The 143222-nt window shown below is 45.8% G+C and overlaps 19 protein-coding genes across 19 annotated transcripts; 12 read left to right on the forward strand and 7 right to left on the reverse strand.

Moving 5' to 3' along the window:
- Positions 1-15876: 15876 nt before the first annotated feature.
- Positions 15877-19820, reverse strand: EV420DRAFT_1474660 (uncharacterized protein; the record flags this gene model as incomplete). Its single annotated transcript, XM_060469221.1, has 17 exons — positions 15877-15979; positions 16039-16091; positions 16207-16402; positions 16500-16516; positions 16599-16650; positions 16739-16920; positions 16958-17193; positions 17251-17289; positions 17499-17707; positions 17761-18057; positions 18084-18490; positions 18545-18711; positions 18816-18992; positions 19048-19353; positions 19409-19435; positions 19492-19600; positions 19692-19820. 17 exons carry the CDS (start codon positions 19818-19820, stop codon positions 15877-15879), a joined length of 2706 nt encoding a protein of 901 aa, XP_060337932.1.
- Positions 19821-20538: 718 nt separating this feature from the next.
- On the forward strand, positions 20539-21395 carry EV420DRAFT_1474661 (uncharacterized protein; the record flags this gene model as incomplete). The annotated part of the gene is made up of 3 exons (XM_060469222.1): positions 20539-20650; positions 20839-21117; positions 21172-21395. The coding sequence occupies 3 exons, from the start codon at positions 20539-20541 to the stop codon at positions 21393-21395; spliced, it is 615 nt and encodes a 204-aa protein (XP_060337933.1).
- A 94-nt stretch (positions 21396-21489) lies between these two features.
- On the reverse strand, positions 21490-23455 carry EV420DRAFT_1474662 (uncharacterized protein; the record flags this gene model as incomplete). The annotated part of the gene is made up of 9 exons (XM_060469223.1): positions 21490-21659; positions 21723-21969; positions 22046-22142; positions 22181-22617; positions 22665-22781; positions 22865-23064; positions 23121-23205; positions 23251-23274; positions 23444-23455. 9 exons carry the CDS (start codon positions 23453-23455, stop codon positions 21490-21492), a joined length of 1389 nt encoding a protein of 462 aa, XP_060337934.1.
- A 6249-nt stretch (positions 23456-29704) lies between these two features.
- On the forward strand, positions 29705-33172 carry EV420DRAFT_1474663 (uncharacterized protein; the record flags this gene model as incomplete). Its single annotated transcript, XM_060469224.1, has 19 exons — positions 29705-29713; positions 29739-29916; positions 29949-29989; positions 30010-30408; positions 30434-30519; positions 30577-30903; positions 30956-31060; positions 31154-31185; positions 31239-31465; positions 31544-31670; positions 31769-31858; positions 31985-32016; positions 32069-32302; positions 32354-32518; positions 32562-32655; positions 32715-32866; positions 32918-32962; positions 33082-33100; positions 33153-33172. The coding sequence occupies 19 exons, from the start codon at positions 29705-29707 to the stop codon at positions 33170-33172; spliced, it is 2382 nt and encodes a 793-aa protein (XP_060337935.1).
- A 2163-nt stretch (positions 33173-35335) lies between these two features.
- On the forward strand, positions 35336-36071 carry EV420DRAFT_1617412 (uncharacterized protein; the record flags this gene model as incomplete). The annotated part of the gene is made up of 5 exons (XM_060475232.1): positions 35336-35495; positions 35519-35557; positions 35591-35678; positions 35765-35876; positions 35964-36071. The coding sequence occupies 5 exons, from the start codon at positions 35336-35338 to the stop codon at positions 36069-36071; spliced, it is 507 nt and encodes a 168-aa protein (XP_060337936.1).
- Positions 36072-36238: 167 nt separating this feature from the next.
- On the forward strand, positions 36239-36445 carry EV420DRAFT_1228573 (uncharacterized protein; the record flags this gene model as incomplete). The annotated part of the gene is made up of 1 exon (XM_060466526.1): positions 36239-36445. A coding segment is annotated over one exon (207 nt), but the record flags the coding sequence as incomplete, so codon positions are not given.
- Positions 36446-36863: 418 nt separating this feature from the next.
- Positions 36864-37332, forward strand: EV420DRAFT_1260973 (uncharacterized protein; the record flags this gene model as incomplete). Its single annotated transcript, XM_060467039.1, has 2 exons — positions 36864-36995; positions 37054-37332. 2 exons carry the CDS (start codon positions 36864-36866, stop codon positions 37330-37332), a joined length of 411 nt encoding a protein of 136 aa, XP_060337938.1.
- A 3868-nt stretch (positions 37333-41200) lies between these two features.
- EV420DRAFT_1474666 (uncharacterized protein) lies at positions 41201-42198 on the reverse strand (the record flags this gene model as incomplete). Its single annotated transcript, XM_060469225.1, has 3 exons — positions 41201-41782; positions 41972-42042; positions 42108-42198. 3 exons carry the CDS (start codon positions 42196-42198, stop codon positions 41201-41203), a joined length of 744 nt encoding a protein of 247 aa, XP_060337939.1.
- A 15656-nt stretch (positions 42199-57854) lies between these two features.
- On the forward strand, positions 57855-59082 carry EV420DRAFT_1260725 (uncharacterized protein; the record flags this gene model as incomplete). Its single annotated transcript, XM_060467018.1, has 7 exons — positions 57855-58031; positions 58090-58157; positions 58268-58369; positions 58451-58552; positions 58617-58724; positions 58783-58885; positions 58924-59082. 7 exons carry the CDS (start codon positions 57855-57857, stop codon positions 59080-59082), a joined length of 819 nt encoding a protein of 272 aa, XP_060337940.1.
- Positions 59083-68340: 9258 nt separating this feature from the next.
- On the forward strand, positions 68341-68892 carry EV420DRAFT_1260757 (uncharacterized protein; the record flags this gene model as incomplete). The annotated part of the gene is made up of 2 exons (XM_060467021.1): positions 68341-68594; positions 68643-68892. The coding sequence occupies 2 exons, from the start codon at positions 68341-68343 to the stop codon at positions 68890-68892; spliced, it is 504 nt and encodes a 167-aa protein (XP_060337941.1).
- Positions 68893-69674: 782 nt separating this feature from the next.
- On the forward strand, positions 69675-71024 carry EV420DRAFT_1474668 (uncharacterized protein; the record flags this gene model as incomplete). The annotated part of the gene is made up of 2 exons (XM_060469226.1): positions 69675-70210; positions 70631-71024. The coding sequence occupies 2 exons, from the start codon at positions 69675-69677 to the stop codon at positions 71022-71024; spliced, it is 930 nt and encodes a 309-aa protein (XP_060337942.1).
- A 562-nt stretch (positions 71025-71586) lies between these two features.
- On the forward strand, positions 71587-73088 carry EV420DRAFT_1474669 (uncharacterized protein; the record flags this gene model as incomplete). The annotated part of the gene is made up of 2 exons (XM_060469227.1): positions 71587-71629; positions 71815-73088. 2 exons carry the CDS (start codon positions 71587-71589, stop codon positions 73086-73088), a joined length of 1317 nt encoding a protein of 438 aa, XP_060337943.1.
- A 5074-nt stretch (positions 73089-78162) lies between these two features.
- On the forward strand, positions 78163-78519 carry EV420DRAFT_1260710 (uncharacterized protein; the record flags this gene model as incomplete). The annotated part of the gene is made up of 1 exon (XM_060467016.1): positions 78163-78519. One exon carries the CDS (start codon positions 78163-78165, stop codon positions 78517-78519), a length of 357 nt encoding a protein of 118 aa, XP_060337944.1.
- A 270-nt stretch (positions 78520-78789) lies between these two features.
- On the forward strand, positions 78790-79496 carry EV420DRAFT_1636376 (uncharacterized protein; the record flags this gene model as incomplete). The annotated part of the gene is made up of 2 exons (XM_060476576.1): positions 78790-79005; positions 79056-79496. The coding sequence occupies 2 exons, from the start codon at positions 78790-78792 to the stop codon at positions 79494-79496; spliced, it is 657 nt and encodes a 218-aa protein (XP_060337945.1).
- Positions 79497-98683: 19187 nt separating this feature from the next.
- EV420DRAFT_1743774 (uncharacterized protein) lies at positions 98684-100243 on the reverse strand. The gene has a single exon (XM_060480083.1). It carries the CDS (start codon positions 100180-100182, stop codon positions 98836-98838), a length of 1347 nt encoding a protein of 448 aa, XP_060337946.1. The 5' UTR covers positions 100183-100243; the 3' UTR covers positions 98684-98835.
- Positions 100244-108282: 8039 nt separating this feature from the next.
- EV420DRAFT_1636384 (uncharacterized protein) lies at positions 108283-111439 on the forward strand (the record flags this gene model as incomplete). Its single annotated transcript, XM_060476577.1, has 6 exons — positions 108283-108411; positions 108462-108680; positions 108730-108800; positions 108845-109147; positions 110827-110911; positions 110960-111439. The coding sequence occupies 6 exons, from the start codon at positions 108283-108285 to the stop codon at positions 111437-111439; spliced, it is 1287 nt and encodes a 428-aa protein (XP_060337947.1).
- An 11469-nt stretch (positions 111440-122908) lies between these two features.
- Positions 122909-124264, reverse strand: EV420DRAFT_1636386 (uncharacterized protein; the record flags this gene model as incomplete). The annotated part of the gene is made up of 5 exons (XM_060476578.1): positions 122909-123110; positions 123169-123404; positions 123459-123602; positions 123655-124196; positions 124243-124264. 5 exons carry the CDS (start codon positions 124262-124264, stop codon positions 122909-122911), a joined length of 1146 nt encoding a protein of 381 aa, XP_060337948.1.
- Positions 124265-137042: 12778 nt separating this feature from the next.
- On the reverse strand, positions 137043-137591 carry EV420DRAFT_1636391 (uncharacterized protein; the record flags this gene model as incomplete). The annotated part of the gene is made up of 2 exons (XM_060476579.1): positions 137043-137369; positions 137439-137591. The coding sequence occupies 2 exons, from the start codon at positions 137589-137591 to the stop codon at positions 137043-137045; spliced, it is 480 nt and encodes a 159-aa protein (XP_060337949.1).
- A 740-nt stretch (positions 137592-138331) lies between these two features.
- On the reverse strand, positions 138332-139436 carry EV420DRAFT_1700684 (uncharacterized protein; the record flags this gene model as incomplete). Its single annotated transcript, XM_060479488.1, has 1 exon — positions 138332-139436. One exon carries the CDS (start codon positions 139434-139436, stop codon positions 138429-138431), a length of 1008 nt encoding a protein of 335 aa, XP_060337950.1. The 3' UTR covers positions 138332-138428.
- Between the last annotated feature and the right edge of the window lie 3786 nt (positions 139437-143222).

Raw genomic sequence — 143222 nt, forward strand, 5'->3', positions numbered from 1 at the left:
TACATTTTGAACCTGGACCCTGCATTTTAAGTTTTATCTTAAAATTCAATAATGACAAACAATACTTCAGTTATAGCAATAGTTGTCTTTCACAAATAATAGAGCCAAATATGCTTACAGCTATGAACTTTACACTCTCGATCTGATTTGTTATATCTCCTACCACACTGATGTTGTGCACCAATCAGCTTGAGATTGGTATTAGAGGTATATTTCATGATTATTGGTACTTATTAGTCTATTTTAGCTACTTTTGATGCATCCTATAGTTCCAACATCACCCCTGAGCTGAAGCACTAAGATGATTACAGATGGAGGTCTGCAGAATGGCAGAGACAAGATAAGAGGTAAGTCTAATAGATTGAAGGTCTGCAGACTGGAGAGCAAGAGTTTAGACTTAGAGTTAGGGAGAGAGTTTGGGCTAAACCAAGTTGATATTTGAACTGAGTATCTACAGTGTAGTTCTACAGTTTATATACTGTTCAGAAGTCTGATCTAGTTTCTACTTGGAGTGGTCTGCATTCTAGGGTGGTCAGCAGTTGTAGTTTACCGATCAGTAGCCAATAGAGTCTGATGATATACTTGCTACTGATGTCAGGTACTTGATAAATTAAAATAGAGAGATGAAATATAAAATAGAATATGAAATAAAAACTAAAAATTGGATTCTGTAGGGAACCTCACAGGCTCCGAATATTATGCTATGGAGGAGGTGGACCTCTAGATCTGCTGGTGTTGACCGATCAAGGCAGAGAGTTCTGAATTATAATTTGTTGGAGTTGAGCTTGATATTGGGGTTTCATTGGCATGCATGTTACTGTAGCGCACCAACTCAAAACAGCACAAGGTGTAAGTCCAATGTGTTACTCATGTTCAGTGATTCACAAGGTGGACAGCATTGTGAGTTCTTGTAAATGGTGACAGATAAGTTAATTGTGAACCAGGGAGTTCAGTAAGAGTTAGGAGTGTATAATCTTAGCCAAAGCTGGGGTCTAAGACTGCAGCATAGGCTAGCTTAAATATATGTTAGACTCATACTAAGAATAATGTCTGCTGGAGTGCATGCAGTGAGAAGTGCGCTCTGCAGTGAATGAGGAGTGAGGATACTGAAAGAAGTGTGTCCTTGATGAATGAGAGTAAAGAGTGTATATCACCTGTATCGATGTGGAACTCTGTCTGAATAGACCATATCCCATAGACTGCCCTTGACTAGTGGTCAACTCTTGTTAAACCACTAAGAAGCACAATGCCATCATGAGAAGCATGATGGCACATGCAGTATGTCAGTCATCCAGGATGTGGCAGGGTGATGGCAACTAGGTAAATGAGTAGGAGGTGTGCCAGCAGAATATCGTAGGTTCAGGAGATAAGATAGGTAGGTCCAGGGTTTCAGGTGATAAGGATAAGATAAGATAAGAAAAATAGGGGTAAGGTCATAATAGAGACTCAAAGCTGGAGGAGGAGATAGTTTCCATGCCTGAAGCATGGGCAGGGATCCCATGCAATTGGCACCATCTGGAAAGAGAGGTGGACCTGGACCTGCCACATCAGGAGGAGGTAGCAGTGGACCAGGAGGATCTGGAGGACCTGGAGGCAGAGGCAGTGGTGGACTACCACCAGCATCCCTGCCCCACCCACCACTGCCACCCTCACCTTGCAGTGATCCAAACCTACAATCACTGCCTCACTGTTAGCGACCAATTACACAAACAAGATCAAACAACTAAGCGTGACTCGCACTTCGGTCAGGCGCTTTATGTTGTCCGCAGGTTTGCGTGCAGGGAGCTATCGCTTAGCAAGTCGAGAGTGAGTTCAGACTAAGTTATCGGGTGAATAAACTTTAGTTCGAGACTGAGGTTTAAGACCTGCAGTCGAGCTACTTAAATACAGTTTGAGTCGTTCTAAGTATAGTACAAGAGTCTGTAGCGGTGCGGTAAACACATGATACCTGCATGGTGTAGTGCGATCAGAGTCAGAACGTTGGCATAGCAGGATTATGATGAGGTCGATAAGATAAGATAAAACGCGAAATCATAATATTACCCCCCTGTTAAGGCAGTCATCCCGACTGCAGCATAGTTTGGTCTTGGTAGGTAAGCGCCTACTAGAGTTTCTGGATTAGGCCTTATAAGGTACTCTTGTATGGCCTGTACTAGTGGGTGATCGACTTCAGATTCCGTTACCGACTCTGTTTCTGACCATGAGTCGGATTCGTCTCCGTTCTCCCACCAGTCTTGAGGCGGTTGAGTGATGAAGGATACCTGTTCGTAGTCTTCAATGGCCTCTCTTGCGTTATCCAGTTCTCGTTCGTCTACCCAGGAGTTTTCCTCCCTTGTTTCGACTTCCATCCGCGTTGTAGACTGCTTGGGTTTTAGCGAGTTTTACCGTATTGAGCTGGTGTTCTTGTACGAACGATTGGTTTATGCAGCTCCCGGTGCATCCGCTGTCTACCAAGGTGTCTACGGCTCGCACTTGGCTGGTGTCCAACGTTTCCAATTGTACTCGGATGTTGACGCTCCTTCCTCTTCCGCCGCGTATGTATTGTGGTGGTGCGTGCAGGTCTTCCATGTTTTGTAAGCATTGCTCCCTCTGCCGATAGGTTTCTTTCGGTGACCCGAGGAGATCTAATACTAGATCTTCATCTACTTCAATCAGCCTGCGTGGGTGCACCCACATGCGTAGAGTGGCCATTCTTCCTTCCATTGTTTTTTCCTGCCTCATCTTCCTTTGTACCCACTCTGCACTGTGTGGTTTGAGCCACCCTCGATCCCACTTGTCGTCGTAATATTCTTCTTCCAGCTCCATCACCTCATAGTCTTCTGGGTACTCCTCGGTGTGAATCACTGGGTCTTCCCCTTGAGGTTGTACCTTGAGGCTCTGCCGGTAGCTGTAGTTGTCTTCCTCATCGGGCACTTCTTCCAAGGAAACGGTATTTTTATTACAAGTAGGAGAAGCACATAATGGTCCCACCGACCCGCCCACCGAGGAACACGAGCCCTCGGTGCCATTATGTGTTAGTGATGAGGGAGGTAAACGCACCGTGTTTTGTGGTTCTGGAAGGATGGGGTCCCCGTTCTTCTTGACTGTTCTTTGCGGGGCGGTGGTTTTATTGCTGGGGATTCACGTTCCCTCTTGCGGCTCCGTTCCTCGATGAGGGCAGCCGGTCACTTGTGGCTGGCGCGTACATTCCGCCCCCGAGTGGGGTTCTTCACTGCTCGCCTTGGGCTCGGCCGCTCTTCCTCTGTTCCCCGTGCCGTCATCTGCCCTCGACGGAGTGATGTTCATCCCGCGTATCCTGCCGCCTTTCGCCGTGGTAATGGCTTGCGCTGTTTTACCAGCACCGGTGGCCAAGGATCTTGAGTGGGGTTCTTCTTCGTGCACGGTGGAAATCCCCTGTACACCGTTGTCCTTTTTATGCGACTTGCTAATTTCATTTTGTGAATGCGTGAAAATTGTGTCATTGCCTCGAGATACTACATGCGGTAGATTAGTCCGACCTGCGGGTTCTGATGATGCACCACTAGATGAAATTAAGTCCTTAGCTGATGCGCGTTTGTCGCTTATGCCGCCAGCTCGTCTTTTACCTCCTCGATCTTCGACGTCGATGCTTCCTGTTCTTCATCCTTCAGTACTTGTTGATACATGGCTCGGACTTCGGCTCTGGAGAACTTGGACTGGTGCTTGATGAGCCAAGTGCTTTCGTTCTTCGGGCACTTGTTGTCTTGTTTGCGGTGTCCCTTGTGGCTGCACCGGAAACAGCGTCCTTCTTTTCGAAGTCGGTCTATTTCCATCGGCTGTCCCTGGCCCCCGTATGTGGTTCCCATGCTTGTCTTCTTGTCCGTCTGGGAATTCCCGGAGCTTCCGGCTTTTCCCGTTCCCTTGTTCTGCTGTCCCTGGTTCCCTGGCATCTTCCCTGCGTCTTCTGCTAGCCCGACTCGGTAATTGTAGTCCATTTGTTCGACGCGGAACTTCCATTCGGCATATGTGCGGGGTAACGCAGTGCCCGTGGCGTGTATGGCAGTCTTCACGTTTTTCCGGATTGCGGGTTTGAGGATCTCAATCATGTAGTCCTCGTTGTGGCGCTTTCCGGATTCTTTCGCTAGTCGTTCAAAGTCTCGGAAGAATTCTTTTGCCGATTTGTACGTGTTTTGGCGGAGGCGTTTGAACTCCTGTAGCTTGAGTTCTATCTCCGCGTCAGTACGGAATTGATCTTCGACGATTTGTTTGAATACGTGATAGGCTGGGTACCACAGGTGATCACAGACAGGATCGTAGTATTCATCCCTGGCATGGTTCCACCAATGTAATGCTTTGCCCGTGAATCAGAATGTGCAGAACACGACTCTGCTCGGGCTCTGTCCGTGTGTGTTCATTGTGAACATTTGGGGAAATACCGCGAAGTAGTCTTCGCACTGGTTGAAGAACCTGTCCACATCGTTTGAGGCCCCTGCAAACTTTTCCGGGGGATCAGCTAGTTGCGGTTTTACCAGCGCCCAGGGGTTGGTGTTTGCGGTTCCTACTATGAACTGAGGTGGCGTGTTTGGTGGTTGCACGGGGTCAGCAGGGATAGGGATCGCTGCGGGTCGTGGGAGTGACCTTAAGGCCGGGTTGTGATGTGGGGATAATGGCCCCGTGGGTGCTGCAGGAGCAGGCGCCGCAGGTATAGGTGCTGCTCCTGCTCCTCCGCTCTGCGGTGTTCCTGCTGCGGCGAAGAGTCTGCTTGATTTTTCGTACCCAGTTCTTCTGAGAATGCTGAGATGGCTGAGATCCACCGTTTCTCCGCTTTCTGTTTCTGATGGAGCTGGCAACTCGTACCGTTCTCCTGGGTCTGTGTAGTCGTCTGGGTGTACTTGGTTCCATAGCATGTTCGTATGGAATATCGTCTCCCGATAGAGAACTTGCCCTCCGATGGGGTTGTTTCGGTTGTCCCAGTAGTACCTTCCTTGGGGAGATCCGTTCCACGAGATCTCTCGGGGTAACTTTTTCTCCGTCCAGTGAAGCATTTCCAAATAAGTCATATTCTCCAGCTCGGCCTCAGTAGGCTCCCGAGCTAGATCCTTCCACGAACTCCGGGATGACATCCTCGTCTCCATACTCTCCTGCCCGGTGTAACCGCTCCAAATCGATGGCTGCGCGATTCCAGGGTTCTCATAAATTTCTCCTTCTTCTAAGTCCGATTGGTCGGACTCGCTCAAAAGGCTCCTCGCTTCCTGTGACGATTCGGTTCCAGTTTCTAATAATTCAGGCCCACTCGTTGACCCTGAGAATGGCCTGATCAAAGTCGGGTCTTCGGGGTCTATTCCATACCCAGGGTGTGATGAATGGGACGGGGGCTGCGAGGGGGTGTTCAGCGGCAAGGGGGTAAATTGCATAGGGGACGACAGAGGAAGGGGGTTCGATTCCTTCATACATGAGCCAGGCGTCGGCGTAGTCCTGTGTTTGTCAGCATATATTGCAGCTGGCGTCGGCGTCGTATGTGGGCTCACATTGGTCAAGCTCGGTAGTGGCTTCCCCGGCCCTATCGTTGACGATGATCGGGGTGTTTGGTCGCGTGACGAGGTTGAGGTATGCCCCTTCGTCATCTGAGGAATCATCGCGGCTGTAGTAGTAGCCCCAGGTTTCTCCCCTGGAGTCAAGCCTTGGAGGGGACCAGTTGTTTTGTGGTCCGGGGAGCTCATGGTTGCTATCATCCTCCTCTGAATCGCTGTCCTCTTCATCTGAACTGCTTCCAGTTCCATCTTCAGTCACTCTTCTCGTTCCCAAATGATATCTAAGCCCTCTTTGATAGAGGCGCTGTCCATTTGAATCGTATCCAGGGTTGGCGGCTGAGTTTTCGGTTGAGGTGGGGGAGGGGGCATCCCAGGGGTCGCTACTCGAGCTTTCCCCTTCGCTTTCTTCTTCGGTAATGGGAGAGAGAACACACTGGTCCACCCCTTGTTTGTAGATTCCGTACTCTTCTTCGTTTTCAACGACTGGGCCTCTTTGTGTGGGCCATCCTTCCATTTCGGAGTCTGTGTCTGAGTCGGACTCGTCGGCGATATAGATGAAGTGGATGAATGTAAGGTCTCTCCTGTCGTCGACGTAGTCGGGAGGGGGTGTTTCTGGTCATCTAGCCTCCTTGTTGGGGGCTTCGACAGGGACAGTTTCTTCGGAGACTGGCTCCTGGTTTCGTCGGTACTCGTATCCATAAATGAATGCGAGGTAGGCCAAGGCGATAAAGCCTTGGAGTCCAATGAAGTCGTTTATGGTTTGTTCGATGGGGTTCATTCGTTTCCGTTCGTCAACGTGGTTGTTGATGAAGGGTAAGAAAGTCTCAAACTAATTGTTAGCGACCGATTACACAAACAAGATCAAACAACTAAGCGTGACTCGCACTTCGGTCAGGCGCTTTATGTTGTCTGCAGGTTTGCGTGCAGAGAGCTATCGCTTAGCAAGTCGAGAGTGAGTTCAGACTAAGTTATCGGGTGAATAAACTTTAGTTCGAGACTGAGGTTTAAGACCTGCAGTCGAGCTACTTAAATACAGTTTGAGTCGTTCTAAGTATAGTACAAGAGTCTGTAGCGGTGCGGTAAACACACGATACCTGCATGGTGTAGTGCGATCAGAGTCGGAATGTTGGCATAGCAGGATTACGATGAGGTCGATAAGATAAGATAAAACGCGAAATCGTAATACTCACTCTGCAAATCCCCCTTTGCCACCTGATCTGCCAGATGGCTGAGAGATTGCCACTGGAGATTCCAATCCCTGAGAAGATGTGAAACTGAAATTGATACAGGTCCCTGCCAAGTTCTATGGAAAGGCCAGTGACCTCAATTGATTCTTCATGAACTGTGAATACTACTTTGAGACATTCTCCAGGTACATTGCACTCAACAAAGCACATGAGTATGGCTTGAGTTGAGTAGTCTTTGCAGCCTCCCTGTTCTATGGGAACATGATGAGCTGGTAGATCCACCAGCAACAACACTACAAGAATCCACACAGCAGAAGGCAATGTGTTCCCACCTGGAAAGCCTTCCAGGAAAGTGTTCATAAATGCCTCTGAGAAGTAGCGGAGGTCCAGATCAAGCATGTCCAATGGAAAAAACTGCAGCAATTGCAGTTTAAGATGGCTGTAGAATTTTTCGAGAAGTTCAAAGAAATGGCAGTAGAAGCCAAGCACTTCCACAATGATGAGAAAATGGAGGAAGTTGTCATCCTCACGATCTAGCCTAATGTCAAGCAAATCATTATGGCTGGAGACAACATGCACTCTACTATCTACTGGGAGTGGAAGCACAGAGATAGCCAAATGGATGAGAACTATCAAGTTCACATCACACAAGGCAGCAGATATCCCAGTGGTACTGCAGGCTCCAGGCCCAGAGCAGCAGGGGCTCTTCAAAAGGCTCGAGGAGCGACAGAAGGGGTATCACTGGAACCACATATAGCAGTGAAGGCAAACCCATGGACATCGACCATCTCAGGAAAGAGAAGTGATATTTCCAGTGTGGACACACCAGACACTTGGGCAGAACAATAAGTGCCTGTCTGACAAGTCAAAATGGTTAATCAAGCTGAGAAAACCATCGATGGGACCTCTCATAACCTGCCTCAGAGCTATCCTGGCTGAGGTGGAAGAGGAAGACCTCACTAATTCAACAGGGATTGAGGAGGTAAAAGAGACACTGGCATAGGAATAAGCGATTCTACTTTGCCAGCTAGGACTTATCATGGTGCGTCTCACGTTATGAATATTCACACTTATGCTGTACCTGTAGGTACTTGTAATGATATATCGCTTTCATCACACACCATGATGGAATTGCAAGATGCAAGGAAGGAACCCCAAGGTGAGCCTTCCCCTGCAAATATTAAGACTGACTATGTGCCTGTAGGAGTTTCTGAGGGAATAGTCCCCAAAAGCAACCAACACAGTGTAGCAGGAGATTACTGCTGCTCAATGAGCAATGAACCCCGAGGGTTGGCCACAAGAGGGCTAAACCCGACCAGCAACTCAAGGCTGTACCAGTATGAGATGGCTCTTGATCATTCAATCAGGGATTCTGACAGGGTTCTCAATCAACAGATCAAGAGTCCAGGTATGACTAGGAACAAGGACAAGGACCAACGAGATCCATTGGACCTACTGCCAAGCTGCTTAAAAGCAGGAGGGAGACTCTTAAGTCTGCAAACTAAAGGTGTATAAGGGGATTTCTGCTGCTCATCGAGCACTAAACTCTACCCACCAAATCCTTGTGTGGATGGCACTGTCAAAGATACACTCTGCATACTACAGCTGACTATCTGCCTCCCTACTGCCAGTTCAACAGGTACTAATGATGGGTTGGCACAAAATGAAGCGACAATATCATCATCTACTAACCAGGCAGGAAACCATGGACATAGTGGAGGAGTAGGCATAGTCATGTTGGGGTCTTCATGTGCCTCTTATGATAATCCAGCAACAGAACTGATCCCTGATCCTGGAGGAAGTTACACACCATACACCTTTGAAAGTACCACCTACCCAGGAATGGCCACCTCTACGACAGAAGACACTGGCTGAAAAAGCTCAATTGCCCACAAGGATCAAGAGGGCCAAACAGGGGACAGTGAGTCCCCATTAAAGGTACGAGTCACCTTAGAAGAAGTCACTGACAAAGATGATGATTTTAGTTATTTAAAGAGTTTACAGAACTCTCCAAGATCCAGTAAAGTCCTGACTAACCCAAGTGCATGTCTGCACTGAGGCAAAAGGGAAACTGGTTCAGTAATCATAGGGGCAGGGGCCTTGGGACCTACAGTGAATGATGACAAGGGGAAGACCCCAATGCAGCGAGCATTAGAGGAGTACCCTCAGGACTCCATATGGCTGAAGCCCTTTGGAGCTGCCTGGACTTGATGAGCTATCAGACTTGCCAAGACCTCAGAAGAGAAGATGTCACTTCTCAGGCAGTGGGTTCATCCTCAACAAAAAACAGAGGTTGATGCCCAACTGGTTACCAACTTGGAAAGCCAAGTTGGGGAGTTCTATCTGGACAAATACAACAAGCTGGAACATATGGACCAGCTTACCAAACCACCCCAGTATGTCTATGGAGCGAGAGGACAGAACGTCACAATCACCCTACAACTGGAAATCTTTAATACCATAGCCCATCACTCCATGGAGGCCCTGATTGACAGTGGCTGTACAGGAAGCACTATTGATCAGCAGTGGACCTGTGATCATGGTATTACTGTGCACAAAGTGGCTCACCTCACTCCAGTCTATAATGTGGATGGTACTCACAATAAGGGTGGTGACATCACTGAATTCACTGAGGTCTGACTCAAAATCAGAGACCACAGTGAATGAATCAAGCTAGCCATCATCAACCTAGGAACAATGCCTATCTTCTTAGGCCATGACTGGCTACAAAGGCATAACCCACTCATCAACTGGAACATGAGACCAATAACCTTAGTGCGCTGCGATTGCTGCAAGATACTGTTTCAACTCCAAAATGAAGATCTCAAACAGCAGTGGGGGACCAAAGTCGAAGACACAGATACAATTCTTGTCATAGACTTTGAAGAAGCCTTTCATGTATGGGCAATAGGGCATAAAGCCAATGAATTAATGGCCAAGGCCAATGAGAGAAAGGAAACAAAATCATTTAAGGAAATTGTCCCCAAACACTACCAAGATTTTATTGATGTTTTTGCCAAGAAAAACTTTGATGAACTTCTCCCTTGTAAGCCTTGAGACCATGCCATTGAGCTTGTCCCCAGTGCCAATGCTAGCTTGAATGGCAAGATGTATCCCTTGAATCCCAGGGAACAAGAGGAATTGGATAAATTCCTCAATGAGAACTTGGCCACCGGTCAAATTCAACCTTCTAAGTCTCCAATGGCATCTCCCTTTTTCTTCATCAAGAAAAAGAATGGCAAACTGCAGCCAGTACAAGACTACCACAAGCTTAACAAAATCACTATCCCTTGCTGCTTATCCTGGAACTCATGGATAAGCTCAAGGATGTGAAGTATTTCAAGCTAGACATCTGTTGGGGATACAATAACATCCAGATCAAGGACAGGGACAAATTCAAGACAGCATTCCGCACCAACTGAGGGCTCTATGAACCCATGGTTATGTTCTTCAGGCTCACCAATTCACCTGCCACGTTTCAGTGGATGATGAATGACATCTTTAAAGATCTTATTGCCCAAGGATTGGTCACCATTTACTTGAATAATATTCTTATCTTCATGAAGAATAAAGTGGAACACCAAAGAATTGTGTGGGAAGTCCTAGAGATTTTGCACAAGAACAAGTTGTTCTTGAAGGCAGAAAAATGTGAATTTGAGATACTCGAGATGGAGTATCTTGGAGTCATCATCAGTGAGGGATCCATTGAAATAAACCCTGTCAAAATCACTAGTATCATGGACTGGCCGGAGCCCTCCAAAAAACAGAAACTACAATTGTTCCTAGGGTTCACCAACTTCTATCAACAATTTATCTGGCACTACAGCACAATCGTCAAACCAATGACAAAGCTCACAGGGAAGGTCCCCTGGACCTGGGGAAAGGAACGAAGAAAGGTGTTTGAAGAACTCAAATGCCAATTCACCATAGGAGTCATCTTGGCAATGCTGAATAACCACAACAAGTTTCATGTGGAGGCAGACTCCAGCGAAGGGGCAATCAGTGCCATCCTGTCACAGGAACAGGAAGGGAAATGGCATCCAATCACATTTCTGTCAAAATCTCTTTTCGCAACGGAACAAAATTATGAGATTTATGACAAGGAATTGCTTGCAATAATGATCACCTTGGAAGAATAGCAACATTATGTCATGGGTGCCCATCAAGATTTTGAAATCTGGATGGATCACTTGAACCTGCAATACTTCTGCAAGCCTCAGAAACTCAACCACAGACAAGTGTGGTGGGTCACTGAGCTAGCAGAGTATCACTTTATGCTCAATCACAAGCTGGGAGCATCTAACAAGAAGGCTGACCTCTTGAGTCAGCAAGCTGACCATGACCAGGGCAAGAAGGACAATGATGACATTGTCCTCTTGAAACCAGAATTACTTCAAGCCCTGATAATGCCAACAGAGGAGGAAATCCACAGCAAGATCAGGAGAGCAACAAGCGATCACCAACGGTGTGACTGAGGGATCACAATAAGCCTCAACCACAAGAAGGGGGTCACTGAAAGGGACCACCTACTATTCTATGATGGACATATCTATGTCTCCTGCGACCACACACTATGAGGAGAACTCATCTCCCACTACCACGATCATGTCTCTGCAGAGCACTCAGATATCAACAAGATCAAAGAATTAGTCTTGAGAGAGTACTGGTGGCCCAGGCTGCAAAGAGACATGGAAACCTACATATAAGGATGTGAGGCATGTCAAAGGACAAAGACTGACATGCAGTGGAAGGCAGCTCTACTACATCCCAATGCTGTATCATCTCGACCATGAGAACACATTTCAGTCAACATGATCACCAGATTTCCAGAATCCAAGGGCTACAACACAGTATTGATCATCATAGACCAATTCTCAAAATACATCATGCTGGTTCCATGCATAAAGGAACTTTCGTTGAGCAGGTGGACCAAGATCCTACATGACGAAATCATCTGCCAATTTGGGGTCACCCCCTCCAAGATCATCTCTGACCAGGAACCCAATTCATCTTCAAATTCATCACCAAGTTATACATAATAATGAACATTCAAGGAAATCTGTCAATGGCCTATCATGCACAGATGGATGGACAAATAGAGCAGGTTAACCAAGAACTCAAAAAATATCTTTGAGTCTTTGTTAACCACAAACAGGACAATTGGAGCAAATGGTTGCAATGGGCAGCCTTTACTCACAACAACCACCAACACTCTGCAATGGGCTTTTCCCCCATCAAGATTGTCTTTGGACAAGATGGAAAAATTTGCCCAACCATGGTGAGGCCATCAGAAACACCATTGGTAACTGACTTTGTCACAAGCCTTCAGAGGGTCCATAAAATAGCAGAAGAGTCTCTGCACAAGGCTGCCAAAGTTATGAGAAAGGCTTATGACAAGCACACTTATCCTGTGCAGGAGTACCAACCAGGTGATAAAGTCTGGTTGGACTCAACCAACCTTCACCTCCTGCAACTGGCAAAAAAGCTAGACAACAAATGTGTTGGACCCTTCAAGATAATCTCCAAGAAGGGATCCTCTACCTACAAGCTGAGGCTACTACCTGGTTGAGGAATCCACAACAAGTTCAACAAATAATACCTAACTCCATACATCCCCTCAGAGTTTCCAAACCAGGAGAAACCACTGCCACCTGATCAACAGCTTGCTTGATGATAAAGAATAGTAGTGTGTCATCAGTCACTATTGGCTTTCCATGGATGCTCACTGATAGAACTGTTATTGCAGCACTAGCATATATTATCATGCATATTGCTTCTCTGATCCATGACTGGTGGAAGCTGTATATCCAACCTCCGCACAGGAAAAAACAACATTGCTTTCATACAGCCATGTTGTCATAGTTACAGTTTCATATCTGTTGCATACCTTCAAAGTCTAGTACCCTCCATTCATTCTATGAGTGCTAGCTGGTGATTGCTATTACATGTATTGTTTCTCCAGTCTGCAGCTTATCCATCCTTTCCATAAGAGAAACAACATGATGATCTCACTAACTTGCCAGTGTGATCACACTAGTGAGTCCTAGTCCTCTCCTGTATCTTTTCTGTTCTGACATTACTGTAGCCATGTTCAGTATTCTAACTTTCATCTATCCATTGGCATGGATCACACATAGTGCCATCATCACATCAATCGATGTCATTGGACACTTTGGTGGAGTAAATTTAGTCTAGTCTCTATATCATATACTTCTTTCTGCTTTCACCTAAATATACCTGAATAACAAGCTTCTCTCCACTGTAAATGAACCCTCAAGAAATCTGAAATGCCATATGCTTCTTGATTGTGACTATGTTATTAAGCCATATTTGGTTGATATTCATAGCTTCCCATCATGAACCCCAAGAAAAGGCCAAGAAAAGGCCCTCAAAAGGTGGAGAGAGAAACAAAAAAAATGCACCTCAGCATTCCTGATAGTGATATTGTAGATGCCAGCAGAAGCAGTGGAATAACAGCAAACCCACATCCCAGTCACAGCAAGTGGAAGAACTGTGATATTTGTGAAAAACAGCTTGAGTCCTCAAACCTCCTGTGAACACATATACATCAAGCCACTAGGTCCAAGTGAAGTCCATGCTGCTGTGCCTAATTTCTTGGACTCAAGATGTGCTGTCTATTCCCATCTCTTCAACATGATCAGCTTGGTATAGCTTCTATTTCTTCTTTCCGATGTTGAGAATTCTCAGAGTGACTTCATGAATGCCTGCAGTGTATTGATCAAATATTGATCAGCTGCTGTAATTTTTATCTCTGGGTAACCCAAAGTACTGTTATCTAATTGAATTGATAAACTATACTTTTTCACCATCTATTTTAGATGTATCTATTGCTCAAGCCCACAACTTGCTTCCAAAATATCCATGATTTCATAGCCATGTATCACTTCACATAATGCTTCATAGCTGTCATGATGCTTTTCATGAGAGGAAAGTTTTTCAAAATGAGAAATAAACTTTTTTTTAGTGTAAGCTGAAATGTTTTCCAATGCATCTGCAGAGAGATCTTAGAAGCATTCATCCTTCCACTCAAAGAGTGTGATTAAAACCTGAAGAGCAATCAGCAATGGAAGGTGCTTATCAGACTACTCTCTCACATATTCAGCTGCACTGGCTAGATCCATTGGATCATAACCTAGCACTGGAGCAAAGCTCAGTGCAACAGGGGAACAATGTCCATATATGTATGCATTCACTATAGTGCAAAGGATATTATCTCCAATTTTTTCCACTTTTGCTGGGTTTCATTTATCTGAATCCTAACAAGTAGAATTAATAAGTGCCAGACAGATTTGTTTAGCAAAGGTATTAAAGCACTCCATAAGTATGCCAAAACCTGGGTTAACCCAGGTACTTAACTTGTCACATGACACAGGTACTTGCCTATGACTTGCCTAATTCCAGTGCTTCAAAAGTGACATCTACAGCTCCCCTTTGGCCACTGGCTAACATCTCTGACTCATACCACCACCTTATCTCCTTATAAGCTTAAACCTGCATCTTGTGCTAACAATTTCTCCTTCGTGTCTTAAAGCTCTTTTTTGATATGTTCTGACAACTCTTTAGTCTCCCTTATCTATTATCATCTCAAGACACTGCTCTCTTATCATTCTCATCACTGTTCAATTTAGCCATCATTTTGTTTTCCCCATATCTTAGTCACACCTTCACTATTTCCCTTCACTGTTGGAGCATTGGAAAGCCCTCTTCAATACCTTCCAGATGATCCCAAGCATGACCCCCATTCCATCATTCCACATGCTGCCAACATCATCATCACTGTTGTTCATTGTATATATATGTATATAGTCAGTAAGTACTCATAAGTACTTGTGTAAGTACCCAGGTACTTGGTAAGTACTCAGATACTTGCACTTTTCCACCCAGGTGGGTCATGACCTGAGCAATGGCAGGTGGCAAGCACCATTTTCTGAGACAAATACTTGCACCATGGGTGGCAAGTTAACCCATAGAAAAAGCCTAACGGTCGTGCCTCAGACATATGTCGTTCTGAATTTCAAAAATGCCATCTATAGTAATCGGACTCAGGAAAGTGCATTGCTATGGAACTCGCTGCTCAATTCAATAGAACCAGATTAACTAACCATATAAGGATAATGCACTTATGTTTTAGGAGTATGCACATAAACATAAGACAATCATAAAATTGTAACTTATGTAAGACACATGCTTATCCCTTACAGAATCTAAGATTAGGGGGTTTGATATGCCAGTTTAGTAAATTATCGGTTTGTAACTGGACTTTTACCTCTGAGAGTTTTTCATCCAGGAAACTTAGCATCATATGACAGCTAGTGAAAAGTCACTGCAGGTATATGGGGCTATCTAAGTTCAGTAACAGATCCACAATTGATCCTACCAGAGAAGGTGAAAACCAAAAAGTTTCCAGCAACTTGAAAAATATAATAGTGCAGAGTGGTATTCAAACCAGCTAAAAGAAGGTTTATAAATTGTCTTGGGCAGACATTATGTGCCACATCAGCAAAGATGACCATTAAACTAACAAGACACATGAGATAGCATAAGTAAATAGAACATGGCATTGTCCCAGCACATGTGGAAATGCAGCCATCTTACAACTGTACAGAACTACAACAGTGTATTACATATTCCTTCAAAACTGGGTTTCTACCTTTGCAGCTGCAACCCACCCCTCCATTGCAGCCTATTGTAGGCCTTGTCAGGCCTTAGGATACTTCAATTGCTGCAGCAGCTTAGAACTGTGCTAGTAGCCAAAATCAGTCCTCTGGAAATGTCCCAAAACATTGATTATCATCTATCTAGTGTCTTAGGCAGTAGATACTACATGAGGGAAATCCATGAAAAGTGTACATGTGCCTGTAGTAAAGAGCAATCTGTTCCATATGAAAGATCCAATGACTTGTATGACAAAGGTCAAAGTTGCCCCAAGGGAGACCCACTAATGAAGGCAGAGAGGGCAACAGACAAAACTACACCCATGTGAGAACAGGATGAAGAGAGTGAATGAGAAAGCTATCATACAAGCTTACCTGCCTAGTATGAGAGTGTTTGGGAGAGTGAGAGAGTGCCATGCCACATTGTATTACTATGGCCTGAACAGAAGACACTTGCAAGAATCTGGTCTTCACTCAAGTGTCATACTGAAATGTTCTTTGAAGACCTCGATCCTTGGAACTGCACTAGGAGAATCCTGGTCCCTGCATAAGTTGCTCAGGCATCACATTGCCATTGTCTGTTCTGCCATTCCCACAATTAGACTTGCATAACACAAGCTTTAAAGGCCTATTTACACATATAGACACAATCATCTGTTTCCATCATATGTGACTATAACTAATTACCAATCCTGTGATTGTGATTTCAAGCTCAGAATCATGGTCACAACATTGATCAGCTGTGACAGAGGTTTCGAGCTCGGAATCACAGTCACAGGATTGGTTGTCACACCTTACTATTTTTCACTAGTTGGCCAATCCCAGCACTTTCCACTGTTCACTCAACCCACTCACATTGATCTTTCCCATTATGACACACAATTTGGGCTCCACCAAATACAAAGTTAAGCCACACTTAAGCAGCCCTTTGATTGTTCCAAGCACATATTCTGTACCTCCTTTGCCTCCAGTGCAATGTAGTTCTTCCCCTAGCTCTTTTAAGCCAAACCAATCACACCACTTGTTACATTTGTGATCATTTGGAAAGTGACTGAAAGCCTAGGGTAAGTTGCCCTCCCTAAACATGTCATTGTTGCCCAATCTGCATCTACATTAGCCTTTCATGTGACAATCATTCATGGACTCACTCAGGACTCATCATAACCTGTGAATCTGTCAAAACCAGGCCCACCCCTTTGCAACGACATCAGTTCCATATGGTGTGACCATACCAATATTGTACTCACCCTGGAAGTCAGAGATGAAAACCTTCCGATGAAGTTTGTCATATTGGATGTGCTGTACAAACATCAAAAACTCGGCATGGTCAGTCTCTTCCCCTTGTTCCAATTAATCATAGGCATTGAAATCACCGTTCCAAACATACTTCACAAAAGGTCCTTCCATCCATTCCTCTACAAGCCATGCCTGACTTGTCCACTGCAGACCTTTGTTGTCCTCTTTGATCAACTGCACAATGGCTGTCTCTGCAAAACAAAATTGAGGGATTGGCCATGGCAGTGAGGAGTCTTTCTCTTTGATGAAATGATGCATCCAGGCATAGGAAAACTTTAAGATTGCATCGCACCAGAGAGTTGTAACATACCAGACCCTGTAAACATGCTGGCACAATGTTACCATCATTGGGAACCTCCAAAATACCCTTCCAAGCGATCTTAAAAGTCCCTGTTCCATAGTTCTTCACATTGGAGGTATGTCCCAAGAGCGTCCCATACAATGAGCTGTCATACTCAATCTGTGAAAGCTCTGCCATTGTTTGAAGCTGCTTCAGAAAACAGTGGGGAACGACCATTATCCCTACATGCCATGAGCTCATGTTCTCTAGAAACAATGAAATGAATCAGTGCGCTGTGTTGACAATCCCAGTTCACTCCATACCAGATTCACTCCCACCCCTTCCACTCCCTTTGAATGAACCTACCCATCACAAACCATTTGTCAAGTCCTGAACTGGAACAATTTCAAATGAAGTGTCCATAGAGAGAACAACTAGGTCATCAACAGGCCCTAGGCCAGGGCTCTGCTCTTGTTTTTGTAGGTTCAGAGTCAATTCCCACATTTCAAATGTAAACTGTGTCACAGCCACACCCAACTGTTATCCTGCTGCTCAGAAGATGCCTAACAACCATTGGCAACACTCATGGTCAATCCTGTCCATCGTTCATTCCTGTCCATTGGTGTAATGGTATCCTCAAACAGGCAATTATCAGTGGCCTGATACCAGTCACTTGAATAACCCATATTGATGTCTGCAATGGCATGCACCTGAGTCGATCTGTTTGTAGTTGAGTGATCTCTTGGCAGCTGTGTGATCTCTTGGCAGCTGTGTGATGGTCTGAGGAACAGTGAGTAAAGACAGACAGTATTGAATGACCACCTGTCACATACCTGGAGCACTCTACTTGGCTTCTCTGGCACTTGCAGTGAGACCTATGAGGGGGTTCTACTGTGGCATTCCAAGTGGCGTTGTCTTCATCCCCATTAATGACCCTGGGCACATGGAAACATTTCCAAGCACCATCCACAGCAGGAGGAGCAGCCTTATCTGTTTCATTTATGATGACAACTAAAAGATCATCATCATCATCTGTCAACACTGGACGAATTTCAAGAGGCCGCTTTCTTTGGATGGGTTCTAGAGTGCTCTTGGGAGCTCCGGCCTGAGGAGAGGTATCAACAAGTATACTGCCATAAATTCATTGCTGACTCACCTTTGCTTTCCTTTGTCTTTCTTTGCAGGAGGGCTCTTGACAGGTGAACTGGTCTCCAAACTGGCATTTACCACATTCCTGTCCCACCACTCCTCGAATATTGACATGTACTGCAATCTGACGTGGAAGTTGAACTCCACTTTGCCGGAGGGGGCAATCCAACTGCCATTTTTGGGATCAATCCGACCACCCCACATGATGAACTCATCAGCATTTGAGAGCATCCCATCAGGCTTTACCATCAAGACTCTTTCACGTGACTTATCACAGAGAACAAATTCATCATAATCCCATTTGTACCCCTTCTGAGTACCAGGCAAGTGCCAGAGGTACTGCTCATGGAGTCTGCTCTCCAGATCCTTTCGCCTGCACACAACAGGAACATGTATTCCTTCAAGCATGTTGGACTGAATTAAAAAATGTCAATGCATGGTTCCACTCATTCAACTCAATGGACATACCCAATACAGTTCCATTGTCTTCTTGTTATGACAAACAACCACATCCACTACAACAACCAAGGTTTCTTGCATAGTCAGTGATGCCAACAGCTTCACAAATTTTTCTGACTCAAGCCCATGATGAATGTGGTTGGCATTATAGCCTTTGGCAGTAGCCTTAGGGTCACCTGGATGACCTTTTGGCATGGCTATAGCGCTACAAATTGTGGGTGTTGCATCTGACATGTGATTAGAGTGTCTCCATGCACATTGTCTCATGGTTTCTACTCACCAGGCTTGTTCGCATTGATGATCACTCTTCCAATAAAACCTAGATTAGGCTTCATGCAACTTGGCTTCACCACCGACTGTATGGTCTCCTCAAAATTGTCAGGACTACATTCCTGAGTGGCGCATGCAGGACGAGCATGGCTCAATGCCTTGGCAGTATTTCTTGATTGTCTAATAGCTACATTACTCAATAATCAGTCAGTCTATTCCTCCATCATAAGAGCTGGGGGTACCTGTCTTGACTCTTTCAGTGTGCTCCTCAAGCATGCAAAATGCGTTGTGGCACACCAAAATTTCTTTGAGCTCCCTCTTACCATTGACATGAGTAGTGATGGAGCAATAGTCACACCAATCACCAGAGGCAATCCAGTGTTGCTTTTTGTGTTCCCTGCTGGTAAGACACCCCATGTATTCACATTCCACCCATTCTTGGGGGTCTTGCCTCATACTGGCAAACACAGGGCATTGCCTTTCTCCATCATTGTCCAGCTTCTCATCCAGCTCATCCTCTTCCCATGTTCCTGTGGAGTTCATTGATGCTGGACATATAAATTTAGTTATGTTATGAAACTGCATGAACAGGCTTGAACATACTTGTTCCACATTGACTGGAAGGTCCAGCTATGCATAGTGAGCTTCAGTAGACATTATGTGTGAAAAGTCATGGAACTACAGACCTCTTCCAGAACCCCCACGCATCCACCATTGCACTGCGAGATGAGTCAGGGGTTTGATTCCCAACTGACCTAGAAGGGCAAAATGGGGTAGAGCCCCCCCAGCCTTTGCCTTGTTACGGTGGGGTATATACACAGTCTTAGTCTCTGTGGTGCTGGGAGTGAGATTGTGGGTAGCCCATAAGGGGATGAGGAGTGCATACCTCTGATGTAGAAACATGCAAACAATCTTTGTACTGGGAATTTTGGGGAAGATGTTCACTATCTGTACATTTTTCACCCCTGCTCATGCTGTGTTTGTGGCTGACAATCCTAACCTCAGATGCAGACATGGATAGGACTACAGTTGCTGATATCCTTGGAGACATATTGTATTAGTTGGGAGTGAATGTTGGCCCTGGGGATGGTGGTTATGACCTGTTCTCGCTTGCTGGTGCAACAGTGCCCAAACCAAACACCAACAGGCAAAGAAATGCTATGCTGTTGTTAGAGCATATGTATCTCTTGTGCATATCTTTAGAGAGGCACAATGGCAATGGATAGATTCAAGTAGGCTGCATGCTGTCTTGAATGAAGATAAAAAATCACCCGATTTTTTCACTCCAGTGAGCCCAATTTCATTTATTCTGATAAATGAAATTGGCAACCAAGGGAGATGGTGACTATTGGACAAGGCATCCCACCTGATACGTGGCACCCCATCCTTTCCCTCTAATGCTGCCCCCATGCCTCCCCAATGCCAAGCCTCACCTGGTGAGTGTTGTGCATCAGTGCAACAAGACCAACATCAACTGAATCTGATATCAGAGCAGGGCATTCCCAAGAAGAAAAATCAAAACAAACCCAATCATATCTGGTTTCTTTATTCTAAGTGCATCATGCTTTGACTCATTCCCTTCTGCAGCTCCTGATGAGGTGCTTTTGCCAAACCTGTTTCATGGTTGCTGGCATGGTTGGCTTTTTCATCATCGATTTTGGTCAGCTGGTCCCTTTGATCTATGGTGTGTTGATCAACATGATAAATGGAAAAGGTTCAGATTGTGACTTCACATGGGTCTGGACCCTTTCACTGGAGTCATCAAGTGGACAAAGATATGGTGGACCAATCGTAACCCAATCCTGATCTGCAGCTACTACTTGGATGTCATCAAGGCTGCAGGAGGTCAGTCCAAACAAAATTTGAGGTCCCCTGACTAAAATCATTGTGTAAAAATGCCTCTCATCACTCAAAGTGATCCAGGTACTGAGAATGTCTGACTGGCAAAGGCACACACTTACCTACGTCACTGGAACAAATCTATGCACCACCCGATCATATGGTTTTTAAAATGGTCCCTGAATCCTTTAAAGCCCTTGCCGATGAAATTATGAAGAAAATGGGTTTGCCTGAGGTTGTACAGGAGTGTGTCTGGGAGATTTATATGGAACTGCTCAGCAGGTTTCATGGTCATGGCATAGTGGGCCACCCTGAATGGACTGCTTGTGTTTTGTTGGGTCCCAGCAAGGGTGACGATGCTGAAGACGATGACGACATAGACATGCCAGATGAACCCATCTCTGCTGAGCAGGCCCTTGCAGAGAATCCCCTGTTCCAGTACTATGGTGGCATTAATGGAGGCATGAGACTGAGTGAGTGCATCTTACTGAGAAGTGATCAAACCAACATTGATGGCTGACTCATAGTGGCAGAAGAATGGGAGTCACAGCCTGAGGAAGTCGAAGAGTATGACATCAAAGAAGAGGGAAGGCCAGATGTCCCTGATGGAGAAGAAATAGAGAATGAACCATTTGGGAAAGCACTATGCTGGGAGGAAGAGATCAAGGAGGATTATGAGGGTGGACCTGAAGACCCAAGTGCTCCCATGACATTCTTGCTCCCTCCGGGAGAGTTCACAGCCTGTCTGTAATATCTTCCTGTCCTGACTAATTCTGTAAATATTTCCTGATGCAAGAAATTATATTATACATGTCATGCTATTAATGTGTCCATATAAACTGCTATCACAACTTTGGATGTTCCTCAAACTGTTTCCTCAAAGTCTGCTTTAGGTCATCATTTAGCTTCTTGTCATCTGGCTGCTCCGGTACCAACACCAGGTGTGTCGCAGGCAGGCAAATCGTAATATCAGTAGGGGTGTTCACTTCACCAGGTTTGACATGGACAATTCGGACTTGCCACCACAGTTCTCATTCCATGTTCCTGATTTCATAGTCAATACCACGAACATACTGACCGACATGTTCTCCATGGATGATTAGCCACAGATCATAATCACGTTGATGAGGATGCCAGATCCTAACCTGTGTATAGTCCATGGCCGCAGGCTTGGAAAAAAAGGTTCTGGCCAAAGCGACTTGGCCTCCAAGTGTCATCACCTTCACCATGACCTCTTTCTTGTGCGAAGGCAGGAAGACATGCATCTCTTTGTTGCAAAGATCAGGATGCTCCCACCAGTATGAAGCCGTGTCAAGCTGGTACCACTGTCACATTTTGGATGGTGCCATGGTACCTGTGCAATCAATGATGTGGCTGTCCTATCGTGACCTCAATGCCCACCCATGGAACTGATACTTGATGCTCTTGAATGCTAAGGGGGGTCACCATTGCCTTGGAATGGGGTGGTGTGGTGACCACTGCACAGTTACAATGGGTGCTAAAGAACTACAATTTCAAGGTCAGCCTTGCATTCACGTTCTTGTAACAAAGTCATTCCCAACTTCAATGGTATTGGCATCACTGGATGATGCGTTTGACAAGAGATGTGCTTGTTGAATAATGTTCACGTTGTTGCCTTTGACATGGTTGATCCAACTGCCTATTGTAACAAGCCCAGTGATCTCAACGTAGTCGCCGACCTGGATGTCCTTACAAACATCTCGCCAGGACACAATAGTTGAACTGCCCCCATTCAAGTCCACCAGCTTGAGGACATTGCATGATACCACTTCCACCAGACCCAGTGTCTTGTTCTTGCCAAAACAGACAGACATTCCCAGTTGAAAGACCCATTCATGCACAGGGGGAAACAACGGACCAGTCCAAACAAGTGGATGACCACACTCCAAGAAAGGTTTTGCCTGTGACCAAGAGATTGAATCATGAATTTTTGTAGCCTGCACCAGTGAGACCTGCAAAACATAAGACCATGTTCATATCAGTGGTCTTGAACATCCACATAGTCGGCTTGCTTGTAGAGTCTTGGTTCTGGATGAGTGCTTTGCCATTTGTGCTTCACAGGCAGGGAATCCAACAGGCGAGGCACCACGAGTGTTTCATAGCCCCAAGTATGTGTCTGTAGCACCAATGCAAGGTTGTTGCAGTATCATCCTTCGCAAACACACAGCCAGTCCTCTCGGGTGAACCCAGATGCTCTACATCCTTCATGTTGCCAGGTCCACCAATCCACCATGTCGAGCATTTCAAAAACCAGATACCCATAACTGCCTGAGCACGAGACTTCCTATATCTTTCCAACAGTTCTTTAAGCCACTGTTCTAAGTCATGATGGTTTGAATTGTTGTCCTGCGGTGTTGGTTCGACCTCATGGATTGCTATCTCCTGCTCTATGTCACAAGCTAGATATCAATGAAAAAGGTCAGATACGTGATGTCTGAGAAGAGAGGGTGCACACATGTGTAAGTGTCATATTCTTCCTCATCACCTTTGTCGTCGCCCTCGCTGGCAGCATCATTGATGAACGGTGTTGCGACTACAGCCTACTTACACATGGAATTTTGCAATCTAGCATGTTTTACACATACACAGAGATATAGTGAGCGAGCAGACTAAAATGATGCGTTAACACTAATGCTACATGGTGCAATGATGCAGAATATAACTTAGGGCATAAGAAGTGATGGGATTCTAAACAGGACTTAGTCACAGCACTGTACCTGATGGGCATGCATGATGAGAAGGCCAAACCCATACCCAGTACACTATGCTCTAACTTACAAGCATGCTCATGGGAGTTAGATGACACTTCGAAGGTTGCATTAACATTGAAAGTACTTAGCACACTCACTAACTATGACATGCTGTACCTGAAAATCTGAGGAAATCCTTATGCAAGATGACAGATATCACCGGCTCGAACTTGGACAGTGGGTCTCAGCCAAAGTCCATGAGCCCACATTCCATTGTCCAGAGTCCCATTGTTCAAAGACTCACTTGTTGCTGTGTCTATGAGAAGCCTCTGTGAATCCAAGAAAGAAGTACTGAAGGACGTATGTCAGAAGTGATAGTTCTGTATGCCTAGACCTGTCAGTCGTCAGAGAACAAGCCTGCGGGTGTCAGGAGAGCATCTCTTGGCATGCGTTTAGTGAGCTCACTATAGAAATGAGACTAAAACTGGGAAGCCTGACTCAGATGCTCAGTAAGGCAGTGGTGGCAATGTGCTATGCATGTAGGGGTCTGGGCACTGCACGATGTTTGTAATTCTAAATTCTCTGTAGTATAAGTAGGATGGTTCCAGTAGATAGAAGCCAAGTTTCAAGCCCCCGAGTTCCCATGCACATGTTGAAGATGGTACTATGACAAAGGATCAGTTTGTGACTTCAAGCTTTGCATAGAATTAGCAAGCTCACTCAGAGAAATATGAGATACCCTTTTGATAAGACTTTTGAGAACTTAGTCAGAGTGAATACGAATCAGTGATGCTGTTTCTGTTCTGTTAAGTGTGATAAGTCTGTTTAGAGAGTGAAAATAAGGAGCTTAGCCCAGTGCCTCAGGTTGAACAAGTTGTGCCATCTTACATGATGGAAATTGATGGGAAGACTTCAGTCCCATGCCTGATCAAGATCTCTGCTGACCAGTATCGCTGAAGTGACAATCGCTGTAGCTGTAGTCATGGTCATGGAGATAACACAAAAAGAAATGCAGTGTCTAACTACCACTGTGCTGTCCTCCATCTTTTTGGGAATTCCTTCTTCTCTTCATATTTGAATGCAATCATCCTTCCACTTCCACATGACACATGCCTCCTTCCCCTTGGCCAACTCTCTTCCTGGCTAATTGCCAGTTCTGCAAATTTTCATGCTACCAAGGCCATCCATGGTGCCATCACCAAAAACTATTCAGTGGCATCACTTATTACCCATATCAATCAAGCATATGGGATACCAAAGAACCAAACTGAGCTGGACATTGAGCACTATATAGAGTATAATAATGTCAAAGTTTCTAAGCCAGTCTCTGATCTACCCCCTCCTTGATGCAGCATGCAGTGTCCTGGCTGCCAGAGATGGTACCGCTTTGAAAGGTGTGCATCACACAGGGCAAGTCTGAAGTATTTGCAACAACATCAGATAAATAGTCACTGTCCAGGTGAGAATGCAAAACCTGGTAAGACAGAGGTCCTACAATATGCCCATAAGCAACCCCTCTTTCGTAAAAAGGTTGGTGTTGAAGGGATCCATCTACCTTTGACAGAGGCATACAAACCTCCTAGTGAATCAGAAGAAGTGATGGCTACTATAGTCTCAACCCTTCCAACCCATCATCAGCCAACCTCCTGTCCAGAGTATCTCAAAACCCAGCTCCCCTTTTGGTCTTATGTCCAGTGCAATGCACTTACCTTGCCTAATGAAATGGAACTGCACATCAATGTGCTTCATTCGTGCATGGTATGTGGAGTCTTTTGAGAGTGTCATTGCCCCTTGATTGTTGCAGAATAACATTGTTGGGGTGGCGATTGGGTGGATGAGTTCCTTGAAGAGTTTGTGGAGCCATATCAGCTCCTTTGATGTGTGCGTCAGGGCAACGTATTCAGCCTTGGTACTGGAGAGGGTGATGATAGGCTGTTTCTTAGAGCTCCAGGATATGATTCCATTCTCTACAAAGAAGGCATACCCTGAAATTGAGTGCCTGTGCATCTGCTGAGCCCAGTCTGCATCAGAATAGCCTATAACGTCCATGCTCTTTCCTCCTAGAGTGAGACTATAGTCTCAAGTTCCCTTTAGGTATTTGAAGACTCATAAAACTGCATGCCAGTGAGAGGTTCTTGGCTCCTGCATGTAATGGGATAGCATTGACATCACGTAGGAGATATCGGGTCGAGTTGCAAGAGATGTGTACATGAGACGTCTGATGGCCTCACAGTATTGGGAATGCTGGGCCTTGGGGAGCACAGTGGTGGATACGGAGGGTGAGTCGTAACTCAAATCGATTCCTGGTTCCATTGGCATGATGACTGCTCTAGCTTCGCTTTGGCCAGCCCATTCGACAATGCTGTTGACATATGCCTGTTGGCCTAGAGTGATGGTCCTGGCCTCACGGTTGCGGTGTACGCTAATACCGAGCAGCCATTTAATCTCACCAAGGTCAGTCATCTCGAAGTGCTCTCTGAGCTGCTTCTTGATGAGGTTCATTGTGTCGTTGGAGTCGGCAATGATGGTGTACTTGTCTTTGCTGAATTTGTAGAACACTGCTTCATCGGCCTGGCATATGGAGTATCCGAGAGCAAGGAATACTCATCTCAGCTTCTGGTACCACTTGTGTGTGCCCTGCTTGCTTCCATACAATGGCTTATGCAGTTTACAGCATAGCTTCTTCCCTTTGAGTCTGTTGGGGATTTCCCTAAAGTCCTCGTACATCGGCGGTAACTCCATATACAAGGTTTTATGGAGGTCAGCTTGGAGGTAGGCATTTTTGATGTCTGCTTGGTGTATTTCGGCATCCTTCTGAGCAGCTACGGATAGTAATGCATGTAGAGTAGTTAGGTGGACTGTCGGAGTGAATGTTTCATGAAAATCAACGCTGTAAATTTGGGAGAACCCCTTTAGGACCAGCTGAGCCTTGTATCGTACAATATGGCCTTGATCATCCATCTTGATATGAAACGTATATCTGTTTTTAGTGATGTTGGCCCCAGGTGGAGTGGGGATTATGTCACACATATGTAAGCCTTCAACTTGGCTTAGCTCCCTCTCAATGGTGTCCTTCCATTCCCATTTTTGCAGTCCCTTCAGTGCCTCCTGTATGGAATCTGGCTCTCCATTAGTTGTGGCTAGTGCTGACTCAACCACTCTTCCTCGCTCATACGCTCGTATCATAGTCCATTCCACCTGGTTCAAGGCTCCCATCATCTTCAAGGACACATGCAGTGACACCAGCAGCCTTCAACATTCGGTTGATGTTGTAGAAACCTTCTGGCTTGCATGAGCCTCGTTGGGGTCGGGCTGGAGGGTCATTTTCATCAGGAATGTCCTCAATTTGGACCCTTCATTGGTGTGGTGCGAGATTTGAGCTTGATGGCAGGGTTGATAGAGGTGTTAGTAGTGACAGCGGGTTTTCTGGAGTGTCTTGAGTGTCTGTAGGGGGTGTGGCAGGTTTGTCTCCCTTGTTTTTGGTCTCTTTTGGGCTGTCACGAGTGTCATTTGTAGCATGGAATCTGTCGGGATTGACAATTGTTTTGTACTCCCTCTCAATTTTGACAGTTTCTTTGCTCAGGTCTTTATCTTTATTGAAGTAGATGTTTCTCTCGACACTGACATGATGTTTTCCAGGCCAATAGACCTGGATACCCTTTGACTCTTCGTCAACGCCTACAAATCAGCCAGGATCAGCACGAGGCTGTAGTTTCCCCTGTCTGAGTTGCTTCACCCACACGGTGCACCCGAATTCATGCAGATTGGACATGTTGGGCTTCTTTTGTGTAGCCTTTTCATGTGGGGTTGTCTTTTCATCAGCAAGAGCGCTGTGGTGGAGCCGGTTTCTCAGCCAGCAGTGGTAGGCTACAGCTTTGGCCCACAGATAGTTGGGCAGCCCAGCTGCAATTATCATGGCTCAGGCGCCTTCAAGCACGGTGCGCATTTCTCGTTCCATCATTCCATTTGAGGATGGCAAGTCATGGACATTGAGGTGACATATTGTCCCTGCAGATTTAAGGTGTCGTTTGAACTCCTCGCTCGTAAACTCTCCTCCACGGTCACACCCGAATATCTTCATGATGTCTACTCCACATTGGGCTTTCATCCAAGCCTCATGCTCCTTGTAGCAGTGCAATGTCTCCGATTTCTTCTTCATGAAGTATGGTAAGCGCTCCCTCATTGCGATGTCTTTGAATAGTGCAAATTACTTTGAACCACCAAGAGACTTGACTTTGGCTGGTCCCCATACGTCTCCCATGACCTTGTCACCATATTTCTTGGCTGACTCATTGTCACTATGCTTTGGGAAAGGTTTCATAGCAGCTTTAGCTTGTATGCATGCTGAGCAGAACTCCGGTTCGGAGTTTAGGTCAACATTGGGGGTGATAATCTCCCTGTTACGTATGCTCTGCTTCAGGGCTTCATGGCTTGCATGTCCTGTCATGCAGTGGAACTGCGAGATACTGATTTGAGGGGTAGTGGCAGCTGCTGTGGGGGATTTGCTATGGTGATGGTTGGTGGAGCCTTGTACGCAGTAGAGTCCATTGATTTTAGGCATGATCCCGATGACGTGTCTGTCAGGTTTCGGGATTTTGATATAACAGTTTCCATCTTCAACTGTAAGTGAATAGCCTGCTGTATCAAGACAGCTGACTGATATTAGTGTAAATGCTAGGTGCGGGGAGTAGTACGTGTTGTAGAGGGTGACCTTGGTCACTGGTTTGCCATGGCCCATTGGCAGGTATGTGATGTAGTCTCCTCTGCCGATAGCATTGAATGAATGTCCATCAGCGGTGCGGATGGGTGTTGGCTTGATATCCACAAAGTTGATCATTTTACTTCGGGCAGGTGAGAAGTGGCGGCTAGCTCCCATGTCAATGAGTTCACCATCATAGCATATGCCCGAGGCGGCTAATGCTTCAGCCTGGGCTTGACAGTCAGACGTGGCGCTAAGCTCCATGTTCTCATCGTCAATTATTGTAGCGAAGCCATAGCTTTTGACTTCAGAGCTTGAGGACTGGCCTGCAACATTGGCCGAGTCGCCATCTTTCTTCTTCTTCAAGTCCCAAAGTGCTTGGCCCTCTTTACCTCCTCCCTCATGGAAGCAGTCATCGAAGACGTGGTTGTCCATGCCACAATTTGTGCAGTGCTTCTTTTTCTTCTCTTTTGATTCCTTTCCCTTCTTCTTTCCCTTTCCCTTGTCCTTTGCAGCCCTAGCGCTTGCTGTGAGAGCAGAATTCTGTACTCCTTTGTCGATATTCTTTTCAACCTTCATCTCATTGGCGGCTTCCAAGACTTCTTGGATGAGCACAGCACTTGTTATGGGTTTGCTTGTTAGCTTAGCTGCTATGCTGAGCGTTTTCAGGACTGGGTGGTAACTGGGAAGAGATTGTTGAATGTACGTGCAGAATGACTGATCGGTGATGACAGTGCCCATGCATTGCATGTTTGAGAGGTGTGTGTGAATGTCACCATCCTCTGGGCATCATGTGTTTTGCAACTGTGAGAGGAGATCTTGCTGTACGAGGTCCCCTTTTGTCTCAAAGATGGCTACAAGTGCAGCCCATACATGTGCTACACTCGGTTGGTTCTTTATTTGCATGAATGTAGAGTTTGAGACTGTCTCGTAAAAGATCTCTCACATCAAGGCCTCCTTCTGGTCATACTCGTCCTGGAGCTTTAGGTGTTTTTCGAGCTCATCATCAGACAGTGGTGCAAGTTCTCCCAGCTTGTAATAGTCCCCATTCCTTTCAGTGAGTCCAGCTGGCTTCTTTGCGGTTCCAGCGAGGTGATATTTTAGTCCCTTTGAGGTTGTCACATTGGGTATTTGCTCTTTGTAGAGGATCCAATTGCTCCCATCATCTTTGAGCCAGGGCAGGTTGAGAAGCTTCACTGTGGAGGTGGTATTCATATCGCCGGGGCCCATAACCTCTTGAGCAGTGGACCAGGGTGTACGCAGAGGAAAGGCACAGTTGCAAGAGGAAAAGGATTCTATAGAATATATATGAGTATGAAGTATATATCTCAGCATGAAGATGTTGGTTGAACGCTGTACTGTACCTATAGAATATGTATGAGTATAAAGTATATCTATAGGTACGATTAGCAATAGTATAATAGAAATATAGTGAGTATACACATATATCTCAGCATGAAGATGTTGGTTGAACGCTGAGATGCTGCAATGAAAAAAAATAGACTAATCAGGTATGTACCAGTAATCTAAATATAGTCCATGGCTTGCGGTTAATGCTCGCCATGCTCAACAGTTGCAGGAGACAGGTTCAATTTGGCGACAAGTGTGCTGCATAAAAAGTGAGGACAGCTTATTTATGAGTGCACATAGATGCAGCAGGTCAGTGGATAGCGTCAATCTGCAGACATGGAAGGATCTGTTCTCGCAATCCTTTAAAATAGGGGGCAGTGGCGATGAAAGAGACAGCTTAATTGTCACCCCTGACGATATCTTAGAGCCCTCTCATCTGGATATATGTGCAAATGAGCACTGGCAAACCATTGAGGAGCCATTTGATGCTGATGATTGGATCTTTCTGCCATGTAATATGGAGGAACTTATGTGGCCTCAGTAGATCAGACAATCAACCTTAGCATCCTTGGCCTAAAGTCAACTGTAAGTGTCATTTATGTCAGATGACTTGGTCCTTTGAGGATACTAATCTTCCCAAGTTCCAAGATGACAAGGAGACAGTTTTGGGATGGCAGGCTTGTGCTCATGACAGCCTGACCTGCTGGCATGGTAAAAGCATCAACGATCGGGAATGTATGGTGGCTCATGTGAGCGCCTCACAGCTTGCTGCGAGAGGGGTGTCCTTGCAGGCCCTGCTTCAAACCAAACAAGTTTTTGTAACCAGCATGGAAGAAAGCAGTCCCTGGGAGTGGGACATAGATTCCATGAAAAAGATCGGCAATGTAGATGTGCCCTGGGAAGTACAAGGTGGATATGCAGAGCCGCTTGTGGAGTGCCTCTCTGATATACTATTCAAGACCATTCTACCAGGAGCAAGAAAGACATGGAGCTTCACATCGAATGTTTGCTTCATTTGTTCTTGAGCAGGGGGATCGAGAGAGCAAGGGTCTGGTGCTTAACGCACTCTACTTGCCAAGAGCAGAGAGGCTGCTGGTTGAGACACCGCATGCAGAGTGAGCACTCACTCCATACTACTCAGCATGTCCTTAATGACCTTCTTGATGTGGCAGGCCAGTCATGAGTCAATCCATTGCGTTTGATCAAACTAGGGAAGTGCCCACTGACATCTTCAACAACCACTATCCCAAGGATGCCACATGCTTCGCCTTGGCCTCCACCATGGCAACTTTCAGTTATATCCATCATGATGGCATGAGTGTGAGAACTGTCATCCAAGTACTGACAGGCAAAAAGATATGGTTTTTCTTCTGTAGGGTGGCATGCTGTATTCAGGACACACATGTGGACGAGTTCATGAATGATTGGGTGCCAGGGTTCATACCTGACCCTACTGAGTGGGAGGCAGAAGTTGTGGTCTTGGAGCCTGGCACAGTCCTGTGAGTAGACCTTAACATTCAGTGCACTAACCTGACAGGGGAACACATTTAGTTTCATGTGCCCAAATACTCATCATGCAGTGATCACTCTCAAGAATTGCATTGTGTTGGGACAGCATTTCTACATGATGAGCTGCATACAGGATACTGTCGCAGGGTATGTCCACACTTGCATGTTGCACTACTACATCACCAATGTTGTCCACCATAAACTGTGCTCGATATTGCTGAGAATGATGTGTTACTTCAGCCAAGTGATATGTGGCCCAACAGGCTGGCAAGGTCAGTACCCTTGGTAGTTTTATCATCATCCCGGATAATCATGTTGGCAACAGGTTCAGATGTCCATGTACCTGACATTAGTACCCAACTAGGATTACTGGATGTCATTGCTTTGGGTAATTTTTGCATCTTCGCATTGGCTTTGAATGGCGAGTGTAAGGAACCAACCAAGGATGGGGTGCATCTCGCTATTACCTCATACAAGGATATAATTCGCTTTGCCACCTGTCACTTCATCCTTTATGGTCCCAATGGCATCCCCAAGACGCCATATGGCTTGGTGAGGCAGTCAGCTTTGCATTTTGGATGAGCCATGGATGTTTATGCAGGTTTCATAGCCTCATCTGGCCATTTCAAGAATGATGATATGGATGACCCAGTGGACAATACAACCTTATGTTCCATAGTGCAGGGGGTTCTGTGGGAGTTGTTTGGCACTTCTTACACTGGAGAAGATCTCCTCACTGCTTCAAAGATGGACTTGTGTATGTTAATCCCACTGTTCATCATCCAGCCACAAGGTCAAGATATGATATACATTGTCAGAAGTTCTGCTGTGCTGTGTTTCCTGATGACGTCTCAGGTTTTGATCACCAGAAGTGGGACACAGAGTGGCCTGCAATGGCACAAGAGGTGGATGCTGTCGTGGCCACCTCTATAAAAGAACATCACAGTTCAGCAATGAGTTTAGGGGACATCACAACAGTAGGGCAGTGGAGAAAAATATGGTGAGACAAGTTCATTTTCGGTATGCGACAAGTCCAATGGGTGTGGTCGAATCATCTGAAATTTCTTTTAGGAGATTGTAATGCCCCCATCAATGGGGAGAAGGTGTGTGGCTCTTCATGCTGTCTCAACTAGACAACTAAGATGAGAATGACAGTACATCCAGTTGGCAAGATCCAAGGACCAAGGGCAGGGATGGGAAGTCGATGCATACACCTTGGCCCGGTCTGATTTTGAGGCATTATCAGAAGGGGGTTCTGTGCCCTCAACAGTCCTGCAGTGTCTGTTAAAGAGCATAATATTGGAGCACAATGCATCACATCAAGAGGGTTGGTTCATGTGGCCAGGTATGGACTACCATTGGGGGCAGTCATATGCTGAAGAAGTTGAGGTATGTCATTTATCGAAGCTCAACTGGGAATAGAGTGAACAAGTGTTATAGAAGAACATGGCCAGGCCAGGATACTGTTGCAGTTGGATGCTATGGGAGCACAAATCAGGCCACTGGATTCTGATCCAAATCGATCTGAATGTCAAGTGTTTCACTGTATGGGACAGCAGACAAGCTTTGGATGCCTCACAGTCTCAGGCCAATGACTGGGTTTTGGTAAGTTGTATTCCTGTGTGTGTTTGCTGCGCTAAGTCTGTAGAAAACACTTTTTGGCATCTTTGACAACGTTGCAAACCAGGATGTAAACCACTGGACTATGACTCTTGATAAGACAGCAGGTGTCAAATTCCCATGTGAGCTTGATCATTGTGCTGAGTCCAGACATAGTCACCTCAAAGTCCCAAACTCAAAGATAGTGGACTGTACACCTGCATGTATGCCTGGGTCATCATGCACAATGGTGGCTTCAAAGATCTGGACACATCTATTTGGAGGTTTGAATCGATCAGAGCAGTGCTGAGAGCCGAATTCTTGGACTACTTGGTACATTGGTATATAGAGAATGTGAGGGGGGACTAATGTATATTAAGTAATTATGTAAATAAACCATGGTAGCTTGTAGTCATCAAGTTTAAGAATCACGTCATTAAATGTTTTACGGTAAGTTCAGAGAAGGTACAATTTCAAGTTTAGCAAGCCATTGTCAGAGGAGGATAGTGCATGAGAATAGGTAATGTCCACAGTATGAAATTGTAGACAAAGTACTGACGTCGTACCAGATGGAAAACGTGGATTTGCGTGAGTAGCAGGTGCTTTCATGGTTCTCCTGCACACAAATGCTCATGCGTAGGGAGGTTGAAGGATACTTGATAAATGGGACCTCCCACCAAAAAGCGAAAAAACAGAAAAAGAACAAAGAAAAGAAAAAAGCAATAAAAGTTCGGATGGATGACCGGTTTGATGACTGGTAGTTGTGCTGTGGCTGTGCACCATGCCTTGCAATACGAGCCTTCATCCCACAATTGCGTCTTGCACTTGATTGACCATGTGTAGGGACATCCCTCTGCACTATAGCAATCCCACACATGTGACAGGACAGTAGCACCCACAGTACATGCTTGTTGTATGCCACTGAGGGCAATTTTATGCCCTGTCATGCCTAACTCGGCCGTTTGGATGTCCTGTGACCCCAAATCATGTGCAAGGGCCCTAAAACACCAAGATCTCATTGCACCATATAGCAGGAGGCTGCCGACTACTTGTGATAGTCATTGCCGCAAATGGCAGGCGGTTTCACATTCCTGGAGGATCATTTTATGCTTTGGAATGTCCCATGGCACTGCAAGAGTCGTCTGTCCTGCTGCCTCACTAGGATCGGGTTTGGGTGAATTGAGGGAGAGTGCAGGATATTCCTAATAGTGGTTTACCTACATGCAAAGGTGTGTGAAGCTTCTGCATGCTGCAAAATATTGTGCTGTCTCCCCAATCATTGTCTGAGAGTGAGATAGACCTGCGATCATTTACACTAGTGTATTGAACTGGGAAGTAATTCACCCTTGCTGCTGAATGCCTCATCAATCGTCAAGTCGGGTGTGGTGTCACTGGCGGGGTGATTGGACTAGCATGGATTATTAGTGTGAGGCAAGGATCTTGGTACAGGCATTGCAGCATCACAGAAGAGAGATTAGGCATGTTTTGAAGGGGAGACACATCTTTTGGGCAGTAAGGTGTGTTCTACCATCTCTTGTAAATGATGAGATAGGTCTTATGGTTTAGATGGTATGAACTCTCATACCTTCCATGACTTGATGCACAAGACGGCAAAAGCTTTTGACACATATTCTGGAGAGCAGGCACTATACCTGCACTATGATGGGTATTTCGTCCTGGATCAGTTATATGACAATCAGACAGATATGGGCAGACGAGATGATGAGACTGACAATCAGGTGTTTTTCCATCCTGAAATCATATTCAGTGTGGGAGATGGTGGTATTGATGGATTGTATTTCTTGAGATGGGATACTCTACATTGCACATATTACTGATATTAATATTTCTTGTTCCAGATAATTAAATATATTCTCAATTGGGATAAATGATATATGAATACCCATTAGAGATTTTCATTTTGGCCAAATCCACAAGCCACAATGTCCCCAGGGTCCTCAGGTACCCATCCTTTCAGAATGTCATTTCTTTGAAGCGCGACTGTTAGACTTTCTATAAACTCAGGTGATAACTCATGGAGAGCTTTAAAAGGTATTTACCAATTTCACTTGGAGGAAGGGACCTCTGTTTAGTGAATAGCATGGGTATGGGGGTTTTTTCCAGGTCACAGGTGCAGGTACTTATGGGTACAGGTACAGGTTGGTATTGTCTTACCTGCCATTAACCTGACTAACCCGACAGCAGTTTTGCTTCTGTGAGAAATCCCATGCTACCATCTGAGCCGGGATGTGAGACTGTACAGTGGTACAGTTTAAGTTTTCTATGCTTGCATAAAACAAATATACTGCAATACGGTCCTTTATCCTCTCACTATGGTATCTGTTGAAGAAACCAAGATTGTGTTCAGCGAGTATAAGCAAACTGAGACTGAACGAGACAAAGCTAGCAAAGCCCAGTCTACCACCTCAATGACATCTATCTTGTCGACTGTCTTGAAGGCCAAAAAGAAACTGAAGAACATTGCAAAAAAAGGTCAAGGCAGCGGTCAAAAGCAAGAAGACTGTTCCATCTCCCCATCAGTACTTGTTATCTGCACATTAATTTGCACTTATGTGCTGATAGCAAAAGCCTCATCAACTGCACCATCTGGAGATCCCCCTCCCAGTAAATCTTGCTTGCACCATCTGGCACCTCTGTGATGAATGTTGATCTCCCACTCTTGCTTGATCCATCTGACTCTGACTCCAATAATAGCTCTATATGTGATAATGCCATGTGAATGAGGAAACTGATGAGGCTGAGCTAGGTATTTCCCTATCCTCATTGCTAATGGATACCAATTTAATGATGATATCAGAACACATGATGAAAAAGTGGTCAGCATCTGCTTATGCATTCTTCCATCCTGTTCCTGCTATCGAGTATCACCATGATTGCAAATGCCACATCTTCACTTGTGCAGCAAAAGGATGTAAGCATGTTGTTGCTCAATACCTTGACACAATGGACAAAGAATCAACAGGTAACATGTGTGCTGGGGTCCAGATGTTCTTGATATGGCTGACAATGCTAAGAATCACAATGGTGCATGAAAGATAGTCAAAGTTTGCTGAAAAGATAAGACCATCATAAAGATGTTTGAGCAGTCAAAGGATAAAGGGGCAGTGATGTATTCACACTGTTTACACACCAAAACTGAGACATGGTAAGCATGTTTCCATGAGCTAATGGATAGTACAACTACTGACCTTGCATCTTCAGAGCGGAAATTGTACAATAGGTTTTGGAAAGCCTACACCCATTCAACATTGTCAAGGACCATGGCTTCCTCTGCTTAATGAAAATAGGCCATCCCAGCTACTACCTTCCTCATCCCACTACGGTATCCTGTGATATCAAAACAGTGTTCACAAAAACTCATCAGTGAATTGCGAGGTTGCTTCAGATGAGTTGATAGTGTAAACAAGGACTGAAGCTGACATGTTAATAGGAATATGATGGGGAACTTAGCTTTGCAACTGATGCATGGACATTGCCAAACCATCAAGCATTTGTGGCCTTTACTGTCCATTTCATTCACAATGGTCAGTCTACATGAATGTTGTTAAACTTTATGGAGGTTTCAAAGGTACATGATACTCACCTGCAGTGGATATTGATTCAAGCTAACTCTTCTTTCAGTCACATTCAGGTGAAAATCTGGCAGAGGCATTTGAACAGGTTTTAATAGACTTCAGGATTCTTGAAAAAGTACATATTATTATATTGAATAGCAGAAACAGGACTGAATATCATGTACAGATACTCAGCATTACTTGCAACAATGCAAGTAATAATAACACCATGGTTGAGGCTCTTGGAGACTCAGATGCCCTTCCATCATTCAATGGCCAGGCCAGCTGCACACATTGTTTTGCTCATATAGTCAACCTGGTTGCAAAGAGCCTACTGCAACAGTTTGATCCTCCCAAGTGCAAGTCTAATAGTGATAATGGTCCTGACAATGACCTTAAGCATACCTTGCATGAGCTTGCTGATAATCTCAAGATGGATGAGATGGAGGCTTGTTTAAAAGATATTGAGGTCAATGGCAACATGGGAAAAGATGATGTGGAAGGACTGGTTGACATGACAGCAATGTTGAGTGAGGAGGATTGTCAGACATGGCAGAGAGATATCAAGCCTATCCAGCTGGCATTAGCAAAGGCATGAGTTGATTAGTTCTGAATATATGCATCTTGTCTGACATTGAAATACCAGCTTTGCAAACTCTCCTTCAAGATTATTCATTCAAGCATCATTTTCTTGCCTCAAGATTCTTGAGAAAAATTGACTCAAACAGAAGATCTTGCCATGGGACATCTTGACTCAATGGAATTCAACCTTTGATATGATTACCATATTTTTGGAGTACAAATTGGCAGTAAAGAAGATGACAGGAGAGCAGGACAATGGTCTATGTGAGTATGAACTGTCAAAGGATGAGTGGGCTGTCATCAAGGATCTGCATGACGTGTTACAGGTAACTGTTACTGCTGACTAAGGAATTCTTTTTCTTTCCCTGATGCCCATCATCTCAGGTTCTGAAGGATGTGACCCTTTATTTTTCATGCTCAACACCCAATCTTGCAACCGTAATTTCTGCCATGGACCATATTGATAAGGTTCTTGCAATGGCAGCTCTTAACAATGTCAAATTTTCACCACCAATGTGTGCTGCCCTTGCTATCATGAAGAACACTTTGAATGTGTATTATGATTGTACAGACAAGTCCAAGGTTTACCAGATTGCTATAGGTATGTCACTTGTCTTAAAGGTTCTTTTAAAGTCTAATTATCTAGTAATACTGCACCCATGACACAAGCTGGAATACTTTCACGAGGCTGGATGGCCAGTCTCTTGGATTGACAAGGCGCAAGACCTTGTCACCAGTGAGTTCAAGGCCAAGTACAAGGACAAGACACCCAATGTGATAGAGGTCAATGCACCAGAGGTACCAAGCAGAGAGAGTAGGATCGCAAAGGTGTGTTTTATTTTCATATTCCAATATGCCATGCCAACATATTCCTCGCAGCATTCCCAGAATACATTTGATAATTTAGACAGCACCAGACCACCTAAGCATGAAGAGCTTCAGGATGAGCTCACACAATACTTGTCAACAGATGTGGAGTTCATGAGCAACATTATTCAATGGTGGCGAGACAGATGCTCAGATTTTCCATGTCTCTCAAAGATGGCTCTCAATTATCTGATGATACCTGATATATCGCATATATATCTTTATCTAACATTAGCACTGATATTTATTGTAGCTACATCTGTCAATGTTGAGCATGCATTTAGCTGTGGCTGTCTTCTCATAACTCATATTCGAAACTGACTTTCCTCACAGACATCCTGAGCATTAATGTGTCTTGGTGATTAGAGTGCTTTGGAGTTTATTGAAAACAGTGATATTCAAGCAGTTGCACTGCTTCCAGAGGTGCTAGAGGAAGAAGGTGACAAGGATGAGGATATCCTTATATCTGATAGATGGAATAATATTCAGCTATAATCTCTTGACTACTAGTACATTGATGAGCTTAAACTTCTGTGGCACCAGCAAAAACCAAAACTCTAGAGGAGTTTATGGCAAATGGCGCTTAGTGGCAATAAAGGCATTGTTGTTGTGCGAGTGTTTCGGTGCATCTCCATGCGATGAATTCCTCAAGAATGCAAGTATACACTGTGACTTTTCAGTCAGCGAAGTAGTACCCTTAACAATCGAGTACTAGAAAACATTGGCTGTAAGCTGGGAAGGGTCTTGATAGATGAGAAGGAATAGAATTCAGTATAACTGGAAATACCAGCAAGCCATGAACAAAGTGATGGCAATTAACTAGTAAAAGCCATGGGTGGAATTGACAGAATTAATGGAAATGCCATCAAAGAGAAATACCATTTGGCAAGATAACAAATACCAGGATGGCAATAGATGAAGACTGTAGTCGGAAAACTGGTGGTAAAGCAAAGAGAGACTGGCTGGTGGAAATATGAAGAGGAAGCTAGTGGCGGCAAAATGATAATTGATACTGGGTAAGGCAGAGACTAAAACTGGGCTGAGGTTAACTGCAGTAAAATAAAACTGATACTGATCCTGAGTCTACACAGAGACTATCCTATTCTGAAACTGACAGCAAGATAACAAATACTGAGACTGGTGATCCTATACTGAAGCTGACGGCAAGATACCAAATACTGTGACTGAAGGTCCTATACTGAAACTGTTGACTAAAATTCTGTGACAGACACTGCTGGCAGCAATAATGATCCTAATCTGGGTCTACACGGGGACATAACTATTCTGTACTGAACTGGGGTAAAACAATAGCGACATAGAAGGTGAAAGCTGATAAAACAATTCTGGCTGGTGAAAGTGAAATGATGCTGGTGGAATAAAAGATAAAAGCAAGTTGTGGACATGAAATTCCATGTATTGGCGCAATATGAGTGTACATCAATACTGTTAGAAGAAAAGCCATGACAGAGAGTATAACTTGGAGTGACTAGATTTTATTGTCTATCTCTTAGTGAGTACAAGTGGTGACAGTGGTTGATAATGGTTGCAATAACTTTGTGTCTGGTAACTTGTTGTCCCTGATAACTACTACTACACTAGCTTTTATACTACAAGTCTGGAATAAAATTAGAATACTTGAAACAAGTCCTTAGTACATCAATTGGTAAGAAATGATACAAAACGCATGCTTCCAGAGTTCTAAAGTAACAGCATCCACATAGTTTTACCATGTATAGACTTGGTGATCAGAAAGAATTCCACTGACATACAGACTCTTGGACTGCTGTGTTGCTGCGGCAAAGTACACTGAAGATAGTACACTGAAGTAGATGTGTGCAGCATTGTCTTGGCATTGTAACAGCCTTAGTAAAGCTGGTGGAAAGGTCACAGTATTAAGTCTTTTGCTGTGGAATAGGTATTTTGGCTGCAGCATTCTATTAAGTGATGCTTGATGCTGATGTCAGTGATGGCTGTGCTGAGTGATCAATGATAGTTCTAATTCTGTGAAATCTGCAATCAGGTGCCTGGCAGCATTAAGGAAGTGGCATATATTGATGCAGAATTCGAGTTGGGAAGGATATTTGGCAGTAAAAGTGGGTATTGCCACAACTGCAATCATTGACTTAGTGAAAGTCCACTAAGTGGACAAGGCATTTATTATAATGCTAAAATCCATAAATTCTGAGTGTACAGAGCCTTGAGGCTCATCAACATACATTGTATATTCACTATGTACCCATCTGCCTGTTTACCTGTAAAAATCCTATGTGACCTGCCAAAGTACCCTTACCCATTAAGTCAGATCAGAACCCATGCAGGTATGGGTATGGGTTGATGTTTGCATCTGTGGGTTGACCTGTGCTATTCACTACCTCTATTGATACTATCCAAAATGACCTGGAAAATATAAGCTGGATTCTCTCCTGCTGATCTCAGATAACTTGTCACAACATAGTGATGTGCCATCTGATGGGCAAAGATGTCATATTTCCTAATAAAAGATGGCTTGAGTATAAAGTTGGTCAAGGTCCAAGTCCACAAAAGGCATGGAAGAACAAGCTGAGCTTGATTATCCAGGTCATGTTAGTTGGATGCCCATTCTGTGCACAAGAGCTTTGATCACTGTCTGCTGGCTGAGTATTCTCCACAAGTTGCATAAAGCATGGAGAAGCATGGGCCCTCAGAAATGCTATCTGCACATGATGGATCACTGCTATATCCAGCTTTATTGCACTGGCTTTCACACTTGCATTCACTTCTGTTGAACAGAAGGTGGATGAACTGCAGCCATGGATAGGATTTGGATGGACAAATATGAAAGACTCTCTCTCTGAGGTGCCTGATCCTCTCTGATCCTCCAGAAAGTCTATCTCAATGGCATACAAGACATCAAGATAATATACCAACACCATTCCCACCTTGTGGGGGAGATCCCACACTGCCTGATATTCAGAGACATCAATCTGTTTTACCTTTGGGTTGAAAATGATGACATGTCCATCAACAATTTTGATATTATGACTGAGACCACTGCTTCCTTTGAAATGTAGCTCTGGTATCTGCATTGATCTCAGAGTTATACTACAAGTCATGACTATGGTTGGAATAATGGAATGTAAGAGGGTGTCATGGCATTTGAGGCAAAGACACAACACTTTCATGGATACATGCCCTTTGTTGTCAAGTAATCCATCAGGATTCTGAGATTGCAAACACCATAAAGTGGACAGTATGTGTGTAGCAAAGCTTGCAAAGTAGTCAGTATTGTCTGCATGTTCAAATAATGATTTGGGGCAGCTTGGGCTATCTGACACTCATGCAAGATCAAAGTGTTGATACCTGTAAAAGGATGGAAGGGTGTCAACAGTGAACATCATGTTGTTCATGATGATCTGCATGGCTTGCTTGAGGGACAATAGCTTTATCTCTCTTCCTGTGATGTGATCCCGTGTAAGAGTGACAGTTTTGCCACACTCAGTGTCTGCTGTCAGTTTGGCAATGCACCAAATATACTTTAGATGACTCATCTGTGTGAGGCCAATCTCATATTTAGGTGAGACAAATCCCACATTTTCTTGCAGAAACCTATAAAAATATAATGTGAGAAAACGGTAAACCAAGAATTTAAAGAGTGTGCATACTATATAATGCTGGGACCAATTTCTTAGACATCTTTAGGACTGCTATCATGAAAATCTTCCTCAGATATATCTGATTGATGGATGCCAAAGTCAAAGTTGCAAAGATCTGCCAAGTCTATGTCTGGGATGACTATGTCATTTTCATCACTGGCTTGTGTGATAATGTTCTCTTCTTCATCAGTGGCATCAATGAGCTCTTCATCTTCATTGTTGATAATTTGTGCATTTTCCTTCTCCTCTATCCCCTTTTTTCCAAAGTCTAACTCTTGTCGAATTTCTGTTTTATAAAGATCATGATGGGAAGAAATGTTGTAGACTGCCTTATAGCTGCTGAGGAAAGCAGCATGGAATTGAGTTGAGGAGAGGCCACATTGCATACAGGCACAGGAAGTGGTGAGGTAGTTTACTGATTGGACATCATCATCCTTGTTGAACATGCTAAAAGCTAAGAGCTGCTCTAGTAAGGATAGCTGCTCACATCCATTTGGCAAACTGGTCAGGAGGCTCATAAAATATTGATGGACATGCTGGGCTACAGTCTCCCATGACAGAGGCAGGATAAATTCATCATCCTGCTCTTCTATGCCCACATTGACTATATGTCTCTATAGAGAGGTAAGTGCATTGCACTGGACATAAGACCAAAAGGGGAGCTGGGTTTTGAGATACTCTGGACAGGAGGTTGGCTGATGATGGGTTGGAAGGGTTGAGACTATAGTAGCCATCACTTCTTCTGATTCACTAGGAGGTTTGTATGCCTCTGTCAAAGGTAGATGGATCCCTTCAACACCAACCTTTTTACGAAAGAGGGGTTGCTTATGGGCATATTGTAGGACCTCTGTCTTACCAGGTTTTGCATTCTCACCTGGACAGTGACTATTTATCTGATGTTGTTGCAAATACTTCAGACTTGCCCTGTGTGATGCACACCTTTCAAAGCGGTACCATCTCTGGCAGCCAGGACACTGCATGCTGCATCAAGGAGGGGGTAGATCAGAGACTGGCTTAGAAACTTTGACATTATTATACTCTATATAGTGCTCAATGTCCAGCTCAGTTTGGTTCTTTGGTATCCCATATGCTTGATTGATATGGGTAATAAGTGATGCCACTGAATAGTTTTTGGTGATGGCACCATGGATGGCCTTGGTAGCATGAAAATTTGCAGAACTGGCAATTAGCCAGGAAGAGAGTTGGCCAAGGGGAAGGAGGCATGTGTCATGTGGAAGTGGAAGGATGATTGCATTCAAATATGAAGAGAAGAAGGAATTCCCAAAAAGATGGAGGACAGCACAGTGGTAGTTAGACACTGCATTTCTTTTTGTGTTATCTCCATGACCATGACTACAGCTACAGCGATTGTCACTTCAGCGATACTGGTCAGCAGAGATCTTGATCAGGCATGGGACTGAAGTCTTCCCATCAATTTCCATCATGTAAGATGGCACAACTTGTTCAACCTGAGGCACTGGGCTAAGCTCCTTATTTTCACTCTCTAAACAGACTTATCACACTTAACAGAACAGAAACAGCATCACTGATTCGTATTCACTCTGACTAAGTTCTCAAAAGTCTTATCAAAAGGGTATCTCATATTTCTCTGAGTGAGCTTGCTAATTCTATGCAAAGCTTGAAGTCACAAACTGATCCTTTGTCATAGTACCATCTTCAACATGTGCATGGGAACTCGGGGGCTTGAAACTTGGCTTCTATCTACTGGAACCATCCTACTTATACTACAGAGAATTTAGAATTACAAACATCGTGCAGTGCCCAGACCCCTACATGCATAGCACATTGCCACCACTGCCTTACTGAGCATCTGAGTCAGGCTTCCCAGTTTTAGTCTCATTTCTATAGTGAGCTCACTAAACGCATGCCAAGAGATGCTCTCCTGACACCCGCAGGCTTGTTCTCTGACGACTGACAGGTCTAGGCATACAGAACTATCACTTCTGACATACGTCCTTCAGTACTTCTTTCTTGGATTCACAGAGGCTTCTCATAGACACAGCAACAAGTGAGTCTTTGAACAATGGGACTCTGGACAATGGAATGTGGGCTCATGGACTTTGGCTGAGACCCACTGTCCAAGTTCGAGCCGGTGATATCTGTCATCTTGCATAAGGATTTCCTCAGATTTTCAGGTACAGCATGTCATAGTTAGTGAGTGTGCTAAGTACTTTCAATGTTAATGCAACCTTCGAAGTGTCATCTAACTCCCATGAGCATGCTTGTAAGTTAGAGCATAGTGTACTGGGTATGGGTTTGGCCTTCTCATCATGCATGCCCATCAGGTACAGTGCTGTGACTAAGTCCTGTTTAGAATCCCATCACTTCTTATGCCCTAAGTTATATTCTGCATCATTGCACCATGTAGCATTAGTGTTAACGCATCATTTTAGTCTGCTTGCTCACTATATCTCTGTGTATGTGTAAAACATGCTAGATTGCAAAATTCCATGTGTAAGTAGGCTGCAGTCACAACACTATTTATTCCAGCACCACCCTCATCTTGTACAGTACATTAGCTCATGTTACATTGTGTCAAAGTCGCCGCAATGAGCTGTCCTGGATGTATGCTCACTTATCCCTAACACCTGGCTCACTGACTATGCATACACAGTCCATGACCTTGGAACAATGACTTAGTTTGGTTCATCACAAATCTGCATCATAATATTGGTTTCCAATGCAGCATCCAGCATTATCAGTGCTAAGTGTTGGAAACAGCTGGATGCATATTTGTTGGGTTTATTACCTTTTTTTGTAGCCCTCCCACCCTTGTTGGCACTGATCTGTCTTGCCTAATTGGTGCTCATCACCCTGTCATATTTGTTTCCCCTCTGCATGGCTTTTTTTCTCATTGACAGAAAAATGCCTCAAAAACTGAATGAAGCATAGTTTGATTTATATGTATGTACATGACACCTATTCTTCTAAATTGCATAGTTCCATTGCACAGCCATTGAAGAGGCTCTGTGCATGCCAAGCTTGAAATGCGATAGTGTAGACACACTAAACACACCCACTCTCATGCTCATACACACAGAATCTCAGTAGTTTGGGGGAGATGTGTGATGCAAGCACACAATAACAGTAGAATTAAAAGATGTCTTGCACTCTTCAAGATATAATAGCACGCTAGCTCAAAAGAATTCTCTAAGTCCAAATGCTTTTAGGACAGGAGGTGAGCGATATGTATCGCTCAGCCTCAAGGCAAAAGTAATATTTCACAAGCTCACAAACATCCCAAAAGAACATACAACCCTCAATGTTAGCCACTAACTCTAATCGACTTAGATCGTACTAAGGTCGCTACTCGCACTTCGGCAGACGACACTCAGCAAGTCAAAGGCGACACAAGTCAATGGGGCAGATAGACACGAAGAACGGAGTTCAAGTTAGGTAGATTAAACCTTAGCCGAAGCTGGGGTTCAGACCAGCTGAGGCTCTACTTAAATACACGTAAGTATTCTAAAAATACTACTGCGCAGTTAGTCCGTGATGATCGCGCACCGCGTAATCCGGCTGACTAAAGAAAGGAAAAGAAAAGAAAAGGAAAGAAAAAGAAAAAGAAAAGAATAATCGTAACATTACCCCCTCCTTAAGACTCATTCGTCCCGAATGAGAATATATCTCCTTCCTTCCACACAAGCGAGTTGAGGGGCTCCCTTCTGCTTTAAAACAGGATTGATTGGACCTCCGCTACCCCATAAAGAGTCACAACGGTGGGTTCGGCCTCAGACCCTCTCTCCCCCTGGACTCAGGTTCCTAGCCTTCCTGAGCCACCTTGCGCCGGTTAGGCCTCAACTGTCTGTCGGGATTCGCGATCCCTAAGGGTTCAATGCTCGTAACTGAGCGGTGGAAATCCCCTTCTACACCGTATGTTGGTCTCTAAAGGTCATCCGTTCCGAATGATGCCGTAGAGTTTTCGTTGCTCTCCTCCGAGGTAGAATTCTTGGATTCGGAGTAGAACGAGAGGTCATCGTCATCGTCGTTTTCATCATCTCCTGAGTCGAACTCCCAATTTTCATAGATCTTCTGTAGATTTCTAAGATCGAGTTCGGAATCTTCATCGTCTGGGGTTTCTTCCACGATAGGGATCCCGTCCGCTTCTTCTGCGGTAACTTCTCGCATGGCGATCGATGATTGCGGAGCGGAGTGTCTCGGGTTCGTGCACTCGGAGGAGGCGACAGTTTCAATGTCTGTCACACATGGGGTATCTGGGTCGTGGTAAGGTGCTCCACTACCCGGTGGGATTTTGTCGTCCCTCCCAATGGTTCGTCCGTATTTGTTAACCTCCCAATGAATCCTTTGGAGGCGTGCCTCGTACTCGTTTACTAGCTCCTCCGCGTTGGCCATGTCTGAGCGTTTGACCCAGGAGTTCTCTTCCCTCGGGTAACCCTTCCATTTCACCAAGTACTCTGTTATTGCGCGGCGGGTCCGTCCGCGACCAATAACCTTGTCTCGCTGTTCCACGATTTCTTCTATCTCGTATTCTTCTTCGTCGTCAACTAGCTCTGGAGGTGGTCGTTCGGGATGTGGTTGATGAGGAAATATGGGAGCGACGTAAGGCGTTAGCAGGGATTCGTTGAATCGGTTATGAATTTTCCATCGGACGGGTAGTTTGAGTTCATAAGCTGAGGCCCCCTTTTTGGCGAGGATGACAAAGGGCCCGACACGACGGTCTCCAAGTTTCTTGGTGGGGCGAGGGAGATGTAGGTTGGTTGCGTCTAGCCACACCTTGTCCCCCAGTTGATATTCAATCGCCCGATCCTTGTGTTTGTCGTACGCCTTTTTCATCGATTCGGCCGCTTTTTCTAGAGAGGCCTTCGTCTCTCTTTGCGCCTTCTCGATCTCTGCTACGAGTTTTGTCGCTGCTGGAACTACCGTCGGTTTTTGCGAAGTAGTAATGACCTGCCCATCTCTTCCAAACACGACTCTGTACGGGGAGTATCCGGTGGACGAATGTTGACGATTATTGTGAGTGAAGGCTGCTAGGGGCAGCCATTCACTCCAGTCCTCTTGTCGATCGTTGACGAACATTTTAAGGTATTTTTCAATTTCCTGGTTTACCCGCTCCGTCTGTCCGTCCGTTTGTGGGTGGTATGCGGTGGAAGGGTTTCCTTTGACGTGAATAAGGGTATAAAACTCCTTCATGAACTTTGAGACAAAGACAGAACCTCGATCCGAGATAACCTTTTCCGGCATTACCCCGTAAGGTACGTAGACATAGTCCCTCAGGATTTTAGCGAACCCGAGGGAAGTGAGCTCTTCAGTGCACGCGATGGGGATAATCGTCTTTGAAAAGCGATCGACGATGACTAGAATAGAGTCGTAGCCTTTTGAGTTTGGTAGCTTGGTGATCATGTCCACCGAGATGTGTGTCCAGGGACGTACCGGGACCTCGTTAGGGTGCAACGGGGCTTTCCTTGGACGACGGTCCGCCTTCGTTCGTTGGCAGACGTCGCACCCCTTCACGTAGGCTTCCACGTCGCGTCGCATTCTTGGCCACCAATAGTCCCGGAGCACTAACTCCTTGGTCTTTTCGATCCCTGGGTGTCCGGCCGTGGCATGGTCATGTTTGAGGGCTATAAGTTGTCCTCGTAGGTCACGGTCTATTGGTACATAGATCCGTCCATCATACCACAAGAGGTCTTGGTCCCGGGAAATGCCTTTCTCATGGTTGAGTGAGTCAGCGATCCCTCTGTCCCAACGACGAGTGTCGTGAGTCGCCACCTTGATTCGTTCGTGCAATTCTTCGGCCGTGGGCATGATAAGGGCCCTGAAATGCTCCGCTTTAAGTACTACCACGTCCCGATTGTCTCCTTTACCCTGATCATGGTCAGCCCTTCTAGATAGAAGGTCTGCCTTTCGGTTCTGAGCCCCAGGCTTGTGGTGCAAAGAGAATTGGTATTCCGCCAGCTCTGTAACCCACCGAGCTTGTCGTCGATTGAGTTTCTGAGGCTTGCGGAAGTACTGGAGATTGGAGTGGTCCGTCCAAATTTCGAAGTCCTCCCTGGCCCCCATGAGGTATTGTCGCCATTCATCAAGAGCGATCATGATGGCTAAAAGCTCTTTGTCATAAATCTCATAGTTACGTTCCGTAACTGAGAGAGCTTTAGAGAGAAAGGCTACTGGTCGCCATTTCTCGTCTTGCCACTGAGAAAGCACCGCTCCCACTGCTCCTTCGCTCGAATCCGCTTCTACTCGGAATTTCCCTTGGTCCAACGGGATGGCTAGTACCACGTCTTCGCGGAATAATTCTTTGAGCTTTTCAAAAGCTTGCTGCTGCGCTTTTCCCCATTGCCATTCCTGTTTTCCGGTGAGAGAGGTAAGGGGTTTTACGTGTTTGCTGTAATCGCGAATGAATCGTCGATAGAAGTTACAAAATCCAAGGAAGGATTGTAATTCTTGTTTTCGGCGGGGAACAGGCCAGTCGAGGAGGCCGGCAATTTTCACCGGGTCCATGCGAATTTTTCCTTCACTAATGATTACTCCCAAGTACTCGGTCTCTTCCACCTCGAACTCGCATTTCTCCGCTTTGAGGAACAGTTTGTTTTCGTGTAGGATCTGCAGCACCTTGCGTACAATCCGTCGGTGTTCCGCCTTGGTTCGTGAGGCGATGAGGATGTCGTCAAGATAGACCGATACCTCCCCGGCTGCGATGAGGTCTTTGAAGATATCGTTCATCATCCATTGGAATGTCGCCGGGGAGTTGGTGAGCCCAAAGAACATTACCAAGGGTTCATAGAGCCCTCGATTGGTCCGGAAAGCGGCCTTCCACTCATCCCCGTGTTTAATCCTCACGTTGTTATAGCCCCAGCGTACGTCCAGCTTGGTAAAGTATTTGGCCTTTTTTAGTCTGTCCATTAACTCCCCGATAAGCGGTAGCGGGTAACGATTTTTAATCGTCATCTCGTTTAGTTTACGGTAGTCTTGAACTGGGCGCAGCTTTCCATCCTTCTTCTTGACGAAGAAAAAGGGGGAGGCCATGGGCGACTTGGACGGTTGAATTCGACCCGTAGACAGGTTCTCGTCCAGGAACCTGTCTAGTTCTTCCTGCTCTGCCTGATTGAGAGGATAGACTTTACAGTCCAAGTTAGCGTTGGCGTTAGGGATCAGTTCAATGGCGTGATCCCAAGGTTTCCGCGGAGGTAGTTCGTCAAAATTTTCTTTATCGAAGATGTCTTTGAACTCCCGATACTCTTCGGGTACAATTTCTTCAAACGATTTGGCAGTCTTCTTCGCATTTGCCTGAGCGGCCAACTCATTGGCCCTGGTTCCCATGGCCCGTATTTGGAACGCCTCCTCAAAGTCTACTACCAGGATGGTGTCCCCTTCCTCGTACTCTTCCCACCGCGCAGATGGATCGGTGTCGGGGAGGGAAAAGGGGATTTTCCTACACGTACAGCGGGCCAATGTAACCGCCCCGGTGTCCCAGTCAATAAGCGGATTATGGCGTTGTAGCCAGTCATGTCCGAGGAACAGAGGAGTGGAGCCTAGATCGACTACGGCTAGTTCGATCCGTTCCACGTGGTCTCCTATGCGCAGCCGTACTTCGGCATATTCGGTGATGTCCCCTCCTTTGTTACGGGTGCCGTCGGCATTATAGACCGGAACGGGTCGGGCCGCTTTCTTCAGATTGATTTCGTGGGCCTGGGCCCAAGTGCGGTCGATGGAACTTCCCGTGGCCCCGCTATCGACTAGGGCGGACACGGTGTGGGTCTCTCGGGTATCGAGCGTTTCTAACTGTACGTTTATTGAGACATTCCGCCCCTTCCTCCCTCGTATGTACATGGGTGGTTTCTGTAGATCCACCATCCATTGCCACCGCTCCCTGGCTTGCGTTGCCGTCTCGGTCTGCTCCTCCAGTTGGTGACACAGCTGGTCGGTCACCTCCTCTCTTCGTCGAGGGTGTACCCATCCGTTGAGGACGGCGCGAGCCGCCGCGTCTCCTCGTGCGATGCGTAGGGCCCGACGGGTCCATAGAACTCCATGGGGCTCGTAGTACATTGCCGCGAACACCTTCTTGTCGTTGGCGTTCGCGGTGAGAGATATGGTTGGGGACGTTGGCCTCCTAGAGGTTACGACTGGTATATCGGATCGTAAATGGGCTTCTTCGTCTTCGACTTCTTCCACGGATATACGGGGTCTTGTACTCGTGCGCGGCAATTGGTCGCCGGGCCGGTCGGGAAGGCCCCTCGGTGGCATTTGGTCACCTTCCGACGAGTTGGTAGAGGAGGGCTCGCTGCCCTGTGTTCGGCCCTGGCCACGGGCGCTTGTGCTCGGCGTTGTAACCTCCACAGTCGATCCTTTCTTATTGCTCTTCCTAGACCCGGCGGTACTTCGGGTTGCCCTTCGCGGAGGCACACATATTGGCTCCCTCGAGAGGTCTGCACTGTTTGCCGTCGGGTGTCCCTTGGCTACTAGGGGCAGGTGGTCCCTCGAGTTCCCGGCCTCAGCTGCTTTTCCGACGCTTCCCACTGGAACAGACGCCTCCACAGACGAAGACGCAGGCCCAGCAGGCTGGGCTGACGACCTTTCTCCCTCTCCGGGCTGACCTCCCTTCGTCAAGGGTGCAGTCGAGACACGACCTAGGGGGTTCTGCCCTCGAAGGGCTTTCCCTGTACGGTCGGCCGGGGGTTCCTGAGCTGGGACGGCCCCTAGGGGTTTGTTACTGAGCACGGACTGCGCCCAGTGGCGGGAATCCCCTCCTACGCCGTCGCTGTCTGGCGATTCGTTTTCTTTAGTTTCTTCAACTGGTAGCACGGCAAAAAAATTGATATATTGATCGTACGGGGTGCCTACATGGGTAGTATAAGTCCGGCTAGAATTACATGAGTGCGCACCAGTAGAAACTAAGTCCTTGGCCGACGTCGTCGAATCGCTTATTTCGACGCCGGCTTGTCTTTTGACGACTCCTTTTCCTCCTTTACTTCCTCGACCTTCGTGTCTTTTCCTAAGTCTTCCTTCTCGGCTTCAGCGAGTAATTGGCGGAGGCGAGCGACATTGGGCTTTTTTCGAGGTGGGAGTTTGACGGGAAGCCACTTGGACTTGTCATCAGGGCACTTGTGCTTGGGGCTCCACCCCGTGTTCCCACACTTGAAACACCGCTTATCGGACCGCAGCTTGTCGATTTCCATTGGCTGCCCTGCTCCACCGTATGTGGTTCCCGTGGCATCCTTCCTATCGCTCCCGGCGCCCGATCCCTTCGATGATTGTTGATTGCCTCGACCCGAACCGCTCTGGTTCGAGGAGGACTTATTGCCCAGTCCTTGGGCTACTCCGTATCTGTAGTTGGCGTCGATCCTTAGGACTCGCGCCTTCCACTGTGCGTAGGTTGTGGGGCGCTCGTTGTCTCCATGCATAACCGTGTTTCGCACCGTTGGCCTTATCGCCGCTTCGACTGCTTCGAACATTTGCTTCTCGTCTCCGAACTCGTCGCACTTGTGGGCCAACCGTTCAAATTTGGCAAAGAACTCGACAGCGGACTTGAAGTCCGCCTGTCGGATCTTTTTCCACTCTGCCTTCCAAATGGTCAACTCGGCCACCTCGCGGAATTCGCGCGTAAGATCCTCGGAGAATTCCGCCCAAGTGGGGAATCTCCAATGACCCTGCGGGTCCCGATATCGGTAGTACTGATCTACCCACCACTGCTGCGCGTCTCCACGGAGGTACCCCTGAGCGAACGTGATACGATAGGGGTTATGCCCCTGATCGTTCAGGGTGTAGTACATGGGGAAGACCGCGAAGTACACTTCGCAGTGGTGGAGAAAACGGGTGATGTCGGACGACACCCCCGTAAAGTACTCGGGCTGCGTTACCAGCTTGGGTTTCACGTCGTTCCAGGGGTTATTCGTTCCCCCGGGCGCCAACTGCCATGGTGGAATTGGGTCCGGTGGGGATGGGACGTGCGGGGGTACCGGCGGCTTAGGCGGTCGGGACAGGGATCGTAGGTGGCGATTTTCTCCCGGAGGTGGGTAACCCGCGGGATCCGGGTAATGCGGCGGTTTTGGCGGGATTGGGGGTACCGTGGACCCCTTTCCCTTGTCTTGCGTGGACGGCCCAGCGCCTGGGTCATCCATCTCGTCATCGTCCCCGCCTGCCCCCCCGAAGAAGCCTTCGGGGAAGAAGCCCGATACGTCCGTCGGGTGGGGCATCGGTTGAGGCCTCCTATACGGTTCGCACCCTGGCTGTGGCACGGTGGGGTTTACCAGGTTCCAGACGATAGCCACCCGGTTCCAGGTTTCTACTTCGAGGATGTTTTTCATCAGGTACACGTCCCCCATACTCTTGGCGTGACGGTAATCCTCTCCTGCTTCGGAGAAGAGCCACTGCGGGTCTTTCTCCATATCTTCCATCATTATCTCATACAGCCCGTGCCATGGTAATAATTCGAATATGCCCAGTCTAGGCATTGGGCCCTGTAGAAGAACCTGCCTGACTGCCGCCATCACTGTCGGCTCCAGGGCTTGGTTCGGCGGTCGACTTGGCATCCTCTGCAGCCTTCCTCTCTCGGGCGAGGCGGTCAATCTCCTTGTTTCGTCTCCACCGGCCGATGTCTGAGTCCTCGTTGGAGATCTCTTCTTGGTATACTCTCCAGGCTCGGGCTCGGGCTTCGAGGTCTGCTCCTGCCCTCCGGGCGTATCCGGTGTAGCGAACGGCAGCAGCTCGTATCCGATTGTCGATCTCGGCGGGAGTGGCGTCGGGCTCGACGGGTAAATCCCAGAAGCCGTTGGGTCCGTAGAGGGCGTCCTCTTCGGCGCGCCTGATGCATGCGTCGTGCACTCTTCCTCGGTCCATTCTGGCCTGTATTTCTGGGGACTCCCGGACATCTCGAGGGAGTCGGAGGGACTCGACGTACGTGTGATAAAGGAGCGGCCACGGCCGCTGGGCGAGGGGGACGGGGTCCGCAAAGGCTCGCGACGAGACTGACGTCTCCCAGTTGGAGACTCCGGCGCGTCGCTCGGCTGCGGCAACTGTTCCAAGTTCCTCGTTGTCGAGGTCTGGGAACTCGCCCCAAAGCTCCCCACCCTCCTGCTCGTGCGAGGTGACGGGGGAAGGGAGCGCTGTGGTCTCGGTCCTTGCAGAGATCGGGTCGGGCTCAGGTCTGGTCTGCTCTCTGGCCACAGGAGCCTCTTCCCCGTCATCGGCGTAGACCCAACTGGTGTCGGGGTACCAGGCGACTGGGGGGCCTCTATTGGTTGGCCAGGCCCTTGGAACAAGCTGTGGGTTAGCTGGACGGGTGGTAGCCGCGGAGGCTCCGAGGCCAAGCTCCCCTGAGTCTTCGTCGTAGTCATCCCGCCGGGCCCTACTTCTGGCGATTCTGTAGCGGTCTCTTGCATTATCTGCCGCGATTCTCCTGTTGCGGACCTCCTCCCAGGTGCCTGTGTGTCCCCACCCTGAGTGGGTTCGTTCGCTCGTGGCGCTTCCGGAATTGGTGGCATCTTCCTCCTCCTCGTAGAGGTTGTTGAGGAGGTCGTCGAGTCGGGTCCTTTCCCACTCGGTGAGCTCATCCCCTTCGAACTCGGTGTCAGGGCTTTCTTCGCCCTCGACCAGATGCCTGGTGCCTTGTCTTCGGGATCCGTCGGTGCTTGACTCGCCTTGGACTGGAGAGACGTCGAAGAGGCCTGGTAGGGGCGTGTCTCCTCGCTCGAGGAGTACCCTCCCGGTATCTGTGATGTCTCTGGATTCTGCTGGTGCGCTGGAAGCGCTTCCGTAGGAGTCGGTGCTCGACTCGGAGGATCGCGAGCTGGGTCGCGACGATGTGTAGAGGGATTCTCCAGGTCTCTCGGATCCGTTGGATTCGACATCTCCTATTGTCTGTTGGGATGCCGATGGAATATCGATTACCGGAGGTGGATACGCTGGTGCGCTGGGAATGTAGTGGATTGGGAGTTGAGCGCGGATTTGTCTCCGCTGGCAACAACGTCGAAGTTGGTACAAAGTAGTGGACAAGAAAAAGAGTATAAAAGTCGCGAAGACGGCGAGAATGGATTCTGACCAGGGCATTCGTCAGGGGATCTATCCGTGGCGTAAGTCGACGATGGACCATGCAAGCTGGTAGACAGCGAGAATGGTTAGGACAATGAGAAGCGCGATAATCAAGCTAAGGTCGGTCTCGTAATTGGAACCGTTCATTAACGAGATTTCGCAGGTCTCGTCGGGAGGTGTGCTCGTTACTATTAACAGCAGAACTGTTAAAATAGAGGCGAGCTGAAGGACGAGTATAAATGGTTTCGTGTTGGGATACGTGGTGTCCTTAAACGAGACGGGGATATAACGTATACAGGGCGACCAGCAAGCTTGCTAGCAACACTGCCGATATTCCGAGTCCGATTAGGAGAAAGGTTAAGTATACAGTCAGGAAGACTGCGAGGAGTAGGTCGTCGTTTATGATGAATTCAATAATCAACCTGGTCACTAACAACAGAAGGAGTAGTCGTGGGGGTATTAGCCACAGGGCTAACGCAACGAGGTAGTGTATCGGATGAATTTTGAGAAGTGAGTGCTTTTCCGTTGGTCCACTCGCTGTACGTTGACAAGCACCGGGTTGTCCACACGAACGTAGGCGATGACCTCTCTGGTCAAGCGGGGTAATATTTCGTAAAAGAGTTGGGCAGCGCTCTTTCTCGGAAGTGACGCTGAGCAACGTAGAGCGAGCTTCGGCTAAATGTTAGCCACTAACTCTAATCGACTTAGATCGTACTAAGGTCGCTACTCGCACTTCGGCAGACGACACTCAGCAAGTCAAAGGCGACACAAGTCAATGGGGCAGATAGACGCGAAGAACGGAGTTCAAGTTAGGTAGATTAAACCTTAGCCGAAGCTGGGGTTCAGACCAGCTGAGGCTCTACTTAAATACACGTAAGTATTCTAAAAATACTACTGCGCAGTTAGTCCGTGATGATCGCGCACCGCGTAATCCGGCTGACTAAAGAAAGGAAAAGAAAAGAAAAGGAAAGAAAAAGAAAAAGAAAAGAATAATCGTAACACTCAATTGACGTTGTGTGCAACACACAGATGGCCACAACCTGTCAAACAAACTACACATGACTTAAAGCTTTGTGCTCTAAGCAGAAAACACTTCAGAAACCTTTCGTAGATCCACAGAGTTCAAACCTATGCGATCCAGAGACCCAGAAACACAAAAACATGTTCACAAGCCACAGGGTTTGAATCTATGTCACTTGGGAATAAACCAAAAAAACCCTCAAAGAGTATTGACAAGCCAAAGGGTTTGAACCTCTGCCACTTGCAACAACTCAGAATTCACAAACACGTTCCGCAAACACAAATGCACATTCAAGTTATCACAATACAATATTTCTCTGAGTTGAGCACAATCAATTACTGTCCAGAACCAAGCTAGGCATTGCACGCAAGCAAGGCATGCCTCACAACCTCTCAAGTGTTTCAAAATAATTCTAGATCTAATAATATTCTCTCGCTCAAAGCTACAAACACAAGTCCTTTGGCTGCACACTAGGCTCTCTGCTTCATGTCACAACTGTGAGGGTCTGAAAGCTTGCTACCTACTTCTAATTACCACGCTTTTATTTACAGCTAATTATATAAATAGAAATATTGAAAATAGATACACTCCACTCTGGAGCCATTTCCTCTCTATGACACATCAATCGCATGGTCACTAATTAATATTCTGAGTCAGTCATCCAAGTTAGTGCTTGGTAACATGCTGCTCGTTCCACTTGGCAAGGTCTAGAGTTGCCACATCATGTGGAATATTTCTCCTAATTGGCTCCTTGTTTTTAATTCCTCTATCACACATATTGCTAGTGAGCTGGTATTTTTATTTGGTTGCTGCACCACCTTTTCTTAGTTCAATATTTCATTCTGGGTACAGGGTTTCTCTCATGTCAGCTGAAATCCTCTCAGGAGGCTCGGACTAAGTGGTCCTCGGTTCTGAATGATGTCTCTTGGTGATTGCCAGATTGGCAGGGTTTGCACATCATAGATCAATGTTATGTGAAGCTCTGTTAATATATTATCTTCTCAGTGTATTTTATTTGAGCAAAGCACTGCTGAGGGGTGCACAGGGTGTGAATTAGGCACTGCGACTTCACACTTAAATGACACCAGTATGCTGTTCTAAGTCTAAGCCATGCGCTCTACTCAGATTATTTTATTATATGCTGCCTCAGCCTCAGTATGTGCCACTCTATGCTGGCTATGCATTATAATATTACTTAGTGGGTTGGCACACATTTGAACTCATAGAATTCGCAAAATTACATGTATGCATGTGTTGTGTATGTGTCACCATTCTCTTCTTGAGTATCTGCTCCTCCTTCGCCTACTCAGGGATCGTTGTGAGCTTGGGTGCTACTGAGACTCAGTTATGTGGCAGGTAGGCAAACCAATAAGTTACATTTGACATTGGGATGTTTGTGTTGGGATCGGGATTAACAACTGTGAGGTTAATATTGCTGGGAGATGGTGGAGCTGGAAGGGAAATCAGTGGATCAAGAACACAGGGATGCAGCTTGGGCACTGATGCCCATACTGATACAGAAGAATCTCTTAAGGCTAGCTCATGGATTTCTGGATGGTTGTGAGTCGACCTATTTTGATCCTGTTTATGCATCTAACAATTGTTCATCTTAGAATAATGGGGATCATCTTGAAAGTTGATGAGTTCTATGAATGACAATTAGACCGACATCAACTCGAATTGCTAGAAATGTGCTGATAGATGTGAATGTGCAGCAATGGTGAGTTATAATAATAGGTTCAGTCTTGTGACACTATTATCACATGCTTGTAGCACTCATACATGATTCAAATAACACTACAGTACACAAACAATACAATATGGCCCCTGCATTCAGCAAGTCCTACCGAAATCATCCATTGATGTCAAGGTAGCAGATTTTTGCCACTAGCTGGCCCTCTTTCGCAGCATGTATCTCCTGTTATAGATGTCCTCTAGTGGCAGCCATCTGCCCTTCCAACTTCCAATACCTTCCAATCACATTTTGATCTCTTACTGTCTCTGATCATGGTATCTTGATTGCAGTGCATACACGGGAAGCAGATGAAAACATACAGAATTACAATGGAAGGATTAAGCAACAGATAATGAAAAACTGGAGAATTTGCTGGTCACTTCACCGGTCACCCTCAGAATACAATGATTTTCATGCACATAGCTGATGATGGCATCGAGCCAGCACCTCTATTAATAACCCTGTGGATTTGCTAGAATTTGATTTCAGCAGTTCACTTCTTTCAGATGACTCCATCTTTGTATCATGTCAATGTCCATTGAATAATTATCAGCATCCTAAATATATATGGTTATTGCTCTGCATTGACTATCTTGCTAATGATTATGTGTTTGCATCAGTTCACAACAAACTCCTGTCCAGCAAATATTGTGTTCTCAAGATGGATTAGGCTAAACATTACTCAACCATCATACTTCTCTGACTTCGCTGATCAATAACGGTCTGGCAACTTCCACTCGATCCTTGCAGATCTCCATAGTAACAAACACTCTACGATGGGAAGGCCATGACCGGGTTGGCAAGTGCTGATGAGCAATGTCACCTTCTGTCCATGAATGAATACATACATCATTTCTATGCAGATTGCATGCCATGGGACATTGAGGATCATAATGACAGGAGAAAAGGGTGGCTTAATACAGATTGAAAATTCACCTCAGAAGCACTATAAGACAAATAAAAACTTATATCCATTGGAAGAACGGAAAAGTTAACTTATATGGAATACCCATGTCTAAGTCCTGAAAGAGGATTTTCAGGGCATGAAGACACCCTCCGATGGTCATTGGTAGTAAGATAGAGTAAGATCTGAGGTTTTCTTTGCATAGACCAGGTACCCAGCATGTTTATATTTATTGCTATAAGGTTGATCTATGGACTTCTTTGGCCTATATATTCCAGCATTTGAATCCTATGGCTCAACATAAGTAGAAGATTCCCAGGGAAAATGATCAGAAGCTAATAATATTGATTGGCTTTTGCCTGGGAATCTACAACACTCGTAAGTTCTGACATTCCATTCTGAATATCTGCACAGTTCTAAACTGCCCAAGTCGGGATATGCTATGACCCGCATTTTGAAAGGATTTCTGAAGCATTGTCCAAAACACTGGGCTGTGCCACTGGCATAACCTCTGAGTCCATGAACTGAAGCACATATTCATAACATTCTTTTGACCCCCTCTTTCAAAGCGAGAAATCAGGAAAAGGTATGGTAGTAAGAGGCATGCTACTTGGGGGTATTGGGATTACAACATGGGCCACTTTTCTTGACTGCTCCACAAGAAAATGTATGATAGCAGAGACTTTAAAAGTCTAAATGATGGAAATGGAGGATAGAGTTTGAATGACATGGAAATTTCTACTGTAGAGCTGAGGCATCTAAAAACCTAAACGTCCAGGTCAATGCTTCACATATTTCTAAAATAGTCTTAGCAATCTTGTTACTGAACTTTTCAGCCCATGAGTATAAATACCACCAGCCCAACCTCATGGTAAAGTTTACTGAATCCCTCATACCTTCTCTGAAGATGACTGACATATACTGGAGCATTGCAACATAGTCCACTGGAATTCTCCCAGAGAAATTGTACAAGATAGCAGTCTATTGGTCTATTATTATATGCATGGCACACCACTAATGGTTAGTAGCAGCCTTTGCCAATATGATACACATGATCCTTGGTGTCTACACATGAGTGTCTGCCTAATCTCTAAAAAATGTCACATAGCCAACTTTCATAGATGGGAATTCATAATTTTATTTAAGTATGATTGGAAACAGATAGTGAGAGCAAAGGCTTTTCGCTGGCCCATGGTATGCATTGAATATCTCCAATTGTAGCCAGCATTACTTATGATACAAAATCCTTCAGCTGTTTTATTTTTGCAACTGGTATTTTTTACTATTTTCTCTCATCGGAGTGTTTGACATCTATTTTTTGTTGATACTGATCGAGAGCTCACTTCTGGATTAGTACTGTCACCACAGATGTGAAGAGGTATGGAATAATTTCAAACAGTCTCACTTCTACTAACCTAAATGATGTTCAGCCCTATTAACTGTCAAGTCTTGTACATTTTCAATCAGGTATCTCCACTTTATGATTCTTCAACTGTGCTAAAGGCTCAAAATAGGTCTTTGGAAATGCATCTGTGAGCCTAGCCTCCCTCAACCTTTCTCTATGAACATATGTTCCCATTCTTTGGTGGCACATTTTCTCTGACAACATATAGATTTGCCATATGGGGTTTCCATCACCAAATTGTCATACCAATCTCCATTCTTATCCTGGCTCACTGGTCCCTTCTACTTCACAGCATGATAGTCTTTATATTGTCTCTAAATGTTGGGTTTTTACTCTCATAATAGATGTACTAATCAATGCCAATTGGTCATCAGAACTGGGAACTTGCACCATAGCAACAAGATGCTAGCAGCCACTTTTATCTACACCCTGAGTTTTGACTTCCTGATCTTGCTGTTAACTGGATGTAAACTACACATGAAGTGCACATGGTCATATTTCTTTCCTTTCACAAAGAAATCCCATTGACTCCGTCTACAGAGTACCAGGAAATATACAACACTCAGAGATTATCCAGCTGGTTTTCATAGATGGATTGATCTTCTTGGTCACTTTTGTTGTCAATGTAATTGCTGTGATAAGTGTCGAAACTCATTTGGTCATTTATCTGACTTTTTCAAGGTTTTCATGCTCTTAAATCTCAATGCTGTGATGTCCATCATTGCCAGTGTCCTGGTGGCTACACTGTCCATGGTATGTGCTAAATATATGCATCCAAGCCTCAGTTCCAGATTGAAATTATGGCCTAGATTGTCACTTGTTGAGCAGTGCACTGTCTGAGCCAATACAGTGCAGCAGAATCTCACTCCGAGGCTTCGAAGTGAGTGAAAGGCTGGTGAATTTTATCCATACTGAACGCTCTGTTTCCAGTCCCAGGCCAGTGTCCACCACTTTAAGATTTTGAGCTGGATCAAACTAAAATGTGGCAGATGAAGTACACATTCATATTAGTTGCAGCCCTCGTTGGTTCAACCCTATTGACTCTATAATAGATGGAAGCCCTCTGACCTGCACCTGCTGCTCTGATATACCCAGAATCTTTCGGAGTATCATTAGATAGCACGAAAAGGAGAGTACCTTCAGATAAAGGAGATTCTTGATACACAGGCAGAGTCTCACTCATTAAATTTACTGTGTACATAACTGATGTGGTAAAACTATGCTGCAGTGCAGCCTTTCTTGTGTCTGTCATCAAGGTAGTCAGACTTTCATAATACCACCGATATGGTGACTGAATTCAAGGTGGAATGAAACTATCAGATTTGAATGGGCAAAATCTATAAACACAATTGGAGGGAAGCTGGCGATGTGTGCAGTTACAGTTCTCTACCAAAGATATACTAGTGGAGTGAGGGCCAACACATCCAAGTGGCAAGTCTGAGTCCTATGCTTCCCCTCCACCAGCAGCAATGCACCATGTTAGCAAGGTTAAATTGTATCTGCAGAAATCTTTTATTATTAGTAAATGGAATTTACTACAATTCAGATCAATTTACATATCACAATGTGAAAGTGTTTGTGAGGCTCTGATGCTGGCCAGCAATTTGCTTTCCACTTGGTGATATCAGCGTCTTTGCCCTTTCTAGTTTCTGTGGTCTTACCAGATGATGCTAAGACTATAAGAGCAGTCAGCCAAATTGTTCTTAGATACAGATTAAGAAAGTCTCACCATCAACATAAATTGTACCCTCTGGGATTGCCCAAATCCCTAGGTCATCATCAGATAGTCCATTGACGATTCTGGCATCCAAATCCTTCTATACTTGGTCTACTATTTGTGACACCACAGTCTGGGAGACACAAATGCCAATGTTGTCACTGCATGGTAGCTGGCATCTTTGAAGCCAAACTAAGCCGATATGTCAACCTGAGCAAAGATGTGCACAGACTAGAACTCACTACTTTGCTAAGGGAGTTGCTGGATACCAAATCTATGAGTCAATCAATGTGATGGCTAACAAGATTGTGGGGATCTGTTCTGACTTTTTGGCAAAGATCAATCCATGTTTAATGTGCTGGAGCACCTAAATAGGATCTGTTAAATAGGAACAAATATCATTGAAGACTATAGACAAAAATATGAGTTTATGATAGGCTACAATCAACACCTCTACAGCCTCCCGCTCCTTGACTGTGACATCACATTCAGCTAGAAAAGCGATGGAGCTGAGGAGCAACGCAGTGAGTTGCGAATGCTTATTCCATGAAACAGATACATCATCAACCTTGGCCATAGCAGGGGCTCATGAGCTGTGAAAACCATCAATGTATCACAAACCAGATGAGATGTCAATTTGGGAAATTTTGCAGCAGATGAGTCAATTGCTCGGTTCACATCTCTTCGAATATCTGCAAATGAGCTATTGAAAGAAAGATGCAGGAAGATGTTTCCAACTTGCAGCCTATTGGATGATAAGTGACTGGATTGTAGATTGAATTGAAAAAGGGGATCTGATGGCATCATTTTTGGATATTTCTTTGCTAAAAAAGTGTATCAAAGCCTCAGTGGCATGCAAAAGCCACCTCTTGTCCTCAGAGTCAGTGAGTTTCTGATAAACAGCTCAGAGAGAAGGAACAAGGGCTTTGCAGAATTTGAGGTAAAGGCCTGAATCACCACATTCTGCAATATGACATCATCTAGATAGGAAATCAATACCACATGGCTCCCATCACTGAGCTATCGATGCACTAAACTTTCTGGCCTGCACCAAAGGTCCCAGAAGGACTGCCACCACAATATATCCTTCAAACACACTGGCATTTGGATTATTAGAAGTCATCTTCAGACTACTCTCGAATAAGGGTACGACTGTTGCAGAAGTGAAAGATAGCCATGCAAGCATGTCCAAATTCTCTGATGGCCACAGAATATTACTGGCTAACGCACAGAAATTTTGGGTGCGGTGGCCAAGATTCAGAGGCATATATGTAGGAGTTCCTAGCCATCAAACATCACTCTGACATCCATTGATGTGGTCCTGACCCTTCAACAGCACTGCTGCTGGCACTTTCTCATCCTTCCTTCCACAACCTAGTATCACTGTTTTGCACTCGGTACCTAACAAGATAAACCCCCTTTGTCTGCACACTGTCATCACTGAGTGCTCAGGCAGCTTAATGGCATTGTACACATCCAGATAATGATACTTAGAGCCTTGGCACCAGGAAATACAAAGAGAACATCTAAAGACACGAATTAGTGAGAGATATGAGCAAAAGATACCTTGTCTTGTTAGAATCATTTGGGGGCATTTAGGATCCTAATAGGCAGGTGACAATGGTGGGATGGTGAAAAAGATAGGAACAAATCAGTCTATTGGTGGATAGTCAGGCCAAACAACATATGAGAGTGAGCATTTCAAATCAAAGGATCTCAGGACAGTGGTGGGACAGTGTGAAAGCAGAAGTCATTGAAGAAAGTTGGAGATGGCAGTTACATTGAGTCAGCAGTGATGTTATTAAGGTAGGAGGGAACCGGATAAAGCAGTCAGAGAGAAACGGGGCTCAATAGAAAAACTCCCATGTTGAGCTGAGCCCTGTTGGTAAATGCCATGATGGATTGATTTCTCAAGTAGAGTTTTCCCACAGTAAGTTCAGCATGATAACTGAAATCCTATATTCATAGGACTCAGAATATGTTTGATACCAGTCTAGAGTCTGGTCTAACTATCAAGACAAAGTAGGCAATATTAATGGCAAAATCTGCAATGCTGCCAACAGAGGACAGTGATTAGTATGTATGCAACCATTCTAATGTACAGCCCTCCCAGCACCTCTGATGAATTCCAGACCTGCTATCCACTGAAGTCATCATATGCTCATGTAATGAGACAGCAGGTCCTCAGATTCAGATTATCTCAAATGATCTTGCATTAAGTTGACCTGTACTGGATTGAGTTCAAGCAAAGAGGGATTAACCTCCACATATTGCATACTAGGTGGCATTGGAAGAGCACAAGAGATAATTGGTAAATGGAAAGCATGATAATGCTTACAGCCAGGAATATTGGCTTGCTAGCGCCCTCTTTGGCTATGATAGCATAAATCATCAAGCATTTGCTCTGACAATCTAAAATTTTGGATAACTTGGTTAGAATGAAGACAAAGAGGGTCATCACATAAAAGATGTTCAAACCCTCACTAACCATCTAAAAGCTGGCTTTCAAGGAACATCTCATTTGGAGAAGCTCTCTTGCCTCCATGAACAGCAATTTTGTGAGCATTCCATGCATGTGTCTATCTTTACACATCATCATTGAGGTCCTCAAGGAAAAAGAAGTGCAGAAGAGCCAGATGCTCATTGTTATCTTGTTCTAAACCATGATGCCACTCAAGATCCTCAAAGAAAGAAATCCACTTTTTGAGAAAGCCTTCCACAACAACCACCCAAGGTCTTTCAATTCAAGTGTTGTAAACAGACCTGGAGAGATGAATCAGTGTCATCTTAAACTTTGCCTGAGTTATCTTCACTTTCCCCATATGTAGTCATTGTCTCCTCAATAATGGTATATCCATTGGGCCACCATGGTGTTTTTAATCCTGTGGTCCTCACAACACTGCATTGATACTCTCCAGAGTATAATCACTTCAAGAAACAAGTCCAAAACAGTCCTTTGCTTGTTATTACCTGACACCCTAATTCTGAAGATAGCCTGTCTATGAACATATGGACCATGAATTTCCAGTGGATGAGCTCTAAGAACAATGCCATCAATAAAGCTGATAAATGGAAGACTAGGCATGCACTATGGTTTCCATCATGATGGCAACACGAATTAGCACCAGGAACAAAATAGGATTGCTGAGGAATAGAGCATCGACCAAATTGCCTAGAAGGACTGTGTACTCTTTCATATGAGCTCTTAATCCTCTCTTGAGATACTTGTAAGCCTCAGCTAGCAATTACACCAGACAGCATGGTTCCTCGGGCTCGAGCTTGAGGATACATGCAAACATGACATGGGTAATGTGAGGAGGAAACTGTTGAGTGTGTGTCACAAAGGTGGGTGGTATATGTTGGCTGTCTTGACAAAAGAGGTGGTGCACTGCACAGGCACAAGAAAGAACACTGCATGCTGTCATGGATTGAAAGAAAGAAGTATGGTAGTGTGAAGAACAGAGATGTTATAGGTGCTGGTATAAGCACAAAGGATGGAAATGATGATGAGGAAGACTTGAAGGGAGGTGTGTACCATAATGGTAGGGGTTAACATAATCAAGTTAAATCTTACTGAAATCCACAATCAAGATTATGATGTCAGTGCAGTATTGTATCTGCAGTCATGGAGTTTTGAGGGCAGTGTCCTTGAGCTGTGGATACCAAATATTACAGATTCTCTAGATGGTGAATGAAATGAGAGAGTATCAATGAGATGAGAGATGTTGAGCTTACAACGCACCAGTCTGGATACAAACTGACAGAATGACAGGTCATTGGAAGCCCTGGATCTCTGATCAGTGTGACTTGAGTGATCTTGCTCTTCTTTTGTGCCATAAAGACGTTAAGAAGGGAAGTTGAAAGATGAGGTCCTTTGAATTTTTGATGGGGTCAAGACATCCGAACTGTTAAGGGAGGCGAATGGCAGTCATCATGAGAATCAAAGGGGGCCAGTCTATTAAATGTTATTGGGAGAGCTCTGAGTAAAATCGTTAAGATGGTAAAATGCCTGTACTTGAATATAGACGATGTACATCCAGTGATACAGTCGAGTACCCACTTGTTTGCCCAATGCCAGGACATGCCACTGCCTAACGAGATTTTACAGAGTCAATAGATATCAAATGTGGTGGCATGGTACTCACTTTCTTGTTTTGTCTGTCATGATCAGTTATGCAAAGCCAAAGTTTCCCCCAAAAGTTACTATTGGCATTGACATCTGAGAACAGCTGGTGAGCTCAGACAAAAGACTTTGTTTCTTCTACAATGGTGTCTATGTTATCAACCACCCAGTGGCACACCTGTGAACAGTAGATGACAAGATGGCCAGAGAAATCGAGAATCTGAGTGGGTCTCTGGTGTCTGAATGAGCTTCAGATACAAATTTCTGGGTTTATAACATTAACTACACTCACTTGATCACATAAGCAATTCTTTGGAAGGACCTCAGGACCATGCCAAGCATCCTCAAGACAAGTGTTTCATGATGGCTGCACCAGTCCATTGATCAAATTGTTTCACATTCCATTCGGTACTTGAAGCAGGCAAGTCCACAGCATCAGAAATCAGTTTGCTGAGCTTGAAGTGCTTCAACCCATTTTCTTCCACCAGTCTTTAATGCTTAGCATGTCATTGGCTGCTTCGATCTTTCTGATTGAAATTCCACTTGCGATTCACTCATATTGAGAAACAGAAGATTAACAATATAAAAGAGTTGGCAAAGCAGACATAAGTATCTGCACCTTCCTGAGTCCACACGTTCTAGCTGAAGTGCGATGCCCTCAGACCCACAAGTGATGCTCGTTCTGTCAGCCATTTGAATGTAATGCATTGGCACCACAGCCTTTTGCTAGACATAATGAGGAGAACCTCAGAGTGTGTAAACTCACCCTGTTCCAGTACAAGTGGTGAACAAATAGAGAGGATGTACCTCTGGTGTACTCACATTTAGGCTCAAGCATGCATGACACTCTAAAACTTGATTGACGTTGTTGGTAGCCTTGGGTTGTTGGCATTGGCAAGTAGTCCTGTTCCTTCAATGTGTGTCCAAGTCATGAAGCTGAGACTTGTTGGAATAAAAACTGGTAGAATGGAAAAAGTTTAGACCAACAATCAAGCAAAATGCTTACCATGACTGGCAAGCTCTAAGATGACGGTCTGAGTTTGCACTGGCAGTTGTCACTGCTGGCATGTCGGATAGAGCAGATGGGTGACAAGAAGTCTTCAGATGGGCTAGCAAGGGATATACTGGTCATGCATAGTTGGAGAGGCAGCATGCGAAGAGACAATCAGCAAGAACTACAAAATGGCTGTACAATCAGCAAAGGCTGCACCAAAGCCAAAGACTCCCATGGGATAAAGTCAGATATGTGACTATGTCCCCCTCCCTATGCTGGAGTGCACTATGAGCTGTTGATTGTATATTTTTCTTTTCTTCATGTTCTCTCCATGAATGAGAAGCCTTTCAATCAGTGATCACGAGCCTCTCTCTAGATTGTGTCTATGTTACTCAGAATGTAGATTTCATTGATTTTAGTGATCTACCTACATGCATGGTTAATTGTAAGCCTCAAACATTATTATTTTATAAGGAACACCCCAAATTATCAGTACAACTATTTATGAGCTATTTGTCATGAATACCGGTGTAACAAGCAAGTGCAAGACATTATGGATTTCACCTTGAGAATTATTCAAATGCTATTCATCCAGCATCCCACCGGAGTTTGCCATCTGAAAAAAGAATTAGTAAGACCATCAAATTGACAGTAATGCCTACAGCAACATCTTCTGCCTAACAATTAATTCTAGAATAGGACTGATAGGTGTCTGCCTCACTACCAGTGGTAGCTACCCAGGAATATTCAGCCATCACTCATAGGCTATTAAGCTGGTGATGCTGCCGATGTCTCCATTCATTGATCTCCATGATTTGCTGTACCCAGGTACTCTGCTATTGAGGATGTTAGCACTAAAAGGTTTAAACATGAGGTAATTAAAACCCACTACAGCAGGTTTCACCCAGTGGAACATTAGATGGCTTATCTTTGAATTTTGAGGGTTAGCATAGGACTCTGATGAAGAAGACAATATGAAACATACATGGTACAGTTGAGTTCCCAACGCGTGATCTGAGCAAAATTAGAGAAAAATACACCTGATTCTAATGGAAATACATGGTATCATTTTGCCATGTCACCCAGTTGGTGGAGCTGAATGCCTATTTGCAGTGTATACATCCAATACAGCTCGAGGACTCTCAAAAAGAGAATCTATTTTCCTGCTCCCTGTCCAGCGATAGAGAAAGTCTGGAGTTGGCAGTATCAGGAAAAAAGAAGACAGCCTTAATGCTTTATTTCATACTGGCAGAAAGCGAACACGCTCAACTGTACAATGAACATAGCCTGAGAGCAGATCATCAGTGACTAGTGGTCCTGAATTTCCTGTATCTTCAAAACTGGTGTTGGCTACAAGCCTACCGGAGAGCCAGTGATCAAGTGGTCCTGGCATTAAGAAAATGTAGATAGTACCCTGAGACAGGAATGGTCAGGAATGCAAGGCAACTCCCTGTCCAGGTGTTCATACCATATAAATGGATATTACACTCAGGCCATGCTGGAATATGCATGCTCCACCACTACCATCAGTCAGATAATCTCGCAGAGCTGCTGCCAGAATAATAAAAAATATTATATAATCTCATTCTTGTTGCCCTGGGCCGCTTATATTAGCAAAGACATTCTGCAGAAAATCGTCTGTTATGTGCCATATCTTTAGCACTGTCTCCTGTTTTTCGACCACCTGTCAGTACAGTTAGCTTGAGCCTGCTCACCTCAACACTTGAACACATTTGTCGCCAGTGTTTGTCTCTGAGCTACATGCAGGCATCTTGCTTCCTGGACAAGTAAAGATTGAACATTCTGCTCACAGCTGATAATGTCTAGGAGATCCTTACAGCTGAATGCAGGGGAATCTTCTTTGTTCCTCCAATGCTCCATCATTATTCATTCCAAAGAGGTGACAATACCGGCAAGAGAGCATGGGAGCTGATCATCATTGTGTCATCCATTGTTGATCCAAAGTATTCCCACTTCATGGGCTTTGCTCTCTGTATAAGCTACTTGTTTCAAACCAGACTAAATCTTAGGGAAACAACTGGACAACAGATCAAATTTGGTAAAGCCGGCGTATTGTGCTGTGGTCAAAAGCCTGGGTCAAAATTTTATCTGCATTCTAACTATTTCCCTTCCATTTTGACTGGCACTAATTAGTCGCCTGCCAGATGTCAGGATGACATACAGTATAAGAAGAATTGAGAAGGTAATAGAAGAAGGGAGAAGAATAGAGAAAAAGAGAGAATGTCAGATGCACTGGCAAGGCACAGGATTGCACAGCCTGAATCTGATATGGTAATAATAAAGCTAGTAAGTATAAATAGAGTAGAAAAGAAGAAATGAGATCATCAACTTTTTACCCATCACACTACACACACACTTTTAAGCTGACTACGTCAAGCCCTATTGCAAGAATTATCAACACATCTATTCTAGGCTCACTCATGACACACCTATTTTATTAACTACAGTTTATTTAGGTACGCTTGTGATGCATCATCAACTTCACTCTTCAAGACCCTGACTGCTTATCAAACAACTACCCACGGTTACACAAAGTAACTCGACCTACCCCAACCAAACTTAACTAGTGGAAACCTATAGCATTCATGCTCGAACCCCTGAACTACTTAACTAGGACTATACTAAACTAAAGTACCCCTGACATATTTGGAGCCCACTGCAAGTAGGTTTAAACTATTCTCACTAGTTACAACCATCAATTTTGTATGACACAAAGTTCATAACAGACTCTTATTTACATTTTTTTCTACAAACACATATATCCACAGACTTATAAACTTTTTGGACTACCAACAGACATTAATATCATAGACACTTATAACTACCATGACAAACACTCCAATCAATGAACGACATGAGAGCATGCAATCAGGCATGCATGAAGCTTCAGAAGCAGCACGAGAAGAAGCACCCATAGACTCAAACTGGTGAACCAGAGATAAAGCCAGAAAGACAGTCATTAACTCAGACTCAGATGAAGAAGATTTCAAAGAAACTTTCCAGACATGTGTGCTAATACCCAGTGCTCAAAACACTATACCACCTAACATTAATATGTATGGCAGAAACCAAAGACATACCAGTCAATGAAGTACAGGGCTATTTGGAAATATACCAAATAGCAGTATGGCAGGATCTGTATCTGGTTCCAATGCACTGCCTATAGGTGTCACCAACCCTGTCCCTGCAGCAAACATGGCAATGATGGGAGCGCCTAATAGTCAAGCTCGCACATCTGACATGATGCCCTTACTAGGAGCTCAAACTGCTCCCGCCAAGTTTAAAGGCAAGCACAATTTGGTCAAGAGATTTATTAGGCAGTACAAGCAGATGTGTGCCATCTATAACGTGCTTGGCAAGGAAAGATGCAAATGGATTATAGATTATTGCTCTTCTGTGGTCACACAATTTATTGAATCCCTAGACAGTTTCATGGATGGTAACTGGAATCAGCTGGAAGAGGACATACTGACCTATTATGATGCTGACTTAAGCAAGTCTTGATACTTAATCAGTGACTTGGACCGACTAACAGACAAATAGAGACAAGAAAGAATACACAACCTGAAAAAGTTCAAACAATATGAGGTAGATTTCTTGATGGTATCCAATTGGCTGTTATGCAAGAAGAAAATTACAAAGAATGAACAACACACAAAATTTTGGTATGGGCTGAACAACAAACTATGTGAAGCAGTGGAAGCCCATCACCTCACTATGCATCCTCAGTATGATCCATGGCAGGTAATTGTACACAATGATGTAGTAAAAATCATTTACAATATATTCACATGAGAATGCTTTGATGCTAACTTAAAAGCCAAGAAATCTAAACAACGAAGAGAAAAGGTCATGCTGAGAACAGAGACGTCCTCTAGTTCTTCAAGTTCTTCAAATTTGGAAACCAATTCAGATGAGGAAAATACTTCCACATCAAGTGAAGATTCTAAGGAGAAAGAAAGAATAGAAAGAAGGAGAGAAAGTAGAAGCAGAAAAGCAAGAGAAAGAAGAAACTCTCAGAAAGTGAGAGTGAAAACTCGGACTCAAGCAGCTCCAGTTCTGATGCAGCAGAACAAGACAAAAGAGCATGAGGGAAGAAGAAACATGAGAAGGACCTGACCTTGCAAATAGAGACAGTGGACAATCAAAAAGATGAGAACACAGACAACGAAGTAGAAGAACTAGTGGATTGCTTAGCAAGAATGAAAGTAAGTGACTCGGAATATGCATGAATCTATTATCGGGCCATCAAGAGAGACATGACTGTCGCAGAAATCATAGCATCACTGTTAAAACAAAGTGTGGTACAGTATGTTCTGACCTGGACAGAAACCACTCCAGTGAACCCGATATGAGAGCTTGGCAGAGCTATGTATTGTTTTAGTTGTGGGAAATCTGACCATATGCTAAGGCAGTGCCCTAGAATTGAAGAATTAATGGGGTTAGGCCAGGTACAACACAATGAAATGGGGAGACTCATGTATTGAGATGGAACCCTCATTGGGAGGTTCAGGAATGAAATCTTCCTGGAGGCAATATGATGAACTATGATGCAATCCAATTTAATCTCCATCAACATGATGAAAGCTTTCTTAGATGATGAGATAGGTGAGGATATTAGTGAAGTGTATGTGGACTACTTTGAAGAAGATGTAGATATAGCTTACTTGGATGAAGAAAGTGAGGACAACTGTACTCAGTTGTATGCAGCAGCACAGGAGAACGAGGCAGTGAGCCAAGTCAGGAATCAACAAGCGGTACCAAAGAGACCCCCCGAGAATGTATACCAGCAAATACGAGGACTGCCTGTGAAACCCACTAAGGCTGTCACTACAAATCCATATGGCACTAGAATGAACCCTAACAAAAACATAATAAGTGACAATCCAGGGATTCATGAGCAAAATGTACAGCAGGAAAGTTTATCGCCACTGAACCCAATAGTACCTGTGGACGCATGTCCTACATGCATGCATAATTTGCCTGAAACTGAAGACATAGATATGTCATACAAGATGTCACCTGCTGTGATAGGACAGAATCCAGGATTGACTCAAAACGATGAATTAGCCGCTAGGCAAAAGTTAGCTCAACAACCTTTGATAACAAGAAGGTACGAACCTGACAGTTTAATGAAAACGGTGTTAAATGCACCTGTGACTGTCCCTATGAGAGAACTTATGGCATGTAATCCTGAACTACGGAAACAAATCATTAAGAAATTACAATACAGGACATTCAAAGCTGCTGAAAGTTAAGAATTAGCCAAAAGCACTTATCTGGAGTCATTCAAAGATGAACTGGCTTGAGTAAACTTGGTATGCATGCAGCCAATATGGGCTGAACCCATAATCTGAGCATCCTTAATAATAATCAAAGTTGACCTGGATGTCAGCAACAAGAAATTAATAGTGAATGCCATTGTGGATTCTGGCTCTGAAATTAATATTATTAGCTAGAATATGGCTCACGAGTTAAACAAGCAATATCCCATTATGCCTTTGAAAGAAATCCAGTGTTTGGATGCCAATAGAAACCAAGAGACATTACTCAGGCAGTTTAATAATGTATACCTCAGGCAGGCTAACATAGTCACAAACGTGGTATTCTTTGTGGGTAACTATAATGTAATCTTCCAGCTACTCTTGGGTCAACCGTGGATATGCAGAAACTTAGTTTCAATGGATGAACGAGTAGAAGGAACGTACCTCATATATGGGAACCCTAAGCAGCCTAAAGACTATATGGAGCTATTTGTGGTGGATGAACAATGGGATGCTGGATTAAAAAAAACTGCCATAGCCTATTTCGCTGGTGCAAGAGACATGGTATTCGAAGGAGCCTGGAAAATCAACAATGGAGAGAAATTTATCGAATTAGGACCTCCAGTCACATACCTTTCATGCCTAGCACAGATAGAAGCTTGAAACAAGTCATACCCACTTGAACAAAAACTCCAAACCCCTCACACAGCTGTACAATCAAAGGGTGTACCCACAAAAGATCTTGCGAACCAATGAGAGCATCTTGAACATGGCACAGAAGCCCTAGTTAATGGATGTGCTCTTATGAAACGTAACACCATGACAGAGAAGATGAAAACACAAGTTAACAGCATGGCATGATACTGGATTCAACAGACAGAACACCAGATCTTGGTGTTAAAAGTACTAATGGAACATATGAGTTGCACAAATCAAGTGGAAAATATGCCCCTGACAGTGTCCCAAGCTTATCCAGCCAATAATCGACATGTCATGCTGTTCAACAGGATGTGAGGTGAGAGACTAGAATACCCAAAACACATCCTGCTGATGTGGAGTATCTGGCAAACAGAACCTGACACAGATGAGGTTAAAGTGAGGTACTGTTCATCAGCAGAAATATACCACTCACTTCAAGAAATGACCAGAAGTTTGTACCGATTGAGAAGGTAACAAAATTGCATATATAAAGCCTTGGTAGTATGAGAGAAAAGTCCAATACACCATGATCACTACCCCTTTTGAATTTAACAAGACCAAACAACTATGTCATTTTCATTATTCCAACAAACCATAGACTGAGAAATCTGCCTTCACCTACAAGACATAACTGACAATGACAGCCGACAATCTTCTCCCATTATTCCACCTAACAATATACCCTGATCTATTCCACTCTCTAAATCAGCAGCATATTTTCCTGTAACTGACTTGACCTGCCAAACCCACCTAGTGCAGCTGCAAAACGCACTGTTTCACCCCGACATCACTAACCAAGACTTATTCCATGCTATTCTCCTCACTGCCAACCATGCCCTCCAACTCGAAACAGACGAGTTTCCAGACTACAGACTACAATGTACCTTTGCTTTCAATACCATGTTGGCTGAACTCCAAGGATCTGATGACATTCCCATCTTGTCTACAGTAGGATATGCAGCCATAATGTTCTACCCAGGAGAATACGAGCATAAGCATAAAAAATTAAGTTCACAGCAACATATTAAGTTCCACACAGCACGATTAGGAGAAGAGATAACCATGCATGCTGGGATGCCTTGTCCTAGACTAGGTAGCAACATGTCCACGCCAATCAGCTCAACCAGTGAATCAAGTGAAGACTCTGTTGAAGCTCCGATTATTCCAAGCCATGAGAGGAACAATCCCTACAAGTTCAACTCACTGGCCTCTGCTCCCGCAATGGTCAGAAGCATTCAACCCATGCTAGCATATAGCATAATCAAGGATGTAGAACTAACGGAGAAAGAGGATTCCCAAGGTTGGATTGCCTGTACCCTCATATGCAGGATTACCTCTGGGTCTGATCAACCTGTTTCTCCTACAGGATTCCAAGCTCAACCAGAAAACAGCCTATTATATTTTCTTCTACCTCCAATGTTCATGGCTATAATGGCTAAGCTCATTGAAACAAAATACGACAAAGCCCAGCATGCCTTTCTGATTCTGGAGGACTATAATCTCACTATGCGAATCGACAAAGGACATCTCAGCCAAATAATTAGGGACCTTACAAGACCTATGACCATGCAGTACAATTATGCTGCCAGAACCCTATATCGTGTTGCCAACAAAAAAGGTTGCACATTGCTACTGCACCATCCCATATTTCTCCAGGCTATCCATGACACCATCTTTCTCTGTAAAGCCTTTCCAGCCAAATTCAGTCAGGTCTCAATGTATGACATGCCTCACTTCCCTGCATCTTTGTTCATGTTAGAAGACATTGAGGATGAAGAATTCATTAACACCTCACCTTTTTCTGATTCTCCTCCTCTACTCATTGATTTCAGTAGTCTGGATGATGAGGAGGAGGAAATGTTTTGGTCACAACAAAAGCTTATAATGTATCCTATGATGACAGGAAAGGATGAAGCCATAAAGGGAAATGAAACTCAGTCTCCACAATCAGCCAGGCTGATGGGTAGGTGGATCTCCCCTAGTCAAGCCAACATGGCTCTCACACCAGACCTAGACCATGTCAAATGAACTGAAGAAAAACTATGCCCTTCATTTTATCGGCCATCCACTCCTATACCTTGTAATCTGCCATGTGCCCATCCATTAAATCACTGCATTCTGGCTGATTACAATCACCCCTTTTCACCAGATGCACCTATTTTACCCAACTCAAAGCCACATTTGTGCTGGAACACTGTTCACTCCTTTCAACTGTGGATGAAGAAAGTAATACTATGCTGATCAAGATCCCAGAATGGAGTCGCAAACAACAAGAAATGGCAGCTAAATGTAAAGCCAAGATCTGTGAGGAATCAGAGGAAGAAGAAGAATGAGATATCCAATATGAAAATATGGTAAACAAGGTTAAAGCCTCTGTGCCTCAACCTATTTTATGGCTTGACATGCAGTTGGCTTCTGACGAGAGTTTATATTCTCCCAAGACTCCTCCTGTTTCCCAAGCCTTCCACTATTCACAAGTCTGCCTGGAGGCCCCCTATGTATCCTCCCCATCAGACATGAGCAATATTGAAGGAGCTTCTAGCAATGCATCCACTCGTCTCCTATGCAGCTATAGCACTAGCAGCTCAGAAGCCTATACCCCCATGAGCCTGGATGAAATCAAATGAGCCAACCTACGTGCTACCTATTTCAGAGAGAAACCTGTGCACATCAGCAAGGAAACTTGCAATCATCTCTCTGACTTGATATACACTCTCAAATATTATGCTTGTTGCACTATAGAACTGGATGACCACAGAAAGAATTCCGCCCTCACTTATATTCTGCAGTGTCATGATGACTACTGGTGCCAACCCTATGAGTTTATGCCATTGGAGAATGGTCTGCTCTATCCTATCCCTATTAACCGAGATGACCACCTATTCTGTTACAAACTATTCCATCATTATCTCAGCTCATGAGATAACTCGCCTTTACTCGCTGAACTTAATGGCCTCCTCCCTTCCACCCATGAAAAGTACTCGTCGATTGAAGGGTCTGAAGAATACAAAATCACAAAAATTGGCATAAAAATCTACAAATTGATGCAAGATTTAGAAGTGAAGGTAGACAATTGGTGATGCGGATATGGAAATTGCACCCAACCGGAAATTGTAACCAATCATACTCGAATCTATGAGGTGGGATTCCTGGGACTTATTGCGAAACAATTCCTCATGAAAAATTAGCATGAAGCAGTGGATTGCCTGGAACGTCAAGATGACACCAGGCATTTTTTTTATTACCACAATGAAGCTTTCTGCTATATTGACAGCTGATATGCTGCCTACTTGCAAGGTTTTGACAGAGTCTGCATTCATGCTGCCATGATTAATGGAGTTCTCCAGGACATCATCAAGCCATGCAATCCACTACTCACCCTTAACGAAGACGAATTTCTCTACCATGCAGCTATCATGTTCAAACATGAAGGGCAAGGAGAGCTGGCCAACTGTGTGTGCCGTGCTAGAGGAGGGCAGTCATTTCTACCCAATGACATTCACAGCCTCTTTGAGAAAGGGTATGTGGAGTCCATCCTTTACTACAACAATGAAGGACAACACCATTCCTTTTGGAGGAATGAGTATGACCTACACTACTACGATGATGAAATGTAATGGTGAGGTTCAGATAATATCATTCTCCGTGAACCATATACTAATGATGTTTCTAATAGGAAGTCAACCCTGACATACCATGAGTTTCGCAACACCACAATATAAGCTCAAACATGTACAATATTTTTTGAGAACCATATCTATGACCACTAACCTTGAACTGGACAGATCAAATGCACATTCTACCCAGACTTTTTTTTATAACAGACTTTTACCTATGTTTACTGGCCTTGATTCAGACAGACTCATTATGCATTCTTCACAGATGTTTAACCACTACTGATTACCTATGACCACTGGAAAGTATCCAGATAGACATTACATGCATTCCAAACAGACATTACAGTACCAAGATGAACTTAAATATACTACAGACAATAGCCTCTTTAACAGTCAATTTTTCTTCTCCCTGAGAACATTGGTAACAAAATCTGGAAGTAAGACTGGGAACTTAAGGAAAAATATGAAAACTCCACACCAAGCTTTTTATATGGGAATAACTTTGCCTATGCATCAAACCAGTCAGTCACACGATCATCAAGCCAATTGGTGATTATTGGAAGAAGAGAGTGAAGACAGGTGGTGAGAGCACTGGAATACCAAACCCCAGGAAGATGAAAACCATATCTATTCTTTGTACGACTATCCGTTTGAAGAAGAAGACATCATCTTAGTTTCTGAAGAAGATTACATGGCATTATGAAGTGAAATACAAGCCTCCTGAGTATGTGCCCTTACCATATACAAATGAGTAGATAAAAAGGTTAAGCCTGTGTCTACCATGTTTCCAGAAGAAGCTAGGGTGTGCTGAACCCTCCCTTCAGATCCATTAAGCATCCTGACCAAATTACCTGTGTTACCACCTGAGTTTGTACCTACTGAACAATTAACAGACGAAAGACTACAGGATCTCAAAGTCAACCAGAACGACTTCCTATGGCCGGCAGAAGAAAAACTGTTTAAACATGTTCTTAAACTTAACAACCAAACTTTGCCTTATGAAGAAAAAGATTGGGAAACATTTAGTCAAGAATGCTTTTCAGACTACATAATGCCGGTTGTACCACACATGCTCTGGGAATACAAAAACATACTTATCCCACCAGGCATAAGAGAGAAGGTCATAGCCTTCCTCAAAAGCAAAGTGGAAGCAGGAGTACAAAGCAAGCCAGTCATCCTATCATAGCTGTTGGTTCTACATTTTTAAGAAAAATGAAACTTTAAGGTTGATACATGGCTTACAGCCATTAAACAAGATGTCTGAGACACTGGCCAAATCCTGGAACCAGACGATTTCATCGAACCATATCATGGATGTCAATGCTATACCATGTTTGACATGTTTTGGGGTTTTGATGTCCAAAAGGTAGCCTCAGAATCACAGGATCTCACCGCTTTCTACACTCCCTTAGGACTGCTATGGATTATAGCCTTGTCCATGGGATATACTAATTCCCTGGCTGAATTTCAAAACTGCATGGTATTCATTTTGCAGGATGAAATTCCACAAGTAGCTAACATTCATCGATGACCTACCTATACACAGACCCAGAATGCAATACCTCAACCAAAAAGGACATCCAAGCACTATAGATGGAAATTTAGGCATTAGAAGGTTCATGTGGGAACATGCTAATGATGTACATTGTGTGATGCATAGAATAAAGTGTGCTAGAGGCACCTTTTCCCCAAAAAAGACTCAGATATGTTGACCCAGTGTGATAATATTGAGTCAAAAATGCTCTGTGGAAGGCTGCCATCCTGAAGACAACCATGTATCCAAGATATTGACATAGCCACCCTTAAAAACTGTTACCAAAGTATGAGGCTTCCTAGGGTTATGTGGCACCATCAGAATCCGGATAAAAGATTACTCAAAGATAGCTTGATCTTTGGTAGACTTAGTACGAAAAGATTTTGAGTTTGAATGGGGAAAACCACAAAAGGATGCCTTTGGGACACTCAAGCACAAGATAACTACAGCCCCAGCTCTGCAAGCCATAGATTATAAGTCAGGACTACCAACTTACCTATCAGTGGATACCAGTTTAAAGGTGATAGGATTTATACTATCCCAGATAGATGAAGATGGAAAATGACAACCTGCAAGATATGGCTCTATCCCATTAAATGAACATGAAGCTAGATACTCACAACTAAAATTGGAGCTATACAGATTATTTCGAGCATTATGAGCCTGGAGAAAATTCATTATTGGTCTTGAGAACTTTCATGTTGAAGTAGATGCTAAATACATCAAAGAGATGCTATGTGCACCTGACATGCAGCCTAATGCAGCAATGAATCAATGGATACAAGGCATACTATTATTCAATTTTATGTTGATCCACATTCCAGGGGTCAAGTTTTGAGGACCTGATGCTTTGTCTTGATGAGAACTCGGTGAGAATGAGCCACCTTCTCCTGAAGAATATGACAATTCCTGGCTGGATGACATGTCTCTGTTAGCTTATTCACCCCAGACAAATCTGTATAAAGAAATAGATACCCATATCAACCAAATAATGGAAAGCCAGCCAGTACAGGTATTGCTAGGACAATTACAGTGAACTCAAATCCAGGAAGAAATGCTCAAAGAAATTCGAAAACTGCATGAAACTAAGGATGTACCAGAGCTAACCAGCGAGGCTCTTAAAAAGAAGTTTGGAAAGGGCATCACTCTATTATCTGACCTCTGATGGCTGCATGTTCTAGAGAAATGGCAAAAAGGCACCATTATTGGTAATTCTCGACCCAGAAACGAGAATGCAGATAATGGAAGAAACCCATGATTGACTAGGCCATAAAGGAGAACAAGCTGTTTATGATATCCTTCGAATTCAAGTATATTGGCCCTCAATGAGGAGGGACGTGCATCGACATGTGGCATCCTGTCATGAGTGTCAAACCAGACAAATGAAACGACTAGTTCTGCCCCCCACCATTTCAGCACCAGTAACCATCTTCGAAAAGGTCTATATAGACGTAATGTTCATGAGCCCACCTGTGAAGAAATACTGATATATCATCTATGCAAAAGATGATCTAACAGGGGTGGTAGAAGCCAGCACCTTGATTGAAAATAACTCTAAATCATTGGCACATTTCTTTTGGCAGAAAATCTATTGTCGTTATGGAGCTATGAGACAAGTAGTCATGGATAACAGGCCCAAAGTTAAAGGAGCTTTCAAAAGACTGATCCAAAAACTCAACATACCTCATGTATGGGTATCACCTTATAATGAGTGAGTGGGAGGAGTAGTGGAAAAGAGACATTTCATCTTGCATGAAGCAATAGTCAAATCATGTCCAAAAAGGAAGTCGGATGGCCAAATCCAGAACTGGCACCAGTTAATAGATGCTGCTGTCTTTGCCAACTAAGTAACTGTCAGCAGTGTAACCGGTTATTCACCTTATTTCCTTCTACATGGAGTGGAACCATTACTTCCTTTTGCACCTTCATGGTGGAAGGATATTATTCTGGCATGAACACTTCTGACCAACTTGCCTGGCTCCAGATATGGCAATTATTGAGACATATGGAGGATCTAGAGCATGCTGCAGAAATGCTTAAAATAGCAAGATGTCAAAATAGAGAACAATTCATTTGCAGGTTCGAACATCAATTATTAAGGAAGGACTATAACCCTGGAGAGCTGGTTCTTGTTCAGAACAGCAGACTAGAAATGACAGTAAACCATTTCAAAACCCATCCAAGATATCTGGGCCCTTATGAAGTAGAACACAAAATGCTAGGTGGGAGTTACAAGCTGAAGGAACTAGATGTGACACCATTACAGAAAAATGTTGCAGCCTTTTGGTTATACTCCTACATTAGCTGAGACAGTCCAGAGTTCCAAATCTTGAAAGAGCCTGAGGAACATGCATGAGATCCTAGTCAATACATAAATAATGGACTGAATAAAGAAATAGAGGACCCAGAATGGGAATGGTCAGACTAGTTCTGCTGACCAAGAACATTCACTCAATACACTCATTACTTGCTACCAAAGCTTCCAACCAAAATTTTTATTAGTGGAGAAGAAGCTACAATTCCAACACTATCAAGAAAGTTTCACAACTGCTCGTTTCTGCTCCCAAACTCCCCAACTATGAACAACACCCAAGGAATTCTTGACCTCCAGCCCTACCATCCACTCCTGGATAATCACTATACTATCTCCCCTGCTCCATCATTAACAGAGTTGGCTGTGTCATCCACTGTCTGCACACCCATACCTCCTGAGATTATCACTGATAGAGCAAAGAGACAAGGCTGCACTCCACAGGAAGAAACCATCCATAGCATTCTATACATTGCGATAGAGGTAAGAAAGCCTAAAGATAAAATCATGAAGGTACTTACATCCAAATGAAGGACATTATGGCCTACAAGTTCAGCCACATGGAATTGGACAAATTGTCTGATGCTATTTATCTGCATCCTATGGAAGGGGATGACAAACTTCATGCCCCTGCCTTATCTAATAAACAGGACACTATTTTTCCACTACCCACATTCAAAAAACTCTCCTTGCAGATCTCCGTCATCTCTGTTCATGAGAGATGGAGCTTCTGCAAATACCTGTATGTGCTCTTGCAACAAGGCAACAAAACCAACCGAGCCTCTGACACCACTCCTGATGTTGACAAACCCCGCAACCAATTATTCCTTGGCCATCCTATTTACCATGATACTTGGTTTAGTAATGGTTACATAGTAGAGATATTCTACCTCACTGACAAGCATGTTGTTACGGTTATTCATTTCTTTTCCTTTTTCTTACGCATTCACGCTTACTCCATGCTGCGGTTCTGATCAGACATTCTCACAGTACTATTTTTAGTCTACTCAACGTGTATTTAAGTAGAGCCTCAGCTGGCCTAAAACCCAGCTTTGGCTAAGGTTTATTCTACCTAACATCGAACTCCGTTCTTCGTGACTATCTAAGTTCGCGACTGGCTCTCACCCATCTACTTTGACCCCTCTTGTATCGACCACCGAAGTGCGAGTGGCGATCTTGAGTTGATCTAAGTCGATAAGAGTTAGTGGCTAACATTTAGCCGAAGCTCGCTCTACGTTGCTCAGCGTCACTTCCGAGAAAGAGTGCTGCCCAACTCTTTTACGAATCGATTCCATATCGCTGGACCAGAGAGGTCACCGCCGCACGTTCGAAAGGACAACCTCGTGGTTGTTAGCGTATTGCGGGTGGACCAACGGAAAGGCACCTTACCAAAATTCAACCGATACACTTTCTTGTCGCAGTAGTCCTTTGGGTTACACCCTTTGACTTACTGCTTCAAGCTGCCGTCATCGCCTGGATTATTCCCCACATCATCAACGATCCGATCTTCGCAGTTTTAATAACTGTTCTACTTACCCTCGCCCTCATTCGAGTCTGTATCGCCGCACCACTCCTAGCTGGACTGCTAGTAGCGCTGTACGGTGGATACTTCCCTCTTGTCTAAAGGGCACCACAAAACCCTTTCCTCTAGCCTTAAAGTCAGCATCATTGTTAGCAGTCATACTGTTAGCCTTGACTGACCCTTCATTCGACAACGATACACCGTTGATGACCAGCTCCAACTACGAAGCCGACCTCAACCTAATTATCGCAACCCTCGCCACCCTAACCATCCTCGCCTTGGTCATCTTATGGTCCACCGTGGCCGCCGGATTATCTCAAAAATAAGCCCGCACACGGATGCCCTTGTCCGACGCCATTCCCGTAATCTCCGCGCTTTCTACCGTCTTTTTCTTGTTCATCTGCTTGTACTACCTTCAGCGGTGTTGCCGACAACAAAGGCGAGTACGAGCACAGCTGCCGTTCCACTACGTGCCAGCAACGCCGGCCTACCCGCCGCCGATAATCTTCATTCCCGCCGCCTCACAACAAACTCTTCACGATGGCCGACCCATCACACCCAGAGGACCTGGAGAGTCCCTCTACACATCGTCGCGATCCAACTCGGGATCCTCCGAGTTGAGCACCGACTCCTACAGAAGCGCCACCGAGTCTGACGCTTCCGTCGACATCACCGATACCGGGAGGGTATGTAACGAGCATGCCGACGGAAACCCGACTTCCACTCAATCCAACAAACCACAGCCCGGAATCCTACGGATTCCGATTCCCAGTTTCTATTTCATATTCTATTTCATATTCCTTTTTATATTTCACTTCTCCATTACAATTTATCAATAGCCCGACATCGGTAGCGAACATGTCATCGGACCCCATCGGCTACCGACCGATAGAATACATCCTCCGACAACCCTAGAATGTAGACCACTCCGAGTAGGAACTAGATCGGACTCCTAACTAGTATATAAGCCTTAGAATTACACTGTAGATACTCAGTTCGAATATCAACTTGGTTCAGCCCAATCTCTCTCTCTCTGACTCTAAGTCTAACTCTCGTTCTCCAGTCCATGGAACTCCGATCCGTTGGACTTATCTCTTACCTCGTCTCCGCCACTCCGCGGACTTCCGTCCGTATCTATCTTAGGGCTTCGGCTCAGGGGTGACGTTGCTAATAGCTTCGCCTACGCCCGACGCATTCCGCGGCATTCCGCTACGTGCACTTACTGCCGCAATCCTATTGGCACGATCCTAACAGTATATTCGAACTCAAACCCTTGAGTCGAAATTTCTTCCTAACCATGTCTTCTACTTTCACTGTTCCTCCAGAAACCAGCCGCAACTCCACGGTCAACAACCGAACCTACACCATGGACGATATCCCTGCCTCTGCTTCAAAAGAGGGTCCCCTTCTCTTCGGATCGGATTCCGCCCCTCGCCAACAATCCCGTAGGGAAACCTACCTTCACAGTGGCTTCACTGCTCGCCAATCCGATGCTAACCGATCGCCTAACCCCTTCCTAGCCCAGCGATCAGAATCCAATGGCTGGGGCGAGTATCGAAGCGACCCCCCGCGGAACCCAACTACCTCTCTGTTCGATGACATCCCAGGTCGCGATGACGACGACGACCAAGGTTCGGAAGACGGGGAATTCCCCCCTCACACGCCAATGAATGGCCGCGGAAACCCATCAGGGAAATCCTGGCGGTGGCCCACCCAATCCTGGTGGCCCCGGAGGCCCTGGTGGTCCTGGTGGTCCCGGCGGTCCTGGAGGAGGACCTAACAACAATCCTGGTAACAATCCTAATCCTCCCAATAACGACGCCCAGATCCTCATTCAACTCATGAATGTCCTCCGCGGCGTCTCCGATGCTGTCAATGGCAATCGACAACGTGCGGTACGCACCAAGGTCAAGGAACCAGATACCTTTGACGGTTCAGACTCCCGAAAACTTAAGGCGTTCATCGTCTCTCTCCAGTTGAACTTCAACGACCGTCCCGACGCCTTCCGATCGGATACGGCAAAAGTCAACTACGCTATCTCCTTCCTTTCCGGTGTCGCCCTTGACTGGTTCGAACCGGATATCCTCCACCCTAATCACCGCAACCCCCCTGCTTGGGCATATTCCTATACCGCTTTCCTTTCAGAACTCCGCACCAACTTCGGCCCCTTCGACGCTGTCGGCGATGCCGAAGATGAGCTTGAAAATCTTCGGATGCGCGACGGAGACCGCATCATGAAGTATATTGTCAAATTCAATCAGTATGCTGCCATTATTGGCTACGGTGACAACTCCCTTCGTCACGCCTTCTACCGTGGCCTTTGCTCCTCGCATCAAGGATGATATGGCCCACCACGGGAAACCCGATAATCTCCGTGATATGCGGAATCTCGCTCAAGAGCTCGACGCTCGCTACTGGACTCGGAAAGCCGAAATCTCCCGAGAAAATCGCAGTAACCCATCTTCCTCTTCCAGCAACAGCAACAAGGCGAAGGGTTCTAACTCTTCATCTCCCAACTCCAACTCCGCGAGCCAAAAGTCCTCTCATTCGGGCTCCACGGGATCATCTTCGTCTTCCCCCAACAACTCTTCCTCTTCCAACCCTAAGCCCTACGCTGACAAGCTAGGCAAAGATGGCCGTCTTACTCAGAAGAAAAGGACCGCCGTCGGAAGAATAACCTCTGCATGTTCTGCGGAGGTAAGCACAAGACCGAAGATTGCAACAAGCGCAAAGCCGCGGCCTCCGCTCGGGGTCGTGCAGCTGCAGCTACTCCTGCCCCTACTCCCGAGTCCACTGCCTCTATTGAAACGGTTCCGTCGGAATCGGAAAACTAGAGAGCAACCCTGTATCCTCCGCACTAGGACAGGGTTGCGTTGACTGTCACAGTGCACTGGAGATCGTAACCCTCAACGCTGCCGCTCTTTCCAATCATTCCCTAACTGTCTCTCTCTCGTCTGAAGTCGGCTCCGGATCGGAGTCCGACGGTTCACCCATTTCTACTATCCTTCGTTTTCTTGCACTCGTTGATTCTGGCTCTAGCCACTGCTTTGTTGATTCGAAGTATGTTAAGGATCACAATCTCCTTACCAAATCTATCCCACCTGTCCAACTTCGGCTTCTCGACGGCTCCGTCGGATCTCACATCTCCCAATCCATTTCCCTTCCAATCCGTTTCCCTTCCGGAGACATCCTTCCCATTGACTTCTACGTCACTCGTCTAGATTCATCCTGTAACGTCGTTCTGGGATACAACTGGCTCTCCCGCTACAATCCGTCGATTGACTGGGTAAAGCACAGTATCACTTTCCGTTCACCATTATCGGTTGTTTCTTCATCAAGCGCTTCCGCGGCTGCCGACACACATGTGCCAGTCCGCTCGGACTCTTCCAGTCCAATCCAACCATCCCAATCATCATCTTCCACCCCAAAATCGAGATCCCGACTGGGCTCCGCCGCCTTATGAACCTATCTATTCCTACCCTACCATTCCTTCCTTTAGTGCTTCGGCCGCCCCCAAGATATCTATTATTTCGGCTGCCGCTTTTGTCCGAGCCTGTGCAGAAGAAGGAGCTCAGCAGTTCACATTGCAGCCTTCTATGCCTAATGTTAGTGGCAAAGCTACCTCCGCGGCCCCCGCTGACTTATCCGATGTCCCGCCGGAGTACCATGAATTTGCTGATGTATTCAGTGATTCCCTTTCTGAAAAGCTCCCTGAGCATCGCCCTTACGACCTCAAGATCAATATTGAGGAAGGCTCCACTCCTCCGCTCGGACCCATCTATTCCCTTTCTGAATCCGAACTAAAAGCCTTACGCGAGTTTATTGACGATAACGTCCGTAATGGTTTCATCACTCCTTCCCGCTCTCCGCACGGAGCTCCAGGTACTGTTTGTCAAGAAGAAAACCGGTGAACTTAGACTCTGTGTAGATTATCGTGGCCTTAATAAAATCTCTAAAAAAGACCGTTACCCTTTGCCCCTCATTTCCGACCTCCTCGATTCCGCGCGTTCCGCTCGCCTCTACACCAAGCTAGACCTTCGTCATGCCTATCATCTCGTCCGCATAGCCGAGGGTGATGAATGGAAAACCGCGTTTCGGACCCGCTACGGCTCCTTTGAATGGCGTGTCATGCCATTTGGACTCACTAACGCTCCCGCGGCTTTCCAGCGCTTCGTCAACGACATCTTTTCCGATATGCTCGATGTATCTGTCGTCGTATACCTTGATGACATCCTTATCTACTCCGACAATCCCGAGGATCACCGAAAACACGTACGCGAAGTCCTTCGCAGACTCAGGGCTAACAGCCTCTACTGCAAGGGTTCCAAATGTGAATTCCATCGGGACTCCGTCGAATATCTTGGTTACATTCTCTCACCCGAAGGCTTACGCATGTCCGAAGACAAGGTCAAAGCTATTACCGACTGGCCGGTCCCACGAAAGTCAAGGATATCCAATCCTTCCTCGGCTTCGCTAATTTCTACCGCCGTTTTATTCACGAGTACAGTGAGATCGTCCTGCCCTTAACACGACTCACTCGCAAAGGAACTCCGTGGAAATTCGACGACGAATGCCTATCCGCTTTCAATGAGTTGAAGCAAGCTTTTACTCATGCTCCTATCCTTACCCACTGGCTTCCCGACCGTCAACTGGTTGTGGAAACCGACGCATCCGACTACGCTATTGCTGCCATCCTATCCATTTACCTAGAGGATGGTGAGATCCATCCCATCTCCTTCTTGTCCCGGAGTCTCCACGGTGCCGAACTCAACTACGATACGCACGATAAAGAGCTTCTAGCCATCTTCGAAGCTTTCAAATACTGGCGCCACTACCTTGAAGGCTCCGCGGAAGCCGTTGACGTCGTTACAGATCACAAGAACCTTGAGTATTTCTCTACTACCAAGGTACTTACTCGACGACAAGTGCGCTGGTCCGAATTCCTCTCTCAATTCAACCTTGTTATTCGGTTCCGACCGGGTAAACTCGGTGGGAAACCGGATGCCCTCACTAGACGATGGGACGTCTACCCTAAAGAGGGGGATAGTCAATATGCTCAAGTCAATCCCTCACAATTTCCGACCCGTTTTCACTCAAGAACAACTCTCCGCTTCACTCCGCGCTACATTCCTTGAGGGTCCTGTCTTACGCGCTAGTGCTATCATGGACATCGACAAGCTCCACTCTGATATCAAGAATGCACAGCCGTTGGATTCCGCTTCCACCGAAGGCTTCCAACTCGCATCTTCCCCTTCCAACTCCTCTCGGTGGTCCGTGGATGAATCAGGACTACTACGTCTTGACAGTCGCATTTATGTCCCGGACTCCGATGATCTCCGTCTTCGCGTTCTCCAAAACAATCACGACCACATCTTGGCAGGTCATTTTGGTCAAAATCGGACTCTCGAACTTGTCCGACGGAATTACACCTGGCCACAGATGCGTGAATACGTTCGCCACTACGTTAAATCTTGCACTACCTGTGGACGTAACAAAACACCTAGACACCGCCCTTTTGGCTTACTCAAACCATTGCCGGTCCCAGAACGCCCGTGGGATTCCATCTCCATGGACTTCATCGAACAATTACCGGATTCCAACGGATTCACTGCTATCCTTGTAGTGGTCGACCGCGCAAGTAAGCAAGCAATTTTCATTCCTACCCACGACACCATCAACTCCGAAGAGCTCGCTCGGTTATTCGTTAACCATGTGTTCGCTAAACATGGCGTCCCCAATCATATAACCTCTGACCGCGGCTCCGAATTTGTCTCCCAGTTCACTCGTGCTCTTGCCAAAGCCTTGGATATGGAGCTTCACTTCACTTCCGGATATCACCCGGAGGCCGACGGACAAACTGAACGCGCTAACCAAACTCTGGAACAGTACATCCGCATCTACTGCTCCTATCAACAAGACAATTGGGATACCTTACTACCCATTGCCGAGTTTGCTTACAACAACGCTCCCAACGCTTCCACCGGGATCTCCCCATTCTTTGCTAACAAAGGCTATCATCCCAATATCACCGTACATCCTGAACGCGACATCGCCTCCGCTCGGGCCCGTGACTTCATCGTTGACCTCGATGAGCTCCACCAATTCCTTCGAGATGAAATCACTTATGCTCAGTCCCGTTACAAATTCCAAGCGGACAAGCGACGGTCCCCAGCTCCTGAATTCAAAGTAGGTGACAAAGTCTACCTCAGTTCCAAACATATCAGAACTACTCGCCCTACTGCGAAATTTGCCGAAAAATTCCTAGGACCATTCGATATCATTGCTCAGCCAGGATCCCATTCCTTCACTCTCAAACTCCCGTCGGACCTCCGCTCCATTCACCCTGTGTTCCATGTCTCCCAACTTGAACCCGTGGAGACCAATACTATCCCTAACCGTACCCAACCTCCACCACCTCCAGTTGAAGTCGACGGTGAAGAACAGTACGAGATATCTCAAATCCTCGACTCTAAACTCGACCGTCGGTTCCGCTGTCCACTCCTATACCGAGTCCAATGGTTGGGTTATGAAGGTACCGATGAAGAGTTTGCCTGGATCCCCGCTACAGAATTCTCCGCGGACGAATATATCAAAGACTTCCACCAACGTTACCCAGACAAGCCAGGACCGCTATCCAAAGTCACCATCCGCAAAGTCTCTCTCAAACCCTCGCCCATTGCATTCTTGACCTACCCATAACTTATCGGCTCCCTACGGTCCTCCGCTCCTCGAATTTCAAATCAAATCCTGGAAAACTATTGCAAATTACCTTCCTAATTGGGAACGGAACCCATCGGACGCCTATTTCTTGCTTTCCTTCTCCCTCTTACTCACTCAAGCCTACAAGCCAAGATATATATATATATTTATGCCCATCGGGGCCCGCGCTTTCAAAATCCGTGTACAAGACAACATCCAAAAAATATATACAAGTCCAAGAACAGCGCCTAGGATTCCGCGTGCACCAACTCTCCCATCACCACATCCTCGTCCACCCTATCTTCCCTTCCACTTCCTTCCTCTCCTCATCACTCATAACAATAAGCTCCAGCTCATCCAGTGCCGGAACGCCGATGGCACCCGCGCCCGGGCACATCTCATCCCTCTTCTTCTCCTCAGGATCCAATTCTCCTTCGGAATCCTCTACCAAAAACTCATCCGCATCCTCCAAATACCTCTTCCACAACGCCCACTCAATCCGACGGCCTCCGAGCGAATAGAACTTGTCCCTTGCGTCCAAGAAATGGTCGCGACGTTTGATGGCCAATCGAAAGACCGTCTTTCCCAAGGCAGCCGTACCAAACTTGCATGTTGGCGACCTCGAAGGGATCCGCGGCATCGAGAGTTTCGGTACCCGTCACAGTGGGCATTCCACAACTGGGCAACGTCCTTGTCAAGTCGCATACGCATCGCGATCCGTAGGGCCTCCGAGTTCACGTTCTTGAGGTTTCCGAGCTCGACCTTAGATGCTGCCCATTCCTCCCTAAACTCCTCCTCGACGAAATCCGACTGGCCATTCCGGTGCGTCACCCTCATGGAAGTCGTCCACAAGGTCATCAACCCGGCTTCCGAGGAAGTCGACCTTCCCCTCTACCCTTTCCAAGCCTTCCTGGAAATCGTCCATCTTGTCGCAAAGTTTTTGTAGGAGGTCGATGACCTCACTGGACCCCGCGGATCCCGAACTTTCACCTTGTGGAAATACACACTTGTTCTTCTTTAATTTGCACCGTTCGCAAGTGCGCCCGCGGCGAATGAAACATCTTACGTTGTCTGTCTTACAACGTCCACAACGCTCTATACAGAGCAAATCAGCATAAGCGACGGGACCCTATGGAAGTCACTTACCGTTACCCTTATATTCTTCGTCGTCCGCCTGCATCTCAGGCTCCGTCTTCAATTTCTTCAAAGGCCTTCCCGACGGCCCCGCGACTTCCTCTTCCCCACTGACCACTACCGCACTAGACTTGATCTTACGCTTCCTCGAAACATCCGCGGCCTCCGAATCGGTCGCCTTGCCCTTACCCTTCCTATCCTTCCTCTGCTTTACCAATTTTCTCAACGCCTTCTCCTTCGGGGCCTTCTCCCGCTCGTCATCTCCGTCGGACCCGCTACCCACCTTGCTCCCCTCATTCCCATCTTCCTTCTCCTTCTCCGCCTCCGCGGCCTTGCTAGCTTCCTCCAAGGCCCTGGCCTCCTCTTCCAACCTCCGCTGCTCCGCGGCGGCCGCCTCTGCCTTGCCTTAGCCTCTGCCTCCTCTTGCCGTTTCTTCTCCGCGGCCTCCCGCTCCTCCCTCTCCTTCCTTGCTTTGGCCTCCGCAACCTTCCTCTCCTGCCCCAATTTTTTCTCTCGCCGTTCCAACTCCAGAGCCCGCCTCTTTTCCTCCTTTTGTTTCTGCGCTTTCCAGGCCTCATGAGCCTCCGCGGCATCCTCCCTAGCCTTCTCCGCGGCGTCCCGCTCGTCATAAAAGGCTTCCAGGTCTTCAGGCCGAATATCTTCGGGCGTCGGGGCAGGCTCGTACGGTTCGGGCGTCACGGAAACACGGTACTCGATGGTTGACGACATGACGAACGACGAGGACGAAATTCAGAAAATAGAGGAGATGGTGGTGGTAGAAAGCTAAGAGGTGAAAAGCCACGTGACCAACCTGAAAAAATTCCACGCGGTCACACCCGGCCATCGGGATCTGCGTCCTTGAGGGCAAGAACGCTAAGGGGGGGATACTGTAACGAGCATGCCGACGGAAACCCCGACTTCCACTCAATCCAACAAACCACAGCCCGGAATCCTACGGATTCCGATTCCCAGTTTCTATTTCATATTCCATTTCATATTCCTTTTTATATTTCACTTCTCCATTACAATTTATCAATAGCCCGACATCGGTAGCGAACATGTCATCGGACCCCATCGGCTACCGACCGATAGAATACATCCTCCGACAACCCTAGAATGTAGACCACTCCGAGTAGGAACTAGATCGGACTCCTAACTAGTATATAAGCCTTAGAATTACACTGTAGATACTCAGTTCGAATATCAACTTGGTTCAGCCCAATCTCTCTCTCTCTGACTCTAAGTCTAACTCTCGTTCTCCAGTCTGCAGAACTCCGATCCGTTGGACTTATCTCTTACCTCGTCTCCTGCCACTCCGCGGACTTCCGTCCGTATCTATCTTAGGGCTTCGGCTCAGGGGTGACGTTGCTAATAGCTTCGCCTACGCCCGACGCATCCCGCGGCATTCCGCTACGTGCACTTACTGCCGCAATCCTATTGGCACGATCCTAACAGGGTACTCCTCAGCGGAGGAGACTTGCCCCTACCAGGTCTCTTCGACGTCTCTCCAGTCGAAGGCGAGTCAAGCACCGACGGAGCCCGAAGACAAGGCACCAGGCCTCTGGAGCCACGCGAAGAAAGCCCTGATACCGAGTTCGAAGGGGATGAGCTCACCGAGCTCGAAAGAATCCGACTCGAAGACCTCCTCGGCGACCTCTATCCGAACGAGGAGGAGGATGCGACCTATACCGGAGACAACTGGAGTGGAAGGTCTCAGAACAGGTGGTCAGACTCCAAGTGGGGGAGCACTAGAGAGAGAAGAGATGCTCAGTGGGAGGACGTTTGCGATGCAAGACTTATCGCGGACGACCTCAGGGATAGAGCGAGGCTCGCAGCATCCAGAGGACGACGAGACGACTTCGAAGAAGATTCCGGAGAGCTTGGCCTCGGAGCCTCCACGGCTACCACCCGTCCAACTGACCCACACCTTGTTCCAGAGTCCTGGCCAGCCGATAGGGGAGAGCCAGTCGCCTGGTACCCCCACACCAGTTGGGTCTACGCAGACGACGGGGAAAAGGCTACTGTGGCCAGAGACTCGCCCGAGCCGCAGCCCGAGTCAGAGCCCGACCAGGCTCCTACGAGGTCCGCGACCCCAGCGCTCCCTGCCGCCATCCCCGTGCACGAGCCGCAGGATCAGGAGCTTTGGAGCGAGTACGGCGACTACGACGCCGAGGAACTTGGAACAGTTACCGCTTCCGAGCGCCTCGCCGGAGTCTCCAACTGGGAGCCGACAGTTGCGTCGAGAGCCTTCGCCGACCCAGTCCCTCTCACTCAGCGTCCGTGGCCGCTCCTCTATCACATGTACGTCGAGTCCCTCGGACTCCCTTGAGCTACCCGGGAGACCCCAGAGGTCGAGGCCAGAATGGACAGAGGCCGAGCGCATGATGCACGGATCCGTAGGGCTGAGGAAGACGCCCTCCAAGGACCTGGAGGCTGGTGGGATCTCCCCCTCGAGCCCAACGCCACCGACGCCGAGGTTGAAAACCGAATCCGCGCCGCTGCCGTCCGATATTCCGGAGCCGCTAGACGAGCAGGAACCGACCTGGAGGCAAGAAGGAGAGCCTGGAACGCCTACCAGGAGGAGATCAGTAACGAAGACTCCGATATCGGGAGGTGGAGAAGAAACAAAGAGCTCGACCGTCTCGCCAGAGAGAGGAAGGCGGCCGAGGATGCCAAGTCGACCCCCAAACCAGGCCCTCGAACCGACCGTGATGGCGGCGGTAAGACAGGTCCTCGTTAACGGACCGACTCCCAGGCCTGCCATCTTCGACCTCTTACCTTGGCACGGCCTCTATGAAATAATAATGGAAGACATGGAGAAAGACCCGCAGTGGCTATTCTCAGAAGCAGGAGAAGACTACCGTCACGCCAAGCGGGCGGGCAACATCTATCTCATGAAAAATATCTTGGAGGTAGAAACCTGGCACCGGGCGGCCATGGTCTGGAACCTCATGAACCCGGAGGTACCCCAACCCGACTGTGCGCCGTATCGAAGGCCTCAACCGATGCCCCCTCCGGCAGACATGGGGGGCTTCTTCCCCGACGACTTCTTCGCGGGCGCGGGAGGTGATGACGACGACATGGATGACCCTGGGGCGGGGCCCTCGCACCCTGACAAAGGGAAGGGGTCCATGGTACCACCGCAACCACCCTCGGGGCCGCCGCCACGCCCCCCACCGCAGAACTTTGGAGGGTACCCCCCTCCAGGGGACAATCGACAGCTGCGATCTCTTTCGCACCCGCCAAAACCACCGATACTGCCGGTCCCACCTTCGCCACCCGATCCCATCGACCTGTGGGTCTTGGCTGCGGGAGCCGCCAATAACCCGTGGAATGACGTGAAACCGAAATTAATCACGCAGCCTGAATACTTCACTGGGGTGTCATCGGACATCACTCGCTTCCTCCATCACTGCGAGGTCTACTTCCAGGTATTTCCAATGTATTACACGATGAACGACGAGGGGCAGAACCCCTACCGCATCACGTTCGCACAAGGGTACCTCTGAGGAGAAGCGCAGCAGTGGTGGGTCGATCAGTACTATCGCTACCGGGACCCACGAGGACATTGGAGGTTCCCCACCTGGGCAGAATTCTCCCATGACCTTACGGTCCAATTCCGAGAAGTAGCCGAATTAACGATATGGAAGACGGAGTGGAAGAAGATCTGACAGTCGGACTTCAAGTCCGCAGTCGAATTCTTCGCGAAGTTCGAGCGACTAGCCCACAAGTGCGAGGAGTTCGGAGATGAGAAGCAGATGTTCGAAGCCGTCGAAGCAGCGATACGACCAACAGTGCGCAATACGGTTATGCATGGGGACAATGAGCACCCCACAACCTATGCCGAATGGAAGGCACGAGTATTGCGCATCGACGCAAACTATCGATACAGAGTTGCCCAAGGATTGGGCAGTAAGCCCTCCTCGAACCAGGGTGGTTCGGGTCGAGGCAATCAATCATCACAGAAGGGCGGAGGCCAGGGTTCTAGTGGCGATAAGAAGGACGCCACGGGAACCACTTACGGAGGTGCCGGCCAGCCGATGGAGATCGACAAGCTGCGAAGCGACAAACGATGCTTCAAGTGCGGCAATACCGGGTGGAGCCGGGACCATAAATGCCTGACGGATAAGTCCAAGTGGCTTCCCGTCAAACTCCCACCTCGTAAAAAGCCCAACGCCCAACGCCTACGTCAGCTACTCGCGGAAGCCGAGAAAGAGGAGAATGGGAAGGACACGAAGATTGAGGAGGTAAAGGAGGAGAAGTCGTCAAAAGACGAGCCGGCGTCGAAATAAGCGATTCGACGACGTCGGCTAAGGACTTAGTTTCTGCTGGTGCGCACCCTTGTATTACTACCCGGACTTATACTACGTATGTAGGTACTCCGTTTGATCAATATACCAATCTATTCGCCGTGTTACCAATCAAAGAAACTAAGGAAAATGAATCGCCAACCATCGACGGCGTAGAAGGGGATTCCCACCGCTTATCGCGGCCTGCGACTAGCATAGAACCCCGAGGGGCTGTCCCACCTCTGGAACCCCTGCCTGACCGCAAAGAGGCCGCTGCCGCAGGTCAGGTTAAGGCCAAAGCCAGATGTGGCCCAGGTCGCCCGGGCAGGGAGAAACGGCCGACCACTCCGACAGTTGGGACAACAAACGGACTTGCTGTCAGTGCCAGAAAAGCAGCTGAGGCCGGGAACTCGGGGGACCCCCTTCACCTAGTAACCGTCTTGTCGGCAAACGGTGAAGACCCCTCGAGGGAGCCAATACGTGTGCGTCTGCCAGGAGTTTCCGCGAGTACCGCCCCGGTTAGGAATGAGGATGAGTACGGACTAGCGGTGGAGGTTACAACGCCGCACGCAAGCGCCCTTGGCCAGGGCCGAACACAGGGCAGAGAGCCCTCCTCCACCACCTCGACTACCAAAGGCGCCCAAGTGCCGCCTCGGGACCTTTCTCGTCCCGGTGACCAAATGCCACTTCGAGGGAAGACCCCCTCGGTCACGCTGGAGGAAGTAGAAGACGAAGAAGCCCACCTACGGTCCGACATACCGGTTACGGCCCCCAAGAAGCTGCCCCCTCCTGACATCCCGCTTGTCGCTACCCCCGGCAGGCAAGAAGGTGATTGCAGAGATGTACTACGAGCCCCATGGTATCCTCTGGACCCGACGAGCACTGCGTATCGCCCAAGGAGACGCGGCGGCCCAGGCTGTCCTCAACGGGTGGGTACACCCGCGACGGCGAGGGGAGGTCACCGATGATTTGTGCCACCAACTGAAGGAACAGACGGAGACAGCCGCCCAAGCCAGGGACAGATGGCAGTGGATGGAGGACTTACAGAAGCCACCCATGTATATACGAGGGAGGAAGGGGCGAAACGTCTCAATAAAAGTGCAGCTGGAAACGCTAGATACGTGCGAAACCCATTCCGTGAGCGCCTTAGTCGATAGCGGCGCTACGGGCAGTTCCATTGATCGCGCCTGGGCTCAAGCTCATGACTTAAATCTGAAAAAGGCGGCCTGACCAGTTCCGGTGTACAATGCCGACGGCACCAGAAACAAGGGAGGAGACATCACGGAGTATGCCGAGGTGAGGTTGCGCATCGGAGATCACATGGAGCGGATCGAACTCGCCGTAGTCGACCTCGGCTCGACCCCCCTATTCCTGGGGCATGATTGGCTACAGCGTCACAACCCCCTAATCGACTGGGACACCGGGGCAGTTACCCTAGCCCGGTGCACGTGCCGCAAAATTCCCTTTTCCCTGCCTGACACCGACCCTTCAGCGCGATGGGAGGAGTACGAAGAGGGAGATACAATTCTGGTCATTGACTTCGAGGAGGCTTTTCACGTACAGGCAATGGGGACCAAAGCTAACGAACTGGCCGCCCAGGCCAATGCAAAGAAGACCACCAAATCGTTCGAGGAGATCGTACCCGAAGAGTACCGCGACTTCGGGGACATCTTTGATAAGGAGAACTTCGACGAGTTGCCCCCTCGTAAACCCTGGGATCACGCCATTGAACTGATCCCCAACGCTAACGCCAATCTAGACTGCAAGGTCTATCCTCTCAACCACGCCGAACAGGAGGAGTTAGACAAATTCTTGGACGAGAACCTGTCTACTGGCCGAATTCAACCCTCGAAGTCTCCCATGGCTTCGCCGTTCTTCTTTGTAAAAAAGAAAGATGGCAAACTACGTCCAGTCCAGGACTACCGAAAACTAAACGAAATGACTATCAAGAATCGTTATCCGCTGCCGCTTATCGGGGAGTTAATGGACCGACTGAAAAAGGCTAAATACTTCACCAAGTTGGACGTTCGTTGGGGTTACAACAACGTGAGGATTAAGCAAGGGGATGAGTGGAAAGCCGCTTTCCGAACCAACCGTGGGCTCTACGAGCCCCTAGTAATGTTCTTCGGACTCACCAACTCTCCCACCACATTCCAGTGGATGATGAATGACATCTTCAAGGACCTCATCGCGGCAGGGGAGGTGTCTGTCTATTTGGACGACATACTTATCGCTTCCAAGACGAAGGCTGAACACAAGCGTATCACGCGAAAGGTACTGCAGATCCTACGAGAGAACAAGCTATTCCTAAAGGCGGAAAAATGCGAGTTTGAGGTGGAGGAAACCGAGTATCTCGGGGTGATCATTAGCAAAGGGAACATCTGGATGGACCCCATCAAGATCGCGGGTCTCCTCGATTGGCCCGTACCCCGAAGGAAGCAGGAGTTGCAATCCTTCCTTGGATTCTGTAACTTTTACCGGCGGTTCATTCGCGACTACAGTAAGCACGTCAAACCTCTCACATCCCTTACTGGGAAGCAGGAATGGAGCTGGGGGGAGTCGCAGCAGAAGGCCTTTGAGAAACTCAAGGAGTTATTCCGGGAGGATGTGGTACTGGCCATCCCACTAGATGAGGGGCGATTTCGCCTAGAGGCGGATTCCAGCGAGGGGGCGATAGGGGCGGTCCTATCTCAATGGCAAGACGAGAAGTGGAGACCCGTAGCCTTCCTCTCTCGGGCGTTGTCGGTCACAGAGCGGAACTACGAGATTTATGACAAGAAACTCCTGGCCATAATGATCGCCCTTGAAGAGTGGCGGCAGTACCTCATGGGAGCGAGGGAGGACTTTGAGATTTGGACAGACCATTCCAATCTCCAGTACTTCCGCAAACCTCAGAAGCTCAACCGACGACAGGCGCGGTGGGTAACTGAGTTAGCGGAGTACCAGTTTACCCTACACCACAAACCGGGGGCGCAGAATCGTAAAGCGGATCTCCTGTCACGAAGAGCTGATCATGACCAAGGAAAGGAGGACAACCGTGACGTAGTGGTCCTTAAGGCGGAACACTTTAGGGCGTTAATTATGCCTACCGCCGAGGAACTGCATGAAAGGATCAAGGCGGCCACACATGACCCTCATCGCTGGGATAGGGGGATATCCAACTCCTTAAATCACGAAAAGGGTGTCTCTCGCACTCAGGATCTACTATGGTACGACGGACGGATCTATGTACCGGTAGACCGCGACCTTCGAGGGCAAATTATCGCCCTCAAACACGATCACGCTACCACCGGCCACCCTGGTATTGAGAAAACCAAGGAGCTGGTACTTCGTGATTACTGGTGGCCAAGAATGCGTCGAGACATAGAAGCGTACGTAAAGGGGTGCGACGTCTGCCAACGAACCAAGGCGGATCGTCGCCCGAAGAAGGCCCCCTTACATCCCAACGAGGTTCCGGCTCGCCCATGGACTCACATTTCAGTGGACATGATCACCAAGCTGCCAAACTCCAAAGGTTTCGACTCTATACTGGTAATTGTCGATCGCTTCTCTAAAGCCATTATCCCTATCGCGTGCGATGAGCAGCTCACGTCGGCAGGGTTCGCGAGAATCCTAAGGGACTACGTCTACGTACCCTATGGAGTAATGCCTGAGAAAGTAATCTCCGATCGGGGATCGGTATTCGTCTCCAAATTCATGAAGGAATTCTATCGACTCCTACACGTTGAAGGAAACCCATCCACGGCCTATCATCCTCAAACGGACGGACAGACTGAGAGGGTTAATCAAGAGATCGAGAAATACCTCAGGATGTTCGTCAACGACCGACAAGACGATTGGAGCGAGTGGCTACCGTTGGCGGCGTTCACACATAACAACCGACAGCACTCGGCCACCGGATACTCCCCCTATAAAGTCATCTTCGGAAGGGACGGGGAGGTTATTAAGAAGCCTCAGCGAATGACAACGGTTCCGGCAGCGGGAAAGATGGTGGAAGAAATCGAAAAGGCGCAGGAAGAAGCCAGAAAATCATTGGAAAAGGCGGCGGAGTCCATGAAGAAGGCCCACGACAAACACAAAGGAGCAGCCGTGGAGTACCAAGTCGGAGATAAGGTATGGCTCGATGCGACCAACCTTCATCTCCCCCGACCGACTAAGAAACTGGGTGACCGACGAGTGGGCCCGTTCACAATTATCGCAAAAAAGGGGGCCTCAGCATACGAATTGAAATTACCGGCCGCGTGGAAAATCCACAACCGCTTTAACGAGTCTCTGTTGACGCCCTACATCGCGCCCTCCTTCCCTAATCAACCTCGACCCCAGAGACCACCCCCAGAGTTGATCGAAGATGAGGAAGAATACGAAATCGAAGAGATAGTCGAGCAACGAGACAGAGTAGTTGGTCGAGGGAGAACACGTCGCACCATAACGGAATATTTGGTGAAATGGAAGGGATACCTGAAGGAAGAGAACTCCTGGGTTAAACGGTCCAACATGGCTAACGCGGAAACGCTGGTTAACGAATACGAGGCGCGTATCCAAAGGATTCAATGGGAGGTAAACAAGTATGGACGGACGGTGGGTATTGATCCTAAAATACCACGCAACCTCCCCGTCCAGTATCACGACCCAGCCACGCCTTGCCTTACGGAAGTCGAGACCGTCTACTCCTCCCAATGCTCGGCTCCAGCGCATTCCGACGAAGAAATCAACGTGATAGGGGAGGTAGCGGCCTCGGATGCCGGACGAGCAAACGGACCCGTCTCAACTAGCTCATCCTTCCAACGGCTGGTAGTGGACATATTGGAAGCGATGGATCGAACATTAGAGGAGGAAAGCAAGAAGTGGCTCCGGGACAACAACGTCTCGGACGACAACTTTTGGAAACACACTCCCCTGAAAGACGATCCACTATTCGATAACGCTAAGGTCCGCGACTCCTATCTACGACGACGCGCCCAGGAGATCAAAAACTCTAGACGGGAAAACAGGCCCTATAGGAACCCACCAATCCTACTCGATCCTCCTACCGACGATGAAGGCGATGTAAACCACCTCCAAAAGGTGACTGAGAATTGGGATTTTGACAGCGAAGATGATGACAACGATGATGACAGTGTCTTATCTTTCTACAGTCAGTCACAACAAAGCGGAGAGGAGACTGAGGACTCATTCGGGACGAACGAGTCTTAAGGGGGGGGTAATGTTACGGTTATTCATTTCTTTTCCTTTTTCTTACGCATTCACGCTTACTCCATGCTGCGGTTCTGATTGGACATTCTCACAGTACTATTTTTAGTCTACTCAACGTGTATTTAAGTAGAGCCTCAGCTGGCCTAAAACCCAGCTTCGGCTAAGGTTTATTCTACCTAACATCGAACTCCGTTCTTCGTGACTATCTAAGTTCGTGACTGGCTCTCACCCATCTACTTTGACCCCTCTTGTATCGACCACCGAAGTGCGAGTGGCGATCTTGAGTTGATCTAAGTCGATAAGAGTTAGTGGCTAACACATGTCATCTTCAATGCCATGTTCATCAGCCCAACAGTGGAAAAAGGGCATTATAAAGTCACCATGATCACATGAGCCACTGATTTCATGTTACCAAAGTGGAAGAAATACAAGCATGTGTGGGAGCTAGTGAAGGCCAAATTAGGATGCAAACCCAGCTTGAATCTTATTCCTACTCACACAGAATATGACATTGAATTCGAAAGGTACTCTCCTCTTGTTCACAGATATCTACACACCACACTTACTCTGGAAATTTAAACAGTTCTCTCATCATGGAATTGTACCAACTACTCCCTTCCATTCAAAGCATACTCATGTATTTCTTTTATGTATTCTGTTTCATGGTACTATTTTTCTTTACTTATGTACTTTTTTGGATCATGATCAACTTAGTTGACTATTGAATAAGTATGGCAATAACTGAGAGCAGTTATATTCTTTCATTCCTCATGGATGTCAGAATGACATACAGTATAGGAAGAATCAGGAAGGTAATAAAAGAAGGGAGAAGAACAGAGAAAAAGAGAGAATGTCAGATGCACTGGCAAGGCACAGGATTGCACAGCCTGAATCCAATATGATAATAATAAAGCTAGTGTTGGAAAAAGGGGTATCAGTTTATTCCCAGTGTCACATGCATGGTAGCAAGCCAATAGTATTGTGCTTGGCTGAGCTCTGCAAACACATGAGGATCTATGCTACAGTACCTACTTTTATACTAAATGTACTTGGAAGCTCGTAGCCACGGAGCTACACTGAAGAACTCGTTCACACAGATGTGCAAGGAACCAGCTCGGTATTCGTGAGACGACGGTACAGATGGTGGTGGTAAACTAAAGAGACGTGACATGGCAATCCCTCGTATCTATGTCACATCGGGAATAGCCGATGTAACCGGCATCCGGGTTACACTCCTCCCCACTCTAAAAAAAACAAACGTACTAGTCCAAGTAGAAAGAAACATAAAGAAAAAGGAACGCTGGAACATGAAGACCATTGTCACGGACGAAACGAACAAGGAAAGTATTATCTTTCACGGGTGCGAACATAAGGACAGAAGTGACCAAAATATTGCAACATGGCTGAAGACGATAGCAATCAAAGAAAAGCGAGTACGAAAGCGATGCGAAAGACAACGGGTAGTGAGGGAAATCTTTAGTCAAAGTCATGGTCGGTGTCGTAGTCCGAGTCCGAAGAGTCGGGTCCATCTAATACAAAGGAGCCTGGCGTTTCCGGGATCTCGGCATCCCCAAAAGTAATTCCAGCTACTCGTTGGTGAGGGAGTAGAGGGCGGGTGGCTCGTGGAGCGACACCGGCAGCTGAATCTCCAGGGCAGTTACGTGCGCTGTGCTGCGTCCAGTTCAGCGAAGATGGGGTCTTCCTGCAATGGAAACAACCTCCAGAAGCCCGAAGAGCCTCTTTCTCGGCATAGGAAAGATCCGGAAAAGGGTAACGTGAACCGTTTGACGCGGCCGTAGATGCTGTGGGATGGGTAGAAGTGATGTGGGCAGTCGGAATGGCATGGGATTGGTCACTAGTCTGAACATTCTTGATTCGAACGACGTTCTCTGCAATTAGGCTCGCCCAAGTCGTAGACATCAGATTGACCAAGGCATCAAGCTTCATGGTTCCGTAGACTGACGCAAAACCCGTAGTACTACGGACGCGAAGGGATAAAATGGGATGCGCGAAGAATAATAGATGATTTTTGACAGAAGAGTCGGTGATGGTGTAGCCAGTGCCAGCAGACGCGAGGGCATTCCGCGCAGTTTGGAGGTCTGACACAAAAGACTGGAAGTCCGTCCCAGGTGCATGCTTTACCGAGTAGAAGGCAGCAAGTGCATCCAAACGCCAGTTGGAGGGGACAAAACGATCCTTCACCTTTGCGACAAACTCATCCCATGATGCCAGCTTCTTTAACGACTCCCGGTTCTCATTCCACCAAGCAGCGGCCTCAGCATGTTCCATCTTCAATCCAGCAACTAGTATTTGCGTCTCGGGTTTGATCTTCTTATCGGCATTGAGAGCAGACCAGGCCTCAAAGGAGTCTGCGCAGCGAGTCAGCCATGTGAGTGCAGCAATCGAGGTGACATTGGCGAGGGTAGGGAGATCTAATTTCGAAGACATTGGTTGAGGGCTAGGCGAGCAAGAAGAATCAAGTTCAGTCAATGGTGACGATGAACGGTTGGGAACGGGAGATAGACGAGGGTCTGTAGCGTGTTTGTCGGGTTGTTGATGTAAGTCTGGATCGTCCAAGGCTTCAAAGACGGGTAGGTGGTACTGCTGCGCGGTACGGCGCGTGAAACGGCGTGATGACGTGGCAGCGTCCAGTGTGGGAACGAAAGCGAAAGAAGAGAGCAAGTTGGATTGCAAAAAAAAAGTGGAAGCTCGTAGCCACGGAGCTACACTGAAGAACTCGTTCACACAGATGTGCAAGGAACCAGCTCGGTATTCGTGAGACGACGGTACAGATGGTGGTGGTAAACTAAAGAGACGTGACATGGCAATCCCTCGTATCTATGTCACATCGGGAATAGCCGATGTAACCGGCATCCGGGTTACAGTACTTTTACTAGAACTTTTCACACTTTTTCTCAGACTTCTTCCTTAATAAGCAGACTTGGCATGATGCCAGATTGCCAAATCCCAACAGCTAGTAAGTATAAATAGAGTAGAAAAGAAGAAATGAGATCATCAACTTTTTACCCATCACACTACACACACACTTTTAAGCTGACTATGTTCCGAGTCCTGTGTATACAGGATTCAGTCTATGCTAATCTGAGCATCTCGGTGGTGGTGTGTGATGGTGATAGTCTGACAATTTGCTATGATGTGCATGCTGTGAGTCAACTGCATTATTGTCACACATCACAGTTGTTCAGTTTTCGAGGCCAGCCAGGCCAGGCCCTGTTTTTGTTTTTGAGCAATGATTGCTCTTTTCCAGTGTCATTTTTTTGTCAAATAATGTAACAACCAACTCTTGAAGTCCCTTTGTGCAAGACAAGCCTTCCTGTGGGAACACTTCCTCAACCTTCCTCATCTCATCAAACAGCACTATGGCATCTTGACCAACCTATCCTGACAGCTTCTTAATGATATTACAAAGTTGAAAGTGGGACAGAACAATCTCAGGTTGTTGCCAGAGTATATAGCTCTGATGGATGCACATCCTTCTTTGGTCAGGACCTGTGTAAAACTGCTTTTCTAGTCATGCCTACATTATATCGTTTGACTTGGACAGGGTGTGTATGGATTGATTGATACTTGTTATATCTACTAACGTGATTCAAGGATTGGCCATGATTTCCTCCACTGATGCAGCTCTCTGGGGAAATGAGAGCTGTGTGCCTGTCAAACGATTCTTCCAGTGGCAAACTGTTCCTCAATAGCTTGACGGCCCCCTTGGACCTATTGTGAGTGGTAGGAGAATGTCTGGAGGCATGGGAGAGGAATTCCAGAAATCATAGTGTGTTTGTTGGCTGTTACTTGCATGCAAGGCATTGAGAACTGATTTTTTTGACAGTTTCCTTGGATCATACTCAGCATATCTGATGAGGCAGGCTTGACACTGTTGATGTATATGTTGCCCCATTGTGCTAGGTGGCCACTTGGATTGAATACCAGCTGAAGGATAATGTCTGAGTTACTGGAGATGGATGAGAAGGATCATGGTGCATTTATTAGTTGTAACTTACTTCCAAGGTGCTGACTTGTCTGCATTGGCCAGTTTTCTTCAATCACACCATGCTGAATGTCTGATCGATCTGATCATACTTAAAAATCTGGTTCTGTTGGGCCATGCTGGCAGGTTATGAGGTAAGGGTAGAGCTTGTCTTTGCCAAGCTTGATACTAACAAGATGTGAAGGATACCAACTTGGCTGGCTTGGTTTGACAAGGACAAGGCCTTGGTTGGCTGGCTCTGGGAATGCTGGGTCAGTGTTTCTTTGTTTGAGACAGGAGTACATGGGCAGGAGGGTTCAAATGTGTGTATTTTAATGATATGTCTACACATGCTCTAACTATTATTAGCTTAGGAGCATACACACTCTGAGCAAGCACAAGTGCCAGATGTGGATAACAGTGAGTATAGAGGGGAGGGACAGGCTCGAAGGAAGAGGGTTGTGGCTATAGCAGAGAGCCAAATTGAAGGGGAGAAGGGATTGTAGACAGGTCACACTTGTTTCAAGAAGGGACTGTAGGGAATGCAACTTCAGCCAAACTTTGGCCTCAGCACTCAGCTCCTATAGTTGCCTTTGTGAACCCTTCATTTGACTGAACAGCCGACAAATTTAAACCATCAAGTCTGTCAAAGTCATGAACTCTGCCAGGATATCTGCAGACTTTATGAGTGTAACAGTGTGCTATGTCTCCTTGGTTGCAAGGCTGCCATGCATGTACTCATTGTCATGAGCCAGGCTGTTGATGGCAATGGCGCACCATCAGCACATATGTCAACTGCACATCTATTGAGTTTTCTGGGGCATACTGTTAGAATCGTGGGGCTGGACTCAAACACAGTAGCAGAAATGGGTTACTTCAACCTGTATGAGTAATATTTGGGGGTAGTAGGTACCCTTTCACTGAGCCAGATGGTTGCGCAAAGCATCTCTGTTCTGTGTTCTTCCCACATCTACTGAAACATCATGCAAGACCCTCACCAACTTATCCTGCCAAAATATGTTTGTATACAGAGTACATATTTCTCCTCTTTTCATTTTCATTCGCTTGCTGATTGTTGGGCAGTGATGGCATGCTCTTCTTTGAGCATACAGTGAAATTGGGAGGTGGACCACAGATGCAGGGGTGATTGTAAAGACATGCAAGCATGCAATCCCAGTCCTTTGTTTGATATCAGAATTATCCTCTATATCTATACCGATGGAAGATGCTCACCAACATGTGGTGACCCTTTTCTAGCTGAATCCATGGCCCTATATTATTTCCTGAGAGTAATAACAGTTGCATAAAACTTTTGCCTTCCAAGTTCTCAAAGCCTGGCAGGACTCAGACATGCCATGCCCTGCGATGGCCTACCACTTCATCAAGCCCTATTGCAAGAATTATCAATACATCTATTCTAGGCTTGCTCATGACATGCCCTCTCAAACAACAAACCATATTTCCAGGCATGCTCATGACATGCCTATTTTATTAACTATAGTTTATTTAGGTACGCTTATAATGCACCATCAACTTCACTCTTCAAGACCCTGACCACTTATCAAACAACTACCCACGGTTACACAAAGTAACTCGACCTACCCCAACCAAACTTAACTAGTGGAAACCTATAGCATTCATGCTTGAACCCCTAAACTACTTAACTAGGACTGTACTAAACCAAAGTACCCCTGACACAGAATTGTATACATATCATGTAAGTATGTAATATCAATCCTTAGCATACATGACAATGTTAGTGCTCCTATGGAAATTGTGAGAATGCGCCATCTGTGACACTTGGGCTAATAATTCTAATCTAAGATAGCCCACAATCAGCAACATGAGAGAAAACGGTGAACCCCATGAAATTTTTATGGAGATGGCAGTATCATAAACACAGTGCAGACTATATACATTCAAGAAGCAGATACTATATTTATGTATGACCATGCAGAAACATGAAACAGGCTTCTGTATGGGTAGGCACACAGACTTCTGGAACAACCATCAGAGTCACTGATAGAGGTACTGACTTGATGCCATCACCATGCACGTACACTAAAATGAATGAATGTATTCCAAGGGTAAACATCTGTTGTGGATATTTGAGAGCAAAGCACTCTTACCAACAGAGGCTGTATAAGAAACAGGGGTGGATGTTCATCCAGACTTGCCTTCAATCTTGAGTAAATACTATCAAGTTCTGGCAAAGCAGTCCAGGGAGCCAGGTATTCTTCTCAGGATTCCATTAGAGACAGCATCCTTGGTTGAATCCAGAGTCCTCAGCTTGTGTCTTGTATGGTTCCAAATCGAGTGTGCATAGCAAACCATTGCAAGGCATGAGGGAACAACATTGGATAGGATACCATATAACTGAGGAGAGAAAGAGACTCTTGTGCAAGTTCAATGGCAGCCTATTAAATATGTTCAATGAATGAGCAAGCATAATGATAGCTCACAAGAAGGGTCTCACTATATTTTTATACACAACACATTCTGCTGCTTCAATAAATTCAGTATGTGGTAGCATCCTTGAAATTGCATCACAGTAGTAATGGGCATATACATCCCAATGTCTTTCTATCATGAGGCAAATTGTCATCAAATAGAATTTATGGAATGATGTTAGTGAAGGGCTATCGGTTGGTTGAAGGAAAATGATCAAAGATTGATGAACGGGTAGGGCTAGACATGCCTCCAGTGGCAATATCAGTGGAGGGAGTGGAGAGGCATACATGTTCAGCAGATAATGTGGGCCCAGAGGTGCGCTACCAAGCTACTGGGGTGGAATGGCCTGTGGACTGGCTAACTTGTGATCTGTCAGCATTTCCTGCTATGGCAGTATCATCCCTTTGGGTACCAGAGCATGACACTGCACTGCACACTGCAGAGATCTTGTAGGTATACTGGCTGCTGAATCCAACCTGTCAAACTTGCCATTCGCTATGGCTAACAATGCAACAAATGATAGCAAAGGATAAAAATGCTGGGGTGGAAGGGGAACTGACTCATATTCTGTCATTCTCTGAATCGGTATCTCTGAGTATTATGGAGCAAGGAGAAGTTCTGCATCCTGTGAAGGCCTTTTACCAAGGAGATGTGCAGGACATAAACTGTGTGTTGGAACATACCTGACAGGGGATGTAACAAATGACAACAGATGATAGTCCAACTGGGGTGGAACAGACCCAACTGGTGATGTAACGAGCAGTGATGGACTGTGATAGCCTTGCTGGGGTAGAAAACACCCAGCCAGTGATGTAATGAATGACAACAGATGATAACCTTGCTGGGTGGGAAGGGGAACTGGCTCGTGTCCAGTCCTCCCTTGCATAGGTATTTTCTCTGAGTATTCTGGAGCAAGAGGAGGCATCGCTTCCTGTGATCAATTTTTACCATAGGGGGGTAGGGGGGTAAGAGAGGTAGTCTGAGTACCAGAACAGACTTGTTCAACTTGTTATGCACCGTCAAAGGGGATTCAATGAATGATGGTGGAGGATGGAGCAGTTCATGATCTGTTGTTCCCTGGGTATGAAATATCTTCTCCAAAGATCCTGGAGTAGGAGGCAGCCTGGGTGCTCCCTGTGGCAGCCTCTTACCATGGGGATTGGTCCGGTGCATTGTCGTGTCTTGTGCATAACTGTTTGCCTTTGAGATTTCAGAAGAGGGACAAGAGAATGAGGTTTGATGAGAGTTTTCATCAAAATACTGGACCTTGATCAGTGCATCAAAATAGAACTATTTTCCTGCTGCAGCGAGGCATCTTGTAAGGCAGATGAAGACATTGCTTTGCTGCAGCAAGATGTCTAAGAGAACCCTCGCTTGTTTCTGGTATGGTGAAACTCAAGATAATCTAAAAGAATAATCTTAGAGAATGTCATTCATAAGAGAAATGTGCAAGTCTTGGTTTGGCGATGCAAAGCGAGTTGCAATACTCACAGTTTTAAGTTTGTCTACTTTTCTCGTATCTTGACAAGTGTGACGAAATCAAACTGGGTGAAAGAGAGATGTCACTTGGATGGCTGAGAGTCACACTTTTGTGATAGTTATGAATATTCATTATGGAAACCTCATGCCTCCAGTTAGCAACCGTGACAACAGATTTTTAATGTCGTGACTCCCTTTTACTGCAATGACAGCCAAATAAGATGAAGTTTGAATGAAAGTTTGTTTGTTGTGAGATGGTAGGTTCTATAATGCCACATGATGGGACGGTATCAGAGTTAAAGCTTTTCATGTGGTGTACAAGCTTGCACCACCAATCCGGAAACTGCTATGAAGTATCATTAGTTTTTGGCAATGCCCACTGGACCTCAAAAGTGGCTGAGCCTGACAGAGGACCTAAATTCCAATTAAAATCATTGGATCTGTGTAGGAACCAGACAGCTTCTAGTGAAATCAGGATAAGAAAATTCTTCTTACAATGTTGTTCAGCAGAATGGTATTGGAGGAGGGATGGGGAACATTGCAGCAAGGGACCCTTCGTCACTACGAATTATAGTCAGAAGACTGCAAGGGGCAATATCTCTGAATGTGATAATGAGGGAAATATCCATGATAAATATAACATCATCCTTCGTTTTTATAAAGAGGCTCGGTCAAGAAAATTGCCAGAGATTCTGGGACACTTTCATCAGGCTTTCTAGGGTGTAAGTTAGATTAGTAGTTTACGCTTATGTACCTGACCTGTATCAGCAGAGATAGCCAATAAAGCTAGTCTTTTAGTTTTTGATTTGTGCCTTTGTCCTTCCTTGAGCTTTAGATGTTTGAAAAGTAAAAGCACACTGAGCAGGAAGCTCTGAACCACAAAGGCATCATATTTTTGAATGTATCCATATTGTGGGCACACCCCAAATCACTGGCATCCTGAAAGTCAATGCTACAATTGCTAATGCCAAAAGAATTGGCCTGCCTGGTGTGAGAACTGGAAATAGATTTTGGACTGGTAACTACCACACAAATGAATGACAAGAATAGAGCTGACATGTGACAGACTGGTAAAGCTCGTCAGAACCACTTCTTTGCAATATGGGCAGTAAGTCCAACCAAAAATATGGGTTAAGTGTGCAACTTCCATGATTTATTGGTATATGCATCGACTGCGTGATGAACTGGATGATGTCACATGACAACAACATGACAATCACATACTGCACCAGCCAACCTCTACGTAAGCATGTGCGCTTGTACCACTGAGGATATGTATAGTGCTTCAATGACAGAAAATACAGCAGTATGCATACAGAAGTCAGTACTATCTCTGAGGAGTGGCCAGGGATAATCATGTGTTGATTGGAACCTTCTCCATGCTCGATGGATATTCATAATCTCTTTCAGGTAGGAGAAATCTATTCACTGGCAATAGGCATGCCAAGTCCAGATTCAATATCTCAAAGCAAAGTACACTTGCCAATCAAATATGTGCCTTGATTAGGTGTACACTGTATCAGGACCTGATGAGGAACCTAAGAATCTCTTTATGTGGCCATAACCTTTATATACTTGTACATCCTTGTAGGGATTCCTTCGGGGTTGGTGCAGAGAAATTGGGATGTCTATTATTGGACAGATAGATCATTGATCACCTATGGTACCCAAATTGAATAAGAATTTTCTATACATTGCGATGACTATACTTTTGGGCCAACGTCATGATCATTATTAAGAGAAGATTATTTGCTTTGCCCTAGTTGATTGTTCAATCTCAATCCCCGATTTAAAGTACCAAAGAAGTGAAAACCGGCATCACTGAGTTAGCCTTTCTGATTCGGCAAGGGTTCAGCATAGTACTGCCAATCTCAAGTCATGAGTAATGGAAGATAGTAAATGTTATTGAAATATCTTTTCTTCAGCACCAGTTGTAGATAATCTGGAAATTTCGAATGGGAAGTTGTATGCTGCAGATATTGGGTGTTCAATGTTTGACATTGAATGAGTGGTTTGAGGCTTTTTGGGATGGCAACAGATTAAGCTGCCTTGAAGGCATCAGTGCAGCAGCACATCTAGGTTGACATGCGGCAAGAGCAGCAAAGGTCCCAGTAACCTAGAAGATACTATCAGAAGCATCAAGACATTCCTTGTGACACCGATACACAGACTCTCATATCTTCCTCCTTCTCAAGAGTGCACATTAAACTTCTCGCTTGAATTTGTATTGAAATATGTTCAACAGACAGGTATGTTAATGTCTGTTTTTTGTTCATTTTGCTTGAACATATTTAATACTCTCAGCATGTCAAGCAGGTGTGATAACAGTTTTGCAACAGTTCCGATAAGTTCTAGCCATGGAACATTCCCATACTGAGAGCCAGAAAGTAGCTTATCAAAGTATTCGACAGGGTACCTCTTACGTGGGAGGATCAAGATACTCAACACTATCTTTTCAAAGATCTCTCAGCAAAGAGAATTCATTGCATCATCACCATCTCTCACTCTTCATTTTGTACCATGCTATTTCGTATTCTCCAGACCTCTGTTCTGAAGGACCTTGATTGTATGCATATGGGATTCAAATTATCACAACTGCCAAGAACACCTGTATTGTAATGTATCACCAACCTCCTAAAATTCAAGACCACAGAACAATGACTCGCTTTGACTCACTGATGACATTGCCTTATTTATCATCCCTGTTCTTTGATTAGCCTAGGTACATCAAATAACCTTTGCAAGTCCTTATAACAGCACCTCCCTTGAAGCTGTCAAATAGAAGCATGAAGTTCTCCTCTTTCCACCATCACCTTTTCACTCTTTTCATCGCATTTTATTTGGCTGTTCTGCTGACTACTAAACCCAGCTTACACTCAGACTTATCTAAGCATTCAAGAAGCAGTCCCCTTTCACTCTTGTGCATTGTCCCCGACAATAGGCCATATCAGTGGTTTCCATCACCACAGAATGTCACACAAGGAAGCTATAATGTCGAGTTTTCCTTGATGCAAAGCAAAGCTGCAGGCATGACTTCTGCCTACCCAAGTGCCTCTACCAACACATTATTTCCACCAAGTGTGAATTTTGACCCCCATCCTACACTGTTCACATGGGGAATCTTGCAGCAGATGACGGTACAATTTCAGGCCTCTTGATCTAGCTGTTTTCACTGAAACAACTGTAGACCTCCCAAGTTTTCCCACAAATTCCCTTGGCTGGAACAGCTAGATTTGCTATTTCTTCATTACATTCTGCATACTCCATGGGCAGGGATTACATTTCCCATGATGATGATAATAACCATGGATTGTGGCAGAACCATGATATCATACCGGCACCGGCCCTCTTTGATGAATACCTCTTGAGTTTTAGTATTGCCTATCCAACTACCCAGTCAGTCCAAGTAAGCCAATGTTCTCTGATTGCACTTCTTCAAACTGACATGAGATTAGTATGGTAACTCTTCCCAGCAGCATGAGCTCCATACAGTTTTGAATCATATGCACTTGAGCTATGATGAATTGTTCTGTGAAATGCTTGTCTCGTCTATGCTATCCTTTCCTGCAGTCATGCAGAGCACTTCCAGATGCTGGCCTGGGATTCTGATATGAATGCTGAAGACTCTCCTTCCACTCCAGTAGTAGCATCATCAGATCCTGATCTAGACAGCGATTCTTCTTCTGCTCCAGCCATGGCATCATTGGATTCTGATGAGATCCTGGATCCCGATATATACATTAACTCTCCTTCCACTCCAACCATGGCATTGTCAGATTCTGACTGGATCCTGGATTATATAGATGGAAATTCTCCTTCTGCTCCAGCAATGAATCCTGACAGGAAGAGGAGCACAGGTAGTGATGATAGCCAGTGTGACGCAAGGGCACTGAAGTGCAATTATCTGGAACCTTCAAAATGGCAGTACCCCTCCTGCTCCTTTTGCAGACAACATCACTACGCTTGTAGGAAGTCAAAGGAGGGGAGCTCAGGTAACACCTGCTTGTAAGTGTCTAGTATACTACACCCTATTACACCCTATGCCCACGTTCACCAATTGGCATGTTGTTTTTAGTGAATGTGCTCGAAGACAACTCAAGTGAACTTATCCAACAATGAAACTTAGCTGGAGCCATGGTATTACAGGAAGGATGCTGACCAAGAACAGTGGCTTGGTCTGCTTCTCTTGTCAAAAAAATCACTTCGCCTGCAAGAGGTCTAAGAAGGGCAGTACAAATATGATATGCGAGTAAGTGTCAAGTATGTCATACCCTATGCCAAAATTGGCTAATTGACATATTACCTGTAGTCAATGTGATAGAAGACAGCTTGAGTGCAATTATCCTAGGCCTTTTACCCATTCAACTTTGCGCTCTGCCTGCCAATTCTGCAAAAAACACCACATGTGCTGCAGGAGGTCCAAAGAAGGCAGTGGGGATACAACCTGCAAGTAAGTGTCCAGTATGCTACACCCTAGGCTAAAGTTTACTAACTGGCAGGTTTGTAGTGAGTGTGATGAAAGACAGCTCAAGTGTACGTACTCGGAGTGGAATGATAAACAACGTAAATCCCCACAAGCAGGCATGCATTGAGCTTGGGGCATGATGTGGACTCTGCCATGTGAACATGTCTACTATTAAACATGAACCACTACTTCTACATGATTTAGGATTATAGACCATTAGGCCTTTTTCTATTTTCTCTCTCTCTCTTGATAGCCATCTGTCCTCATAAGATATTGTCACCTGGCATTTCTTGTATGACAGTTTTTTGTTTCAAGATCATGTCTAGGTTTAACACACCCTGTATCCATAAAGTCATTGTGCCACCATCTAACAAACTAATATATCAATATATCAGTGTCTATAATTGCAGTAAAGTGTGATACATCAATTGCCTATTTCTATGCAGTCGCCAGGTCCCTGATTCTTTTCTTTTGTGCTAAGCTGTATTCTTTGCAAGTCTGTGTTAATGTTTGTTAATGTGCTTGTTCAAGCCAAACTATAGAATACAGTTCGATATTGCTGTAATATTCCTTCATCCAGTTGAGAAATTCCCTTGATTTGAATTGTGGACCGACCAACAGTCAATCTTCCAAAGCAACACTGGTCAGGGCATTAAAAAATGTAGATGTCCTGAAACGAGAAAGATTAGTAATGCAAGGCTACTCCCAATCTGGATGTCCATGAAGATTACACCCACCCCATGCTGGAATATGCACACCCCACCCTGACCATCAGTCATTGGAAGAATGTGGTGATTGCTGAGTCAACTGTCAGTATTGGGACAATGATATCATGTCCCTCGAGTCACTTACATCAGCCAAAGTATTCCACTGAGAATTCGCCGACACATACAACTGCCACTTTGAACAACCTGTTCACACCGGCACTTGAAACAAATGTGCTGATTCCATGGATCTGGTTTATAGCATGCCTGTAATGTATCATTATCTCTCGTGTCATGATGAACATCCTTCATGATGAAACTGTATCTCTTCCAGCATGCACTTTGCTTTCATGTTATGCTGAAATCAAACATTTGGTTGATAGTCTACTCAACGTCATCCTGGAAGATCCTCATAGACTTCAGTTGCAGCAGAATGTTATAGCATCATTTGAGGCTTTGCTAGAAAGGGTGCACCACTTCTCAAGTCCAATATCCAGCTCTAACAGTTCCACATAGCTTCAACATTTACTGTCTGACAAGCAAGCTATTACCATCCATAGAAATGTCCAGACTTTCAAGAGACTGCTTTGTGAAGCTGCTCTATGTTCCTCTGATCCTCTGCACTATCCACCAGTTGTAATTCCTGGTGAAACCAAACCATCGAAAAGGAAAGGACAACCTTCTGCCTCCATTGACCCACAGCTCCTTAAGGATTTAACCATGAGTTATGGTGGCACTGTGAAAATAGGCAGACTGTTGGGGTTTAGTGCAAGGACCATCCGAAGGCTTCAGCTCAAGTGGAATCTTGTATTGCCAGGACAGGCACCCTTCCAGATTCATGTCACAGATGATGGGACAGAATGTTGGAGCCATCACATCACTTGCCCTCAGATGTCCAACCTTTCAGATGAAAAACTTGACTCTATGGTCCACGAGATACTCATGGATCACCCTCACCATGGTCGCATAATGCTGTCTGGTGTAATTGCTAGCTGAGGCTTACAAGTATCTCAAGAGAGGATTAAGAGCTCATATGAAAGAGTACATGGTCCTCCTAGGCAATTTGGTTGACACTCTATTCCTTGGCAATCCTATTTTGTTCCTGATGCTAATTCGTGTTGCCATCATGATGGAAACCATAGTGCATGCCTAGTCATTCCATTTATCAGCTTTATTGATGGCATTGTTCTTAAAGCTCATCCACTGGAAATTCATGGTCCATATGTTCATAGACAGGCTGTCTTCAGAATTAGGGTGTCAGGTAATAACAAGCAAAGGACTGTTTTAGACTTGTTTCTTGAAGTGATTATGCTTTGGGGAGTACCAATGCAGTGTTGTGAGGACCACGGGATTGAAAACACCATGGTGGCCCAATGGATATACCATTATTGAGGAGACAATGGCTACATATGGGGAAGGTGAAGATAACTCAGGCAAAGTTTGAGATGACACTGATCCATCTCTCCAGGTCTGTTTACAACACTTGAATTGAAAGACCTTGGGTGGTTGTTGTGGAAGGCTTTCTCAAAAAGTGGATTTCTTTCTTTGAGGATCTTGAGTGGCATCATGGTTTAGAACGAGATAACAATGAGCATCTGGCCCTTCTGCACTTCCTTTTCCTTGGGGACCTCAATGATGATGTGCAAAGATAGACACATGCATGGAATGCTCACAAAATTGCTGTTCATGGAGGCAAGAGGGCTTCTCCAAATGAGATGTTCCTTGAAAGCCAGCTTTTAGATAGTTAGTGAGGGTTTGAACATCTTTTGGTTGATGACCCTCTTTGTCTTCATCCTAACCAAGTTATTCAAAATTTTGGATTGTCAGAGCGAATGCTTGATGATTTACGCTATCATAGCCAAAGAGGGTGCTAGCAAGCCAATATTCCTGGCTGTAAGCATTATCATGCTTTCCATTTACCAATTATCTCTTGTGCCCTTCCAATGCCACCTAGTATGCAATATGTGGAGGTTAATCCCTCTTTGCTTGAACTCGATCCAGTACAGGTCAACTTAATGCAAGATCATTTGAGATAATCTGAATCCAAGGACCTGCTGTCTCATTACATGAGCATATGATGACTTCAGTGGATAGCAGGTCTGGAATTCATCAGAGGTGCTGTGAGGGTCAGATGTTAAAATGGTTGCATACCCTGCATACCTTTTGTAAAGAGCTGTAACCGCATGCCTTGCCAACTTTCCTGCAATTAGTACATACACTGACCGACAAAAATAAAGAAACACATGGTTTTTTTGATCGGAGTCGCAATAGCTCCTCAACGCTGCAATATTTTTTTGGACTTCCAGTGAGTGTAATGTAGCTTGATATCTGTAGTTTAATATTATGAAAAGAATGAGGCAAAAATACCAGTCAGTGAGCAAAGTAAGAGGGCTGCGAAACCACATGCCAATTTTGATGATGTAATGGCATCACATCAACGTCAGAACCAACTTGAATCTGAACCACCACCTGGGCCGATTGCACTGAAATTCCTATCATGTATTCACCTCCTCCTCGCAAACCAAATGTGCCTATTACCCCTACAAAAGCAGCCCGTATTTGCACTCTCCTCAATGAAGGCCACACCTGCACTGAAATCAGCAATGTCATTGGATGTTCATGCTCTACCATCTGCAAAACTGGCCACAAATATGAAGGGAAGGAGAACTACTATGCTCGCATTGAAGGGCGAGGCCGCCCGTGCAAGATGGACGATGCAGATATTAAATTTGCCATGCGAAAAATCCGTAGTCACAGCTGCTGAACAGTGGTCGATGTTCAATGGGGGTATTTTGACCATCTTTCGGAGCGCACTGTGCAGCACAGGCTTTCAGATGAGGGCCTGAAGGGTTACAAGAGGTGGAAGGTACCAATGCTCACGAAGGCTCATGTTAGAAAGCGAAGGGTGTGGGCAGAGGCACATGCAGAATGGGGAGCAGAAAAATGGGGTACTGTGCTCTACTCAGATGAGTCCAAATTCAACTTCTTTGGGTCGGACGGAGTGCAGTGGTGTCGTAGGGGTCCTGGTGAGGCACTAGATGTGCATAACGTGTTGCCCCGGTTGAAGCATGGAGGTGGGGGGGTGATGGTCTGGGGATGCATGACGAGTTTGGGCTTCGGATGGCTGATTTTGGTGGAAGGCACTATGAATGCTGTCCAGTACTGCCAGATACTTAATGAAGGACTTCTCAGCACCCTCCAGGACTACGAACTCTCAGTCGACGATGTCCTTTTTCAACAGGATAATGACCCCAAGCACACAGCTCGGCTTACGAAAAAGTGGCTTGCCGACCAAAACATCTCTGTAATGGACTGGCCACCAAACAGCCCCGACCAAAGCATCATAGAGAATGCTTGGGCTACTCTCGAACATCGTCTGAACAACAGACCACATCACCTGACAACGACTGCCACATTATTTGCCATTCTGCAGGAGGAGTGGGCTGCACTTGGAAAAGAGTATTGCAATGCATTATATGGTAGTATCCCATCACGGGTGAGGTCCTTGATATTGGCAAAGGGCAGGCATACTAGATATTAGGTTGTTGGACTTTTCGTCAGGTCAATTATCTTGTTTTCTCATTTTACTTACACTGCTAAAAATGACACTCTCGGCTAACATATTTATATCTCATCGTTTTTTTCATGTATGTACCTCATTCTTTTTCTAACAATAAACTACATCAATTAAGCTACATTTCTCTCACTGAAAGTCTGAAAAAATATCGCAGTGTTGAGGAGCTATTGCGACTCCAATCAAAAAACCACGTGTTTCTTTATTTTTGTCGGTCAGTGTATATAAAATTGGTTTTTTTCTAAATCTGATAGATTTATCCCTCCTCTGACGATAGACATAGGTAAGGCCTCACTGTGGCATAGTTATACCATTCCAGTTATATATACACATGTTTTAATGAGTGAGGCACTGCCTGTGCATCACAGATCTCCTTTATCAAAAGGTACTCCCCCTTCTATGCTATCTAAGGATACCCAGGATGATTCCGGGTACATCAGCAGATCAAGAAAAAATGAGTGTGGTCTGACATAATTCTTATCCACCTTGTCAAGGCCTTATGGATCCATATAACCAAGGCATGATGTTGTGACCTTTTCATATGCCATTAGACACCTACATAATAATAACTTGTCCTTCAAGATTGTGGTCTGGCATGCACAGATTGATTGTAAAATGGTAGTAGTGATTGTATTTGTCTCTTAGGCGTGACATATAAAAATAATACATATCAGAAAACCCCCATATCTTTGACATCATGGTAGCTTGACTCCACAGGTCCATCAGAATTGGTGCATTCTTCACAAAGCCTCTCATCCCTATTGTCTTCAGAGCTCTGATCTTTGCCATCATTTTCCCATGTGTGTATGCCCATGACAGCTCCACAATCCAGTGTCTATTTGTCCCCATTTTGCATGTGGAGACTTGTCCAACTTTACCTGAGCCTGTTAGTCGAATACTGACTTCACAGTGATTCTTGTGAAGTGAGGGTCCTTCGGGTGTATTGATTTTTTGGCTACACCTCACTTCTGTGGGAACACAGGAGAAAGGGGAAGCTCACATGATAAAAGGTGATGTGGTGCAAGTTGATTCCAAGCTCACAATCACCAGATCGATGTGTCATTATGAAATTTTAATTACATAAGTGAAGATGGAAAGTAGTAAGATAGACTCAAGCATAGAAACCTCACTGCCAACGAAAAACATGAAACACATACCAAAACCTGTTATTCCCTCCCCATGGACATGATCTACTAGAGGACAGAGGGAAGAGATACTTAAGCTATGGAACTTGTTAATGACATCATCGCAGGATGAACAGGACAGAGCACTCACCAAAAAGAGACTCCCTCTCCCAACTGCCACATTCCTAAGAATGGTTCTCACCATATATACTCTCTGAAGAAAAGAAAATATATTCATAAAGATTATCCTTATGGGCAAAGCTGAATATTAGGAATGGCTCATAGTGACCTTGAATCGGAGGAGAGGTTAACATAGACTAGGAGTCAATGACAAGGAGGAAAGTTAAGTGAAATCTCGGGTTGCAGCTCTGTCTGACATGATGGCCTGGAGGTAAAGTAAAGTTTGCAAGGGGTCTCTTAATCTAACGCAAGAACTGTAGGCCTGCCTCCTAATGAATGCAAAGGCTGAGGTTTAGATCATGGCTGCCCAAAGACTGATAGTGCCAGCAGAGAAACAGGGTAGAGCAATATATGCAATGCTCATGTCGGTTGTCATAATGATGAAGATTCTTTCTGAAGAAGATGAGGATGTGAAACACGATCCTTGGTGGTGGAATGAATATCCGCATGCACCTCTAGAAGAATACTCTAGTCAGTGTCCATCACTGAACAGTAGATGGTGGTACAAACAGTCGGATGGCCCTGGAAAAAAATGAGCCTAGAATTGCTGACCAGTTCAGCCCTTGCTGTCTTCAGTAGAAGCTCCGATGACATGTTGCAGAGACAATTCACTGCAACCTGTATTTCTGTTGCTTGGGGAAAAATGAAGAGCAAGCCTGGCAACGAGGCTCAGTAGCATAAGGATCTGGACAAGTGTCAAAGGGCGTCCATGCTGCTGATAAGGCTAAAATTGGTGGTGGTGAAGCTGGGGAACAGAATCATTGAAGTTAAATGTGGTGGTTGCTGGATGCTGGTGATGGTATTGAGTTCATGTCAAGCACTTGATCATAGACCTATCCTTCCTAATGATAGAAACCAGAGCTTGAAATGGTTTTATGACAGTAAAAAGGCACACTGAGGCAGCCCCATAAAAGTCTAATGTTAACTCATACAGCCAGCACCAGGATCAATGAAGGCTACATTATCAGGAAAGAGGACTAGGCCTCTGCTTGAGGTTTACTTTGCTTTCCTAGGTCCTCCTGCAAAATCGTCATTCTATCCCTGTCCTCAAGTTGAGTGAAGAGAACCTCCTAGATGGTGGTAGGCAGGGTTGAGCTCATGGAAGCCATCTTGTCAGTAGGATATTTGAAAATCTTCTGCAGAAGAAATAGTCAGTTTTTACGACATGTACATCTTACAAAAGAATGCACCTGACACTGAAAATCCAAACGATGATTCTGCAATGCTCTCAAGACCAAGGTATAGATATTTGAATCTTAGCAATAGACACAGGTAGTAGACAAAGATATTGGTTCTGTATGGAAAGGAGAAGGCAGGAAGAGAGTAATATTCCCAGAGAAATAAGGCAGTCACATCCATGATGATGGTAGGAAGCAAAGAGCCCACGACCCAGTGTCGGGCCGATACTGTAACATCTCTGATTCTGCTCTCATCAAGTCCTAAGTTCAGCTGCACTCAATGACTGTGACCATGACTATGAGGTAAGCTTTTCAATAGGTGAAGAAATGACACGTCTACTTACCAGGATATGCAGGAGTACTATAGCTGAAAGTTTTGAGCAGTTTCAGTAAGAGAAAGTTGATTGGGATATGGGTTTTCTAAGAGATCTGAAGACAGGAAATTCTTGAAGGATCAGTAAGTTGTTTGTCAGTGTGGAGAAAGGTGTATTGCTTTTTGGACTTGAGATTAAGTTGGTCTTATCAATATACCTTACAGATGATGTTTTAGGTATGGAAATGTGCAGTGGAGGGAGTACAAGAAGCATTAATGATGAGAACACCTGACTTAACTAGCAGCCAGAGGATATGGTGGCATTCAACCGTGGGTTCGATGTTAAAAGAGCCTGTAGAGGGGCCAGTGCGTGAAGGGTCGATGACACTGTCAGTACTGCATTTGCTATCTTGCTAACCCCTGTTTGTTCCAGTGGATTGCTAGTCTTCCAGTTCCCTAGGCAGACAGGGAAGCAGTTGAGATTTGAAATAAAGTGAGTTGTCATCAGTGAAAGCTTTGCATGGGGAATGCTGCATTCTTTGGGCCGATCATTGAAAGATGATTGGATTAATCAGGCCCAACAGAGTCCTAATAGATACCTGTCTGGCAACTTCTGCTTGCAATTTCCATGAGAACAGACAAATGCTCACATTAGTGGTACACTGAGACAGAAGGCTACAGTGAAATTGTCATATAAGCAGGTATGTACATCCCTAGGCTAATTTTATTTTGTAAACACATGTTATATATCATTTCTCAGGTGCTTTTCATACTAGTACTACAGAACATTATTGAGAGTAATTTGGTAGACTGGAAAAAAATGCCTTAATGAAGATTGAAAAGTCCACATCCTCAGTTTTACAAGGTTTTATAGTACGGGGGATGGCTATGCTCATATAGAAGTATGCAGGAAGTATTCTCAAGCTCTGGCTAGACCTTATATAACCCTCAGCCAATCCTGAATATCTCAGACACTTTAGGGCGTGACAACATCGTTTGGTGGTCAGGGTCCAAGGCCCAGCATTCCTTCACTCTAGGCAATAAAATTATGAGAGAAAGCTCCTGGTGCAAGGAGGATCATGACTCACTAGATGCACAGAGCACAAGACATATGGAGCATGGTTGGTATATACATCTTATATATTACTGGTCTTGATAAACTGTACATTAGATGTGGGCAAGCCAATTTCTGGAACAGGTTTCATGCAATTTGCCTGCTTCGGACAGAAGACATTATGTGCTTGAGTTATAAAACCTTGGCTAGTGTACCCTTTTCAAGGCTTTTATCTTCATACATCTGCCTTTGTGCCTGCACCAGTTTGAGGTATAATATTTTGCCACACCCTAAATGTCCAAGGTGATCTTCATCCCACAAGCTGCACAGGTGATGGAGAAGAAGGTAAATTTTGTAGCCCAAATATCTGCCTGGAGTGAAGAGTATTGTTCTTGTGCATTGCAATACTTCTTAGATGGAGGGGATACCTGCATGAATGGTAGGGATCAGGATGCTCAGGTTTTGCTTAGATGGAAAATGTACTGCACCAGTGACTGCCAGATGATCCAGCATTGCCATGGCCTTTGCCAACAACCTGGTGAAGACAGTTGTAGTTTTCTATATGATAAAAATGTCGTATGAATCTCTTACAAAAGCTTTTGAGGGCACAATATCTTGTGTGATTGAATGATCCAATTGACCATTTCAGGATCCACAGGGTCATTCAAGCGGATGCAGAAATACCAAGAGCATCCAGTGCAGATATAAAAAACATATTCTCCAGTGATAGTATATAACATTATTTCCTTGTGCAGAAAGGGTAGCTCTCCCAAAAGGTATACATTGAAGTCTATATGTATGTATCATCCATGAAGCTAGGCTGCTTCCCATCAACCACTCAGTGGTTGATCCACAATGATTGGCTGTAATGATTTGTTCAGCCCTCTCACCCTGGCATCTATTGCATTCATTGATCCCGGATTCATTGCACTGGGGTTTCCAATGAGACCATGCTCAGTGCATTGTTAAATCAGACAACACAGACAACTTCATAGGTATAGACATCAGCAACTATCTTGAAAACAGAAAGTTACATCCACAAGCAGAAGCAGCTTTCAAAAGAGGGGTCAATCCAACAGGTGCTTGAAGCAAAAAGTTGGATACTAGAACAACTGATAAAAGACAAGGAAGGCTCTTTCATACAAGCTGACATAAGCTGAGAAAACTGAAGGTACACGTGCTAGAGAATGACATATTCATGGCAAAATCTCGGACTTAATGAAATTGCACAGGACTCAGTCAATGATGTCATATGGCCCCAGGCTGCATACATCGCATTCCACAGAGACGACACCTACTACCACCTTGAGTGGCCTATTCTTAACATTCATGCTGGCACCTGCTGCTTCCATGAATCTGGTTTAAAAGGTGCCTCTGATGGATCATTATTGTTTGCATCATGATGGATAGCCTTGTCAGTGAAACTGTATCTCTTTCAGAATGCACTTTGCTTTCACATTATGCTGAAATCAAACATTCGGTTGATAGTCTACTCAACGTCACCCTGGGAGATCCTCATAGACTTCAGTTGCAGCAGAATGTTATAGCATCATTTGAGGCTTTGCTAGAAAGGGTGCACCACTTCTCAAGTCCAATATCCAGCTCTAACAGTTCCACATAGCTTCAACATTTACTGTCTGACAAGCAAGCTATTACCATCCATAGAAATGTCCAGACTTTCAAGAGACTGCTTTGTGAAGCTGCTCTATGTTCCTCTGATCCTCTGCATATCCACTGGTTGTAATTCCTAGTGAAACCAAACCATCGAAAAGGAAAGGACAACCTTCTGTCTCTGTTGACCCACAGCTCCTTAAGGATTTAACCATGAGTTATGGTGGTGCTGCAAAAATAGGCAGACTGTTGGGGTTTAGCACAAGGACCATCCGAAGGCTTCAGCTCAAGTGGAATCTTGTATTGCCAGACAGGCACCCTTTCAAAGTTCCTACCCTCCTGGGCAATTCGGTCAAGGCTCTGCCCTTCAATCTTTCCCTTCAGGCAAGATCTCTCGGTTACCATCTATTTTTCCACTGACATCTTTCTCAGGGCTTATGCCATAGAAGGTTGTCAATATATTTGTAGATAGACATACCCATGTAGTTGCAGTAATTCAGGTGTCTGAAGATAAACAATCAACCACCATTTGCAATATTTTCCTAGAGGCAGCCAGACATTTGACAGTACCCAAACATTTTCATGGTGATTGCAGTATTGAAAATACCATGGTAGCTGAGTGGATAAATAGCTATCTGCAAAGTGATGAGTACACAAGAGGAAGGTGAGTATCTTTGGTCCGTCTGGCATCAGCTGACCTGTCTTCTCAAGTTCCATCGAGTTCCATAACATGTCAATTTGTAGAACCTGTGGTGTAAAACACCTCAGATTGGATGGAGAGATGTGCTGTGGTACAGGATACAGCATTGCCTGAGATCTATACTAGCCTTCTGGTCCCAATTCTATGTCTTTATAAGTTGTTCTGGCGTTTTCATATGAGATGTAGTTGCTGAATCTAAGAATCAAATCACAGTTTTTCTGCACTCATGGCTGCAAGGGGCTAGCTTCAGACATGTGAGGATGACACTAAGAACTGTGTGAAAATAGTACTTCATAACAGATTTTCCATCAGCATAGTAGTGTCCTGGCCATGCGACCATACTTCTCATGAAGTGGGAGGCGATTGCAAGCATCAAGTGTTTTTTGAAGCAATTGTCTAGTAAATTCATATTACTTAGGATTATCAGTAGATATTGATATTAAGAAATGGACTGTGACAGCAATGCATGGTTCAGTGTCTGTTGCAGGAAAGAGCCATGAACTTTGAAGCTGCATGGCAAATAGACATCTTTGCATGCAGCTACAGAGATCCAGAATGACATCGTGAATCCCGTTGGTGTTGATGATGGTGAAATGATTACCAAAGGCTGGTCATGGATGTGGGCATATTTCTCTGGCAAGATGTCCCACTTGATATCATGAAGAGGGACTTTATCAAAGTAATCGCTGTTCTAAAGCTTCAAAGCCAGTCAAAGATTGGGTTCTACACTGTAAATGTGGTGGATCATACCTGAATGATGTGTGTCAGACACATAATGTGCGACAAAATGATACAGGCCTGGCAAAATAGCTATGCATCTCAACAGGTGACACAGCAGAAGCCAATATCTGTCTAGGCTTTGCAAGATGGCATCTCCATGGTTCTCAGGCTTTCTGCAACATACTCATCTATACATGCACTGAATGTCAGGAGAGGCTTACTGGCAGCAAATTAGATATTATGTGAGCACAGAATACATGGGTAGATCTCACTGTGTAAATATACCATTGAGGGGGCCGTTGTTATGTCTTCCATGTCACCAGCTATAGCTAATGCATAAGTCTTGGGATCAAGGTGATACCTTCCATGCAGTGCATTATCCTGGTCATCAAGCTCATCAAATCAGGATATGGGATCAGGTAGATTATAGACATTTGCAGAAGATGCTGTTTTTTGTTTATGAGGGGAGACAGGAAGATGCACAAGGCCATGCTTGACTGAAGAGCTGCTTCCAGATGGGCTGGCAAATGACCATGAGTGGGGATGATGGTGATGCTGAAGTGGGAGAATGTCTGTGGTATTGGCATACAGTTCAATAGAATGTGTGTTCCATCCAATACGACATCACTTGCCTTTGGGCTTGGGAGTGTGAAGGACAGCCATCAATGGTATGGGGTGAATGAGTATCAGGTCTTAAAGGATACCAAACTGATACTAGTCAAGCAAGAGGGCTAAATGGAAAGCTCAACGAGTCTACCAGGCATGGCCTTCCACCACAAATTGTCATCAAGTTCATAATAAGTCATTTGTGATGTCTGAAACCAAAGTGAATCAAATTAACTAGTACCATCTACATAACATGACCTATCTCTGCTGATGATGCTTGTGGAACATTCAAATGTGCTGACCATAAGCAAGACGTCTATCGCAACACTCTTCAAATTCCTTCAACCAGCATAGATATACTCTGACTGCATACTTGGTTGTGTGAACTGCTGTTGACTTTGTGATCTGTTCAGGGGTTGGGGCCGGGGGGTTAACAATGTTGATTTGTCGCTGTACACGGATAATAGTTTGTTTGTTGGATTGTCGAGTGCTGAATTAATTCTGGTGGCCCTGGAGGATGGACCTCGGGTTGGTGAGTCACAGCATGAGCTAATTGTTTTTCATGAGTCTCTGGATCCAGAGCATTGAATAACCACCGAAGAGCATACTGCACATGCTATAGAATAGAAACATTAGAACAAGCTCAAGGGATGAAATCATTATTGTGCACCTAGCAATGTTCTATTAATCCACTATCACTATGATCTGTCAGTGGCCAGTATAGAATGTGCTGCTGCCATATTGTGTCCAGCCATACATCACTCAAGGCAGTATATTTACTGCTTTCAAAGAGATGAAAATGAACAACATTTTTTGCAAGATATTCTTCCTCTTTGTATCAGGAGCCTGTCTGGCAGGGGAAAAAGCTAAGTAGATGATGGTTGGATAATGGACCAGTTTAGCTTATTGCCACTATAAAATCAATGTTTCAGGTTTGTTCCATCATTTTCTCAGGGACAGAATTTAATGCCAGGAATTGTATGTTATTTATTGTTCGACAGGTGGCAAGAGAGGCATTGTCGAAGATAGTAGGTGGTACACATGACCTTCATGAGTGAGGAATTTTAGTGGCAGGGAAGTTATGGATGTTCATGTGCAGTTGATATATCGACCATTGACTGTAACCACAGTGCTTTGATATCACTGTCATGTATATCACTTAAGATTTGATATATCGATTTGTTAGGAGCCCTTGAAAGAAGCATCTAGGTCACTTGGTGAGTGAGTAGAAGTTAGGAAGCAGAGAAAATTCTCTGCTAGAATGTAATGGACAACTTTCAAGTGTAGTGATAACCAGAAAGCCTTGGTTCATTCAAGACGGTGATAGTCATAGCACAAATATTACAATTTATCAAACAGGCTCAAGTCTGGTGAAATCCCTAATAAAATCAGGGCTAAGCAGAGCTCACAACATGCTATAGCCTGCCACTCCAGTCAATATGGCTTCCAACCAGGCTGTCGGTATAAGTGCTTTGTGCCTGCCAGCAAGAATGTTGTTCATTACAGCATCCCATGATATCTCAGCCCTCCTTATGCATGCATGTGCGAAGATACTACCAGCGGAGTCCAGAACTTTGAATTCAAACTGGAGGATGAGGTTAGCCTGTCTGTGGTACATGATGCAAGTAGCATAGATATACCTTTAATCTGAAAGCAAAATCCTACCGGGGAAGATTCTTACTACCGCTCATGGTGTATAGCAGTGCCTTTGAGTGCTCAATGTCCTCCAAAAGAAAGGCAAAAAGTTCCATCCAGAAATTATGGCAGAGACTTGGGAAAAGCAGAAGAGCTGGAGGGGTTCCAAAGTCAATGTAGTCAAAAATTTCTGTTGGTGTGCAAGGCTTGCAATCATACAAATATGCAATGACATTGAGGGGTCCACATGGAATTGTCATGAAAGCCTTGTAGAAACACAATCAGACCTCAGGCAGCCGAGACAAGCGGGATTCATGCACCTTAGGTATGGTCAAGTCTGTACTAAATGCATCGAACACTTGATGAAACCCTTGACACATCTGCTGAAATGCTTTCGTTTGCCAGAAGATGGTGTTATCAACCACCAGTTCTGAAATAAGATCCTGTGTTTGGATAATGTGTTCCTGGGGAGTTCACATGTGCCTCAGCCCAATGTGGTGAGCCTAAAGAACATACAATCAGATTGATGAAAATTAAAAATAAAAAGTTTACCTGGAGTTGGGTCTGCAGTGAGATCAAGGCCTGTGGTACCAAATCACCCAGAGTGTTACTGATGGGATCTGTTGGTCCAAGGTAGAACCACAGACGAATGGCATTGCAAAGCTTGCAATCTAATGATTGAAGGATAGGGCCTGTTAGATCACCCAGATACTTAAGTGGATCTTGTCCCAGAGGAGGCAGTAAGGTAAGAAGAAAAACTGAATGCAAGTCATTGACTGGGAAACCTGTGTAGCCAGCATAAAGCAAAAAGCTGGCACCATCAGCATGCCAAACAGCTAAGTCCAATGGATTGTACACATGGCTAGGGAAGACAGGGACTTTGTACTTCCCAAACTGGGAATCTGTGTAATGTGGAGAGCCAAGAATTTGTTCCATTATGGCTCCATGAACCTGGATGTTAATGCCCAAACCAGTGGCGGTGTCTTGCATGTAATCTGAGAGGATTCGGAAGTCAGGCTCTGTGTATGATTGCAGGTTGTTCCAGTGGTCCAGAGGCTCTAGAAACCTATAAGCACTGGAAAGACCTGAGTTACAATGACTTACCTCTGTAGGCATCTCTGAACATGCAATGTCATGGCCTATATCAGGGTAGGTAAGGGTGTCAATTGGTTAAATTTTGAGATAGGTCAACACATCAAAATAAGGAACAATTAAACCATGCTAACTGAAGCTTCTGTAACGAGCATGCCAATGGAAACCCGACTTCCACTCAACCCAACAAACCACAGCCTGGAAATCTATGGATTCCCGATTCCCACTTTCTATTTCATATTCTATTTCATATTCTTTTATATTTCACTTCTCCATTACAATTTATCAATAGCCCAACATCGGTAGTGAATATGTCATCGGACCTCATCAGCTACCGACCAGTAGAATACATCCTCCGACAACTCTAGAATGTAGACCACTCTGAGTAGGAACTAGATCGGACTCCTAACTAGTATATAAGCCTCAGAATTACACTGTAGATACTCAGTTCGAATATCAACTTGGTTCAGCCCAATCTCTCTCTCTGACTCTAAGTCACACTCTCGTTCTCCAGTCCACGGAACTCTGATCTGCTGGACTTATCTCTTACCTCATCTCTACCACTCTGTGGACTTCCATCCATATCCATCTTAGGGCTTCGGCTCAGGGGTGATGTTGCTAATAGCTTCACCTATGCCTGACGCATTCCATGGCTTTTGCTATGTGCAGCCTCTGCCGCATTCCTATTGGCACGATCCTAACAGCTTCCTGTCCATGCAGTACAAAAATCAGATAAATTATCAGGGAATAGATGTAGGGCAGCCTACTTTGGATTCTTCATCAATGATCATTGGCTGATATGATGAGTGGACAATAAAGGCATCATAACGCAGAGACATACCGAAGTGAGCAATGGTGGCAAAGGTGTTTCAGGAACATTTTAACAAAACCTCAATCAATGGGACTTAGAAAGAAAAGAATACTAACCTCATCTTCATCATCAGTCAAGTCATCAGAGTAAAGGTTTTGTGGACAAAGGATATGGTAATACTGTCCGGTTGTCCCCCATCAGGGTCAGGATGTTGCAATTCTACATTGCAGAAATGGTGGGTGCTCAGAAAGATCACTGTTGGGTGTGAGGCCAACATTGCACCAGAAAAATGGAAGACAAGAAAGAATTGTGTCTGGGTAACAACTGTGTAATCTTTCCTGCTTCAAGTCAGCTATAGGTAAATTTGGCAGTTGGAGGTTGGGCCTACATGAGAAAAGATGCTTCAATTTCCCAATGCATGTTAGAAGTCGATGGAGCTGAAAAGTATCATGAAGAAATTTTGTAAGAAAAGGGTTACTGAGGTCCTTACCAATGAATAGTGTCCAATGCTTCTCATGGTTGGAATGGAATGGATCAAGGTCCAGTGCTGAATTGGGACCTACTCTTATGCACCACCTTTTGATGCTAGTAAGTGTGAAGTTTGAAGTTTGTAGATGACTTTCTTGTGAGCTGCGGTTGACTGCATGAAGGTAACAAACCAAGTGATGATCAGGAGCGTTGCCCCAGGCTTTATAGAAGATTTGAGGACACCACCCGCTGCTAGCTGGAGTTGTGGATATATCTGTGTTAACAGTCATGGAAAGCCGGTTCTCTGACCTGAAATGATCGATCATTGCCCTGTGAAGGTCTGTCCATATGTTGCAGTGAGAACTGTCATCTGTTGGCTGAATGGTAAGCAAGAAGGCAAGTCCCAAATCCCGAAGGATCCTGATGCTAGGAACCATATCCTCTTTCCCTACACATAGACTTCTGGGCTTGCAGGTGTTGTAAGTCATTCCCAACGGTAAGCATGGAGGAAGATTAGATAGAATGTGATCATAACAGTGTTTACACTAGTGATCGCTGGTAAGCAGGTGGTATGATACAAATGACCTAGCATACCTGCAGTGGAAGAATGCAAATCCATAATGTGAAAGCAGGCCCTCATCTGCACATGTTCGTTTGAAGATGCGGAGGTCTTCTGATTCAAAATGTGCAAAGCTGAATGTGTGCTTGACATTCAGATGTGGCATCAATCTGATGGTTTTCACCATGGGCATCATTTGAGAGTGTTCGAGCAGCGGTCGAGACTGGGGTATGATTCTGTAATGGCATGGTTCCACGTTCTTCGAGCCGATGCACATGTTCTGTAGGCCTCTGACTTTCTAATGTCGGTCTCACATAGGGCTGAATATGGTACGAAGCATGGGGGCATTCCACATAGCATGCAAGCTGTTCATTAGATTCTGGTGTATGTACCACCCCAGGCTGAATGACAGGCAATGAGGAGCATGGAGAAACCGGAGTCCACAAAGGACTTGCCAGAGCTGGAGGGGGTTCCATAGCACCGCTTGGAGAAGAAGGATATCTATTCATAATTGTGCCTAGCAGAGGAGAGACAGGGCTGACTGAAAATGGGAGGAGGGTGATGTTGGGAGTACTCGTAGTATTGACAATTCCACATGGGAGATACTCCAATGCTTGCATATATTGGGAAGGCAAGCTGAGACTGTCCTCCCAATGGTGTGGGAGTAGTAGTATTTGGTGACCATGATCTACTGCTTGCTTTGTAGGGGTTGAGGATAGGAATGTGATCTGTCAGGTGTGCAGAACAAGTACACATTGTTGCAGTCTGTAGAGAGTTAGCTACAGTTAGGTATCAATATTCCAGATATACCTTCTGAACAAAGGCGAAGCAGTCATTCGACAGCAGTTGGTTCATAATGACTGATTGAACATCAACATGTGAATGCACACCATGTGAACATCCTGAACATAGTGAACTCAGATTGCATAAGTGACCATATCATCATTGTGTTTACCTCTTCATCACTATGTGCCATGAAAGAGGATCGAGATTCAAATTGCATGCAAGAGCAGTTATAGAGGAGACATTGCCCTCATGGAGGCAAATCTAGAGATGGCATTGTAAGCTAGAGTGGTGAGAGTGCCAGGAAAACAATTTATATGGTGCAGTGACATTATAGTGCTTATCAAAATGTGAGCCAACCAAAGCGCACAGTTCAAGCTTTCAGGCTGTAGCCTGTGGGAGTTACTTTGGACCGGCAACAAAGTGATGGTCTCCGAGTCCGATGGTAGTGTGCTGGGCTTATATAAGCTTTAGCCTATCCCACTAAGCACAAACTCGCTATGTATGATTGACACTGAACACTACGTGATCTGTGTGGTAGTATGCGTGATTGAGAATTCTATCCCCAGTGCTGGGAGGTGATGGGAATGCTATTGAGGAATTAAGGTTGAGAAGCACTGAATAGACACCGAACAGGCACTTGATGGGCACTAAATGATCATGAGATGGGTGCAAGAAGTGAAGTTCAATTAAGAAAAATGCCACATAACTACTGTATGTACATATTTATTGGCATCATCCTCATGTGGAAGTGCTGGCCCAATAGGATACCTCAACACTCCCCCTCACTGACATGGTGAAGAGGCTGGCTGTGGGCACCTGTGGAATAGTGAGCAGGCTAAAAGGCAAACCTCAAAAACCCACACACACACTCACACAACTACACAAACTACAATCACCCTTGTAAGTTCTAGGGGGAGTGATTATTTCTAATGTGATCCAACTATATCTCAATATCTCAAAGAGTTTCTCTTATTCTCGATGCTCTTAGTGAAGCTAAGCTTTCTCTAATGAATTCCTAAGTCTAGGAACTTTGACAGGAAGGTCGTTCACTGGCAGATGCAACCTTCAAGGCAGATTCAAGTTAAAATATACAAGGGACACTGATCCCGACAGAAACAGAGACGATACACATTGAAACGATAGTGAGCTCACTAAAAGAACACCACAGGCAAGCACTGACTTAGCCCACTCGCTACACAACTGTATGTAGGGATTCTCCAACTAACTCCAGCAGGTTATCTCGACTCAAGAACACTTCAGAAGTGCTCGGAAACAGATTCAGAAATGAAACTTTGAACAGAACTGACACGGAACAGACTGAAACAGAACAGAACAGAACAGATCTCAGGTTTCCACTTCAACACATTCTCTGAACAGACTTATCACACTTAACAGAACAGAAACAGGATCACTGATTTGTATTCACTCTGACTAAGTTCTCAAAAGTCTTATCAAAAGGGTATCTCGTATTTCTCTGAGTGAGCTCGCTAATTCTATGCAAAGCTCGAAGTCACAAACTGATCCTTTGTTACAGTACCACCTTCAACGTGTGCATGGGAACTCAAGGGCTTGAAACTTGGCTTCTATCTACTGGAACCATCCTACTTATACTACAGGGAATTTAGAATTACAAATGTCATGCAGTATCCAGACCCCTACATGCATAGTACATTGCCACCGCTGCCTTACTGAGCATCCAAGTCGGACTTTCCAGTTTTAGTCTCATTTCTATAGTGAGCTTGCTAAATGCATGCCAAGAGGTGCTCTCCTGACACCTGCAGGCTTGTTCTCTGACAACTGACAGATCTAGGCATACAGAACTATCACTTCTGACATACATCCTTCAGTACTTCTTTCTTGGATTCTGTTAGCGACCGATTACACAAACAAGATCAAACAACTAAGCGTGACTCGCACTTCGGTCAGGCGCTTTATGTTGCTCGCAGGTTTGCGTGCAGGGGGCTATCGCTTAGCGAGGCAAGAGTGAGTTCAGACCAAGTTATCGGGTGAATAAACTTTAGTTCGAGACTGAGGTTTAGGACCTGCAGTCAAGCTACTTAAATACAGTTTGAGTCGTCCTAAGTATAGTACAAGAGTCTGTAGCAGTGCGGTAGACACACGATACATGCATGGCGTAGTGCGATCAGAGTCGGAAAGTTGGCATAGCAGGATTACGATGAGGTTGATAAGATAAGATAAAGCGCAAAATCATAATATTACCCCCCTGTTAAGGCAGTCGTCCCGACTGCAGCGTAGTTTGGTCTTGGTAGGTAGGCGCCTACTAGAGTTTCCGGATTAGGCCTTATGAAGTATTCTTGTATGGCCTGTACTAGTGGGTGGTCGACCTCGGATTCCGTTACCGACTCTGTTTCTGACCACGAGTCGGATTCGTCTCCGTTCTCCCACCAGTCTTGAGGCGGTTGAGTGATGAAGGATACTTGTTCATAGTCTTCAATGGCCTCTCTTGCATTATCCAGTTCTCGTTCGTCTACCCAGGAGTTTTCCTCTCGGGGATATCCCTTCCACTTGATGAGGTATTCTGTCCTGGTTCGACGCTTGCACCCTCGTCCTACTGTTCGTTCCCGATGGTCTACTATTTCCTCCACCTCGTACTGTTCTTGTCCATCTATCAGGTCTGGTGGTGGTGCCGGAGGCTGGATTTGGTTAGAGAACTCTGGGGATTGGTACGGTGTCAACAGGTTCTCGTTGAACCGGTTATGGATTTTCCATCCAGGGGGTAGTTCCAATTCGTATGCGGAGGCGCCCTTTTTGGATACTACTTTGAAGGGCCCAACTCGCTTGTCTCCAAGCTTTTTCATGGGACGGGGGAGATGCAGATTTGTCGAATCCAACCAGACTTTGTCGCCTGGTTGGTATTCTACCGCTGGTTGTTGATGCTTGTCGTATTGCCGTTTCATTGCTTCTGCCGCCTTTTCCAAGGCTGTTGCCGTCTGCTTGTGTATCTTTTGTATTTCCGCTACGAAGTCCTTGGCCGCCGGGTTCGTTCCTTCTTTGATAGTGAGAGGTGCGAGGTGAGGTCTCTGACCGTGGTTTATTTCGAATGGGGAATAACCTGTGGCAGAGTGTTTTCGATTGTTGTGTTGAAATGCTGCGAGGGGTAACCATTCACTCCAATCGTTTTGCCTATGGTTGATGAAAATCTGGAGGTATTTTTCAATTTCTTGATTGGCTCTCTCGGTTTGCCCATCTGTTTGGGGGTGGTACGCGGTGGAGGGGTTTCCTTGAATGTGCAACATTTCGTACAACTCCTTCATGAATTTGGATACGAATTGTGGTCCTCGATCGGAGATGATCTTTTGCGGCATGCCATGCTTTGCCCAGACGTGGTCACGAAGTATTCGGGCCCACCCTGCGGACGTTAGTTCGGTTGAGCAGGGAACCGGTATTACTTCTTTGGAGAAGCGGTCTACGATCATGAGGATAGCATTGTATCCGTTAGAGTCCGGTAGCTCGCCTATCATGTCCATGGTGATGTGCTCCCATGGTCGCGTTGGTACGGTGTGTGGGTGTAACAGTGCCCTTCGTCTTTGAGTGCTGGTTTTGGTGCGTTGACAGGCTTCACAGCCTTTAACGTATCATTCTATGTCATTCTTGAGTTTTGGCCACCAGTACTCTCGCTGCACGAGTTCTTTGGTTTTCTCGATTCCCGGATGGCTGGCCGTGATATGGTCGTGATGGATGGCTATTAGTTCTCCACGTAGGTTGGCGTCGCGCGGAACGTATAGTCGTTCATCATAGTACATTAACCCTTCCTTTCGGGTTACTCCTCGAGGATGATGAAGGGACATCTCTATCCCTTTGTCCCATTTGGTGACGTCTCGTAAAGCTGCCCTGATCTTCTTGTGTATCTCCTCCTCTCCCAGCATGATTAGCGCTCGGAACATTTCCGGTTTCAGCACCACCACTTTGCTGTTGTCCTCGCTGCCCTGATTGTGATCGGCTCGTCGAGACAGCAGGTCTGCTTTTTTGTTTGCCATTCCCGGCTTATGGTGTAGTGTGAAATGGTACTCTGCTAGCTCAGTTACCCACCGCGCTTGTCGGCGATTGAGTTTCTGCGGCTTTCGGAAATACTGGAGGTTTTGGTGATCCGTCCAGATTTCGAACTCCTGATGAGCGCCCATCAGGTAATGCCTCCAGTCCTCCAGTGCCAACATGATGGCTAGGAGTTCCTTGTCATATATTTCGTAGTTACGTTCCATAACTGTTAGGGCCTTGGACAGGAACGCCACTGGTCTCCATTTTCCTTCTTGTTCCTGTGACAGTATGGCTCCTATGGCTCCTTCGCTTGCGTCGGCTTCTACTCGATACTTCCCGGTACGAGTGGGTATAGCCAACACTACTTCTTCCGCGAGTTTCCTTTTGATCTCTGTGAACGCGTTCTCTTGGGCCGTTCCCCACATCCACTCTGTCTTTCCCGTGAGCTGGGTTAGAGGTCGTACATGCTTGCTATAGTCCCGGATGAATCGTCGATAGAAATTGGTGAACCCCAAAAATGATTGCAGTTCTCGTTTCTTGGTGGGTCGGGGCCATTCCGTGATTCCCTTCACTTTTACGGGGTCCATGCGAATTGATCCTTGACTGATGATTACTCCGAGGTATTCCGTTTCTAATACCTCAAATTCGCATTTTTCTGCTTTTAGGAAGAGATTGTTGGCGCGGAGAATAGTTAGCACTTCTTGGATGACGGCTTGGTGTCTTTCCTTGTCCTTGGTGCAGATTAGGATGTCATCCAGGTATACAGTGACGTCTCCTCGAGCGATTTGCTCCTTGAATAGATCGTTCATCATCCATTGAAACGTGGCTGGGGAATTGGTGAGTCCAAAGAACATCACCATGGGTTCGAATAGTCCTCGGTTTGTTCGGAATGCCGCTTTCCACTCATCTCCGCCTTTGATGCATACATTGTTATATCCCCATCTCACGTCTAGCTTCGTGAAATATTTCGCATCTTTGAGTTGGTCCATTAGTTCTCCGATAAGAGGTAGGGGGTACCGATTTTTGATCGTCATCTCATTTAGTTTTCGGTAGTCCTGTACTGGTCAAAGTTTTCCATCCTTCTTTTTGACGAAGAAGAAGGGAGATGCCATTGGGGATTTGGAAGGTCGGATCCTTCCTGACTCCAGGTTTTCATCGAGGAATTTGTCCAGCTCCTCCTGCTCTGCTGGATTAAGGGGGTAAACCTTGCAGTCTAGGCTTGCGTTTGCATTGGGGACGAGCTCAATGGCATGATCCCATGGTTTTCGGGGAGGTAGCTCGTCAAAGTTCTCTTTTGCAAATACGTCCTGAAATTCCCGGTACAGTTCCGGTACTATTTCCTCGAACGTTTTTGCTTCTTTGGCTTGATTGGCTTTGGCAGCTAATTCGTTTGCCCTACTTCCCATCGCTCGTACGTGTAACGCTTCCTCGAAGTCTATGATAAGGATGGTGTCCCCTTCTTCTACTTCTGTTCCCCAACTCTGTTCCGGGTCTTCATCTGGTAATAGGAAGGGTATTTTGCAGGCATTGTTCCCGTTGTTTGTACGTTTCTTGGGACGAGCCGATGAGATCTAGGATTAGATCTTCATCCACTTCTATGAGCCTTCGGGGGTGTACCCACATTCGAAGGGTGGCGAGTTTTCCTTCCATAGTTTTTTCTTGTCGCATCTTTCACCTTACCCATTCAGCGCTATGGGGTTTGAGCCATCCCCGGTCCCACTTGTCATCGTAGTACTCTTCCTCTAATTCGGTTACTTCGTAATCTTCCGGGTACTCCTCGGTGTGTATCACCGGGTCTTCCCCTTTCGGTCACGCTCTGAGGCTTTGCTGATAGCTGTAGTCGTCTTCCTCATCGGGCACTTCTTCGAGATAAATGGTATTTTTATTTGGAATGGGAGATGCACATAATGGTCCCACCGACCCACCCACCAAGGAACACGAGCCCTCGGTGCCATTATGTGTTAGTGATGATGGAGGGAGACGCACCGTGATTGTTGAAGGGATGGGGTCCCCAGTCGTCTGGACTGTTCTTTGCGGGGCAGCGGTTTTCTTGCTGGGGATTCGCGTTCCCTTTTGCGGCTCCATTCCTCGATGAGGGCAGTCGGTCACTCGTGGCTGGCGCGTACATTCTGCCCTCGAGTGGGGTTCTTCGCTGCTCGCTTCGGGCTCGGCCGCTCTTTCTCTGTTCCCTGCACCGTCACCTGCCCTCGACGGAGTGAGGTTGATCCCGAGTGTCCCGCTGCCTTTCACCGTATATATGGTTTGCACTGTTTTACCAGCACCGGTGGCCAAGGAGCTTGAGTGGGGTTCTTCTTCTAGCACGGTGGAAATCCCCTGTACACCATTCCTTTTATGCGACTGAGTAATTTCATTTTGTGAATGCGTGAAAACTGTGATATTGCTCGGAGATACTACAAGTGAGTTATTAGTCCGACCTGCGGGGTTCAATGACGCACCACCAAATGAAATTAAGTCCTTAGCCGATGCGCATTTGTCGCTTATGCTGTCGGCTCGTCTTTTACCTCCTCGATCTTCGACGTCGATGCCTCCTGTTCCTCGTCTCTTAATACCTGTTGATACATCGCTCAGACCTCGGCTCGGGAGAACTTGGGTTGGTGCTTGACGAGCCAAGTGCTCTCATCTTTGGGGCACTTGTTGTCCTGTTTGCGATGTCCCTTGTGACCGCAGCGGAAACAATGGCCTTCCTTTCGGAGGCGATCTATTTCCATCGGCTGCCCCTGTCCCTCGTACGTGGTCCCTGTCCCTGTCTTCTTATCGCCTCGAGAATTCCCGGAGTTTCTGGCTTTTCCCGTTCCCTTGCCTTGTTGTCCCTGCATTCCCTGATTTCTGCCTGCGTCTTCGGCTAACCCTACCCGATAGTTGTAGTCCATCTGTTCTACTCTGAATTTCCATTCTTCGTAGGTGCGGGGTAACGCGGTGCCTGTTGCATGTATGGCAGTCTTGACGTTCTTTCGGATAGCGGGTTTTAGGATTTCGATCATGTATTCTTCGTTATGGCGCTTCCCAGATTCCTTTGCTAGTCGTTCGAAGTCCCGGAAGAATTCCTTCGCCGATTTGTACGTGTTTTGGCGTAGGCGTTTGAACTCTTGGAGTTTGAGTTCTACTTCCGCATCGGTTCGGAACTGATCTTCGACAATTTGCTTGAATACGGGGTATGATGGGTATCGCAAGTGACCGCATGTGGGATCATCGTATTTGTCCCTTTCATGATTCCACCAGTGTAAGGCTTTTTCCGTGAATCGGAATGTGCAGAACACGACCCTGTTCGGGCTTTGTCCATACGCGTTCATAGTGAATTGCTGAGGAAACACCGCGAAGTAGTCTTCACACTGGTTGAAAAATCTGTCCACGTCATTTGATGCCCCGCTGAACTTCTCCGGAGGGTCGGCTAACTGGGGTTTTACTAGTCCCCATGGGTTAGTATTTGCCGTTCCGACTAGGAAGGGAGGGGGTGTGTTTGGTGGTTGTACAGGATCGGCGGGGATAGGGATTGCTGCGGGTCACGGTAACGATCGTAATGTGGGGTTATGGTGTGGGGACAATGGTCCTTGTGGTACCGGTGCTGGGACTGGGGGTATTGGTGCTGCAGCTGCCTGTCTGCTTCCTGGCATTCCTGCTGTGGCGAAGAGTCTGCTCGGGTCTACGTATCCGGTTCTTTTGAGAATGCTGAGGTGGCTTAGATCCACCGTTTCTCCACTTTCCATTTCCGATGGTTCCGGTACTTCGTACCGTTCTCCTGGCGATGTGTAGTCATCCGGATGTACTTGGTTCCATAGTAAGTTGGTGTGGAATACTGTTTCTCGATATAGCACCTGGCCTCTCACGGCGCTGTTCTTGTTGTTCCAATAATATCTGCCTTGCGGCGATCCGTTCCACGAGATCTCTCGGGGCAACTTTTTCTCCGTCCAGTGCAGCATTTCCAAATAAGTCATATTTTCTAACTCGGCCTCAGTAGGCTCCCGAGCTAGATCCTTCCACGAACTCCAGGATGATGTCCTCGTCTCCATACTCTCCTGCCCGGTGTAGCCGCTCCATATCGATGGCAGCGCAATTCCAGGGTTCTCGTAGATTTCGCCTTCTTCTAAGTCTGATGGGTCGGACTCGCTCGAAAGGCTCTGTGCTTCCTGTAACGATTCGGTTCCAGTTTCGAATGATTCGGGCCCACTCATTGACCCGGAGTACGACCCGATCGAAGTCTGGTCGTCGGGGTCGATCCCATACCCAGGGTGCGATGAATGGGACGGGGGCTGCAAGGGGATGCTCTGGTGTGAGTGGATAGATTGCGTAGGGGACGACGGAGGAAGGGGGTTCGATTCCTTCGTACATGAGCCAGGCGTCAGCGTGGTCCTGCACTTGTCTGCATATTTCACAGCTTGCGTCGGCGTCGTATGTGGGCTCGCATTGGTCGAGCTTGGTAGTGGCCTCCCCGGCCCTATTGTTGATGATGATTGGGGTGTTCGGTCACGTGACAAGGGTGAGGTATGCTCCTTCGTCGTCGCTTGAGTCACTGCGGGCATAGTAGTAGCCCCACGTTTCTCCTCATGAGTCCAGCCTTGGAGGGGACCAGTTGTTTTGTGGTCCCGGGAGCTCGTGGCCATCACTGTCTTCCTCTGTAGTGCTGCTCTCTTCATCTGAACTGCTTCTAGTTCCATTTTCAGCTGTTCTTCTTTCTCCCAAACGGTATCTAAGCCCTCGCTGATAGAGACGTTGCCCGTCTGAATCGTAGCCAGGGTTGGCGGCTGAGTTCTCTGTGGAGGTGGGGGAGGGGGCGTCCCAGGGATTACTTCCCGTGTCTTCCCCTTTGCTTTCTTCCTCGGTAATGGGAGAGAGAACACGCTGGTCCACCCCTTGCTCGTAGATTCCTGGCTCTTCTTCATCTTCAACGACTGGGCCTCTTTGTGCGGGCCATCCTTCCATGTTGGGGTCGGAGTCCATGTCGGACTTGTCGGTTTCGTCAGTGATGAAGATGAAGTGGATGAATGTGGGATCTCGATTGTCGAGGTAGGCGGGAGGGGGTGTGTCCGGTCGTCTAGCCTCCTCGTTGGGGGCTTCGACGGGGATAGTTTCTTCGGAGACTGGCTCCTGGTTTCGTCGGTGTTCGTATCCATATAGGAATGCAAGATAGACCAAGGCGAGTAGGCCTTGTAGTCCGATGAAGTCGGTTACGGTTTGTTCAATGGGATTCATTCGTTACTGTTCATCAACGTGGTTGTTGATGAAGAGTAAGAAAGTCTCGAACTAATTGTTAGCGACCGATTACACAAACAAGATCAAACAACTAAGCGTGACTCGCACTTCGGTCAGGCGCTTTATGTTGCTCGCAGGTTTGCGTGCAGGGGGCTATCGCTTAGCGAGGCAAGAGTGAGTTCAGACCAAGTTATCGGGTGAATAAACTTTAGTTCGAGACTGAGGTTTAGGACCTGCAGTCAAGCTACTTAAATACAGTTTGAGTCATCCTAAGTATAGTACAAGAGTCTGTAGCAGTGCGGTAGACACACGATACATGCATGGCGTAGTGCGATCAGAGTCGGAAAGTTGGCATAGCAGGATTACGATGAGGTTGATAAGATAAGATAAAGCGCAAAATCGTAATAGATTCACAGAGACTTCTCATAGACACAGCAACAAGTGAGTCTTTGAACAATGGGACTCCAGACAATGGAATGCAGGCTCACGGACTTTGGCCGAGACCCACTGTCCAAGTTCACTCTGGTGATAGCTGTCATCTCACATAAGGATTTCCCCAGATTTTCAGGTACAGCACATCATAGTTAGTGAACACACTAAATACTCTCAATGTTAATGCAACCTTTGAAGTGTCATCCAACCTCTGTGAGCATGCTTGTAAGTTAGAGCATAGGGCACTGGGTATAGAGTTTGGCCTTCTCATCATGCATGCCCATCAGGTACAGTGCTGTGACTAAGTCCTGTTTAGAATCCCATTGCTTCTTATGCCATAAGTTATATTCTGCATCATTGCACCATGTAGTGTTAGTGTCAATGCGTCGTTTTAGTCTGCTTGCTCACTATATCTCTGTGTGCATGTAAAACACGCTAGATTGCAAAATTCCATGTGTAAGTAGGCTGCAGTCGCAACAACGGAGGACAAAAGAAAGTAGAGCAAATAAAACATACAAGAATATAACTCCCCCTCAACCAGAATCATGGCACTCAGTTGGAACCATCCACTGAGAACTCGACATCTGAATTGGCATTATCCCCAGGCCATTGCTCATACCCCAAATCCTGATAGCATCCAGCTCCAATGAAGCTTCCATCAGAATCTTCGAAGGTGTCCATGTGATTGAAAACCTCATCCAAATCTGATTGCGGACTGAGATGGTCAAAGAGTGAAAGTGGGCATTGAAGAAGGAGATGATCATGAGTGGGAGAAGTGGGGTGGAGAATTGGAATGTGAGTGAAAGTCATGACGGTCAGAATGCGATGAGCTTTCATAGACATGATGGGAATGTTCCAAACGCTCCTTTCCAGGACAGCCTAAAACCCAATCCTTGATCTCCTGAGGCATGTCTGCAATACACATGACAGCAATATGACCGGTCTGACCACAGCAATGACAATGGTTGTCGTGTGAGAGATCACACCAGCAATAATCACGATTGTCGATTGCACCAGATGAACCATGAGAAGCTGATGGACAGGATGAGTGACCAGATGAGCCATACTCCCCCTGAGACTGAATACCATGACCATTGCCATTGTCTGCTTGGTTCCTTGCAGAGCAAATGGCAAAGGCAGACTCCCCCTCTTTCTGTTTGACCTGGATGCTTGATACTCCCCCACTTTTGACAGTCATCTCACTTGCCATCAATGATGCCTTGATATTCTCAAGTGATGGTTCTGAAGTGGAAGTGAGAAGAGCAGTGCGAGCGACATCAAAGGAAGAGTCAAGATTGCGGATGATGGTATCTCAGATAAGAAAGTCGGGGATTTCATGATTCATGGCCTTGAGAGCAGTGGCGGCATCAAGAATGGTGCAGATGTAGATGTTGACAGGCTTGGAGGGATCATGGACAGCACCAAAAAGGCAGGACACATACTCAACACGAGTAGCGAACTGGCTCTTCTTGAATGCATTCTCCAGAGCAACCCAAAGTGCATGGCCTGAATTGATACCATCAGTGATGTAGTGGTAGTCACTGTGGATGGCAGATGTGATGGTACTGTGATGGGAAGTTGGCAGTAATGGCACACAAGAGTTAGATGAAGCAGAGAGTAGTCGAATGGAGGAAAGACCAGGTGAAAAGAACCTCTATTCAAGTAGTTCTAAGGAGTACGTAGGAGTATTTTAGGTCTTATATACGAGTAGGATAGGGTCTAATCTATAAAGAGAACATGGCTAAAGTAAAAGGAAAGGCAGGATAAGTAATAGAGATGTGGAATCACCACAGTAAAGTAAAAGAGTAGAATAGTAAGTAGGTAATGGTAAAGATAAGATAGGGATAAAGAGAACGAGAGTACCGGCATGATGTGCCAGCATGAATCTCCTACATACGCCCTCCAATGCTTTCACAAAAGCATCCTGTTATGCTTCGTCTAAGCCTTGTCGGCATCGGTAGTGGTAGGTGTGTCCATTTCCATGGCATTGGAAGGGGGGAGCACATCGTCGGGAATTGGGGAAAGGCTGGGAGGTCCAATGATGTGTAGTGAATAACCCGTATTGAGTCCCCAATCCTCATGCTTGGAACAGTTTTTCTGATGCTGTTTCTTGGCATAGCTGATACAATCCCTGCGGCATTGTGAAGCAGATGCCTCGGCCCATACAGTGCAGTTGGCCATAGCCCACTCCTCATTGGTTAGAACCCGGCCAGAACTCAGTCCTGCTGGGGAACTCTCGTGACCTCCCTGCTCCTCAGCCTTCCATTTGAGTGGTAGGGGAGGGAAAATCTCCTCTATGGTGACACGAATGTCGGATAGTACTTCAACACTCCCTCCACATTGAACAGGGAACACGCTGGGCATGTCCTCGTCATTCCATCCTGCTGTGAATGACCTGTATCCAGCGGGCTCCACCCACCCTTGGAGAATGTCACCCTTGGCCAAGTGGTTCACGTGCTTGATGTACAAGGTCACCTGTTCATGGTGGTAGCCCAAGGTCCTGTTCTTGCACTTGAGCATGATCAAATATGGGCCCGCACAGATGAATTCGTCAGGACAGGTAGAGGAGGCATAGAGGGAGTCGTGGATAGAAATATGGAGGTTAGAGAGGGAGAAATTGAGGTCATCAAAGGCCCAAGTAAGTTGCAGTGGTGATAGATAGGTAGTACGAATGGAGTCAATCAGAGAATGGACGGCGTCGAGGCTCTGATGGATGACAGGTGGGCAGGGTAGGGAAGCAAGGCAGTGGTCAGCAAAAAATTCCTTCATAATACTGTCCTTCTTATAACCCAAAGGTTCCTCCCCACTCCGAATACCTGAAAAAATTTTCTTCAACCTGCCCTCCGAAACCATGGGACCATGGTGATCAATACCAATGGCCCCTAGGAAAAATGCAGGCTCATCTCCTGATGATCCCGTGCCCTCCTTCAATTGTGCTATTTTCATGATGCTGAGGACATCAAAATAATCCTGCAGTGCAGTAAGTCCCTCAGCATCAGCATAAGGTAACCAAGTGTGATCTCCCGAAGCCCATTCAACATGGAAGATCACATGCTTGCCCTTCCCAACATGAGAAAGGATACTGGATACCTTTCATTCTTTCTCCAGGGGTTCGGTTAGGCCAATCTGGGTATCCATTCATCCTGGGAAGAACCTATCATCATTCGGAACATGCACCCAAAGCAGGGAAGCATGAAAGACATTATGAATACCATGTCACTTGAGATTGGAAGGTAGCTCCACTTTATAGGAACCATTTCCGAAGTCCCGCGAGATCCTGTATGGCCCAATGAATTTCGGAGCTAGCTTTCAAGCCAGACCTTTGGGGAGTGATATGTTCTTTGTTGAAATATACACCAAGTCTTCTGCCACAAGGGGGGAAACCTGACAATGCCTGTTTGCATCACGTGTTTGCTTGACTCATGCAGTGAGGATGCTATCGTGAGCACTCATCAATGCAGTTTTCACCATCTCGGCAAATTCTCGAACACCTGGAAACTCTGAGTCAGTCAGCAAGTTCCAAATCATTGAACGAGGAACATGCCCGGTATTCAAGAAGAAAGGGGAGTACCCTGTTGAGTCCGAACAAGCACTGTTGATTGCAAACTCAATGGCGGGTAAGTGGGCAACCCAATCCTTCTGGTCCAGTGAGATGCAATTCTGAATCATCTGCATGATAGTCCTGTTTGCTCGTTCAGTTGAACCATCTGACTCTGGATGATACGCACTAGGCATATGGAGATTTACCCCAATCAACTTGTGCAAGTGAGACCAAAAATTGCTCATAAAGATAACATTGCAGTCAGACACGATATTCTTTGGCAGGCCATGATGTTTGTATATTTCTGCAAAAACGAGTTCAGCAACTTGAAAAGCTTTGTAGTTGGTTCGCGATGGGACTAAGTGCATCATACCAGTTAAAAGGTCTATGAATACAGAAATACTGTTAAATGACCCATCCCTGTTTGAAGATTCAGGGAGAGGACCCACAAAGTCAAACCCCATAGATTCCCAAGGGAAAGTCGGCACCTTCAACAGATTTAGCAAGCCATAAGGCTTCTGATTTGAGGGCTTGCTTCGCCTACATGTAGAGCAGGACTCACAGTAGGCCTGAGTATCCCTTGCGATACTCTTCCACCAGATGTGGTCCCTAAGGTAGGCCAACGTCTTTGAAGATCCAAGGTGAGCCACTAGAGAGTGAGCCTCACTGATTATGATCTCCCATAAGTCGCGGTCATGCACACGAACATTCTCCAGGATGCATAGGAGCTTGTGACCTTCCTCACACAAATAAACCAGACCATTCTCCACCGAGAAATTCTTGAAGTGCAAAGGGGTGGCCGATATCTTGGACAGTAGTGTATCACCAGATGTGTTGTCTCGCACGATTGGTAGCAAGTCAATGTCTAGTAAACATGAGGAAACGAGGCCAGTGAGGGACGACAGCGAGGAACTCGCTAAGGTCGTGTCAGGGCCTGGCACAGCCCCAGCTGCCGGTAACTCCGAATCTGGTATAGCCGGATTTTGGATCGGGCCTCATTGCTCAAGTGGCTGTGCAGCCACATTTCCACCAATGTTCAACATCGATAGTCCCACATCAGGCTCGCCCTCCACTTCAATGCTGCCATCGTCAGACAACCCCATGTCATCACCACTGTTACTGGGTGCCGCAGCCCAATCTCTGGGATCCTCTGAAGGCCTTGGGCCATGCAATACAAATTTCTTGCCCACCATTCATTTAGCAAATGCTGAGGACGACTTGTTCGCTTGGATTTTCAGTTTCAGCTTCCACTGGGGCTTCGTGCCAGATCCCATACGTGTCAGCATCACTGCGTTTGCTTCAAGGCCTGTCAACATCAGTGTCATTACTTCAAGATGGGAGGGGTCCGATGGAGGATGGTCCTCATCATGTTGAGGGAACTTGGAGGGTGCATGAACAGTACCCAGGGACTCGTTGGAGTAGAGGCAAGATAGTGCATCGGTGAGCACATTCTCTGTCCCAGGGACATATATTACTTCAAAGCTGAAATCTGACAGCAGCTCCATCCAACAAGCTTGCTGTCCAGAGAGGTTACGTTGATTCAAAAGGTGAATCAGCCCTTTATGGTCTGTGTACCACTTAAAGTGACATCCCAGCAGTATATCCTGGTGCTGTCTCATAGTTTCCACTCCTGCGAACATCTCCTGCTCATGTACAGGGTAGTTCTGTTGCACAAGATTTAACTTTGCTGAGAAGAACACAGCAACTTTGGCATTTTTCCAGTCTTCACCTTGGCTTATGACGCCAGCAATCCCAGTACTAGTAGCATCAGTGATGACATTTACCATGGGGGCATCTTTCTCATAGTCAAGAGGAACATGATGGTTCTCTCACCAGCAATGTACATATTCCTTTACTTGTTCAAAGGCTCACTGATGTGTCTCAGTCCAATTCCAAGGTACAGTAGCCCCAGTTAAGGTGTGCAACACCCCCATTGGAACTCGAATATGGTCAATGTTATCTGCGAGGTACCCTACCGATCCTAGAAACCCACTCAAGAGTTCGCGGTTTGTTGGTACCTTCCAATTCATCACGGTATTGACTTTTGAAGGATCCATCTTGATTCCTTTGTCGTTGACGATATGTCCCAAGATATGCAATTCTCATGCTAGGATTTGGCACTTTTTCTCACTGAGGTAAAGCTGTTGCTCTTCCAGGATGTTGAATATAAGCTCACAGTGTTTTGTGTGCTCTTCAATAGTATCTGAATACACAATAATATCATCAAGATAAACATCCATGAACATGCCAATGTATGGAGAAAATAAATGATTCATCAAGGCCTGGCAAGTAGCAGGTGCATTGCAGTCACCCTGCTACATCACAAGGCTTATCATGTTTCTGTCAGGCGTAGTTATGGCTGTACAGTCAAGGTGCTCCATGATTATGCAAATCTGTTCGTACACTGCCTGCAAATCGAACAGGGACCGATAGTGTCTCCCTGCTACTCGACGGAGAATACCATCAATAGAGGCTAACGGCACCACCATTTTACAGGTGTTCGCATTTTGCTCACACAAATCAAACACAGTGCGTAATTCTGGCATATTTTTTGGTTTATTGGGTTTAAATATGCATAACATCGGTACAGTGTTTCATGCTGTAGTCACCTTCCAGCAGCCAGTAGCTAGGTAATCCTTTTTCTTCTCAATCCATTGCTTGAGCAAGGGCTCAGGGCATTTGGATGGTCACCAGTGGTACGTCTTACTTTCATCAATCAAAGGAATTTCATGATTGATGGGCCTAAAAGGAGGTAACAGAACCTTAGCTGCATCATTAAACAACCCACGAGCTTGTGCGGATTCGAGAATGATGTTTCAAACATCTGCAACTGTCTCTTCTGCCAGTTTGACTGAACAGGAGGCTAGTTCACTGACATTAGATCCTTCAATGGGTAAGCTCTCCTTGCTTCCAATATGGACTATGTTCTCATTCATCCCCATAGTGACTTTGTGCTGAAATAGGAATGGCATCCTAAGTATTACATCGTAATTTCCAAGATTTGCAATATCAAAGTATCTTTGTTCATCAATGCCTTGATATTGGAATCTCAGCTGGGTTCCATAATTGATTTTTGAACGTGAGCCTTGTACAGCAAGATGTAATGAAATGGGCTTTTCAAGCTCAATTTTCTTCAAATTTAATTTGTCTGCCAAGGTAGTCGACATGAAATCAGACAGCAAACCTGAATT

The sequence above is a fragment of the Desarmillaria tabescens genome (assembly GCF_030435595.1).
Source record: "Desarmillaria tabescens strain CCBAS 213 chromosome Unknown EV420scaffold_3, whole genome shotgun sequence".
Taxonomy (NCBI): domain Eukaryota; kingdom Fungi; phylum Basidiomycota; class Agaricomycetes; order Agaricales; family Physalacriaceae; genus Desarmillaria; species Desarmillaria tabescens.

Excerpts from the sequence above, each read along its gene's own strand:
- EV420DRAFT_1743774 (XM_060480083.1), bottom strand. The coding sequence starts at position 100,182 with ATGTCACGTCTCTTTAGTTTACCACCACCATCTGTACCGTCGTCTCAC.